The sequence below is a fragment of the Odontesthes bonariensis genome, chromosome 22 (assembly GCF_027942865.1).
Source record: "Odontesthes bonariensis isolate fOdoBon6 chromosome 22, fOdoBon6.hap1, whole genome shotgun sequence".
NCBI classification, from domain to species: Eukaryota; Metazoa; Chordata; class Actinopteri; order Atheriniformes; family Atherinopsidae; genus Odontesthes; species Odontesthes bonariensis.
The window spans coordinates 9,228,062-9,372,240 of NC_134527.1; the positions used below are offsets into that span (position 1 = coordinate 9,228,062).

The 144,179-nt window shown below is 38.4% G+C and overlaps 2 protein-coding genes across 2 annotated transcripts; both read right to left on the reverse strand.

Moving 5' to 3' along the window:
- Nucleotides 1-1,629: 1,629 nt before the first annotated feature.
- On the reverse strand, nucleotides 1,630-63,349 carry epha5 (EPH receptor A5). Its single transcript, XM_075455101.1, has 19 exons — nucleotides 63,074-63,349; nucleotides 58,082-58,146; nucleotides 49,606-50,326; nucleotides 33,852-34,007; nucleotides 33,382-33,720; nucleotides 25,287-25,411; nucleotides 24,055-24,144; nucleotides 23,784-23,853; nucleotides 23,580-23,682; nucleotides 20,569-20,636; nucleotides 18,822-18,947; nucleotides 18,084-18,269; nucleotides 17,329-17,390; nucleotides 13,118-13,185; nucleotides 12,890-13,031; nucleotides 10,804-10,953; nucleotides 8,972-9,165; nucleotides 7,452-7,616; nucleotides 1,630-6,942 (listed from the first exon to the last, which is right to left on the reverse strand). Exons 1-19 carry the CDS (start codon nucleotides 63,171-63,173, stop codon nucleotides 6,831-6,833), a joined length of 3,042 nt encoding a protein of 1,013 aa, XP_075311216.1. The 5' UTR covers nucleotides 63,174-63,349; the 3' UTR covers nucleotides 1,630-6,830.
- A 33,272-nt stretch (nucleotides 63,350-96,621) lies between these two features.
- tssk6 (testis-specific serine kinase 6) lies at nucleotides 96,622-104,853 on the reverse strand. The gene is made up of 3 exons (XM_075456520.1): nucleotides 104,623-104,853; nucleotides 102,496-103,192; nucleotides 96,622-96,908 (listed from the first exon to the last, which is right to left on the reverse strand). Exons 1-3 carry the CDS (start codon nucleotides 104,851-104,853, stop codon nucleotides 96,622-96,624), a joined length of 1,215 nt encoding a protein of 404 aa, XP_075312635.1.
- Nucleotides 104,854-144,179: the final 39,326 nt, after the last annotated feature.

The following is a 144,179-nucleotide window of genomic DNA, read 5'->3' on the forward strand; positions in this document are numbered from 1 at the left end:
TGTTTGCCAGATCCTACCCGTCAATATCCTTCATGCCACGCCAAGTTAAGTAAATCATGTCAAGTCAAGTTCTTTGTTTTTTCTCAGCCATAGTGATGTTTTGTTTTCTCACAGTTTAGTTATTGTCATCCGGCTCAGCCGCGCTTTGTGTTAACCTTGTTTTTTTGGAATAATAAATCAAGTTTGCTTTTTGAAGTCCGCATCCGTGTCCTTTTACGCCTCGCACCATGCAAACCTGACAGCCTTATGCTGATTGGACAATGACACATAGCTCAAGCTTTTTAGAATTTTCACAAGTACCGTGGCATTGTGGAGGTACATGACAGAAAAAGAATTCCTGTTTTGCCTCTTATTTGGGGGAACTGTTTTGTCATCATTTTTCCACAGCTTCAACAACTTGCATGCCAAAAAGGGAGATAGGGGGACAAACAACCCATGCAAGTTGTGGAAAAATGATGACAAAACAGTTCTCAGTGGTGCTCCTATGACCATCATCTTAAACATACATCCTTTCATTCTAACAAACTTGTCTGTTTGTCAGGTAGTCAATAATCTAGGAAGATGTGGAGGCATCCACCTGTTTCTGGACAGGTGGGCTAAATCTTTTCAGCTCACTGGAGAAATCACACAGCATGATCCTCGCAGTGCTGCGTGCTCTCCCCAAATAGGAGTGAGCTTGCTGATGTAGGTGGTGACATCTTCAACTTCCTCTACAGAGTGATAAGCAGACTGCAGTAGGACCTGAAAGGTGCTTCCTTGTTTACTCAGATGTTTGCACGCCAGATTGCTTTCTCTAAAACAATGCTTCTGGGAAATAAAAATGTAATAGGCTAGAGTAATATCTTTATTCTGCTTGTATTGACAGCAATTTTTTGTTTGACATGTATAACACACTGTCATCCCTCTTTTCAGCATCGCAATAATTTCAATCAAAGTGACATTGGTGATCTCATACCCATCCAATTACAGAACTATTACACCCAGTAACTTCTGTTTTCAGGAGAATGTTAGAACTACATCAAACAAAACAAAACAAAACTTAGAAACACGCTTAGAAAGCCCCACTGGCAAATTATTCTAATGGTCTATTTCCAGAGCAGTGCTGACACAGCCGACCATAAATATAAACACAACAGTGTGGGTCACTTACATTTACATAGACACATAATTCAAGTTTAAGCTTTAATTCCATGCTTTGCAAGTGTCTCTTCCAGGCTGGGGTTCTGGAACCTTAATTCCACTATTCCTCTCAATACAATCCCTCTATTCTCATCTTTGTAAATGAAGTGACACACTAGACTCTCGAGGATGAATTAGAGTCTTGAGACTAAGCTCGTCTGTACATTATTAAAATTAAATACTCTATGGTGGTTGAGATAAAGTTGCTGTTTTCACTAAATTTGTAGACAGGTTTTCCAACATGGCCATTATTTGAGTGCTGCCATTAGTGCAGTCAATATGAAATTATAAAGAGTAGTGCATCTGTTTTGCCGACACTGTTAACAAAAAAAAAAAAAAAAGATACTGTAACTTGTGATTCTTGTTAGGCAAAACAATGAGATTTGGACTAACAATTTTTCTAATGATACACCCATCCACTAACACTGTAGTTATGAGATGTAGATGTACTTCAGTCAAGAGTTGATTTATTTTCCAAATTTTATTACAAAAATATATAATTTGATAAGACACTACAAAAACATCAACACAACATTATACACGACGGTCTCAAAGACAAACCAATAGCACATCAATAGCTAAGTATTTTCACTGTGCTTTTGATGAATCACAAAACATTTATTCAATTGTTTATAACCTTATTTGTGAGTTACTGATAACATAATTGCTGTTAATGATCTGCAAAAACATAACTGCTCACCTGTTTTTTTTTGTACACTTGGAGTGAAAACTTCACATTTTCCCTAGATGCATGACCACCCAATTTATGTACCCAGTTCCCACTTCCTGAGAAGTCAACTATGAATGAGAAGTGGGTGGGAAAATTGTAACTTGGAAAACAGTTGAAAGTTCACTTCTAACAAAACTTTGTTTTATTAAAAAAAAACATGAAACTGTCTGCTTACTCTTCGTAAAACACAAAGCAGTTGTTATTCCCTCATACTGTAATATGGTTGGTCATATGGCACAAATTACAGCAACACCTGTAAATCTCACAGGCAGGTGATATGATTAAAATGCCCACTGAATAGTTGAAACCACTTCAGCTTTATTCCAAAACGCTGAAATTGGAATTTGTTAGCTTCTTGTCTGATCCGATGGTTCAGCTTGAAGAAATTAAATTTATCTGGGCATTGGAAACAGATAGTCAAACACAGTAATCATAAATAAAATAAAATAAAAATAAATAAAAGAACGGCAATAAGAAAACATTGGTATTACAAGCATAACCCTGTCCCCTGATGCAACCCCACCCACTTCTTTATTTATTCGGTTTTCAAAGACAACCAAACCTGTTTTAGGATGCTGAAGTATCTTAAAAACCATTCAATTATAGTGCAACTTTGTATTGTTGTTATATCCTCATGCATTTTTGTATGTAAATAATACTTTTGCTTGTATCAGGAATCAGGTATTGCTTTTGCAAATCTGGTACAATTCAGTCATATCTGGTAACTCGTGGTTTATTCAGAGCTTTTAATATGGAACCATTTCCACTGAACCCTCATTTGTATGAATGCAAGCTTTTTAAGGGATTTTATTTGTGATGTTTATTTATTAGATTACTTCTTCAAAAATTAAAGTTTTTGATTCAGACTAGATCTGTTTTCGGACACCACAAATTATGACTCCTGCAAAATTATTACATGGCTGACAGAGTTTCAACTGAGAGTCACTGTAGAGTATCAACAAATTAACGAACGTTCAGCAGATGCTGGGTTGCTGTGCTTCCATTCTTCCAGTCATTTGACAGTTGCAAACATAAAATCATGCTATTAAAAAATGCAAATTAAACTAAATCACTAATTAAGACTATCTGCACAGCAACACCTGTCAGCTGAACTGTTTATCATTGGTTGCAATGCCGACAAATCGATGTCTTTTTCCACACTTTTGCACTTAGTGAAAATTCAAAACTACCAAAGACAATCTTGGACAAAATATCTGGAAGAAGTTTGTAGACATCAAGGGTTTGTGGTATTGATCTCTGGTAAAGAAAAGAAAAAAAAAATCATCCAAAGACAATCCATCTTAAGTCTGTAAAACCCTGTCTTTACATCTTGAAGGTGTGATGTGCCATACACAAAAAAAATGGTGCTTTACATTAATGCTTCCATTGCTTTGATTTGTTTTTAAATATTACCAAAGTTTTTTGACAAGACAAAATTATGAGTGTCGGGAATCATAGTAATTATACTGTAAATAATTGAAAAAACTTCAACACAAAAGTACACGATCTATATAAATTTTACTCAAAGAAAAGGGCCACAAATTCCTCATAAAGTGCAAATTAAATTAGTTCCAACAAACACATTGTCTGACATTCTTCTTATTGCCTGTAGACTTTGTTGGCAGAGTAAATGTTCTAGAAAGCTGGGGTACAATTGGAGCATAGCATTTTGACAGGAGAGGAAACATTGGTGCTCAGAAGTTGCGAGGCACTTGTAAGGGTAAATTATTCACTAATTGTTCATGCTCCACGCATTGGTTTTAAGTTGAAAATTAACCTTAAAATTAAACTTGAAATTGATCAGAACCTAGAGACTGTGAAACTTTATCAAATAGCTCATAGCATTAATGTGCCTTAAGATACATTAACTAAAAACTTGCTGGTTGATAAATAATAAGCACCTGATACAATTTATTTTCCTGTACATATCTCATATTGTGCACTAGTGAGTTAATGCATTTCCCCCACAAAATAAAAAATAAATAAAATACCTGCATAGCCACAATAGTCTACATGTAACGGCTTACTGCCAAAATGTTGCATTTTTCATGATAAAAAAATCACAACTTTTTTTTTTTTTTTTTAAACAAAGACAGAATACCTTTTGAATAAAGGGTACAAGACATTTTTCTGAATGTCTGCAAGTCTACTTTCCCCCAAATTTATATAAAAAAAACTTAAATATATCCTATTCATAAAAAAGCTGAAGCCAAAGTGATAAATGTAGACTACAGAGACTATGCAGACCTTCATCTTGTAATCAAACTTTAACTCAAGTAGAATATTTTAAGTCATAGAAACACAAACCCTTGTAGAATTTCAAGTGTGATCCACTGCTCTTACAATCAATCATCTAAGCATGATCTTGACAGTAGGCGAAACAGCTTAAACTACAGCAGTACACCAAGTCACTCCCACGATACTTCCCTCATCTTGACGTACGAGCAATGGTTTGAGTGTTTAAAAGCCAAACAAGCTCTTAGAAAAGGTGAAATACCCCTTTATAACCTTACATTCTTCTTGTGTGCTTTTCACATGGTCAACTGATACCACCTCTTAAAGAAAGAAAACAAAAAAATATATATAAACTACCTTTACAATCTCATTGTGTTTGCACCTTTATGCCCTGGCACTAATGTATACTGACAGAGAAAAATATAAGCTTGTCATCTGCAAAGATAGATATAATGTGGGAACTCGGATTTTGCTAAGGTGGACACCACAAGGAAATGGTTCAAGTTTTTAGCAATAAAGCACAGAGTAGCAATTATTCCTCTATACCAAGGAGAATTTAAACACAGGTTTGATCACTGACATCATTGTTTACCTTTCAACCATACAACAGTTCCTGTGCTTATTACTTACATACTTGTCGAGGAAGAGCGTATCCAGCTCTATCATTTAGGACCAATGAAAATGTTTCTCAGTCTTGCACCAGAACTTTAAATCAAACAAACATCAACAACATAAGATGATAATCTCCATATCCTTTTGATTACCCTTGTATGGGGACAAATGTGCTAGTTGCCCTCACCAAGAGGTCTAGGTTTTAAGTAGCAGAATTGCAGACTTAAAAAATTTGTCACAATTGGTTTATGTGTACTACTCTGAGTTGCAGGATAAATACCAACTTGTCCACATGATGGTAGACAGAAGAACAATGCTCCCTGCTTTAAATATATAATACATTATATACATGAAAGACATATAGGCAGAGCTGCTCAGTAGTCCAAGAGAGTAATGAAACAACAGTCCACAAAACTTTTTGCTATCTTTTAAACAGGTATAAATAAAAAATGATTATCAAGTTAATAAATATTGCCTCCATATTTCACGCAGTCCTGTTAGAGTGAGGTTTAGTGTGGCGTGGCAGAAATGAGTGAGATATACTCTGCAGTATGGTGAACTGAACAGACTGCTGAGGGTTTTCTGTGGTACCTGAAGGTTGTTGGTTCTCAGTGAAGGCTTGCTGAAGATCAGAGTGAACTCTTGATTGGTGAAGGCTGCTTTGGAATCCTTGGAGAGGTTCCATTAGAATGAAAGTAAATGTAAAAACAGTAAACCGTAAATGATTCCACTATATTCTCATCGAACAAACACCCACATTTTTAGAGGCAGTTCCATTATCAAATAAACAAAGGTCCCATCAGGGTTCACTGAACTTTCCATGAATTTCCCACAACTGAATTTTCAATCTTGGATTGAGTGATTCAGCTTAATCCGAACCGAAGCAAGACGTCTGGTGAGTTTGAAGGTCTGGTGTAAAAATCCAGGTTTGCTGTGTTAGAGTCTGAGACAAAGTTGAGTTTAATCTTAATCTGAAAAAACTCTGAAGTCAAGCTATGCTAGTGTGTGGTGTTGTTGCTGGAACCTGCACACAGGTTCCCTGCAGCTGACGTCCCTTTATATTAAACCTATAAGAAGTATCCAGTTTATAAAGCAGTTGTAGATTGAAATGCATGTAATTTTGTGGTTGATCACTGTGTGAACTCTCTAGGAAACCCTCAAAACCTTAAGATTCTTACAGGCTTTCGGAGCAGCCTGCTGAATGTTTTAGAATCAATGGCTTCATTCGTTCTTGTTCAAATTTGCTTCCAGTTGTCTTTTTTTTGCCACAAAATGCCTTAAACATTACATTATGTCTGACTGTTTTAGTTTGCTTTTCAAGACAATTAAGTATGTGACTGCAAATGTAAATCTAGACCTTCTGTAAGTGAGTAGGAATGTAGCTGCAGTATATGTGGCACGGTTACCTGCAAGAGACAGCTAAACAAAAAGCAAAGCACATTAACATCAAAAAGCCAAGATTGACGCTTGTGACGATTTTGTTCTTGGTCCATTAAGTTAGCCCTGCCTGAGAATGTTGTTCAAGTCAACAACTCCTGATGGAAATGTACTTCCAGGAACAACTGCAAAAGAATACGCCTGTTCGGTTGGGCTCAGCTCACCTGAGACAGGTTATAAAAGTTCTGTTTGAGCCCGTTGTGTCAAACTCCTGTTGAGATGCAGCCAAAAAGTGATGGACCAGATCTATGGTCTTTCTTTCATGTTTGAGAATCCAAAGAGTGCAAATAATTTAAGAATCCCAAAAATTCACACAACTGGGATCATTAGAATCAAAAACATCCCTTATGTTCAGTATAGGTCGCCATCTTTATTCCTCCACGTAGCACCACTCAGTCCAGTTCAGTTTGGTTTCAGCGCTGCAATGTCAAATATCTGTTGTGTCTCCACATGCAAAAACCATCAAACTGTGGATCCTCCAGTGTAGATCCACGGAACATGGGGTTTCTTTGTCCGCAGAAAGTGCTAAGCCGCTCTAGGTCCAACAGTTCTTTGATTGCGTACTAGGTCCAAAAAACATATTTAAGTATGTGCAGGTATGGACGTATGGATGCGTGTGCATGCCTGTACATATGCATCAGATGTTTACTGCAGAGTTGGTGTTGTTCATATGGACTCTCATCTCCTGAATACTAGTGATAATTTTTTTCTGATGACCAGCCAAGTTCACTCCTACTCTTCGCAAATCCCTGAAAAACAACACACACACACACACACACACACAGCATGCCACTATTTTTAAACAATCTGTTAACAAGAAATGAACGATCATAAAATCAATATGAAACCCTAAAAAGTGTATTTCCAGTGTTTTACAAAAGCCAGATGTCCGGGGCAGTTCTTGTTCACCTTGAGAGCGGGGTTGTCTCAAGTGAGAAGATCAATATACAATGTCTTGACTTCAGCAATTAAAAAGCTGTTTTGGAAGTTTATGGATTGCTGAATTATTCATGCATGTCATGCTGATTTTCTGTCGCTGAATCCATCTGTTCAAAAGCTCAGTTTTGCAGGATATCTGACAAGCTTGTAATCTTGTAAAATATCCTAATATCCATTTTAGTAAAAAAACTCCTTTTGCTGAGACAAATTGGTCATTTGGATTGCACTGGCAAAAGAAAAGTAAAAAGAAAAATAAAAAAAAAAACAGAGGGAGTATGTCCAAACCTATGTATGTTTGTATGTGTGCAGGGGGCCTTACTCTGATGTCATCTGAGCCACTGTTTCCAGTGAGGAGTAACCTCCCTCCATGAAGAGTTCAGTGTATCGTCCCATCTTGATGGAGTCTAGCCACTCTCCTACAGTCTGGCTTCTAGTACTGCAGTCTCCCTCCACACTGGCATGTTCCACCAACAGGTTGGAAACCCTGGCACGCAGATGGAGACAACAGTGAGAGAAAGATTGCGACTGTGCAAGAACCCTTTAAACGCCATCCCTGACTGATAGGATGCTGTCAAACTAGATTTAACAATCATTATTGTGGAAAGATAAATGCCAGATTCACGCATATATTTTAAAGCCCACAGCTGAACTCAACAGTCCAGAGAGCTACCTGTGAGACTTCACTGGTGATTCTAGTTATGCACCATCACACAAGACTGCAAATGATTCCCGCCCAAAACTCTTTGTCATGCAGCTCACTCCTCCTGCTGACAAATAGAGCTCCCCATGCTATCAAATGAAATATTCACGGTAGCTAACAACGTTTTCCATGTTACAGCAGGAACGGGAGAGTGGGGTGGAAAAAGGACAGGCCTTGTTGGTGTTCCTTTAATCGTGACAACTGCCGTATGTCATTGCAGGGCTATTAGATATGGCACTGATTTATTAAGTATGCTCCTTTTTTGTGTTTGTGAAAGATGAAATGAGAGCTCCACTCAAGGTTCAACATCATTTCATTGCCTTAGCAAAGAAAATAGGGTTATGAGGTGTCTGAATAAATGGCTACTCCACAGCACTTAAAGCCACTTCATGCCATTATAGACTGATGCAATGCACACACATAAGTAGAGAAAAACTAATTGGACACTCAAATATATGAAAATCAAAGAACACCCCACAGAACCACTTTTAATAATTTCTTTGCACTTCTTTGACGCCTTTAAGCTGCCAGAGACAATGTGCTGATTTAATTATCCACTTCAGTATAGATTGTTTAACACTTCATTTGCATGACAAGTCTATAAGCTTGGAATGCTTTAGTGTTGTTTCACTTTACTTTAAAACAAAAAGAGGAATGCAAACACAGTGCATGTTACTGTTTCACATAAGGCATGCATTACCTCTTTTTGAGAAAAATAAAAACAATATGACATTATGTAGAATTTTACTTGAAGTGTCATACCTTCATACTTTCCTCTTAAAAAAAAGATCATTGCTAAGTGTTTCCTGACTAATGAGTTGACTGTGATGCATTCACCTCCCCTAATGACTAGTTTTGTTCCATTAAGTGATTAGCTGGTCTCAGGTGTCACATTGCACGAATGTTTTTCAGTCTTCAAACATTTACATTTCTCCCCGTCTTACTGCCTTCTGCATGATGCCAAAATGAATATACTGATAATCTTTCTCAGATTACTTTAATTATGGGGTCTTGACTCTTTCTCAAATGAAAAGCTTTTTTATTTGTCTATTTTCTTTTTACAGTATAATAATTGTTGCCACATACTGCATAACCAACATAAAAATAGTCTAAATGTGCAGATTGACTTCCTGTAGTACCTGTGTGAGGAGTTGACCAGCTTTTTTAATGAGCTGGGGTTGCGAATAAGTTTGTCAAGTAGACAAACAATCTCATCAAACTTGGGGCGGCTGCTGCGTTCTCGCTGCCAGCAGTCCATCATTAGGTGGTACAGGGCCTCAGGGCAGTCCATGGGACCTGGCAACCTATAGCTCTCCTCTACTGCTTTTATTACCTGCAGATGGATAAAAGAGATGGAGGAAGACAGAAAGGGGTTATTTTTTTCCGCCCCAAGTCATGGAATGGTACAATAACTTAGGACAATCCAAACAGAGTTCCTTCATTTAGAATAAAAGACACAGAAAAGACTGGGGGTAAAAAGTGTGAAACTAATGTCCAGTCCATTCTGACAGTATAAAGAAGGTACTTTAGACTTAGTCTAAAAACACTGCGTCTCACCCAGTGACAGGGAGGACAGAGTCCAGTTCCTGTGACCCTAAACTGGATAAAGCAGGTATGTAAAACGAAAACACTAAATTTCTCACAAAAATCTCCTGTCTCGCACATCGTGAATTCGTTCAAACGTTCCATGTTTGAGTTCAAAACCATCCAAAGCTTAATTTTTTTGCCCTAAAAAGGTGATATAATCTTATCAAATGCAGCTACTGAATGTAACTCTACTTCTCTAAATGAATTAGTATATACATGTTTTTCTCCAGTAGTACTGACTCACTTCAGCATGGCAATGTTCCAGGGCAATATCTTGAATCCTGATTCTTGCTGAAGGGATGCACCTGCTCTGTATCTGACCTCAAACTCATACTCTCAAAAAGTTAGCAAGCAACAACCAACCCAGTTTGAGAGTCAGACAACATTAAAGCATTAGTTTGTTTGTTTGTGTATTCCAAATGCCGCATAGCTCTGTTAATCATTTTCGCAAGTAGGAAGATGCAGCAGAAAATCTCAAAAATGTTTTTCTTTTTGGACCGAGTTGGATGAATAATGAATAAACCCTAGCTCTTTTCGTTAGACCCTGCAGTGGAAAGCAGGCTGGAGTTTTCAGCCTAGTTCTGCCAATGCAAACCACTGCGGGGAATTGATTTGTGGAGTTCATGACAGACTTTATCCGTGTTAAATTCACTCAAAATTCACACAAAACCAGAGTCTGACAGCACTCCAATACACATGCACGCATGAAAGTGCACACATGCATGCACTAAACATACATACCACACATACAGTGCATACACCAACTCCAACTAAAGCATAAGAGAAAAGCACAACATCAGATAACTGCGTGCTGAGAGGGGGAAGAACTACACTTAGCACACTGGCAGGGTGGAAAGATCAGAGACCAACTAGAAAGAAAGACCGAGAGCATGGATGAGAGGCAAGAAAGAGTAGAGACAGAGACTGTGTTTGAGAGAGACGAGTGAGGACAAGAGAGAGAACTGAGAAGGAGAGAATGGGAAACAGAAGGAGACAGCTTAGAGAAAGAATGTGAGAGCCTGCACTTTCTTGTGCAGATCAGAGAAAATCCAGCATAACACTTTCAATTAAACATCAAACGCCTTCTCCTCTCCTCTCATTTCCTCTCATCCTCTCCAACTCCTCTCCAGTATTTGAGACGCAAAGACTAATAACCAAAAGCAGGGAGGAGTCTGAAGCAGGAAGAGGTCACTTAAGGGCTAAGGGCATAAATGTTGCCCGTGTGAGTGGATGGGATGCAAGTATATTGGGTGTATGATGGTGTCTGGATAAACTGCTACATAGATAGAGCTATATTATTCTACTGATTATATTATGAGAGGCAAAAAAACTAGAAAAAGGGCACAAAACAAATAGCTATTAGGAATTTGGTCATGAAACTTACATCTTGATTGGACATCTCCCAGTAGGGCCTCTCTCCGTATGACATCACCTCCCACATGACAATCCCGTAACTCCACGCATCGCTAGCTGAAGTGAACTTCCTGTATGCAATCGCCTCAGGAGCTGTCCAGCGAATAGGAATCTTCCCACCCTGTGACAAAAATGCAGAATTTTTATTGGAATTTTTACTGGAAATACAAAAACCACTGTGAATGTAAAGCAGTAATTTACGACAATTTTACCATTTAAATGAGCAAATTTTGATGGTAATCCAACTTGTAATAGTCAAATCTTTGTTCTGGCTAAAAGTGGCAACAGTCTCTCCGGAAACATACATTGCCAGGAACTTGGACGCGTCGCCAGAGACGCAGAGAGCCGAGCTCAGTAGACTATTAAACTCGGAACACAAAGCCCACTAAGGGGATTGGCGTAACAAACCGCAGGCGGCACCAACTCAAGAGGAAGCGGTATGTGCATGTAATTAGAGGACGGGCATGCTGATCTCCAGGGCTACTAACTAAGCTAAGGGCTAGTACAACCAGGTCAGCTATTCCTTTGCTTTACTGGCCAACTTTTGCTTAATGGACAATAAATAATATCTGCAAAGGAGGCGAGGAGCTTGGCTCAATAATAAGAAACACAAAGTCAGCTTTTCAACGTGATGTTTTTTTCCAATGCAGACCAAAACTTGCCGTTAGGAAAAACAGGAGCTGAACAATAACTGCTCTCCTATGCTCAGCAACAGAGGAGCATCTTATGTTCGAATGCTGTACCCTAACGTCTTGTGTTGTCGCCCTTATTTGATTTTCAGCTGTGTCGGCAAATGTGAAAACTGGCTGGTTCTTGATCAGAGGCCAAGTCAGCCAATGCAGACAGAGGTTTCACCACCAACCAAAGAAGCGGCCATAGAGCTGATCAGCAAATGCTACATGGCGCCTGCTTCAAAGTAACAAAGCTCAGAAAATGTAATCTAATTTTTTTCATCTTTCATTCTGAGATTTTTTTAATTATTCTGACAAGCCCACATAAAAGCAGTTCAGTGCCACACTGGTACAAATAACCAGTGCATAAATACAGCTGCAGTTATTAAAAAAAAAATCAATGGTTTGTGAGAGATTGAAACCAAGTAAAAAAAGGTTAATTAAGACACTTCTTCCGCTAGTGAATACCGATTTAGGAAAACATTTGCGATTTCAAGTTCCACTTTCTTGTACATATTCCCCGTCTAAACTGTTGGGGTCCTAAGATTGCTCTGCTTATTTTCCTCATCTTCATTATCATGCTTTCCTTGCACAGATAGAATAAAAACTTCACAGGAAGGCCGCTGAGTTCCACAGGAAAATGTGTTTTCAGCTGATGAGTAGTGAAATTAGCCTGATGCAGTATTGATGAATACAGCAGCAGGATGTCTCAGTGTCTGATTTTTTGAAGGATGTGAATAACGTTATTCTCGCTTGTCAGGGAGGAAGAGCTCGATGACGAAGGAGAGAAACAACAAGAAGAGATACAGCCTGGCACCAAGAGGTGACTGACAGGATATTTTGGTGCGAAGGCAGCGAGACTCTGTGCTAATTGAGTGTTTGTGGAGACTGAGCCGAGTACTAATTGGTCCTCCTCTTGCAGGAAGCAGCCTGTCAGCCAAGGATACACAGCTCAATTTAAAGCCTGGTGCCGTTGTCTGTCTGAGTGTGTGAATACACACAAGCGTGTGTATTTTGGCAATGTTGCGTGAGTTTCCCACTTAATGCAAAGTTTGTTATACCATAGTCACACACTGAAAATAAACACTGGATTAAGTGAAAATGTCTTTAAAGATGACGGTGTTCCATCTTTTTACACACATCAGCACTGTTACAAGTAGTTCATGAATAAACATGCTGATCAGCAGATAATAATTATCTTCTGGTTTTTCTACATCTATGTTTACTTGTTCTTAATCCAATGTTTTTTTCGATTCTCGACAATTCTTCAAACTTAAATAGCGATTTTAAACTGTAATGCAAGTTTCTTTGACTTACTCAATGGGAACAACATTCGACTTGATTTTCAACAGTATTATATTCACACTAAAGAGCATTCAGCCTTACCCGTGTGGTGTATGCGGCCTCTGGGTCATCTTCCAGGACTCGGGACAGACCGAAATCAGACACTTTGCACACAAGGTTACTGTTGACCAAGATATTACGAGCTGCCAGGTCACGGTGGACGTAGCCCATGTCAGACAGGTATCTGTCATTGATTAACACAATGGTAAAGTAAGCACTGTGCATGATAAGCTCAAAAACACTATGTGTGTGTGTCAGGACTGTGCATACCTCATGCCTGATGCGATGCCACGAAGCATACCGACCAGCTGGATTACCGTAAACTGACCATCGTTTTTCTGCTCAAAAGAAGGAACAAAAACAGGAACATACATGCTTAGTGACATTCAGTACTCATTACTATAGTTAAACAAATGACTGCATATGACCTCACTTGAGATCATAACAATGAAAACAGGAAGCAACAATGAAAACAGGAAGAGCATCAAGCAACAGCCAGAACTGTAATCTAATATATGCCAAAAAAAATTCAGAATGCACCATATGCACTTAGATCTAAGTAGAAGAGTGAGTACAGAGCTTCTTCACTGCTTTATGCTGAAATCTAGGGAAGACCTTCTCAGTAAAAAAATATTGCCAATAACAAAAGAAGAGAAACAAGTTAGTTTGAATGAAGTTTGTTCTGTAGGTTCTAAGCTGCTGCAGGACTGGGTCATTAACAGAGGGAGAAAAATCAGAGAGAAAACAAAGGCACAACAATGGTCCTTGAGAACAAGTCGAGTAACTGTTTCCGTAACACTTCACCACAAAGCTAATTAACCTGCAGGGTAGCAAAGTCAATATTATCATCAACACTTTATGTTCAGCTTCAACTAAAAGTTTGTTAAGAGCATTTTGAGGGTAAAAAAGCTAATTTGGCTTTCAGTTACCTCTATTGTTGCAGTTATACACTTCAACTAAATCTTTCTCAAATGATCACCATTTCTTTTTCTATAGTGTCAATAATGATGGTCATCAGCTTAATCCTCACCATGTTTACCATGTTTGGTATAAGTGATGCGACTCAGGTCATTCTTCCAATATGTCTCAGCCTTTTCTCATGGTAAATTGTGAAATAGGTGTTAGAAACAGAAAATGACTACATTGTGGCTCTCAATGGGCAGACCTAAACCAAGATTAAGGATCCCTCTAATCCTGATCAGAGTTCAGGGTTGCCATTCTGCCCTATATCACAGCGTGTGTTTTATGAAATGTCTGACATTCACATTTCCTTGTAGTGAGTCACCATTCTCATTCTCCATTTCCGAGTCTGACTTAACCATTCCCTTTCAAAATACTACAAATTTAATGGTATGAGTTTGCATTCTGTCATTAACAATAACATGATAAAACTGATGATTTGATTTTAAACAGACATCAAATAAGCTGAATTGTAGTTGGCATGTGCTAACGTAATAATCTCACAATTGTCTGACACACAATCAGGGTAAATGGTAGAATTTACCAATGTCATCAGTGTGATAGGATTTATGTCTATCATTATTTTTATAGTGTTTAAACACCTCCCAAAGCTGCTTTCTGAATGCAACAGGAACCAGCTTCACAAATAATGATAACGGAGAGAGATTCTTAGAGTGGCAGCTTTTTCTTTACCGCCTTGAGTTTCCCTGAAGCAAGACTTAAGATGTCTGAATGACCGAATGCCATCATGACAGTGCATCAAGTAGGGTTTAACGCCAAAGTCCTCCTAGAGATTTTCTTAAAAAACATCACGCTGTGTTACCATAACAGTTCACACCAGAAACAGTTAAGCTTGGAAAACTGTGATCTTTCTCCACCTTGGGACACCGACTCCACTGTCGCAACTGTGTGTGTGAAGGGAGACTTTAGCATGGCCTAAAACTCTGCAACTCCTTCTGGAGTCACAGTTTTCTCAAAACAGTATGTCATATTGCCATAACTAATCATATCAGCCTAAAGGTGTACCTAAAGATGTATCTAATGTGATGACATCACATTAGATATAAAGACTGTGAATAACAGCAGCTGAAAATATCACTTTTTCCAACATGTTTAAGCTTTTACAACAGCTGGTGTGATATGTTAGGATTGCTCATGGCTTCTTACTCACGAGGACTTTATTGCAGTTTATGCCAACAAGGGTAGATGGTGTGAAATTTAAACAGAAAAAAAACCATCTGTCACTTCACCTGGGTGCATCGACTCCTCACCACTGCTTACAATATATGTTAATCTTCAGTCTGTCAGACTGTTAGCAGAAGCTGCAATGGACATTTGGCATAGTTTTTTCTCATTCATTTGTCTCAGGCGCTATGAGAAAAACACTTAGATACAGCAGCTAACTGCAAAGGGAAAACCATGACGAAGGAAAGTTTGGATAGTGCTGTCCTTTATTCCTTCGAAAAGCAGATCATGTCTCATATTAGGTGAGAACTAAGAAAACTACCGATTGTTTCAGAAAAGGAGCAGGATGCTCATTCAGACGTGACGCTCATAAGTTGAGTTGCTGTCAGATTATCGGAAAGCAGTGCACGTTTGAGAGGAGCGTTAGTTTTCTCCCAATGACAGTTCTCATTGTTAGTTTAAGCTTCAGTTCCTTCCAATCCAAATGTAAACTCTCCAACCTTCCTCTTATCCACACTACATGTTTCCACAGCCCCCATGGAACTACAGCAGAACACCCCTCTTCCCCTAATGGTTTCAACCTTGGTTTCCCTCACAGCTAAAACTACTTTTTCCATTCATCCACAGCAGAACATCCCACTTACACGTGAAATGAGATGTTAAGCCAAAGATGTGAGTTATGAGGGTTACAGCGCATTGTCCAAAGCAGGGACAGATAATCAGGACCCAGTACAGCCCCTGCTTTTCTCATGGCTATGTCATTTATACCAGCCTCAGTACACCAGCCATCCATGTAATTACTTCACAGGGTTTCCTGTGCTTCTCTGCCTGCTGGTTCACAATCTCCTCTGCTTCCCCTTTGCCATCCAGGTTTATTGTCCATGACACACAGTACAGTCATGTCAGCAATTTTCACTGACCACAGCTCTGTCTCTGTAAACGGTCTCACAGCATCCTCGTTTCCCATTTAATGTGAGTGAAAGTATCACTTTCAGCTCAGGGCTGCAATCTGTTCTACCTTTCAAGCACATCTACACCTCAGAGCACCACCATCAGAGTCATCGCTCCATTAGCCATCTGCTTCACAAATGCACGCTTTTTTCCATGCAGAATTAGGCCCTGTGCACCACCTGAGCATTTTGCTGTTGCAATCAGTGATAGAATAAGGAGGGGGATCATTCCAATCAGATTTACCAGCCAGCCTCTTAATTACAGTTCACCTTCTCCCCTTAAATTAAAGTCTGGTCTGTACAAGTCAGACATTATTCAAGTCTAAAGTGCTCTGATGACTTTCCCATTTTTTTGGTGATCTGTGTCGCACTTATGGCATAGATTTTGAAATAGCCTGTATATTTTTTTTAAAATTTGTGTCGCACTTATGGCATAGATTTTGAAATAGCCTGTATATTTTAAAATTTTCTCTTGCTCTGACCATACACTCTACAGCCTCTTTGACTGTATACCATTTGTTGTTGCATTTAGTTTTTGTCGACTCTTGCATTGACCATGGGAAGTGATAATTGACATTTGTTTGTTAGCAAGATTATACAAAAAATTGAACACCATATTTTATGAAATTAAGGAAAGATTTAGGGCAACTGAAGTGCTTTAAATTCTTGTGAAGACTGGAATCATTTTAAATAAAATAACAAAATACTGCACTCTATTATGAGCATGTGCTAGGTTGTAGCTTGAGCAAACATTTCATCGACTTTAATCTCCTTAAAAATGAGAAATACGTCATTGTGATGCCTGCCAACTTTGAGCACCATCTCTGTTTTGTGCAGAACAGCTAAGACTTTACACAAACATTCATACCATCACATGTTCATCTCTCGTGAATTTCTGCTTGAATCTGTGGAATGATTAACAGGTGCTCTGCAATGGCAGCTTTGGTGGGCATATTCATATTGCACACTGAACCACTTTAACCACAGTGATGTATCGCTATTATAAATAATACTTTTTCTTCTTGTAAATGTTCTTCCACATCTGTGATGATCATCCTCAGAATTTGACACGAGTAAGTAGCTTCTCTCCATCTCGGTTTGTTTCCCACACTCTTCAGCCTGGTGTTTTACCACAACATTGACCTCATTTTTACTTTAATGACGCCAACAATACGACTTTAACATTCCTTTTCAGTCAATTTAATGGATTCAGTTGTGGTTCTAACTGTTCTCTTCTTTCTCCACTGCCTGCCTCTTGTAATGACCATACTGTCCTCCTCTTTTCAAACTTGTCCTTCCCAAAGTCTTTACAAACGTTCCCTTTATTCTTCCTAAATTGCTCATGACCATTATTTATGGGTGGATTCTTTCTCAGTCCTGTCCTACCTTGAGAAAAGTGTCCAGCGATCCATTCTCCATGTATTCAGTGATGATCATGACAGGCTTGCCTACCGAGCAAAGTACAAAGACACACTTCAATTCAAACATAATTAACGTTACTTCATCTTAAGAAACAAAAGCAAACATTTGACATACATATACATACAGTACATATGAAGTACTTTTTTCCTTCTTTTCTAGAGTGAAATAAAGAATTGTGACGTACTATAGACATGGCAAATTGGTAAATCAGACCAATATAAATGCAGGCATTACATATACAGCAATGTTTCAGGTAAAAGGAAAAAAAGTGTAAATTACAGTGCTTTTCCATACTGGAAGCAACTCGTTATTCATTTAGTTCTTCCAGCAGTAAGCACAATATTGATAAAATTCAAAGTGAAAATAAAAGTTTCAGGGAGTTCATTATAGAATATTTGTACTGAACTGTATGCTGTCCTATAATCAACTTAATTTTCAACCAATTAACATATTGGACATTTCAATTTACTGTTACATTATGCAGTGTGAACCAGGAAATGGCAATTTCCCAAGAAAACCTCAACTAAGCCTGCTGAGCTGACAAAATACGATAAAGTGCATCTGACTCTGATGGATGATGAAAATCCCAGACAGAAGTACAGACTTAATAAATCACAGCAAAGTCTGAGAAGTCGAACAAGATTTCCAAATGTCTACACTGTCTAAAAAGTCTAGAGGGGGAAAAAACGCAATGTGTTTAAAGAGTGCTAAGAACTCACTCTTGGTGACCACGCCTTCCAGTCGGATGATGTTTGGATGGTTAAACTGCCCCATGATTGATGCCTCCCACAGAAAGTCGCGTCTCTGCTGCTCTGTGTAGCCTGCTTTCAAGGTCTTAATGGCAACCTGGATCTCTCTTTTCCCAGGCAGCCTCAGGGGTCCACTGCATACCTCTCCAAACTCCCCTGTGAATTAAAAACAGAGACTTTGAGCGTGGGCTAAACAGTACAGCCCACCTTGACATTCAAAAAAATCCAACGGTAAATCAACAGCTTTATTTGAGCTTAATCTCAAAATAAATGTTGCTCTGTTTATTGACTACTTTATAATAAACTGAACAAGCAGTTTTACCAAACATGTATTTCCATTTAAAGACCTATTGCGATTGGAAATAATTTATTTTGCTTATTGTGATCAGTGAATGTTACTACAGTTCACAGAGTTTGGCTTCACCAGGTAAACAAATTTATACAAGGGAGCCTATGCAGTTAAAATATGATCCAACACAGTTTAAATTCTATACAACACAACAGAACTGGGTTTGACTCGTGTTTCTTTTCATCTTAATGTGATTCAACAAAGTTTAGTTTGAGATTTACCCATTTCAGGAAAATCTCTGAACATATTCACTGAAGACTTATATGTGCTTTATCATTATGGTCAAATCAGCCTCCGTCTGCATCTGTAAGGTGAACACACACACATATATAGAGGAGCAGGGACACAACTGTACTCACCAGCACCAATGATCCTTTCAATGGAGATGAATGAGACATCAATCTCCTGTGCAAATTCATGCACTGCCTGGTTGGGATCCTCATAGGTAAGGGGATCAATGTAAGTGCGCACCCCAGGGAACTTTACTGCAGACACACACAGCATTATTGCCATTTATAAGTCACTTAGCATATTGAAATTTAGTTAGGTTTGTATCCACAGCATAATGCATATGGCATATAATATCTTAAATGCAAACATAACAATACAATGACACAAAGTAGTCACAGTTTGAGATGTTGCCCCCTTTGCTACATTCTAAAGTTATTTTCATTGAGGTTGTCAGCTTCAAAATTAGAACCAATTTCCAATATTTAGCATTAGAGCTGGGTTTAGCTGTATAATTTGCATGATGACATGCATAATCTGTTGGCAACTGAGAAGAATTTGGTACAGTAGGCTTTCTGGGTTTTGATCAATATTACTGACAACAAACCAACCACATACATTATGCAACCAGGCTTTGGTTTCATGGAAGTAAACAGTCAATTAGAATGCGTAAGATGAAGACTACATGGGCTAAAATTAATTTAGCTTTCTAGGAGCTTTTAAATTTACAAAAATGCAAACAATGACTAGAACAAAGAACAACAAGTCTTGGCCTGGATTTCTGATATCCAAAAAATGGCGTTCTGTCAGGTGGCATGTGCGACACACTTTCAATCATAACTTAATTATATCACAGTTATTATCGTCCTTTCTTTAATTGTGCATGCATTGAATTTCCAAACTTTTATACTTTAAGGTGCCGTCTGCAACTTTTTTTTAGTCATATTGGCTTGAACTGTCATGGGATTCTGGAAGTAGAATATTAAATAGGCTGTTTGGAAAAATCCCAAATTCTGTAGCTCCCTCTAAAGCCTGTAATCGTGCTTGCAAAAATCGAGCGCTCCCGGCTGTTTTTAACCAATCACGTAAGGTTTATTATTTATCTATTATCTGAGCAGAACAGTCACCAACCATGCTGAGCGTGAGTCTGCCCCCAGCTTGTGTGCGCGCACACTGGTGTGAACTCACGTGCACAACCTCGTCCACAGAGGGGGAGGGGTTTGGGGGGCGGTTTGGAGCTTGGTAGAGGTTGGGGGAGGGACCTGAAAGTTGTATCAGTTTGAATTTTCCGACTTTAGACTCGGAATTTTGAAAACCTGCCGACGGCAGCTTTAAAGTCTCTCTGAAGCTACCTAAAATACCATGTCTAAAGAACTATATACAACACTTAGCACCTTCAATTATTCACAAAAGAAGCGGGACAACTTATCAATCACATATTACACATTCACACATCCCCCTCCATTACACAAACTAACAAGACTGAATCCCACACACACTGGCTGCATAAGTTGGCAGCTGGCTCAGAAGCAGGTTAGCAGCATTGTACCTTGAATAGCAGGGTACAATGCTATAAATGTGGACAGATATAGGAAGCTGTCACAGCCTATAAAGCAGCATAGCTTTATGTGTCCTCGACTGACATGGCTGCCAGTCCAAAAACCGCTCCTGGCCGAAAACACTGTCATCTATACTGGTAGCACAGATCCACATGAACCAGCTCACAGGGACATGTCCACTGTCTGAACCCGCTGTACTGCTGTACATGCAGCATAAACTTGGGATGAACTTGTGTCTCTCCTGATGCACAGACACACACATACATTATGCACATCATAAACAGAATATATTGGAGGAGTTTTGGAATTTCTGACTTACAGTGACCGTTGTGAAAGTGCATCTTTTCCTCCTCAGGATCTTGCTTTGCTTTGCTGTAGCCACATCGCCTAAGGAGGGAACCCAATCACATCAGTGTCAGTGTCAACCTGCAGCACTGTTGTCTGCACACAAACACAATTACACTCGTCTCACTGACTCACTGATAACAAATAGAATTCCGTGGAAATCAAAATGGATGGAGGGATTGTCTCTTTCTTCAGCATCTTTTAGCATTTATCTTCATATTCATCATTGTGCATCATTTCAAAATACGAGTAGAAGACAGTAAATAAAATAGTAGTAGACAGTAGACTGGCATAACATGACAAAGACAGTAAAAAGCAAACCCTGGCAAGCATGGGTCACAATCCCCCCTGGATCCAAGTGCAAAATAAGCTTTTTATTTCCTCAGAATCTGCTAACCCACATTTACGCTGATCAACAATATTGCTGAAAAAGCTGAAATATACCAGGCTTTAAGACCAAAGCAAAAAACTGCAGTTTTAAAATCAATTAATTTTCTAGGAGAGACTTTCTCAACATATCAACTGACTTTTGGTGAAGGAGAAAAACGTCAATCACTTTTCAAAAAAGGACATGCACGCTGACAAAGATGATGATCTAGTGCCTCTGAGGAACGTTTCTTTGGTTCTTGTGAGTGAGAACGTGTGTGTAACCTGATCAAAACCTGTTATAATAAGCATGTTTTGGGGATGAGCAAGCATATGTGCGTTTATCCGAGCTCGGTAAGCTTACACGTGCCAATATTTAGACAAATGGCATCAGAGATAATCACAGACAACCCAGATTAAACATGGCGACTGATTTTAAAAGGTATCCTCCATGCAAACACTAACATACACGACAAAGAACAAACAGATTTTCTATTTTTACAAGGCGATTAAACTAATTTACTTCGTAGCATTTGAAAAACTCAAGCAAATGTTTAACATACTGGTAGTTCATTTATCTAATTTATTTTTAGCTCTCAAATACAAATAAACAAAATACACAAACAGGCACAGGGAGGACTCCAAGTCCAAGTTTTGTCACTCCTCTCCTAGTGTCAGCCAGGGTTGACTGGAAGGGTTTTTAAAGGACAGCTGGATATTTTGAGGGAGGTGGATCTGCATGAGTTTGCCAGAGGGTGTTTAGTTTGCTGAGTAACTTGAGTCAAGGGGTCTGGGCAGAGCACATCTGGCCCTCCAACTACATGCGTGCGTTTATAAGGGTGCACGAATGTGTATTCTGGAGAGGAATGCATGTGGAAGGGTGTGGGGGGTAGTGGCTGGAGGATATATTTGGTGCCTGTGTCCCAAATCCAACACATGAAACTGTGGCCCTCCTCCCCCACACAAAACGCTGAGTGATCCTCGATCGGCGTCCCTTATGCGGCTACACCAAAATCACCTCTGTGTCGTCCTCATTTGTTTTTAATGCTTTAACATCTCCAGGGCAGACAGTATGTACAACACAATCTTTGTAATGAAATCTGGGTTATAAAGGAAGCACAAATCAAATATATTGGTAAAATAATAAAAAAATAAATCAGAAAAAAATATATATGAGGCTCTATACATATAATACTGGGCAGTGATTAAGGGCTTTCTCTAATTAATATTCTATTTTTGCAAAAGTAAAGAAAATATTTTCACATTTAACTACACCATATCACCTATAACCTATATAAAAGTAATGTGACAGTCATATGAGCCAAGAGATACACAAACATTAATGTGTCTAACGTGTGGGGCAGCAAGTGGTGAATGCTGCTGTAAAACAGGGAAGTTCTGTTCCCAGGTGAAGGAAAAAATCCATCGACTTATAAACATCAAGCCTACAGTTACAACTAAAGAAGCGACCCTTATTCCTGACCCATAACAAAACTCTAGCCTTAAGCTTTTTAATCCCGTAATGCTGCCCAACAACACAGAAATATCTGGAACAGAAATTAGATCTGATATTAGAAATTTCTGTTACTAGGCATTAGGTCAAAGTAAGATAAGGAGAAGTCATCTGATTAAGCCATAGACTGTGTGAAAGATGAAGGCCACTGTCGCCATCTGAAAAGTGAAGCCATGCACACAGCTGCTTTCATGTTTAGTACCGGACGTCTGTCTTCAAACCAACCTCTCACATGAAATACATAGTGTTCTGCTGGTTCCTTTCACAGTAACACATGATTAAATAGATATTAGGCTTTAAATAGGAGTATGTACTAATTTAATTAACATGCCTCTGTGTATGTACAGAAGTAGTGATTGAAAAGCCACTTGTGGGAGAAAAAAACAGGAGATTAATCTACTGGGGAACATACATTATTTGATTCATTTATTAAGACCTAATGCAACATGTGGATACTGTAGAGCCCAGGATTAGAGGGGGGCACAGGCCTGAATGAGAAAATGAGCATTGTCCCATGCCTGTGGGGTAGGTAATGTATTTCATACAGTTAGCTTTGCTGTTTTTAAGCTTGTTTTAATGAGTTTTCAGTTTATTTTAATCATGGCTTACTCAGTTAAGACATAAATCAAAGGAACAATCGTGTTAATTGTGTCCCCCTTATGAAGTCTGTATGCATCTATAGGACAATATACAAAGATGTAAAAAGAAGCTGCATAAATGGTGCACTTTTTAAAATGACTTCAAAACATGTGTTTGATAAAGATATTTCAGTTTCATAATCTGAAGTCTTTTCTATCAGACTTTTATGAATTTTACTCAATTCATGCAATCCAATACAGTCCCTAAACATGCATTTTATTAGTTTGGCATTAACAAATTTAGTTTAAGTATTCTAAATAGGTAACATTTTTAGTTGCATTGCATCCAATCCTTAATTAGAGTTTTGTAATGCGAAAATACACTGTCACACTACTACTGCTCTAAAAGGAGAAACGTGTGTGGGCATAAGCTCGGTACCCATGTGTGCTTTCACCTGCAAACACATCAATACATACACACTCACCTGCTTGTATCTAATTTCTTTCAGGTGTGTATTTATACCTTACCTTCCACTGAGCAGGAATCCAGCAACCACTGCCAGAAGAACCAGAGCCAGTGTGATGGCCACCGCTATTATCGAAGCTTGAGCACGCTCACTGGTGGCAGTTACTGGCAAAGAAAAGATGTGGGATTAGACACAAGCAGTAAGCACACAAAACCACACCTGGCTTCTGTTGTTGATTGTCATGCTTTTTCTCCGGTATACTCACAGTAAGGGCTGGTCTGGAATTCAAAACGTCGGCTAAATGCACCGTAGCCTGCTGAGGTTCTGGCTCGTACCTAAAATAAATAGCATTGTAGTAAATAGCACCACAGTACTTCCATACTAATATGTGTTGCCGTTGAAATTAATTATTTTCTTTGTAGTCAAATGGAATTAGACTTTTCCTTTTGCCACTCTTATTTATCAAAACATTTCCCCCTTTATCCATCTAATTAATTATCAGCTGATTTTTTTTTGTTTTTTACTCCATCTTTCACCTGGAAGACGTAAGCTGAAGAAGGCTTCAGGCCTTCCACGACCATCTCTGTGTCTTTGGATTTTATTATGGTGTAACTGGAGTCCTGTTCCTGTAGTCAGAGAAAGAAAGAAGATTATTCGAATTAATTCCACATAATTAATTTCTACATACAGAATATATGTCTATGCTTGAGTGAATGAGATTAGTTGCTGAAGTTATGAATCTGCCAAACTTTGTGCTCATGAATTTGCGCTCACATATTGATTTCTGCCATTTTTCATTTCTGTGGTTAAACTACCTGTGGCATATGTGAGCATGATGGTATTTCATTGAAAGTGTGTGTGGATCACTTTCCTGACTCTAACCACAGCAGGTTTAAACACCGTTCCATTAAGCCAGAGGCCATTAGCTAACGATTGACCACAAACTGCTTTGCTCTCCTCTGAACCTTTATCCTGACCTTCCATGAAAAGAAGACATTTGAGGAGGGAAAAAAGGTAGGGCACCGCAAAACTGATCTTAATACAGGTATCAAGTTGCTTTACCTGTCTAAATTAAACTAAAAACTAACTTTGTTTTCAGCTTCTGAAATGGTAACATGTGAAAGATGTGCAGTTGGGGCCCGTAATGGGGCCCAAGTGAGGTGATGAAGGAGTTATTTTAGGTTTTTTGAGCACACACCCAGGAAAGAAATAATCCACAAAACAAACATGTCGATCAAATATTGTCTACCCAAACTAAAAATATTGTATCTTTACGCAAATAGTGGCCACATATTCAATTTGATGTGCTTTCATTTGTAAAATGTTTGTGTGAAATGTATTTCCATTTTGATGAACATGACATGGAGAACACACAACACAACTTTGAAAGTTTAAAATGGGTGTAAAACAAAACAAAAAGCAAACAAATGATAAAAAATAACCTGCTGCATCTTGGCAAAATGAAAAGAGATGCAGCTTTCCAAGGACAAAGCATAATTTCCCACTAACCACATATGTAACTTCATGGAATGCATTCCGCCAATTCATGCGCTATTATTCACATAAACAAACACAACTAAACAGACATAAGAGGGATCTGAAAATCAATAGCTCTGACAAGCCTAGAAACACCTGCCTAGAAGTCTTTGCGTTTAAAGAGGCACTGTGAAACCACAGGTGGCCTAAACCCAGTGAACAAAAGCACACTCAAAAGCCCACACAAAAGAAAATATTTTATACATATATTTGTGTGTGTTTTTTTTTTTACCTTTTCAAAATACTTGATCTCATACTCGAGGATTATGCCGTTGGGCCGATCAGGTTCAGCCCAAGAAAGGGAAATGCTGCTCCTGCCTGTATGTCCTTTCCTTACCACACTTACTGGGGAGGGTGCTGCATAGACACGCACACACACGCACACACACACACAGATATGAATTTACAATATAGGACTCTTTCAAGTGCCAACTTCAGTTAACATTATATTGAAAGCACAGCAGTATAGCAGCTAAATAAAAGGCAACCCATTGCATCTCCAATTGCAATAATTAAAATGAACAACACTCATATAACATCCTAATAAACAGTGATTGCACGCAAGATAATTGGTGCTCATATTGTGAAATCTGTTTGGTATGATCAGCCTCCATAACACAAACCTCTTCGTGACACCTCCCCGTTCTTTGATGTTTAAACGCACAACGATAATAATGCCTGTTGTGATCAGTGTGAAACACTAAACTGCACACGAAATGTGAAAAAGGAAAAATTAATCATTTGAAAATAATAAAGATAGTGGTGTGAGAAGGGGTTTTTCCTAATAGAATTGGTACGTTAATACACATGTCATTGTTGTCATGTCATTTCCGAAAACAAAAGTAATTTGCTGTATTTTTCAAATGAGTTTTTCTGGAATTCAAATTCCTGCGAGGCTCTTTGGCTCATTTCACTGACTCAAGAAAATATATCAATTTTAGTTTTAAAGCAGATCTGTCTCTAAAACCATGTCTGCAATCTGGCAGCAAGGTAAACCTTGTCAAATCAAATAATCCCTTTATATCTTGCTGCTGAACAGATGCATGGAAAAGTTACAACAGCTTGGAATTGATTGAGCATTGGAAATTGTCACCACAAGACAAACCAAAAAAACTAATCTGAAAAACTGTTTCAGTTTAATCTATTTCACAATTACAGTTTTTACTTTTACTCGTTTTTATGGGTTTGGTAATTTATCGTTACAGCTTTGAAGTCAAGCGAGTTGAATTGTGTGAGTTTCCATCAATCACAGAGCCATCCTGTTGTAACCTGAACCGTTGAGCCATCTCTCAGAGGGACAGTTGGAGAGTCTGACACATAAAGAGCTTTTAACCAGGCAAAATGCTCCCTCAGGCAACATCCTGATAGTGTACAAGTGTGTGTGTGTGCACGCACACATGCCAGTGTGCTTCTACTGCAAATGCTAAACACCGTTTAGGTTTCAATAGCCTCAGCAGAACTCCACGGGGAATAAATCATTGCTACAAACACAGTAACTGTATCCTGAGTGGATGGTTGCACAGAAGCGTTATCTGCGACATCTTAAAAGCCTGAAACCAGAGACCAAAAATCAGACACACACTTTCAATGCTTAAATGGTATAAAGGCTGGGATTCAATGATGGGAGAGGGATTATTTTCCCAGCAGCTTTATGTGTAACAATACCCCAAAATCTAAGTTTAAATCCTCCAAAAACGGAGGCAGTTCTCCATGGTGTATTCAATCAAAGGGCTTGAATAGAGGCTGTCATATCAGGGTGTATAGATTGCAAAGCCCCAAATACGATGATCTCAGGTTTCATGAATAAACCTGATGCGACTTTCTACATGCTAAACATGCGCTGGTGCTGAAGCCAATAATTAGATAAAGATCGATACTTATTCTTTAAAAATAATCTACTAATTTGTCTTCTAATTATAAAAATTAATCACCACAAAACTCAGATTCCACAATCTGAATTTACTGTAGTGCTGATGAGGCTGTCTGACATGATGAATAAGCATGCAATCAGGTTGGAGATAATTTGTTATGTCACATTAACATTGTATTTATTTAGGCATAAAAATAATGTACTTTTAAAGATGTTTTTGTCATTTCAAATTACATTACATCATATCAATGAACTATATTGTGCAAGTTAAAGATATTATATTGGCCATTGCAGATTTTTCTTCTTTTTGTGTAGGCCAAGTGAAAAGTTAAAATAAAGAAAGTAAATGACCTAAATCATTGATATCCAACTAAAACTGTTTGACCATCTCATGACAGGCTGAATAATTTCAGGACCATGGCATTTGAAATATTCTCAAACATTTCATATCTTTGAAAAGAAAAGAAAACAAAACATAAGTTTGTTCTAGTGAGAGTTCTTTACTCCATACAAGCCACATCAATTTATACCTATTGCACAGATCGACAAAGATCAAGGACGGAAAATTGTATCCATAGTTCCCACTTTTCACGCTTCCTGACTCTTCCATTTTCACCGGAAATTTAAAAGTATAGGCACACAATTTTGAGCTCACAGACCAAAACAAACAAGTGCTTTGAAAATAGGATTTGAGAGGCAGTAACACAGAAAGTTAACAAGAGGTGATGGGAGAGAGGGACAGGCTGATAAAAGCAGGATCAGAGAATGGGAGAGAAGCAGGTGGGATGATGAGAGGAAAAAAAAAGTGAGAAATAAAATATCGGAGAGAAAGTGAGGGGGAGACATGTTGAAAGAGCGTTGACAGGGCCCCAGCAACACTTTTATTTTTGCAACAGGGAAGAAAGTGTAATGACGCTTCTGGTTTAAACACTTCCCTTCACATCTCCTAATGAGAACATGCAGTACAGTAATGAGGAATAAGAATGTACAAAAACTCCAGGTGATCTCACAAAGAGACAGTTGTGTGTTTCCTATCAAAATAATACTTGAACTGTAAGAATAAGATAGGTTAGAAAAGAGTAAGAAAGCACTCCAGTGGATGAATACAGACCCTCCAGTGTAACAACTCCGGCCTCAGATAAGCACAACATTATCAGAGTGCTGAGCATAAGCCTCTCAGACCACTATCTGTCTGCACCATCACAAAATCAATATGGACTTCAACTATCTGGTTTATTTTCCTATAACTACCCTCAAAGAATGGCAGAAAGATAGATTGAGAGACAGAATGAAAGAGAGATGGCAGACACAGATGCCTTTATTAGGGCTTGCAGCTTAACCTTTTGCCTGCCTGCTGCTTCTATGCCACTTTAAATCGATTCAGCATTCTAGAACTGAACCGGTCTACATTCCTTTGTGCATTTTCATTAATTGTGTATTTGAGTTGCTCAGCAATTCATAACAATTGAAAAGGGAAGAATACCTAAAAGTATAGGGCGATTTCCAGGCCCAGGGCTTTAAAATTCCCTTGAAATGTCTACCACAGAGCTCTTTGCCCCTGCTACACCCCCTCTCCAATAAGCTGCAAAAAAAGAGACACTTCAGGGCATTTTAAACTCTCTTGCCAAGAAATGACAAATACAAAAAGCCTTTACGAATAACTGGGAACATACATTGTAAAAGTTATATATAATCCAAGTCAGACTATACAAACAATTAAATATTAACTAGGTCTCATGAGGGTTTTCAGGCATTGATCATGGATTACAGCATTTCTAGTTACTGTGCAACCAGGGTCCTTTGCTGTAAATTTTTCACCATCTCTCTCTCTCTCTCTTTACTTATTTTCAGGTCTCTTAGGGCCCACGTCCATATAGAGCTTTTCTCTCTGGCAGAAAAGAGCTGGCAGGTCGCTTGGGTGCGCTTCCTGTCAGCATTTTATCTAAAAGCACTCTGACGTCTTTTGCAGCACTTTTTTTCTTTTAAGCTTCAAAGACAACAATATCTCAACAGCACATCTCCACTATAACTGCTGCTTTGTGATAAACCGGCTTCACGTCTTTCCTTTGTATTATCTATTCGTCAGTCAACTATTTGTCGAACATAGTCTTTCCACTTCGACCTACAAACAGATGACTTTTGTCCTTATATTGTCAATGGGCGAGGCCGTCACAGCTCAGTCTGGCATCCATAGTGCAGGGAGAGGTCTGTGTTGGATAAGATCTATTGGAGACAGCAGTACAATAACTATAGTAGCCTTGTGCAAGTGCTATTATTGGAAGGAGCCCACCTCAATGTCTGAGCTTTGTGATTTGCAGACACCTGAAGTCCATTTTTTTTTAAACAGATGGTTTCAGCGTTGTCATCGTTACACTATAGAAAAGAGTCATAATGTCTGGATAAGCTGCTCCCACGAATGGGCATTTCTTTCTTTGTTCCGATCGTTTTTTGTCTACCATGTCATAGTCACACCATGTCACGAGTTTAACTTCCATTTTCTTGCATTCGTAGGTTACAGTTTCTGCCTCGTATGATTGGTAGTCTATTAAAAAAAAAAAAAAAAAAAAACAGCAGCCATGACGACAGCAGCACCTTTCTGACAAGTTTAAAGATTTTGTGACTTAAAGCAATTGGGTCAGCTGCATAAAAAAAGCAATGGATTTGGCAGTTTTCCTAAATGCGTCTGCATTTGCTCTCGACTCATTGGAAACTATTTTTTTTTTTAAAGTGTTCTGTTGACACAACTTTTTGTGTCGTCAGACCAAACAACATTTTTATTAAGATTAAACAATCAAAAATAATGCACAAATCACTGGAAAGTAGTTTTCTTATGAAGCAAAATGTCCTAAAGTTTAAATAAAGTTGAATTTCACTGCATGCAGAATCATGATGTCATGCATTTGCTTTTTATGTTACCGAAAAACAGGACAGAGACTCTGCCCACATCCAACCAAAGCCCCCCAGGACTCCACTAACCTTTCTGCTGAATGTGTGCCAACAGCAGCAGCAAGACACATGACCACAGCACCGGCAGTGCATTTTCACCAACACAACAAAGCAATGTATCACAATTCATTTGAAGAATAGCTGACAGTAGCCAAAATAAAGTATATATGTGATATATGTGTACAGTATATATGAGAGCACTTAGTGCGCAGTTACAACGCAATGCTCCTACACTGAGCAACTCAAACAAATAACCTGAAATAAAGACAGAAACAATGAGCTATCGTGAGACTCCTTTTATCGAGCTTAACCAGCATGATTTACATTTACCTCTTGTCAAAAGGCAATGAGATTTAAATAGTTTATGTCAGGGGGAGTTATTAATCCAGTAACATACAAGCAAAAAGTGGCTCATTAAACAAAAATTAGAGAATTTCTCTGCCCTATATTCTCTTACAAGACATCTATATATTCATTTCCTACACCAGCTTCTATACCAGGGTCAATTTCGAATCACCAGTTAACCTAACATGTTTTTGGAAGGTGGGAGGATGCCGGAGAAGATGGAGAGAACATGCATTCTGACCAGACGAATCACAATTTTTTTTTTATTTGAAGTTGGTACCTCTTTAGTGGAAATGTAAAGTTAAATACATTTATCATTGCCTTTTTACTGTCAGTTACATGTACAAAGTCTGGATAGTGGACTCTTGGAAAGCATAATTGGACTGCAGGAATATTTGGGCAGTCATTTAGGTGATTCTTCCTTTTTAAAATCAGTTTCTCCTTAATGTTTACTTCAGGGACCAACTTCTCTGAAATGAGATATTGTTGTGAACGGTAATGTTAAGGTAGCAAATATTTGCTCTTCCCTTCCATCATCTTTGCCACGTTTTCCCTCCGAACATGCTCCATTTTTACAGCCTCTTGCTATGTGACCTTTTCTTTCCTAATCATAGCCTCCAAATCATTTTCTCCTCCAGTTTGTCGTCGCCACATCCACCCCGTTGTTTTGTCCCTCTTTTTCCTGGTTCTCCCCAGCCTTTCACCTCTCTCCATCTTCTCCTCACGAGTACCAACACTTTATTATTCAGCGGGGCTTCACAGAGATACTGTGAAATCACCTATTTCACGGCTCCCTTATCGTGTGTGACACTTTCCTCACATCAAACAGCGGATCCACAGAGTCTTCCTCGCTTTTTCTGTCCAACTCTCGCGCCCGTCTCACAGGAGTTTTGTCTCTGTCTCTTGTTTTTGCCTCTTTACCAAAAGCAGAAATACAGCCAACGACGACATTCTCACACGAGCAAAACACAGAAGTCAAAACACAGCTTTTTAAAGTGATAATCAAGTTCGTCATTAGGCTTACATCCGTGATTCATAGGTAGGCACATCAGAGTGTGTTAAACTATTCATAACAGTTAATGCTCCAGGAAAATCATTCCAAAGTCAGCTGATGCAAATAGTTCTCATCTTTAAAGTTCTCACTTTGTTGACTGCACAAAAAATGTAAGGTATTTTTAAGGTATACTCTCCTGTCAATTAAAAAAACAAAAAAAAAATCTTTTTTGTATTGTACGATTTTTGTTTTGTTGATGTTGTTCATTTACTAAAATCTACCACCTTTGACACACCGTACTGTACATATAATAACAGTAAGTATCTCATTTTGATAGCAGTAGGCAATTCATTATTGAAACACTGTCACCCACAGCACCTTTTCTTAGCGTTGCAGCCGCATCAGTTAACGAGAATTTTCTTGAATTAAGCAGAACGTACAGCGAGCCAACCATCACACACTATCACCTGTAGTTTGGTGAAAATATGAAACCACTTAATGCCTTTTCTGCATCAATTTGTGATGATAATTCAAATTGTTATGTAATATAAAGTACAGCTCTCAGGGATTCTGTCTACCTTTTAAATTAAGCTTTGTTAATTTTAAGCTTGCTGATTCTACTAAAATATAAGCACGATTTACTCCCCTATTTTCTTTTGTGTCTTGCTTTGAGAAGTCAATTCTTTGAATGTGAATGGAACAACTATTCTCGTGCAGAAAAAGTGCTTCAACAAATATTTCCATGTGTGCACACAATCTACACCTGTGTTTTCACCTACAGCAGACTGTGCCTCACTCAACCAATGACAAAAAGCTGCGCTTATCTGTCTGCGACTCTGGCTGCCATGTGTAATCTAACATAATCCCAAATCTCCACTTGGTCCAGTGATTTGCTAATCCAGCTACAACTCCACTAAACTGAATTTGAGTTTTTTAGTTTGGTGTAATCCACTCAGTCTGCTGACAGCCGTGATGACAAGACAGTTAGATGACTGTCAGCAGTCTTGACTTAAGACAGCCATCTGCCTCTAACTCTCTTTCTGTCTGTTCGTGTCTCCCCTCAGCAGACATTGTATCCACTATCTCCCCTATTACTACCACTTCTATTTCCTACTGAAGCTGCTACTAATACTACCTTCTATTTCTCGAGTGCCAATGTACCATCTGTTCAGCAAAAGGGAGCAAAGACAATCCTTCGACACTCCTTTTTTCCCCCCTTCTTGGCTTTCCTCCAGATGGAGGCGTAGAGGAGGAGAACAATAATCTCATGTTTCTCTCTTTTCATCACGCTGTGTGCTGCCCATTTCACTACAAGCAAATAAAATAACCTACAGAAGCGTCTGCCTCCTGTAAACACAAAAATGGATTCCCAAAGCAGATACAATCTCTCATCTTCATTTAAAAAAGAGAGCCAGCAACAGCAACAGTAGATGCCTGCAAAGCAGCTGGACTTCCTACCTGTCTAATATGAGTATGGCCTCTTATGGTCTCATGGCTGCTTGAAGCGGAGGTTACATGTAATTTTTTTACTTAAAATCAAAGTGTAAACTGATTCATCTTTTGTCATTGCTGTTGACAGGCATACAGAATAACACCTGCTACCACACAGGAAAGCCAATACACACAGCAGCCAGCAATTCAGGGGCTTTCATAATGCTACAGATTCCTGAGAATCTTGTTATTGCAATGTATCACCCAAATGAAGGGAGCAAGCTGCTTTTTCGATTACATATCTGGATGCAGGAGCAAAAGCAAAAAAAAGGCTCTCCACTGTGAAATGTTCTCTCGTTCACGGCAGGGATGGTGCTTAAGCGAAAATTAATACAGCAACAGATTTGTTGGACAAATACTGTGATAATTTGATCATCTGGTGCTTTTGTTATCAAACTCAGCTATTTGTTCCTGGAAGCCAACACGCTGATAACCTTCAGCAGTTTAAGTGAGGAGGAAAAAGAATTTTGAGGAGAAAAATGGGACAGCTGTGTTTCTGGTAACGCTAACAGTACTTTAAAAGTACTATTAAAACTAGCTCATTCATGCATTAAGGCCTATTGAACTTCCAGCTAGCAACAAGTTAAATCTTTGTCTTTTTAAGCAAGTTTTTTTTCTTCTCTTTTTTCAGGTTGGATATGACAGGCAGAAAAACAAGATAATAAGTCTGGTGTAACATACCTGCCTGATTGGTTGTCACATTAAGTGTCACATACTGCTTAGCGTGGTCTTTGGCCAGCTCTGACACCCCATTGACAGCCTCCAGCAGAAAGCTGTAGTTGGTGTGCGACTGCAGGTCAGCTACCATCACCGAGGTGTTTGACAGGCCGATGCGGCGAGGCAGAAAGCGTACGTTGGGGCCGCATTCCTCCAGCCCCCTACCGTCTGGCAAGACTCGTCTGCAGAGGATATTGTAGCGTACATCTTTCCTGCCACCTGTCTCCATGGGAATGGACCACTCCAAAAAGACGCTCGTCTCATTGACATTGGAAATGGCATTCCGTGGAGCGGAGGGAGGGCCTGAGAGAGATGGAAAATAATCAACTAATATCAATCAATAGCATCTTGATGAACAAAAAAACTGTAAAGATGAGCTATAAAATCACAAGTGAGACTATTCAAATGTAGAAAAAAGGTGTGAAATTTCTCACGTGTGCAGGCCATATTAGGAGGGTCAGAATCTATCTTGTAGTATCCATCTTCACAGCTGCAGGCTGTGGCCCCCGTCTGTCTGGCCACACTGTGAGGTGGACATTTACTGCAGGCTGAAGACTCCAGCAGTGAGCGGTAAAACCCCACTTTGCAGACTGAAAGAGAAGGAAAGGATGTCGGGAATAGTTTGAGAGAGAAGAGAAAGGAGTACATGTGCAAATAGGGAAGGAAGGGGGTCACCGGCAGAGTGGTAAAAAATAAAAGGGACAGGTGAAATTGCAGGAAAAACATGGTTATTTCCTTTTAAAAAGGAGGTCAACTTCCACATAGTGGACAAATTTCCTTGGATGGTTGTGGTTGTTTTGAAGACCCTTGTGAGATGCTTTTAAAGCGTCAAAGAAAAGAAGGATTTCAAATATTTTTACAACAATATTTCTTTTGAAGTTTGATCCCTTTTTATGTTTCTCAAGGGATTATTTCTTTTGAGCCCACGCAATTTTGCCCTATTATTCATGTTCCATTGTCTTAGTCAAAACCTACAACCTTACAGTTGGTTTCTCAACCTTTTCAAAGACCTAAAATCTATCATTTAAATTCTTCCAGAGTGTTTACGCTTGAATCTGCTGCCCTATAATGTTCCAACACATGCAACACGTGTAGTTCAACAAGCCAAGAGAGAAACAGAATATCTTCATTCAACACAAACTCAGATGGCTGATCTAAGCGAGGAATGTTAACACCCATGTACAACTCAACAACCCCAAGCCAACTGATCAACTTATTTTACCATACTTCAACCTCCTGATTTTGTCATTTCACATATCTGTTAAACAGAGATGTGCAGAAAAATGTGTACACTAATATCGTGCAGCACATAACAAACTGATGTTTCATTTAAAAGAGGAAAGACGAGTAGTTGTCAGGATACCAGACAAAGGAGAACAGAACAAGAGCCATGTTTCCTCTGTGTTTGTCCACTAGATTTAAGAGCCGTTGTTTTCACCCATTGTGTGAGTGTGGGTGTTGTGGAGCCCAGTCAGACTGCAGATTTAATTAACAACTACGTAATTAAACTTCAGGTAGGAGGACAGCAGGATAAAGACTTGGAACGGAGAAAATACAAAACGGAAGATAAGATGATAAAAGTGAATGATGGGAAGAGAGAAGCCAAGTTTACGAGGATGAGACAGGGATAGAGAGGAGAATGAAGGAGACAAAGGAGGAGCAGTAGGATGTTTTTTTTGTGTGTGTGTGTGTGTGTGTGTGTGTGTGTGTGTGTGTGAGACCGAGTGTGTTTAAGTCGTTAGACAGCAGTGGCTCTGATTCACCTTGACGGAACCTTGGTCTGTTGTCATGGAACATTAGTCCTGAAAAATTCTCCCTCTGCCCTGGATCACTCCAAGTCTCACCTCTGATTCTCTCTCTTTCGCTCTCTCTCTCTCTCTCTCTCTCTCTCTCTCTCTCACACACACACACAAACACACTAAACTGGAATAATTCCTTCCATTAAATGCGTTTGAATTATTCCAGAATCATAGAACAAGGTAAGGCTAAAGTATTTCAGATGTTAATTAAGATATATCAATAAATAAATTGAAGAAAAATTCTACATCTTTTCGCATTTTGTTATTTCATGTTTGTTATAATGGAGTAGTAGTTGTACTAATCTAATAATATTTGAATTTTTACTTGACTCAACTCACTGACTTACCTTAAGTTCTATAATGTGATACACATACTGCCTTCTCAGGCAGTAGGATACACCGAATCTTTTGTGTCAGTTGCCTGTACCTCATATATCCTTAACCAGAACATTGTATCAAGTCAAATTCATTTAGTGCAGTTACTGTAACCCATCCACACTTAACCCCAACCTTAAACTAATCTCAAATACCTATCCATATCCCCAGATATGTAATTTTACCTTTACATCACCAGGCTTTGAACCTTACAAAAACTACAATTCTCAACACGAATGGTATTTATACCATGAATGTTCCAAATAGGTAACACAAAGACTACAAAAAACACAGAACCCATTTATGGTTGCTCGTAGATTTATTGCCATTGTGCAGCTAGCCCTCCTTCATTTCATCCTCCAAACCCCCATGGCCAAATCAGTGAATGGTATGTAAGCTCATTTCACACATAAATACCAATTCCTAATAACTGGTGACATTACCATATGCTCAAATACAGATACAAATATAAAACGTATTTCAAAATTTTACTTTCCATGCTCTCACATCATGGTGCGTCTGTGCTGCACTCCCCAATCAGTTGTCAGTCAAACAGTATGGTGTGCACTAAGTGTACTTCCAGAATGGCACTCTGTGAGGATTTGCTGTTGAACAAGTTTTGACTCCCAGCAGATTTAAAAATAGATAAATAAATAAATCTTTTTATTTGTCTGTTCACCACAGACGTTGCCATTTGTCAGTCTTGAGAACAGCTACTTGGTTTTAATTTCTGCAGCATTTTTACATTACTCTGACATTTACTGTAATGAATGTGCAAACCAAATCTGCATTTATTTGCTGAGAATAATTATAGTCAAAAACACAAAGAGAGATATTTAACCAGCCAGATGGACACACACATTGACAAAGACAGTTGCTCATAGTGTGGTTGTGTGAAAAATGAGATGGTGTGCTCTGATTAAATTAAAATACAGCATGAAAATTTATTTCCCCTGGAAATTGCAAATGATTATGAGAATTATATAAACATTTGCAATTAAAATGTGCAAATTGAGTGAAAAATAAATCCTTTGCATGCCACTTTAATAAAAGTCAGTTTCAGTTGACTAATAAGCACAAGCAATAGTGGATGTTAAGGTATTTGTTATTATTAATATGAGCTCATTTGCATTTAGGATGAATAGACCATTTATGCTCAACAGAAAAACAAATATGACAGCATTGCACGACACGTCATGATGGCACGAGGGCAAAATACTACACAGTTACAGTTGCTCACGCGGCAATTTGACTGTCCTCATTTAATGCGTTTTAAGGATTTGGAGGAAAACTGGGGCATGAAGGTCAGGAAAGAGAGCAGAAGGCTAAAACTGGGATAAAAGGGTCAAAATGTCAGCGTAAATAAGAACATGTATGTGTGGGCTTTAAAACCAAGCCACAATTGGCTGTGTGACCATCAGGCCAAGGGTTAAAAACATGCAAAAAGTTTCATTTGAATGGTAACTAGATGACTTACTGGGACCTAAAGATTCATTACAAATTAAGCTGTTGTGTTCGATTGACCAATGTATGAAGAGCATGCAACAGCTGGTAACAAACCAACTATATCTTATTTGTGAAAAAAGACACAAAATTAAAAAAAAACACAAATTCTCTTAATCTTTTAAATATTATGTACTCAATTCCGTAACTAATTTCTTTATTTACTTTAATCCTCTCTTATCATGTTAAACGTCTCTATTAAATGTCTACCAATGCGAGGACAAACAAGCAACAAGATCAGGGTGAGCTGCTTTCATTCTTTGACATAAAAGGGACATAAACACTTGTAACACATTTTTATTCCTTCAAAGAAACAACACATATACACTATGCTACACTATACTATAATGATATCATTACGGTCATGGCTTGATTAAATGTCCCATTCCTCATTGTGAATGAAAGCCGAAAAGACAGCGTAGGTGGTATTAATACGTGCGTGTGAACGTGTTGCCCTTGGGGAAGCTGTTTTTCTGATGCCATGCCGCTCTTAATGCACAGCACAAAGGCTAATAGGTAATTAATATGCAAAAGACACTAATGTGTCTGTGTGGCTTTGGGAGTGTGTACATTTGTGAGTGTGAGGTTAATACGTAATTAATATGCATCACACACTCGCATCCCAAGCAAATTAAGGATCCAGCGGTGTCCGCTGATGCTTCTTAACGGACGTCCTCTTTAAGTGGAAGCATTTCCCTGGAAACATGTTGATTTATATGTTCAACTGTCCTTTGGAGGGATTAGAAAATTGTAAGCGATTAAGGCTGAGGGAGAAGGACACAGTGATAGGTGGGTGGGGGTAAGAAAATGGAAGTTCAAGTTAAAAACTACAAAATGTGTATCAGCATTGGATATAAATTAATTTGTTCTGGATCTAAAAATTGTCTCATTACTCATCATACTCAATATCACGAAAGTAGCACAGCTGGTGAGGTGGAGCTAGATACAGCTATCCAACATTGTACTTATTCAGCTGAAGGTTTTGCATCACATTAAATCACATTAAAGTCAAGAACATTGTATTGTTGTGGGTTAAAAATTTTGCTGCTATAACCAACTATAGGTGTCAAATAGCCACAATGTAGTGCAAAATGAATTATACTGTACATTCAGACTTGTAGAAAAGTAGAACTCAAGGTCAGAAGGAAATGTAAACTTTTCTTTTTGTAGTTCTGTACTGTTTAACTGCTTAAAGTCAAACAGTAACGAACAATCTGACAAATAGGGATGGAGAAGCCAAATGGCTTGCACCATTTTCTGCGTGCGTCTTACACTTCTATTTCCTCCATTCCTGACAGTCTTCTGACTGTACACAGACTCTGCAAGACTGACACAGATGTAAACATAAAGAGAAAAACACAAAAAATCTGCTCGGATGTATTTCAATGCAATGCCTATCTTGTTAGCTGATAGAATTGTGAACTAATAAACCATTCGAGGAAACCCAGTAAATATCCTCTTCCTGTATTTGTCCTACAGCAAACTACTGGTCCAAGAAACATAAACACAACTGGGGTTGGCCTGTTTGTGTGCGTGCGTGTATGAAGTTTTCATACCTTCATCTGTTATTGTTGTCTCATTGTGTTTGTGTGTGTGGCTCTGCGTATGTATGCACCAATGCATGCACATAATCGTGCATTTCTCTGTGTGAACACAAACAAAGGCAGATGATTACACCATAATAATATACAATCAAGTCAGTGGGGTTTTCCTTTCTCTGGGATAACAGAGCAGGTCATTGTTCAGCATCCATTTATTCTCACAATCAGGCAAAAAGCAGAAACCAGTGGGTCAAACTGGTCTCAACAGATAGAGAAAAAACTATTTATTTGCCAGTCGATTAAATATTATCATTACAAGATGATGATGATTCAAAGTCAAGTTATGCTGAGAAGATATGTTGTTAGAATTGCTCAACTAGCAACCACTCCGGCGTATATTATTTTGCATTTTAATATTTAGTTAACCTCCATTTAGTCTCCATTTTAGTCTCCATTAATGCTTCTGCAACTGCGGAACGCTGTTTTCATTCTTCTCTAAAACCCTGTAACAACCACTGTGTTGGTGGAAAAGCAGGTCTTTTCTAACTGTTAGACTGACAATTGTATTCCCTGCCTCTCCTCTCACCTTGGAAAAAAACCAGCAAACCCCCAAGTTGCTCCCAATGGCAGGTTAACACTTTGCCTGACAGCTCCTCCACAGTCTGAATGGAAAACACATGGTGAAGCACCTTGTAGAACCTCGCTGAAGCTAGAGCGCACAATTTAGGTGCAGACCATTCGTCATTTATCTTTTTAACTCATCCAGTCTTATGTCATCATACCCCCACCTTCATGCTTTACTGCCCCGTCCATTCATTCACTTTCTTTGTCCTGAGCAGAATCCTGACAAACATGCTGGGTGCAACCTGAGGCAAACGTATTTTGTTCTTATCTGACCGAGAATGGGCTCCCAGTACTCATCAAGCTTCTTTTAAAATCCCCTTGTACGATGCTATTCACAGTGGTTCATGTTTGTAGTGCCTAATCTGTTATAGAACCTCAGATCGCCATTGGTAACGCCACTGTCAGTTCTGGAGGTTTTTTTCCAGAGAAAGACTGTAAATAGCACACTGTGGCATAATTGCAAGAGGACAGTCACTGCAGCTCTGATTAGTAGAGCCATGGCCCATTCTATCGACCCTCCTGATTACAGCCGCAGCTGTGTTTCCTCTGATTTTCAGTCGGTCCTCTTCCTTTGATCTTTTCCGTCTCTATGAGGTCTCACAATCAGGTTCATAAAATTCATATCATTTAAGAGTAACATTGCAGACATAAATGTAGACAAAGGCCATCGATCCAAAAATTCAAAACGGTCTTCTCTTTGCATGTTTATTCACAATGTATTCATGCAAATAGGCTAACTGGGGGTCTGAGGTCTGCTCAGTTTTGTCTCACTGACCCAGTATCCAACTGTATCCAACTGAGAAATGTATAGACCTCTTAAAAAAACGGGTTTTCTGTAAAATAATTTTTTCAAGCTGTCATGTTAAAACATATTTACACATGCAAAGTTTTCTTACTCTTCATTTTAGAATACACATTTTTTCAGACTCTGTAAAGCTTTTATTATTTATTTATTAATTTCAAATAAACTGTTGCCATATGGGAAACTCGTGTGCCTTCTGTTTTGCACTGTCTGTGATTCCTCTTTTTACCTCACAGCCATATGCGCCTAACTTTTCTAATGGCTTGACCATACACTATAATATCAACCATATCAACCATAATATTATGACCGTTTGACTGATCCCACAGATGTCATACGAGCCTACAGTATTGGTATCTGGGGAATTTGGAGACCAAGCGAACACCTCCGAATCTTTGTTACGTTCTCTGAGCGTTTGCAGTTGCCATGATGGATTGCGATTAGTCTACAAAAATATTTAGGTAGGTGGATAAATGTGAAATTAACATCCAAGTAAATGCCAGGACATAGATTTTCCTAGGAGAACAATGCATTTTAACATCATACGCAGCTTCACTCATGTTACATGTCACTGGTTTTAATGGCGTGTGTGTGTTATAATGTAATTTATTGTATATATCATTTTCATTTTTTGAACTGTCATCTAACTATACTGCTATTTGCTGTTGTGACAAGCAATTTTTGAGGCAGGATCAATAAAGTCTCTTTCTATCCATTTATCTGGGCTTAATGTACTAGAAGTGTGCAGAACTACCAGTCTAACCAGTCATAAGAACCTACTAGGGCTTTGGAGACGATCAGGCTTTCATGGATAGAAGCTGGCACTGCTGAATGAAGTATCTTATCAATATTTTACCATCTTCAAGAATGTGCGTCTGTGTGTGTGTGAGCTCTTGCACATCTATCTTTGTGAGTACATAGTGACTGTCCTGTATTTCTTGAAAAGTGTTTGTTTTAAAAGCAGCGTTAGAGTTAGGTTTATGCATTCTTCGGGTTCGGCAATAAATAGGTCATTCATTTACCATGTTGGTTAAGGCTGAGGTTATGGATCAGGCATTAGGACTTTGTCCAACGAGGTTCTCACAAGTACGGAAAAGAAGTGTAAGGATGCAGGGGGAAGGGTAAAAGGGAGGAGGCACTTCGGGGAAAGTAAGTTTACCCAACAAGCACTCAGGAAGCACTTTAGTTGTCATGACAGCATCACCGCATTGAGATGATGGGGTGATGGAGAGGGGGTGGGGAGAAAGAAGGAAGACCTACAGAGGGATGCAGGAGGACAGCACAGAATGGGTGACTCTCAGCATAGAAGCCATTCAGTATTACAAGCTTTAAAAAAATGAATGTGTCTTTTTGCTTGACAAATCCAGTCCATTCAATTTTTAGGAGATGATAACCTCCTGGCGTTTGAAGAATATATACATTTTGCCATATGATGAGAAAACTTCTCATTTTGAAAAAAAAGAAGAACACAGTTGATCCTTAATTATAAAACTGTAACGGCACAGGACAACATATTGCTTTAACTGCCACACATTAGGTTGCTGCCTTCCATTGACATAACTGAAGTACTAACACTTACTATCGCTTTACTTGAAGAGAAAAATCCATTAGAAACGTGCATTTGTTCAATGTTTTACATCCTTGTGACGGAAAAATATGTTAAAAGTTTAACTTTCTGCTGTTCTCTTCTTAGCTACATATAAAAGAGAGTAAATAAATGTCCCTATATTATGTGAGCTGGGCCACATGTGGTATTGCATGACATGAAAATTGAACAAAAATTAGCAAAGTTTACAATAAACGAATAAGGTTATAGATAAAACTCCTGCATCTAAGTAGTGTTAGAAGTCCTTTCCTTGTCAGAGCATGATGGTAATTCTTTTGAAGAGACAGATGCTGCAAAGATCATGCGTTTATCTCAGTGTTATGCAAGCATCTGTAATACCCTTGTCACCACATCATCAACCACAAGGCCCGCACTGCAAGTGTGAGCTGTTCCTTCACTATTCCACTATCCCATAATTCTCCAGAGAGGGAAGGCAGAAAGCTTCCACATATTGCTAATCCACTGAGATGGGTTTTGATGGCAGGGCCACCGCTGTGACCAGATCAAGTTTGACATATGCTGCAGTGAAGTCTGACAGGCAGGCAAACACAGAGGAACACCAGGGGAGCCCTAGCACTGAAACAAAGTATCATCAAGGGGAATCCAGCACTACCCATGACACACTTAAATGGTAATCTCTGAACAAAGTGCCCCACGTTTTTATTATTCCTCAGGCTAGCAACTTTTTTTCCTTTTATTTTAAGTAATTCTGTTAATGCCTTGCACCAACAGTTGTCCTAATTTTTTTCCATTTGTATTCCCTATCTGCTGCCTTTTTCTCTTCCTTCTCTGCCTATTCTTACCTTCCCCCAGCTTCCCATACTGTCTTCCCTAAACTTAATTGTCCATATTGTACCTCATTTATTTTTTTCACAGGAATTCAGTGTAGCCTGAATTTCAACATCACAACGCTGTCAATCCCAGGATTTTATTCCACTCTTTTTTTGTCTTCAAATCATGGCCTTCAGCTATGTTTTGCATTCATTATTAGCCTTCATTATCCTAAATGTCCTTTTTTTCTCCATTCTCTCAACACTGAAACCTGCTCTTGTTCGATCTTTAATTCACTACTCAGTCGCTTCCCCATAATTTTGCACTTTAATGTCATTACATAATTTCAGTTTTCACATTTATGTACCAATATTCCATCATTCCAGGAACTGTCGCAGCCAACATCACATATAATAATCAGTCATCAATATAATTCCAGCTATTCATTAAGTCTTTATTCAAGAAGCATCATTTGATAATGACACCCAATTTTTTCAAACAGCTGCTTTAGCACTTCCTCTACTTTTTCAATATCAAAGGCAAATTTAATAATGATATTCTGAAGTAAGAAAACGATAAGAGGAGGATTATTTCACAGCTAAGATGGAAAAAGGAGAAATGTATTTTTTATTTAAATAGTAGACACATGAATAGACTACAAATTCATAGCTGGAAATTAGAATTGGCTTGGTAATGTACATGTGTTACAATTTGTTAATAAGCCTTTTGCTCTGTTTTTTTTTTATGATAATTAACCATGTGGAGTTGTCTGTAACATTAATTCCTGGACAGAAAGCAGACTAGACCACTGAAGGTTGTAATGTTTCAAATGGTTCACATTATTCCAAGAATGAATTAGAGATAGTTAACAAACAATTACATTATCTTAACTTTATGTACGGTGCCTTTATGCCAAAGCTGTAAATACTCTATGTGCAACTAATGCAGCTGCATTACAGCCTACATTTCGAGATACTCATTTAACTCGTGAAAAAGATTCAGCAGAGTCAATGTAGCATTCATCCATTCAACGAAAATTAGGAAACTAACAAACGATAGCTTACAAAAAAACTGGGCTTTAAAATAAAATAAAAAGAGAGTGAGGGACTGCCAGCTGAATCTAAAGGATTCAATAAACAACTCTGTAACGTCAGCTGAACTTTTGTTTTGGCCTTGGTGCAGACAGTGGATGGATCTTATGTGTGGAGCATTTTGCTTTTGCTGGTTGTTTTGAATTGACATTAGTTCACCAGCTACTGAAATTAACTTGTGTCCTTCTGATGCTGATTGTACGATGGAGCTATTTACCACTGTGTCACAGATGCTTAGTATGCTTTAATCAGTGAGTGCAAAGTTGAATGGCAGGTGGTAATGCAAGAGGCGAGAGAAGGGTAGGCTGTGGATTCAATAGTAACCTTAATATCATGATGCATTGGGATGGACAGGGATTTGAGCATGTAGCATTTGGGCCTGTTGCTGACTTGTTGTGGCACGGCCTCATGCACAGTATTGTGTTCCTCTGTGTGGTCGATGGAGGCAGCCATCAATCACCATCAGAGTCAAATTCCTTAGATTCTGATTTCTGTGTAAAGCATAATTTCGGAGCTGATTAAATTGGACAAACCGACAAGATTATTTTTATTATTTTGTTGTTTCCTGTTTAGAGATTTAACCTGAATGAACTGTTCTTGTATTGCGCTTTTCTAGTCTAGCTGACCACTCAAAGCACTTCAACACTACATGCCACATTCACTCACACTCATACGGCACGTCTTAGTCTATAACTAAGTGCTTTCTACTCATTCACACACATTCATACACCAATGGATGCATTGGCAGGCACGGTGGGGTTCAGTGTCTTGCCCAAGGACGCTTCGACATGTGGAAGCCTGAGTTGAATCACCAACCTTCCAATTGGTGGGTGATTGCTCTTTCTGTGCTACAGCCACCTAAAAGTTGACTTTGAGTGTATTATAGGCTGGTAATACACTCAAATGGGATGATCCTGTGTATTTCCTTGTTTTATAAGACTAAACAATGAATCCAGACTACAAACTGGGTTGATTCCTAATCGTTGAGATCAATGTAACTGTGAATAAGCAGATTTGTAGTGATCCATATAAAGGAAATGTAAATTCCTGACAATATTTCCCCCCCCTCCGCTCACATTCAGTTAAGTTTTAATTAAGAAACTCTCCCAACGCCCAACTCAGCCATGATTCCAACATTTAGTTTCAATCACATCAACAAGGCTGAACTAAATCCACACTACCCCTCCTTCTTATCATTCTTCTATTTATCCAATTGCCCATTTCTCTCCTCAGCTATCCTTCCTCTGTCACCATCACCCTCGGAAATAAAACGCTCATCCATCTCTCAGCCCTCATACCCTGTGGTGTAAGATATACAATTGATCTTGTGCCCCCTTGTTTTGCCTACACTTCTCCTTTCTGTAACAATCCTGCTGTCCAATCCATCCACGCCTTCACTCTTACTGTGCTGATAGTGCTGCAGTTAAGCACCAGTTATCCTTGCTGAAGTCGTACACTCATCTTATATAATCACACGCAATATCTGGTGACAACATTACCCCTCACATGACAAGCATCATCGCATGGTACGTAGTTCCGAGCAACACAAATCCAACAATTCTTTTCAGTATAGCTATTACTGCAGAGTTAAGCTTTTGTCTGACATTTTATAGTGATGTCCTTTCCAGAGAAGCGTGCTTCTGTGTTTTTGTGTCTGTGCATGAGAGCAGATGAGTGTAAAAAAAAGGAAATCGCATGATGTGTTTGCGCGTTGATGGATAAAGATGGACAAATCCCTAAAGAGGGGAAGGAAATTGAAATGAAGTGAGAAGAAGTGGTGAGTGATAAAGACAGGAGAGTGTTATCATAGATGGCAACGACAGAAGACGCAGAAAGAGGGACAATAAGTAAAACACTGAAGAAACACTCAATGATGGGCAGTCGTGAGCAGAAGAAATGGGACAGAGAGAGACAATGGAAAACAGAAAGAAACACAAGAGCAAGAAAGATGGATGATGGACAACTAAGGTATTGAGAAAGACATTAAAAGCAAATGAGTGAAATCAAAAAAGATGAGAATGTGATAAACCACCATAACAAAGGAGGAAGATAAAAAGAGAGAAGGAGCAGTTTATAATGAGTTCTGCCCCACATTCACAAAGGTTCCATTCAATTATGCTCAACTAGGCAACACACACAGGATCTACACAGATGTATGCAGACGTGTTGCAGTATTAAAAAGGTATCTCAATAACTAACTGGGGGATTCGTACCTCTTGCTGTTTCAGGAGTACTGATATTTTAGCACTGTAAGAGACCTCTAATTAGGGACATATTTTCAATGATTTTAGCTGATGTGGCACAGCGAGGCATTTGTGCGTACAGCGCCACGCTTCACCTCCCTGCAGGCACAGAGGGCGGGCCTTTCTCCACTCAACTTTCACTGCGACATGACATGACTGAAAATGCAAGTGCCATCTCCAACTGGCCACATTTTTTCTCTGAAGCAGAAGCACAAGGCAAAATATGCGAGGAGAGCTTATGGGAAACACAATGCTTACAATAAATGTTTACAAGCTACACAGACACAAATCAACTTGGAAAATCACTCTGCTGCTGGGTGGTGAAGATTAGTGAAAAACATAACATTTCATGGAATTATGCTCTCGATTTCTAAGTCAAACATTGACTTCATTCAGTCTATTTAGTGACCTTAGCTCTTAATTTCATGAGGCCGGTGCACAGGATTGCTAAAAACATTACAACATTGATCATCTTATCTTCATGATTGCAAACAAACTGGATAGTAGCTAAAGTTGTTTCTGAAAAAGAGCTGAACTCCAAGTACCAGTGCTTGAATCCTAATGCGCTCCCCAGCAATAATACCACATACTTTTGTACAGTAAAACAACTACAAAGAGAAGTGCTGCTATGTCATCCTCACCACATCGCTCAACGTCCTTCAGCAGTTGGGAGACTGAGACTGAGTGAGCCGGCACACAGTTGAATTGTGGAAAAACAAAAAATAAGAAAAAAATATTTTGAAAAGATACTGTAGCATCAAATCGTGTTGCAATCAATAACTACAAAGTGGCTACAAATGGTGTGCCAGTATAATCTATAATGTGATATCAGTCGCTTGTTGTTAAGCTTATCCAATAAGTTCTCGTGATAACAGAAGATTGTTCTCTTTAAGGTTTCTTTCACAACTAAATTCATTTGAAGTAAAACTTGACTTAAAAAAAATACCTTAATACCTTGTGCTTAACTGTACATATGATTTCGATTTGTGCTTAGTTAAATTAGATTTTAAAATAACTATTTGGAACAAAAAGGAGTTTAGGTGGCTTACATTACGTTTTTATGATGCATTACAATACATTTTCACCACAGTTTGTCTCAGTAATGGTACTGACACATTTCAGCAGGTAATTCATCAGTCATCATTTTTGCATTATAAGCACAGTAAACATTTTTCATCCTGTGCACATGTTCTGTTTTTATTTTTAAACCTTCAACCACAGCTTAAACAGGAAAAATCGGGAGTCTCTCTTTTCTGCATTCAGCTGTTTTAAAACTAAATCACTACACCCAGCGAAACTTCTAAAATCCACCTCAACAGAACTTCAGAACTCCTATCCCCTAAAAAGACATAATGCACTCTCAGTAAGGAGTCCAGACCTTCAGTGCCTCAAAACCAGAATTCAACTCTTCATACTCCAATATGAGTGACAGTAAAGCACATGAAAAAGTGTTTACTGAGGCAGTGAACACATATGGTTCCAACGCTGCCAAAGAGGAAAAAGCTTGCCATATTTCTCTTTATAGACAGTTTCAAAGGCTGTCAGTTCAACAGTCTCATCTGCATACGAAACTAGGCTGCTTCATTAATTGCTAGGGATGTGTTATACTCGCTCACGTAAATATGGACAATTATTTGCAGATTTTAATTTAAAAAAGTTTAGCCAATACGAAAAAAATCATATATTCAACAACTTCATCTACCCTGAAAGCAACAACTCTCAGTCATTGATTTGAAAATCTGGTAAAACCTAAAATTCTATTCTGCCGTGACAAGGCAGGAAAAACAGTTGGTTCCAGCAAGAAAAGATGGCAAAGTCTGATTTTCTTAAGGAGTCAAACACAATATTTGGTTATCTTGCAAAATATGATAAAATATTATATATCATATTATATGTAGCAGTATATGTTATAGATGTTGTATGATATAGCATTATAATAGAAGAAAAAACATTGCTACAGCAACACTAATAGCATGAAAGAACAAAGTTAAAGCCAGTAGAATTTTACTTACCACAAGCGTTAGCATGATCAACAACTAAAGTAAAACAAAAAAAGGAGAGCTTCAAACCGCAGGAGTGAGCAAAAATGCAAGTCCAAGTGTCAAATTCCCAGAGTAATTCCCAAATTCTTTTAAGCAGGTTTGAAAAAAAAAATTGGTTCAAGGGTTGCCTGTATCTAGCTATTCATAACTGTGGCAACAACAAGTGATGATAGCAACACTGTTCAGATCTGTGCCTTTCAGTACAGTTTATCTTGTATTCACTGCTTTTCCCTTCACTTGTCGCTGTACTCATCTCATCATTCTGTCGATCAATACACCCAACATGGATGCACTCTCTCCTCCCTTCAGTCTTACTGTGCTGAAAGTGCAGCAGCGGCACCTTCATGTACGGCACACAATACAGGAATCTGCTTTTGTAAACTGGATACAAGTGATTAATGGAAAATGGTTGGTGGTTAATTGTTATACATTACTGATAAACACAGTGGTGACTGCTTCCTGTATATTGTTACTATTATTGCTCTCTAATTTTTTTCAATTTTACCGTTACTGCTGAATACCACAAAATATTATAATGTAGTAGTCTTGTCAGCCATACATTTGTAACAGTAGACTAGCTGACTGGACAGTCTGTGGCAGAATGACTCCAGGCAGACCAGCGGCCGACTGACAGCTGTTTCCTAATGATCTCCCCAGAGAGATTCGCTCGTATGACAAAACAAAGCTTCGAGATGGAACGCTCTCTGCTAAATGCCAGCTGTGTTCTATCTTTGGATTATTGGCAGCTGATCACAGATGATAACTATGTTACTATCTAATTTTATGTATGTACATTTTGAAGTTGCATGAGAGGAGAAATTATATCATCAAAAAATTCCCACTGTTTTGCAGAAAGAAAAACATTTATGCAATTTGCTTGAGTGAATTGCTTGAATTTTCTTAAACTGACACACTGATGGAGCAAAAATGACTGACCATGTGAACAATCAGCCATTTCTGCTTCATGAAATAATAATCGCAACGTACCAAGCTGAAACAAAATCCTCTCCGTTTTGTTCAGCTGTAGCGGAAAATCTTATAGCGTCCCACAAAACTCGCGCTGCCATGCAGCCTCCTTCAGCATTCATGCCAATTTCAAAATCCTCATGCGAATCTGACAACTTACCTCAAACAATAGGACTTTGTGTGAAGAAAATAAACACTCATGTGCTACCAGATAAACACACATTTGAAATTTCTGTTTCACACAGCTTCATGCCGCGACAAAACGTGGAATCAAACATTTCTCCATGGCATTCAAAGCTGCCCTGGGCTGCAAAGGTAGTGAGTGCAAGTCAGAAAATCGAGTAATTTAAAGACGGCAAAGAGGACGAAAGCAGAAACAAACAAAGAGACCCTGGGTGCCCGTGGAAATGGCAGTTAAGGTCAGCAGAGGGAATGCTTGGGCACGAGTTGAAGCAGAACAGCGGCTTTATGAGAGCAGCAAAGTGCTGCGGAGCTCCGGGGAATACCCTCCACTAAGCAAAGGAGAAACACAGACTCACACACACATATACACGAAAACACTCTTAGTAAAAGAATGAACAGATCTGTGCACGCTCACGCACAAAGTACTAAAAATAAACCTGAGCATAGATATGAAAATAAACACAGGATGAAGATGGCAAGCCAAACAAACATAGACGCATATGCACTCAAAAGCCTAATAGGGTAGAAAACTGGAGGACTGGACAACAACGTAGAAGAAAAATGTACTTTGATGATTTGATTCACCTATCGAGAAAAGTAATGATAATTAGTGATACTTAGTGATACTTTTTTCTCTCTCACCTTGACAATATCCATCGATTTCTTCAAATCCTGACTTGCAAACGCATTTCCCAATGGGAACCAGCCACTCTCCCTCTGTACTGCAATGCATCCTGGGAGGCTCAAATAAAGGCAGGGAGTTATTGACGCAGCGGCCCACTACCTCCACCAGCTGTGACGCCTCAGAGCCCGGGATGGTGTCAGGAAACTCGGCTAGGCTCTTCACCAAGAACGGGCAGCGCTTGTAAAACACCCGCACCGAGACTAAAGCAATGCAGGCCCCTAAATCCTGAAACGCTAAGTAGAAGCCTTTCCGTGTCAAAGGACCTAAATCACGGACTTCGGTGTTTAGCTTCATCACACGGTCCCCCAAGTCAAGCTCAGTGAAGCTCTCGTCCGCTGCTATGGTATCGACTTTGAAATATCTGCTTTCCCTCATTGCTCTGTCTTCCTCCTCTGTCATGCCAACGTCATCTCTCATCTCTCCATCCTCCATTTCCTCCTCATCCCCATCTGTTTCATAGTAATACATATTAAAAGTCTCCTTGCAGGTCCCGACCCCCCCAGGCAGGCTGTTGCAGTCTCTCAGGGTGAACTTGAGCTCGATGTATACTCGCTGGGCACCCTCGGTCAGGATCCAGTTGGTGTGGAGCCAGTTGTTCTGGTTCTGCTCCATCACGTGGCACACTTGGTAGGTGTGGATGGGAGCATAGTCTTCGTCTACTTCCCCGATCTCTTCCCACTGAGGCAGAGAAAAGGAGGAAGTGATATCATTATTTAGTTTCAAACCTTACGGAAATGTACAGAAAAATTGCCTAAAGAGAGTAGAAATCAAGATGTAGCCCAGTTAACAGAAGATATGGGACTTTCCTTTGTAATAAAGCGGGAATTAGTATGGAGCAGATCTAAACAGGCATTTCCAAAATAAAGTGTGAGCCAAGGGGAAACACTATATGGAACTCCAACAAGTGGGGTTGAAAACCATGGAAATGCAGTGTAAGTGAGCAACAGCAATGCCTTTTTGAAAGACTTAGCTTTGGTGAGGAAATTATAAAGAGTGTGTGTACGTGTGTGTCTTGGTATATATAGCAGAATAATTCTCATCCTTTCCACCTCATTTCCTCCAACTGCAGAAAATAGAAAAGAACGAGATGGTATTAAAGGGTATATGTGAATTTACCGTGAAGGAGGGGTGGAGTTCTTTAAAGCAAAAAGCAAAAAAAAAAAAAGGTGCACTTGTAATTGTGTTAATCTGTATAACCATACCTCTGAAAGTGCGTGAATAGATTTCTGCCTGTGTGTGCATATATGTAAATTATTCTGTCAGTATGTGCGTGTGCATCTGCATCCACGCCTGTGTGTCTTAGACAGCAGCATTAATTCCCACTGCAGGTCTCCTGGGACGTGGCTATTATCTGCATCACTAGCACTCTCCCATGGCTAATACAGACGCTTCATCATGTCACCGTAATATGGCCAGAGGGACGAGACTATGATCTGGTGTTATAGCTTAATAGCCCATATTAATCAATCCTTGCTGTAGCTGTTGCATACAACCCTCTGTCTTGGTCTTTTCTCTCTCTTCTCTCCATCTTGTTCTCCATCTGTCTGTTTCTTTGGTCCTCCCTGCTCTAGTCTTTTGTTTTATGGATACAACTATTCAGTTGCTGAACCCTTTCTCAATAAATGTGAGGATTTACTTTACTTACTAGACATCTGTGCGTTTAAATGTACATGCCCCTATGATAATATCTATTTGTGTGTACGTCTTTACACTAAAGTACTTCTGTCCTTGTGAGGACAAATTGGACTTTTATTCCCGATGAGTGAGGGCTTTTAGATCATTCCGTAAACTCCTAATCGCTTCATTTCTGAGTTAGACTTCCGCTCAGGTTAAGACTAGCTTTGAGTGTGTTGCCTCAGTGGGGATCCTCAAAAGTATAGATGTAGAAACAAATATGTGCATGCTGGTGTGTGAAGCCCCCGTTTGTCCCAGACTTCAGCCCAGTCAGTCCCAGTGCAGACATTAAGCCTCTTACTGGTTAGATCACACAGATCCACCAGCCTGCTCTGAGATTTTCACAGCTTACATGCACGCGCGCACACACACACGCACACGCATGCACACGGACACGCACACACACACACACACACAGAACTACAAGTTATTATTGGTTTCCCTGCAGGGAAGTTAACAGATGACCTTCTCTCTCATTTTTGCCTTGTACCAGATGGGTTCAGTATCCATGAGTTTGGTTTCTATCGTTGCAACTGAAAGTCATCACAATCGGCAGTTCAACCGTTTAAAAAAGGTTTGATATTGAATGTAAATAGGACATTATACTTAGATAAGAAGACCCTTTTAACTCCATATTCAAATTTGATTTTACACCACACATTCGCAAGCAAATATCCTGAAGTAAGCACTCTTGTTCTGCGTGAAACTGAATCCTGCATCATTGGTGTAAAAGGTTTTTTTCAAGCTGTCAAGTTTATAATACATGGTCTTTTTTAATGCGGAAATGTACATAGGAGAGTGCAGCAGGGTCCTAAAATATCACATGCACAGAATGACAAAACAAACTAACACTGAATGTCAGGACCAACCATTGATAACTAAGGTACTGAAGAAAAAATAAAAGTATATACTAAACAGGCTGTCTTTAAAAAGCTGATGGCGAACTGGAGGCTCATCTAATGACAGATCTACTGCTCAACTGTTCTCTCAATGAATTCAGGTATTCATTCACCATTTCTTCTATCGGTGTGATATAATCTGCTGTGCACCCATTTCACTTCTCATTCCTTTCAGACCATCTCAACCTAAAATGGCCACTTAACTCACATCCCAGGGAAATTACATTTTTTCCATCTCTTTTTAGTGTTATATAGCCATGAAAATACTTTGGGATTGACTCTGTTTTTTTTCCAGATAAATGAAGACCGCACCCAGGTTATTCAATAAACCCATGTGGCCAGTTTCGCTCGAATGTCTAAAGAAATAGTTCCTCTATTTTGTAATATGATTTAACATTATCCTCTAATGTTAACAAAAAACAAACAAGCAACAGACTGAGTTAGGTGATCGTACTTGGTCCTAATAAACAACCCCAAGACCATCTCATCCAGCCTTAACCTCTCTGTCACCTTTGCATTGTCTCCTCTCGACTTCCTGATCTTTTCCATTTTGCTCCCAACAAACGAATATTCCTTCAGGCCTCCCTGCAGCTCCTCATTAGTGTGTATGTTTAGTTTTTTTGACTATTAAATGTGTGGGTGCATGTCTGTGTGACACATCCATCAGCAGACCCCCTGTGGCTGTGCTGAGTGCTCTCCCAGCTCTAATTCTATAAAGCTGTCTCCAACTTATTATTACCACCCATTACCGCTGACCATCGTGACACTGTAATAGAACTGTCCCTTTTGCTTCTTACCCAGACAACACTCCCACTCCCCTTCCCCATTTCTGCCATCATCTCATTCATCCCTCTTCTGTCTCGTTCTGCCTTTTAATTTCAGCCATGTCTATCATCATTTCCCCTTTGTGTCCTCTATTCTTTCCTCAATTATCAAATCTCAAGTCTAACCTAGAAATGCTGCTCGACAGCCTATTCCCTTCTCCATCTACCCATTTTCACTTTCCTCTGACTTGTTGTCATCTACCTTGTCCTTGATATTCCCCTACTATCCTTTTTAGTTCTTACATTTTTCTCATGTCACTTCTTCTTGCTAACTTCAGGTTAATCTCCCCCATTCTCCTATACTTCTCAGGTTTTCCTGTTGTTCCATCTCTTCTTCAGTCCTTCATTGTACTATGATCCATGAAGGAGAGGAACGTTAAACAGCCCTGGAAAACCTTAAAAAGAAATTTCTACGCAAACAACCTTTGAACCGTTCAAACAGCAGCTTCATTGTCCTCATTAGTGATCGACAGTTTAGGGTCCTGGCATGCAAACCCAGCTGTCAGCTGTCAGTGGACATCATTGAGCATATTTACCCAACCACTGCCTACAGTTATTGCAGTTCACTCAGCACTTTTGACACTAGCCTGCCCCTATTTAAGGTCAATTTAGCACACTGAATGAGAGGAGGCACTAAATGAACAAGAGAATCATAACTGCCTGTTCAGCCATGTGAATCAGTGATTACACCACTTTATATTTCTAGTTTCACCTCTTTCATTCGTTGTCTTGCACAACCACAGAACTGTGGGCAAAATAGATGTGAATGATTTGCTAATCACCTCACACCAACACCTGGCAGGTAGATCTGTAGTTTGATATGACGGAGCGTGTGAGAGCAGTGGTCTGAATCTCCCAGTTGTTCAGGCTTATCACCCAAAAGCTCTGATCATGCCCTTCAGCATTCAGAGTGTGAAGCTCTGTGTCTTGTCTGTTAGCGGCGGTAACGGTGTTGGAGCTGGAGCAAGTATGTGCAATCTTTGCATCACTAGGGATTGTTATACTGATAATCAAATCTTGCAAGAAATACGCTAAAAAGCTAAAAGAAAACAAAAAAAAAACCTTAAGTTACCTCATTTTGAAGTTGTCTTTTTGTCGAAAACCATTGGGGAGGCCTTATTTATATTATGGAAAATAATTGCAGCCATCACTGTTAATGTAGTCTTTTTAATACAAAGCACCACAGTGCTGCTGCTGTTTGAGAAAGATATTGTCAGTTCATATCCCCATCATATGACGTCATATGGACTCATCATAGTGGTGAGAAACAGATAAGTTAGTCTGGCATCTTCGTTGGTAAGTCATTTGGTTTTCTTAGACATGGTGCGCATCCCCTGCTGTTTTGTTTTTTTTTAAATTTCTAATAGCTGGAGTGGAGTGAAGTAAGGCCACATAGCAGATTTCATCAGTCTCTCTTTGTCACCACAAGAATCTTTGAGTCTGCTTTGTAGCAGGGTCTTTACAGATCCTGCAGAAACTACCAACTGATGTTTAGAAACAAATAACAAAGGTTTTGGGGTTTGGCAGGACTGATGAGTGGTAATGGACTGACAACAATGATAATGCATATGTGAGAGGCATCTCTTTTGAGCCAGACATCTTTTAGTTTTTTCCTTAAGATAAGATAAAAGGATCCACTTAATGTCATGCAATCGGCAGCTCACCCAAACCACATGTGCACTCTTCTCTGATGTAACTGAACAGGAAGTAAGGGAGGTATTAGACGACAGTTTAGACGAGTTGAAAGCTAAAAAACAGTATGAGGGGAAAAAAAACTAAAAACTTACAGTATGTTAAACCCAGTGATGCAAACTTAGGCCGTATTCACACCTACCTCGTTTGGTCCGGACCAAACGACCAAACGGACCAGATTTTCGTTGGTCCGGACCTTTTGGGATGGTCTGAATACAAACCACCGAACTCTGGTCCGGACCAAACAAGCGGACCGAGACCGAGCTGAAAGGTCGGACTCGGTCCGGATCAAACGAACCCTGGTGCGGATCTTTTGGAGGTGTGAAAGCAGACCGGACCTAATCCCAGACTTTTTGCTTTTTTGTACCTCGGGAGCATCCGTCGTTTGTCTGCTGCTAGGTAACAGAACAGAGCGTCGTTCTTCTAATTACTAGACCGGCTGTGGTAAAGCTAACGAAAGACCGAAAATAAGTAGGGGACAAACGTGGGCCGAAGAGGAGACCCGTGCTCTTGTGGACGTTTGGGCAGATGCCCACATATCATATATGTTGATAAATTACTTGTACAGCAGCATAGTAATTACACAGTTGTGAAAATAGCAAAACGTTGAAAAAACATATAGTTTTGATTATATTAAAAGCAATAACGGCACGGAAAGCGACCATGACTACATTCACTTTTGAACTTAGCACTTTGTGTTGCGCGTGTCGATTCTGACCAATAGCCGAACGACTTCAGGGCGCGTGGCTTTGTTGACATATTTTGGTCCTGTTTACTGAAATGTAGGCTACAGTCTGAAAGCGAACCGCACCAAAATGAAAAAAAAAAGGTTCGGACCAAAGCAAGTGAACTATCGGACTTTCCTGGTGTGAATACGCCCTTACATTAACTAAATGTAAACATAGCTATGATTTGATTTTTACAGGAATACACTTATGTCTAATCTGCCCTTGATTTTCCACCTTCAGCAATGATTTATGATCATATACACCAAACAGGATGTGTATTCTGGGGTCAAAGGAAGAATATAAGTCTGTTGACTATCCATTAGATTTTTAATAGAGCGGGGAAAATTTCTGGACTGTAAGATGCTTCTCGATGCGGATGTGAATCATTTTTGTGTCGATGCAGTGACAGAACATAATCGAGTTTGCAGCTAGTTTTGTGGCAATTTCTTGAGGCAGCGTGTCAATAACTCTGAGAGAGTGTAGAAAATAAAAAAAGAAAAACAAGTTCACTTTTTTGGTCATGGAGAATTCCGTGTTTCCCCTGCTGTTGAACACACTGGAGTGTTACAAACTTTAAAGAGACAGTGCACTCCATATGTAAAGGACTCGGTAAGTAAAGCCAGTCAAGCAGCCATTATGTGCGATTTGTGGACCAAATGACTCATGTGTAACAGCAGTGAGGTGGCTCACTTAGACATTGGTATTAAAGAAAATACATTTTATATTAAATACCCTTGTCTGACTTTTTTAGGTAGTAAATAATAGAGAAAAATCAGACTGATCTGAATGATTGTCTCTGTCAATAAAAAAGTGAAAATATTTAGTTTTATATTGTAGTTTGAGGATACATCTTAAACTGTATAAAATGTTAACAGATTATTGTCAGTCGGATAATGAGGCCGATTAAGATTCACAGCTCTAATTTATACATGCTTTGTAAGCATGTTTCAGTGACCTTCAAAGAACATCTAAGCTTTGGAAGGACAAAGCAAAAGGAAGCACAAAACAGAAGAAAGCAAGGAGAAGCGGTGGTATGAAATAACGAGCTGATGAAAGAAAAATAAGAAAATTGGGATGAAGTGTCAAGGAAATGTTTGGGGATGGGAAAAGAAGAGAGGGACAAAATTAAGAGCTCAACCAAATGGGGGAAAAAAAGGGATGAATATGAGAACAGACAATGAAGCGGAGACAAACCAGGACTTAAACAAACCATCTGGAGCATGAGACAAAGTTATAAAGACTTTCTGTCTGTTCTACACAACTAATTCAGCCAAGACTGGAAGTGTGAATATGTGTGGAACAGGCTGCAGATGGGATACCATCAGACAACTCTGTGGCTGAAGATTAATTACAATGGCCAAGTACAAAAATGAATTCTATTAAATGTGCCAAATATGGGAATAACTATGTCGTCTGTCAGACATGTTTGTCCTGTGTGTTGGACAACACATTAAATATCTGAAAAAAAAGAAGAATCATCTCAAAGAGCGGCTGAACACAAACTGCTAATGAAGTTATCATTATGAGATCTTTTGTGTCTTATCATGTCTTACTTCTCTCAGTCTACACTGAATGCAGTAATTAATACAGTCTGATTGTCTGAAGCACAAACGCAAACACAAAAAATAATCACGTCTTCATTAATATGACTGCACATGTGCCTGCTTTTGTCAGCACTATCTCTCCCATCTACATACTGTACAGCCACAGAGTGGGCCATGCTTTGAATAGTCAGAGCTGAGAAAACACTGTGGTCAGCACTATTGGCCTGTCGGGTATAGCTGTATATTTGCCGACAGGAGTTGCGACTATATGATGGATTTTTTCATGTAGATCAAACAGATACAGATATAATTATTTTACTTTAAACCAAGCAACATAACATACTACCGAGGTTGGAAACATAAGACTTTTTTAAGTTAAAAGCTGAAAGATTATTTAGTAAACCATTGTTTTATGACTCAAGGTAGCACTGAAACTCTAGAATATGCAATCATTCTTTAAGCACCACTTCTTATTTATTAAATTACAGTATATTATACCATGAAATTACATTTTTACAACTCTAGTAAGTCATTCTCTAATTAGCCTTCACTTTGGGAATACTCGGAAATGGATATTCAGTTCCAGGCATGAGAATAATATATTCCACGGTGACTTTGACTACCTTATTCATGAATTCAATTTACTCCTATAATGAACTTAGAGTTCCTGGAAATGAAATGACCTTTAACCTCCATTAAACAAATCAAGCACTTGAACTTTACAGGAAAATAAGAATGAGGTGTCTTCTGCCATACCCAATAAGTGGGTCTAAACTACCTGAATTGTACACGCATCGGTTTTTAGACTGGGGCAAGTTAATGTGCAATCCTAAGATTCCCTTGATAATATTTTCGTTACTTCATAATTGATTGCCGATGGGTAACTAAGTTTAATAATTCTTCTGAAACACCATAAGCCCCCAAAAGAACAATCAAAAACTGCACAATAATAAATGACAGCTTCACTTAAAGGTTTTAGATGTTTCTAATATGGGTATAAAAATAAAAAGGTCAAATTCTGTCAAAACCGTCTCATGCAAATAGAATTTCATGCATCTTGGATTATACTCACCCCATTCTTTGGGTAAGCCACCCATCCTAAGTCTCCCATCACTGAGCGGGAATCCAGCAGATTCACTGTTGAAGATTGAAAATACAGAAATGCTTTAAAATTCACGAAAAAAAAAAAAAATAAATACACCAATCCGTTAGGCCAGGAAAAAAATATATTTGCATATTTTTTTCTGAAACAGTGTCAAACACAAAATTCATAACAGACATGCGCTGGCAACCTGTTCTGGGATATTTAGTGTTTTGTCTCTCTCTATTTTACCTTTATTAATGTCATCAAGATAAAATAATTTACACTCATCAAGTAATCAACTAATGAAGGCTGAGGCTTGCGGCAGGTGCATCAAAGGCTGACTGCTGTGTGGCTGTGTGGATTCGATGGTGAGATTTTTGAAAGGACAAAGCCTTGATCACATAATGAGGCTTCGAAAAGCAGTTTTTAAAGCCTTACATGCCTTCCTGAGGCCACATCGTAGCCCGTGTAAAAGGGTCTCTATTTCTGTTCATTTGTCAAAATGAATGTCCAGTTTAAAGATAATTAGACTGTAATTTACTGCAAGTGTGTGATCTCTGTTACCTTACATCTGAAAGAGTAGAGGGGCTTTAATTTTGTGGCTCATCTGTTGTATATTCTTCTACTGGTATTAATGTGTGGTGGTCTGAAAATGTAGTAGTCCCAATGGAAAAAGTGCATCTTGTTGACCACAAACTGCCTAACTTTAGACCATGATTTGCACATTTCACAGTCTGCTAAAACCAGTAACTAGTAAAAATAACAAATATATAAAAAAAAACTCCCCGTTCAGCCTCTCAGCTGAAAGCTGTCAAGTGCAATTACTTGACCACTCTACTCCTCAAAACATGTTTCCATCTCCTCTTGTGGAGTGCCGGTAACAGTGAAGCCTCTTATCTTCCCCGCCAGTGCAATCTGAATGCTTCTTCGACCACAAACTCACCAAAAGGTCTTGGTTAAAAAGACAATCTAAGTGAGGTGACTTCATAGTGGAGAACATGGTGGGACTAAAAAAGTCAAAGTTTGTGTATTTTCTAACTTTGCTGGCTGGGTAGTTCACACGGTGCATGTCTGGGATCCGGTTAATCAGCAGTCTGTTTTAGCAGGAAACGTGTTGGCTGTGGGAGAGATAGGCAAATGTAAAGACTTAAGCGACTTTGACAAGGGGCTAAGGTATTATTTCCAGATGACTGGGTCAGAACAAACTCCCAGCCCCTACTTACCAGGCCCCCCATAAATCACACGAGCATACGATGCACCTGTTATATGAAGTTTGTCTTTTGTAGTTTGAAACAGCTTGAAGTGTCATAAAGGAGGCTCAGGTTCTGTCAGGCCGTTGTTCAGTTTGCTTTATCTGCTCTAAGATAACGTTTTGTACTCAATGTGAGCAGTGTGTACTCAAACAACAAAAGGGAAAGTCCAAGTTATCTTATGATCTGTTAACAAACCTTTACGCTTGCATGTAATGGGAAAGGCACAGTAGTGAGTCATTTGTGAAGAGGCTATCGACAACAGACGCAAAACAACACGTGCAGCGTGGACAGAAAACACTGTCCTCTGATCACTATTTTCCCTTGAAAATTTGAGATATTTCTTCTTTTCTGATGTTATAAACCCTAATATACATATCAACTTCTAATGCAACGCATCATGAACAGTGAGACTTTATTTAGCATTGGAATCTAGGATCTGTTTGACCACTTAAAACAATGAATAAGTATGAAATTAGGAGAAGGTTTGTAATCAGAGGCAGCACGTAATATTTTCTGTTACATGTGCTATGAAAAACAGAGTTATAAAAATAAACTGTCATAATAACTGATAGTCCTCATTTAAGCCATACCCAAATGTAGACAAAAGGACAGTCGTACCAATAACAACTCTGGCGATAAGCTGTATGGGTGCATGCAGCACAGAACGGAGGCAAAGGCTAGCAAAGTAACAGAGATAAACTCGTTCTGCAACCCCTCACCACACACATATACACACGCCTCATCTTACAGTCTCCCCTGCTCTGCAGAGAATAATAAAAGATGTCCTTAGGAGGCGATTAGACAACTAATTAGGCCATAAAGAAGAGATAAGTGATTCTGAACTAGATCATAAGGGATACATTACTTCTTTCACTCTATCCTGCTCTCTAAGGATCAAAGCACCTAACCAAGTTAGAGCACAGCATTGACAAGGATCTACAGAATGTATATCTAGAAGTCGTCACCAGTGAATGTCGGAAATTACTTAAAATCTTGAATAACATTATTTCAAGGACACGCATTTCAAATAAGCTGAAGAGGAAGTGATTTTCAGCTTTAGAAATGCTGGCAAAATTCTCTTTAGGATTACAGTTGAATAGAAGTTGTGCGAGGCACAAAGATGCTGGTGCATTTATTCTTAATTTGGACACTTGACACTCTGATATTGGGCGATGGCCATTATTACCAATTTTACCACATCAAACTTCAATACAATATTCCTTCTGGAATCAATGTTTAAAGTATACAACATGTAATTTCTTCAACATGGTTTCCTTTTATTGTTTTTGTCCTTGTCTGTATCTCTTGATATTTGATTGTGGCATTTACATGCTGGCTTTGATTGCCCTGAGCTTAATGGCCTGCCTGTCTCACACACACACACGCGCACACACACACACACACACACACACACACACACACACACACGCACATTTTAAAACCTCTTAATGTGAGGACTGGTATACTTCATGTCAACCTTAAGATGACAATACAGTTAAAAAGTTAAACAGATGTCCTCTGAAATGAATCAGTTTAAATATGAATATATTTGCACAAGCAGAGGAAATAAGTCAACTTGGCAAAGTGTGTACAGTTTCCTTTAAAATCATATGTCAGGGGATACGTCATTGCGAGAAAATGATTACCACGGAAGAAGACCCTTAATTTTACAACAAAAGTATCTTTATTCCCCCCTGCACACTTTATTTTCCATTCAGTTTGATCCAAATAAAAGTTAAACCTAAAACTCAAAAGTAGCTCCATGAGGGGCATAATTGTGTTGTAGAGCCTCAGGTTGTTGCCTAAAAGGAAGTTCTACTCTGATCAAGACACAATATTAAGATGGGAAAGTGGCCAGAATCTACAATCATTTCTTAGAAGATCTATCAATGTGGATTTTGGCCACTTTGCCAAAGCAGAATATTTTCTAATCTTATTTTTTTTCCCTCAATTACAATAAATTAGTCAAATGAGAGAACAGGCTCATTTAATCATGGGCTTCTCTCTCCCCTCCAATTATGCATGCAATTGCATGATTATCAACTGCAATGCAAATGTGTGCCAAATTAATCTAAAGTTTGTGGTGAATGGCAGCCTCCGGCAAGTTATTCTTGAGGGGTGCACTGTTTCATTTAATGTGCCTTGTTAAGTAGAAGTTCAGTAGAAGTCCAAGTTTGGAAAAGAGAGAAAGAGAGCTTTTGTATAAAACTAAAACATTTTTTTTTCCATCAGCACGATGAAGCAGAAAAACAAAGGAGAGGCTTGATAATTGGAGACAACAAAGATAACAAAGTGTGACTAATTTCAGAATGTGAAAGATCAAACGTGGATGTGATTATGGGGATGTCTGACTCCACTCACAGCAGCCTTAACAAAAGACGCATTTTAACAACATGGGGATTCAAGTATATCTCAGTTTTGGTATTGCTGGCAAACACAAATAAACTGCATGGTAAACTGAAGTGGGTGGAATATACTCATGAGACAAGTTTCACTCTTTTTTTTGGGACTGTGAAAAAAGGGCATCTTATCCCATTAAGTACAAACTGGAAGCCTGGTTCAGTTATTAAATCCAGAGGACGCAGAAACAAAGAAAGACAATGTAGCTGGACTGTGCTGCAGAAAGATGCCTTGCAAATCCCCCCCCAGCACTCCTGAGTGTACCATGGTGGCACATTGGGAGCCACTCTTGTGAATCCAGACTTTGACCAAAATAAAACCTGTCATGTGAAGAATAAGCAGGCTGATGAATGTTCTCCCTTTCCCGGATAATGCTGTCTTATAGCTTCAAACAATGCCTTTCATCTGGCGCTATTAAAATGCTGCTCACTCTGCGCACTATAGCGTGGGAACAATATTTGATATATTGGTTTTTGACTCTTACTTAGTTTTCTTCCACTTTTTTAATATTTTTATTTAAATAGCTAAAATAGCTTAGAAGGCACGACAGATGCAGGCGTGCATTAGCTCTTACAAATGTGAGTGGTTAAAAATTAAATTTTTAATATCTGACAAGCAATATTGGCTGCATGTCAGTGATCTGAATTGTCCTGTGATGTAGGCAAGTCTCAGTATGCGTCGGTCGAAATGCAGTACATATAGTCTGTAAAGGCTTAACAGAACCCTAAAACTAAATTAATAGTGTCCCTGAAACAGACATAAGGAGAAGAAAAGCTGGGAAATCGATCTAAATTTCCTTACATTTAGGCTAAAAGTCACCAAAGCCAAGTCAAGGAGATATGAATTCCATAGTCTTCCTACAGTAATACAGGTGGTAAAGGTTATTGTGCTGCAGTTGTTTTCAGCATTTTACACGCTCCAAAAGGAAAATGTGTAAGACTGATCCAGAGATTTTCATTTTTTTTTCCTTTACTGCTCTCTGCGAGTCTGTTGGCGCTTTCACGTCCTCATAGGACTGGATTATTAAGGAGGCATGTTCTGCTCAAAGGTCCTTTTTATTTCAGCTTTTATCGCGTCGGAACAAACAGTCATTAAAGGCTTGGGTAACACCGCTGTCATAAATTTACCTGCACTATATTATTATTATTGCGGACCTTTTTTTTTTTTTTTTTTTTTTTTTTTTTTGTCAAACGGCTTCAAAGCCGAGCAGCCAAGATTAAGTGTGACCGACGGATTGGGGCACGCGATAGACCTTTAACCGGTCAGACTTCAGTGCCAATTAAAGCCCAGTCGCGCTCGTAAGATTAGTGTCAGTGCACCGGTTTACCTTCATTTGCAGGGATGCACCACGCTCCAAGCAATGCCACACTGCAAACCCACGTCCATGTCACCAGCCGAATGCCACAACTCCACCAACGAGATTGCATGGCGCATCCAAAGAAGAAAAAGGAAGAAAAAAAACAAAACAAAGAAAAAAAATTGTAACAGTGGGCTGACTGTTCCTACACAGCAGCTGTTTCGGTCAGCATAAAACGGGGAAACGTGGTAACACCATCTGTGTCGCTCGGCGCCCGCTCAGTTAAACATGAGTTCATGTTTAGCTGCGGCCGGTGGAAGGTATGAGGAGAGGAGTGCGCTCTGGTGATGGGAAGGCGGGCGGCGCGCCAGGGGGGCGGAGTGAGGGCGAAGTCTCTCCAATCACAGACCCTGCGCAGGTGAACCTGCTGCCGCTGGACTGGTTTGTCCAAATGATAATCGATCACATTTCACTCGTTATCTATCAACCTCAAAAGCTATTACTTTATGGTTCCTATTCATGCCAGTTCCTCTCGCGCTGCATGTCCCCAAAAGCGAGAGACTGACTGTATTAGTGGATGTGTGAACGGTGAGAAACTTTTATAATCAGTCGACAGTCGTTTAAAACCATCATTTACAATATCTGTGCCTTTCTCTATTACAAGGCCACATGGAGAATAGTCCAGTAGTGGGTATTACTGGTTAAAGGTTGTACCTTTGATACATAGTTGTTATTCCGCAATAAGTGCAATATTGTGCCACTTAAATCAAGATCAAAGAAGTAAACCAAATAATGAGCCAGCTGCAACTACTGGGTTTACTTTAGAGAGTAATATGTAGTTATTATCCGTGTGTGTCAACTCAAGCAAGGTTGCTTGACCTTAAAAGCAACCCAACACTTCTTTTGTTTTTGATTTGATTTGATTTGAACTGGGACATAAACAGTCTTTTCTCTTTTATCATTTGTAATAAATCCAAAACAGCTTCTATGTTTTAGAAACTAATCTTTGCAGGGCAGCAGCAGAAATACTGATGACTATTGAAAAAAGTGAACTAAAATAACATGATACATTAAAAAAACATTAGCACTTTTTCCCTCCCAGGATACATAACAACTAGTTGTGAACTGTTGTTAGACACATGGTGATTTTTCTAACATAAATATAACAGTACCCTTCACAAGTTGATTGTGGATAGGGCAAAGCATTTGAGAATGAGGAAGGGTGTCAAAGTTATCTCTTCTATTTTTGTGTTTAAATCTGTGAACATCAAGGAGCGTCTAGGTGTTCCAATTCAAGGTTTTTACAGGAAAATTATCACCAAAAAATCCTCTAAATAGACTGGGGATAGTTCATTTCAAGGCACAAAAATCGTAAAATGAATCGAACAATGAAAATGAAGCCTGAGTAATAACAACACTGGCGTGTCATTATGTTTTCTTGATCCAGTTTAAAGATAAGCGGCTGCATTTGTACCTGCTGCAGACAATGACTCAATGACTGATCCGTGTCCACATCTGTGACACTCAGCACTGGTGATGTAGTGAAACTGTCCTTTACTCAATCAATATCAAGTTTGATGAAGGTGTTGCGGTCTTTGCTCAGGTTGTAGAATAATCTTCTTGAGGGGCTCAGGTCAGCAAACTGCTGGGTGTTTTAGATCTAACTTCAAGAATTTCTTTGACAGATATTAGAGTGATATTTCCATGTTGTTTTCTCAAGTAGTTTATGCTTCTTATAATGATGAATCAAATGATCAGCACTTACATTGCACCTTTTATCCTTGTTTAGGCTCTAGAAAGAACCTCAGACTATGTTTCTCATTCACACTTTTTATTCAGATGTATCATATCTATGTGATTTATGCAGCAGTTTTGCTCTTCGTGCTTTTGATAGGCACTGTGGGGTTCACTGTCTTGCCCAAGGATACTCTGATATGTGCAGGGCAGAGGATCAAAATGACATCTGGTTGGTTGGAAAATGACCAATCTGCTGAGTATTGGCTGTCCCTACCAAACTGTTTTATTTGTAATTTTATTTGAAATGTGTAAATGCTGCCTATTTAACCGATATAGTTTGTCACGGTCTGTTGACTTTGACTGCTGAATTATAACAGTCCAGATGAAATTAATACACAGTAACAGTATATCTTAATCAAATACAAACATATTATCAGCCACTCTTTTTTTTCTGTAGCTTCCTCGTTAAAGTAGAACATTTTTGTTGCATTCTGTCTTTAAATCAAGTCTAGCATCATTTTGATTCCTTCAAGCATCAAAGTAATTTATATTTCTACGGACATAAATCTGGCATGGCTGTCTGTAGTCTCTTTTTCTCTGTTTGCGTCTTGTTTGTGTTTGCTGTATGCTTTTTTTTCCCTCCTCTTCTTTTTCACTCTCTATGGTATAATTAGATTGTTTGATCACTGAGTGGTTCTTGGTGATATTCCTGTGGTTTACCCTGCTGACACCTCCCACGCTCCTTGTGTATGCACCAAGACTTAATCTCACACACATGTACATACATAACATATTGATTTATTCCTCACTTGAACAAGTCAGAAGCACACACTAATATTTCCAGTGACCCCATTGCAACCTTTCATGTCGGACCCCAATAGGTGCACAAATCCCCACCACATATTTTTGCCAGAAAAAAAAAACATGATCAACTTCACATTTCAGATGCCACTTCTTTCCCAATAAATAATCAAGTTTGCTTGCCAAGCATAAACGTAACTGTGGGTGCAATGCCAGGGTGGTGGTGTATTGTAGACGTGTAGGGGTCTGATCGGCACTGACAGCGGGTGTGGAGGTGGTTGTGGGATGCCAGAAACTATTCACTCCTGGAGGTGTTTGGTTCTATAAATGATCTGTGGAGGAAAGTGTAAGAAAAATGCACCTCCTAACCATCCTTACCATTGATTATTGTTGATGTATCTTCTCCTTTGTTGTGAGGGGATGTTTTTTTTTTCTTGTGCCCTCAAGGATTTATTGTAAATGGAGAGATGAGGTTGGGCCAATTTGAGATATTTTCAGAATGGTAATGACAGGGCTTTTATGGTAATAGGCTTTATAATAGCAAGGATTGATAGGTAGGAAATTGAAACTCAAAGAAGGTGATGCAGGGTATGGGAGGAGGATATATCAGGAAGCCAAAAGCAAAATATTGTTTTCTTTTAATCAATTTCTGTTCTAAATGTGTTGTGTGACTTCATTCTAACTGATATAATTGAACAGGAATAGAGTAGTATTTGTATTAGTACTCATATTCCACTTTCCAACAGTTTCACTTAATTTCACTTATCAATCTAACATATACATGTGGTAAAGATATCAACATGTAAATATATAATTATCATTATGAATGAGTAAGGATCTGCTATTTTTGACACGTTGATTTCTGCAACATATCTTTTGCATCATGTGTGCACTACCCAGGTGCTACTCTGGTGTATTTCCAATTGTGGAAACGCATCACAGTCAAACTTTGTTGCCAATTTCATGTGTGAATATTCTCTGTATATTTTCCTGTGAAAAGAACATATGAGTGTCACAGTTATTTGTTCCATATTTACTTTGAACAAACATGTAGATACAGGCAGATAAGATCAAAATGTCTCCTTATTTTTGTAGCAAATTAAATGCTAATTTACGAGACATCCATGTGAACAGACATGGGGTCTTACTGCACCATAATAACTCTTATGATGTCCTATGAAGCATCTTTCCTGAAAATGCTAGTGAAGTCAATCAGCCTGGTGTTATACCTTACATGTCACATGCCACCAGCTACCCTGACAGCAAACCTTAACACATTGGGTACCCTTTGGCATCTTCATTCAAATGTAGGGTTACAGTTGTTTTAGAGTCAATTTGAAGGAAATCATGACATTTTCCTAAACCTTACACAGTCGTTTTGGTGTCCAGACCTTTTTTGACTTTTTTGTATTGTATTAATCCTTTAAAACAATGCATTAGTGAATCAGAAAAATAGTGTTCACACGCACAACACACAACAGAGTTGAGTAACAGAAATGAGTTTAGATGGGTGTTGGAGCTGGCCTTTTACTACATTTTAACCAAAGTGATTCCAGAGTTGGTTCAGGGCTAGTGCTGGGGCCAGCTTTAAGTTGGTTCCATAACGAACCGGCTAGGTACTGTTTTTTTTTAATGTCACAGTCACAGAGCTACAACAGAGCCATTACATCACTATAAATGTCTCTTTCAATACTCATGTGAACCTCCAACAATCACTGATAGTATTCTGAGTTTCTATAGATCTAATTTTTCCTTTACTGATGTCTGAATTACCCGTCTAATTCATAAATGCAGTTTCAATTAACCAATGGCCATGTTGTCAAGGGACTGACACCAGAGAGCAACTTGTTTGTTCCTTATAGGCATAAATAGCTTTGAAAAAGCATCAATATTGGATGCCCTGATGATGAACCCATTTTCACTTCCAACTTCATCACATACTGATGCTTTTTCAGGTGCCATCAGCGTCAGTTCTAAATGCAGAAGGAACACCATAAGCATCACTTTTGCAAGTACAGGGTTTCCAAAAAAGGCAATGGAACAGTCATATGATACGTCGCTGTGGCAATACAGGAATTGTTGGTGAAGCTTTCTGCAATAAAATGTATCTTGTGTATTCAAACGCCTCACCATGATGCTTCCTAACAGCAAATACTTGTATTGCTTGATGTGAAAAAAAAAACACTTTTAATAAGCAATGAAGTAATAGAGTAGTAGAGGAAGAGGAAAAATTAAAACTGAACCTGCAAGAAAATAAAAAAAAAAAAAACTACTACCAAAAGTAGTCCCATGCTTCAGAGTCACGTGTCTATTACCATCCTCCCTAATGCTTTACATGTTGGTAAAGCAGCACTAAAAAATGACATTTTCCTATTACCATTTACTATTGGAATGTACGATGTATCACTTAGCTACAAAAAAAGGAAAGCAAGCAATATGCAGCAGTTCTGTGTTTGTGCCTGCAAATGGGAATCCCGTGTGCTGAGAAATGATGTTTAAAGCTATTATACAAGCAGAAGTCTGAAATGAGCTGGGGATGAAAATGTGCTGTGAGAAGAAGTTAATTCTCAACAGACAGCAAAAATGAATATATGGATTAGATGGAAAATATCTAAATGGTCATGCCAGACAAATAATCCTCTCATTTTCACTGGTGGCCTTTTGTCACTTTAGTTTGTTTGGTTAGAGCATATGAAAGTATTTCCCAAAGCCAACAGTTTGGTGCAACCTGATGTGATGGTACCTTGGGGGCTCAACAGTCAGCTTTAATTTTGTGTCTGGCCACTCATGACAGTAGGGGAGAGAAAGGGAAAACAAGGTCAGAGAGGGTTTGTTGAGTGCAAACTACACACAAATACATGCTTGCATCTCCTTTGCTCAATATAAGTGTCACACACACAAGCGCACAGATTTTATTATTTTTTTTTTACAGGGAGTACTCTGCTGTCAAAGTAAGGACATTTCTGTCTGTTGCAGTAGTAGGAAGTCAAAGCTGACTAAGGGCTCATTTATGCTCAATGTTAAATAAGCTACATATAAAGACCAAGCCTTCCGTCTGTCCTCTGTGTTAATTTTGTGCACAGATCAGTAAGAGACCTTACGGAAATCGTGGATGGGGTTGTGCAGTACAGCTCACGTGCGACCAGTGAAAGGAGCAAAGAAGAAGAAGACAAAAACAGAAATGGCAGAACATTTTGAAGAAAGGCTGGGCAAATGTGTACACAACTAAAAAAACACATATTATATAACCTTGCCTGGGCATCGGGACAGAGATCCCCTATAGAACAGTTGGGAGGAGGTTGGAGGTGAATTTGTGAGTCTGAAGGCAGCAAAGGAACTCAGAAGTGAACTGTAAACTTTACACTGCCCTATGGTGGATGTTTTGCCTAACAACCATGCCAACATGAGGGTATGTGGCCAGTGATGACAATGTTTGAAACAGACCTATCTATTTACATATGTAAAGTGAGCTTAAAGGAGCCAGGCAAAAGTGGCCCAAATCCAACTTTGTTGCCCATTGGCAACCCATATCTGATCTTTTTTATGACAGTCTGAGCAGCATGAATCCAATTTTTTTTTTTTAAATCAGACCCAGGCCACTTTCATATTTGGTCTTAAATCAGATACATCTGATGTTTTTCAAAGAGACCTCTTAACAGTCATGTCACATTTCATCCTACTTTTACATCGCTGAAGTGAGACAGAGTCACCATTCTGTGCCGGAGGAGGCAGGATAAGATCAGCAAGATGAAATGTAAACAATGGACGAAACAAGCATGCCAGACATCTTTGATGGAGCTAGTCAGTGGAAAGAAAGTGAGGTTTTGGATTTCATCAGAAATCCTCATAATTTTGTTGGCTCGGATTGTACTTCAGAGTTGATACACACAAACATGTATAGGATCCATTTTTACTTCTGTAAATGCAGCGTGCTGCTTCTGACACCACGTCTGGTTCTGCGCATGCGGGTCACTTCAGGGCTATGGACTGTTCACACTGGACTCTGATTGGCGGTCGCATTTAAATTACGATGTGAACAACCAAGCAAAAAAAATCTGATCTCAGCAAAACATCTGAATTGAGCATTAAAACCTGCAGTGTGAATGTAGCCTCGGTCTTCCAACTGAGAGGATCTCACTACACATGCACAACAACACACACGTCGTTGGGCATTATTTTGCAAATTGTGCAGAACTGCACAAATGAATTGCTCTGAATTGCTTTATCTTGGGATCTGTATTACCATGTACCATGAACTTTGAATTAAAAAAATGTTACTTTTTACTGTGTCACATTCATGACCTGAATCTGGACTAACGCAGTGATTTTTACATTTAAGGTTACATTTGATTTTTTTACATGATGGCTTTATTAAAAATCTCTCGATTTACTTACCTCACTGTCAGGGCTGGGCACCCATTTGTGGTCCATATGGGTTGGATCAAGGATAAAGCTTAAAACAAACTTTGAGAGGTCACATAGTTGTATTTTTTACATCAATTGATCCTCAACAAACTTTGCTCAGCTTCCACTGCAAAACACTTCATAACGTATCCTGATAGCATAAAAAAGACCCTAACACACACACACACATACACACACACGCACACACACACACACACACACACACACACACACACACACACACACACACACACACACATACACACAAACAGTGCACTCCCAATTCCCAAAATAATCAGCTTTGGGTCATGACCAGTTGGCCTCTGATTTAAGGAACTGCAGTTTTTTTTCTGAAATACCATGAAAACATTAGGTGAACTATTGCAACACAATAGGTTTAAAGAAAAATATATTTGCTTTCTTGCAATAAGAGCTTTTCTCTGACTTGACACTGTTAAAGGATAGCTCAGAGAAAGGGGGCATTCAATATTACATTTTGAGTTAGTAAAAACAGTAGAAGGAATTTAATTCATCACTGTCGGCCCAAAAGACTCAAATCAGAATAAACTTCTGCAAAAACAAAGCTTGCAACCCCAATGAGATTCCAAACACGATGAATGACGCTTCTCATGGCAGGCATTTCTGTATCTGACACCAGGAAAAGCATGTCTAATTACTAAAATGAATCATGGCAGCGTTCCTCTACGATGTTCCAGATCCCTGCTATTGTGCATTCAGGCTCAGTGGCAAAAACAGTGTGGCACAGGAGCTTGATGCTGAAGGGAACACAGCCTTATAAATTAGACTCTAATAGGCATCAAAGAGCCCAAGAAAAGATAAAAATCAGGAGATGTATCTCCCATTTGAGAGAAATTAATTTGTATTGTAAGGAGAACCACTCAAAAACTGAGCTGGTATGGTGTTGAGTTAACAATTTTTTTATGTCACCTGCATAAAGTGCATCCATGCAGGAATGCTAACTTTCTAAGTTCAGGAAGACGGTGGACCCAGTAGCTTGAAAAATTGGAGTTTCCACAATCCACACTTTCACAATTTCACTCCGACGAAAATCACAAAAAAACAAACTAACTTTATCACATCCTCAATAAAACTTCACTGTCACTTAACCAGTATGCCTTGTTAGAGAAGAACAACTAATTAATTTGAAAAAAAAATGATGGGGAAAAAAAAACAATGGAAGCATTTTTAGGAGCTTGATTCGCACACCAAAGAGCTCCCAGTAATTTTTTTTTTTTTTTTTTGTAATTGGATGATTTGACGTTTGGACCACCGAGCAATTTTGGTAACTTTTCAAGCACCTGTGTTCACAAGAAATTCTTTAAAGAAAATGTCAATAATGCAACCTGAATGCTGTACATTAAGAAAAGGAAAGCCATCATTACATCATTACAGGTATTCCTCTGCTGTCCCTGACAAGTCTACTGCAGGTGTACTGCAGCTGTCAAAATGGTTAAAAAAAAAACGCCATCTGCCTTACACAATGGCTACTCCAACAATTTGATGGTTCATGAAAGACAGAAAGTTGAACTTTGGAGATGGTGTGAACCTTATTAGCTGTAACTCTCATGGTGTCTTCTTGCTGTCAGGTGAAAAAACAACTGACAACTCCATCACAATCCTGCGGAACTGGCTGCTTTGAAATAGTTTTCAACAGGACTGTGATGGCACCATGCAGTCTACAGGACAGCCATTAAGCTTAACTACTGTCATATGACTCCTGTATATGTAGAAGCAAGAATTAAGCAACTTATTTTACCTTTGCTCATTTTGCTGAAATTACATCCAGCTGTTTTCACTTCGACAATTTACCCGCAGTTTGACAAGTTATTGGCTTTCAGACAAAGTTCTACATCTCAAGTTCTCTGGCCTCTCTTTGACCCCGAAACATGGAGCTCTTGTTTTGGGCTTATAACGAAGGAAAGCACACAAGCGCTCGTGCACACATACTGACACTGATGTGCATGTGCGCACACTTACACAACCCCCCGGGCATCGTTAAGCCCTGCTTAGCAGCTCAGTGAGGCTGGCAGGCAGTGCCGCTTATATTCTGTCTTTATTTTGGCTGCTCCCCTCTGAATGCTGCTCCAAATCCTACTGCTCTCATTTCACACATTTTATCTACTAACTCAGGACATACAGAAGATATACTTTATATGAAAAAAAGAGTGTGAGGGCTTAGGAAAAAAATCCGCCAAAGTGCAATCTTGGGAGTCCGAAAAAAACAGAAGATTAAAGGTTGCATAAATATTGAATAGATTGATTTGATATATTGATTTTTTTATGTATATATAGTATATATAAAACATATATAGAAATGGTGGTAAAGCATTGATTTTTTCTTTGTGGTTGAAATGTGGCCAGGCAACTGTGTCAGATATTAATAGGTAATTGAGGTATGCTGAGCCAAAAGCCAAATATTTCATTTCATCTTTTTGGTCAGAATAATGTGTTGATTTAGGTTGATAACGTGACTTGTCTTAGAAAGGGTTTGGATTAAATCAGCTGTAAAAAGTTTCCCTTCCAGTAATCCTTTTTCTGACGATGTTCCAGATAGACTGAAATAACATTTAAGTTGTAACATTTATTGACGTTGAAACCAAAATGAGTGTTCATTAGCACTCATACTCAATCAATGGAGGATTTTCATCAATAACTGCCAGTAAATTCTTGCAGAATCAACTAAGAAATTAGTTGATGCTGCATATCAATAATCTTGATTGGATGTTGACATTTCAACCATCAACCACATCAGAATGTTAAAGTTTATTCACAATTTATTTCTCATCTTTATCAAAATCAACTCCTAACTATAACTCAATGTTAAATTATACATCTCGTAGAGCAGGGGTGCCCAATACGTCAATCACGATCTTCTGGTTGATCGCAACAAGGTTCAGTTAATTTAAATTCAGTTTATATATATAGCGCCAAATCACAACAAATGTTATCTCAAGGCATTTAAATTATATAGTTCAATTCAAGCCAGCCAAAGGTTGTGTGGGTAGATTGCATGGCATAAAATGTTAGCCTATCATCCATCCGATCTATGACATTTGTCACTTGATTGACATACATGACAACCAGTCTGACATTGGATCTTGTACAGCCTATGGCTGTCAGACATTCCCTCCAACCTACTTATAGGCATTTTGAAACTTATTATATTACATGTTACTATTCTAAAAGACAGACGTAGGCATTTGATGATTTAGGAAACCAAACAATTTTGACAGTTCAGAATTTTTGAGCTTTTTTACCAACGCAATCTGGTGTAAGACTGTGATGTAGTGGCACAAAATGTAAATCTGCTCCTGTGATAAGACCTGAATTGTTGCCGTGTATGTTTTACATCTCTGATACAGGAGCTAATTGAAAAACGATGAAAAGAAAAACTGATTAGTATACTGCATCTTTTTACAACAAAATATTCAGTCTTTAGCATGAAATTAACTTTGATTTGGCAAAAACAGAAGGTAGAGAGCATTGATTACTAAAATGATGAATGTAAGAATGTTACAATTCACATGATGGCATTCCTCTCTTGCTTGATTTTCCACAGCCAGATTGCAATTCCATGAATTCTATAGAGAAAGGGAATCAAATGACATCAAATTTCTAATGTTTTGGGAGCATATGCAGGGCCTGAAGAAGACCTGAGCTAACATGAACATTTCTTATTGAAGTTTCTTTTTTTTTTTTTTTTTTGGTGCCAGCTATCACGCAGAAAACTCGGACATAATGGAAGGACCACTGGGGACACTATATGCTATTAAAGATGCTTCTGACCCTTCATCGTTTATTATTCACCGTGCAGAAACCCCTTGGTGTTGAGATGTTAACTTGTAAAACACAGTCTTTTGACATTTTAGGATGCATAAACAATGCTTCAGCTTGCTAAGATTTATGCAGTCCTATTCACTGGAGACGGTGTCAGTGATTTGATCACACATAAGTCAGCCTGGAGCAGAGATGAGGGTGCTCCAGAATTCTGATTATTCTGAAAACCAGGGCTGCCATCTTGGAATTATATAACACGAAACCCCCTCCTTCGTAGTATTTTGGCATCTTTTTCTATCGATTGCCTCCATTTCCCACAGGCATGCCCTGCTCCCCTATCCTTTTAATCTGTTTCATCCTTTTTGTCTTTTCCAATCTACCCCCTGCTCTCCCCCTCTACTTTGCCAGTCTTCCCCTACAACAGTCTCTGCACTTTTCTGTCACTTGTTTCCTCTTTCAATGTTATTCCAAAGAGCTTAGAAAAAAATGAAGGCCAAATTTTGATGAATTGTGTGCTCAAAATATACAGTATCATTTGTTCCCACAGTTTGAATAACCTGTATGCATGTTATTATCATTTTGTTTTCACATTTTAGTTGATTCATTTTAACAAAATGCATGAAATGGGTACTTTTACGGAGTTATTATTGTGCTCTCTCGTTGCCGCTCTCCTCCAGTCACACAACAGCTATTGTTTGTTTGTTTTTTCCAATACTTATTGCTCATATTCTTTCTCAGTCCTTTTTGTGTTAATTAGGAAGTCCTATAACTCAGAGAGGTTGCTGTTTTTGTGAGTTAGTTTGACAATATGTAACATGTCTTCTAATTTAGGCATTTGACAAATAGGTTAATTGAAGTCTCAGCTCTAAACAGATGTCTGTGCATGTTGCCCTGCTAGTTTTGAAAGACTATAATGAATACTTTAATTAACAAAAGCCCTAAATAAATAATGCTTTGTTTGCACTGACAGTTTATTTTTGTAAACTGCTCGCTTGGGGCCTTATCAAGTGGGCTTCAGGCATTATTTTGGTTAATTCTCTTACTCTTTCTCTCCCACTGTATGGTTAGCACAATAACCTCCAAGCATGAAGGATTCCAGTTCTAATCTTGGCTCAGGCCTCTCCCAGCCAAAGACACGTTAGTTTAAAGGGGGTCATCTGTGTTCCTACTTCGACCATTGTGAAGGACTTACGACCTGTTCAGAATCGGAATCAGAATCAGAATCAGAATTACTTTATTAATCCCCTGCGGGAAATTCCTTTTTTGCAGTGCCCTCGTTTACAGGAAAAAAAAAAAAAAAAAAAAAGATTAAGTCAGGATGAATAAGAACAAGATAAGGAAAAAATCTCAGTATATACAATAGTACAATAAACAATAAACAGTATTTACAATGCTGCTCAGTACCTAATTATTATCATTATTGCACATGACCGGTTTATTGCAGATGGTGAAGTAATGAAATAAATAAATAATAAATAATGGGATGAATAACTGTCAGACACTGGAATTATACACATTTCACAGCTCACCCCCCACACGCATTGATAACCAAGACTAAACAGGAACAGTGTGTTGTGTCCAAATGCACAAATACGATGACATTTGTTTTTCACTTATTTCACCTCTGACAACTTTTTAAGATGTAAGGGCAACAATCAGAAAATTCCAATTATTTCTCACTGTTTGAGTTTTGTCAGGATGTTTAACAATAAAAAGTGTTAAAACCATCTAATATCTCCTCTTCCTATTAGCTTACAACTTGTGCATCATACTTGTTACACACGAACAGACACCCACACGCATACAAACATTTCTTATTTTCTTGTGTTCTTTTCTCATCCGAATACAGCCTACATAGAGTCTTACAGGAAAATGAACAGACATATGTAGAAAATTCTTCACCACATCAACAAAACCATGCTGACTAGCAGGATTCTAATTGAGAGCCGACACTGTCATTTTTAAATTCTGAAGCTGGAGGGGCAAAGCAGAAAGGCACATAATCAATAGCATCGATAATGGAATGGTGTCATGCTATGTGCCCAACAGAAAACTAGTGAAATACTGTCAGCATTCCCCTTGATCATGAGCTCACAGAACATCTGACTAGCCGGCACAGTGGGCATATTTTATAGCTCACAATAAGCACCTATTAAAACAATGCTAATTTTCAGAACCTTATTACAGTTTTTCTCTATTGGTTTGGCTCATTTCTTGAAACAGAAATTACATTCTCAAAACTACAAGATCATTTGGCATAACACTCTTATAGTTCAGCACAACACCATAGCTAACCTGCAAAAGCACATATATCTCCCAAAACTGTTCACTCATGCTTCAGACCTGATTTCTTTCCCATGAAAAGAGTCAATGCCATCCAAATTGCAAAGATCTTTCTCAATTGCCTAGGCTCATTTCTTGAAACAGACCGGACGTTTTCAACACTCTTTAGTACTTTTTGCTAAACTAACCTGAATGGTTCAGCAAAACACCACGGTTCACCAGCAAAAGCTCATATCTCCCCCTAAACAGTTCACCCATGTGTCAAAATGAAGTTTCTTTCTCATTCAAATAGTCAGTGCCCCCAAAATGCATTGTCCTTTTGGCATTGTGTGAGCACTACAAGTCAAAATGTTTAGATTTTTTGTCACTATGGCATAGGACTACCTAACAGAATACAATAGTGTATAAAACTGAAGGAAAAAAGTTTCACAGTAAGAGTAGCCTCAAAGCACACACAATACACTCATACCAACCATTTTTATTCACACAAATACTGTGACGTACGTAACTTCCATACAGTATAGTATTGTAGAAGGAAAAGAAAAATATACATAGCACACATATACTGTAATAAAAACACAAACAAAAAATAAGCAAAATGATGTGGCCTACAGTACTGTAAATAAATCTGCAGCTTACAGAAAACACTATAGCAACACTTTACTGGTTGCTGTCGTCCCCCTCCCGCTCACCCTCCCGCTCACCCTCACCCTCCCCCGCCCCTCCCTCATGACCTCTGTCCTCACCCTCCTGGCCGGCCAGACGTTGCTGTATGTCTGGCCACAGATTCTCATCAACATCACAACATATATTTTCCCTTGCAATGCAACGCGGGAAGAAACGCCGTGCATGCCGCAACCATCCCCTACACTGATCTCCTGTAATGTCTAAACATGCAGCGTCCATTGCATGGAGCAGGGATCTTTGGTCTTGAGCATGATGCTCATACACTCTCCACCTCCAAGCAGAGAAGAACTCCTCAACAGGATTAAGGAAAGGGGAATAACATGAGATTCTATATGGTATTGATGGTATCATGTTCTTGGCCCATTTTGACAATTGAACAGATTATTGTGCATGTGATGACTTATACAATGAAATCATGCTGACATATTTTGGATAGAAGAACCATTAGACCAAGAATCAACTAATCAGTTCAGATCACCAAAATCTATTCACTTGGAAAATGTGCTAAATGTAGGCAAACTGTGCAAACTGTAGGCTACTTGTACTTAATCTTTTGCAGAGATGCACTGAAACAATTGACACATGTATTAAGACGATTGCAATTTGACGAAAGCAATGAGAAATGCCATTCTGTTGTGAACAATTGCGAGGTGGTTTGGAGATTTGTCCATGTTATTTTGATAATGTAATTTCTGTTTGAAGAAATTAGCCAAACCAATAGTGTAAGTAATGAGGCAGATCATACATAAATGGTCCCAGGAAAATGGGAGGATGCACGAGCGTCAGGAGGAAGTCCTTCCCAAATAAGCTACGAAAGGATGAAGACATGGATGCTAAAGACAGCCTTGTTGAGAAACACAATCCCATCAAAAGGTGTCTGCCCAGCCAACACCAACTACTTAAGTGTAACATGGTAACATTCAGACCAACAATTGACGCATACATATGCCTTCACTCGTTTTTGTATTGAAATTCTTCTTTTTTTTCTTATCTTCATTTTCACAACGCCCGCACAATAAGCATTGTCTTTTTCTGCAATATGAAAAAGTTCATCATAATCACAGATTTTCTTCACAAGCTGATTTGCTGACTTTTATCAATCAAATTATTCACAATATGAAGAAATACAATTATGACACACATCAAGGAACTTTATCTGTTTGAAGAGTTCTTCCCTCGTAGCAGGTGTTTATTTTACAGAAGTGCATATAGCAACAAACTATATAGGAAAAAGATTAAAAGGAAAGAGACATAACCCAACAGCTAACTTGGCCAAAAAAACATAACTGAAATCCAACATACCAAAGTTAATCTCACGTGCACAAAGCTACACTCATATCGCCTCCCTACACAGACAACGGCCACATAAAATAGCTTATTTTAGACTCTTACCCCTTGACAGGTAAGTCTGTTCTTTACAGGAATTATGTCTTCAGTCTTAACACCACAGACATCTAAACAAAATAAAAATCAATCTTTAGCTCAATATAACCAATCTTCCCCCATACTTGATCCCGGTAACTTCACTTAATGAGGTCAATTCATCCTCCTCATTTCCTCCTTTTGTTCCTTTATGGTAAGTAACAAATTTCATTCAATGAATGAATAAACAGACCGTCCATTAAAAAAAAATATATTGATACTGGTCTGTGTCTTTATTTAGAAAATATATGTATTTTAGCCGTAGCAAAACGTAAATGAACCCGGGATATTTGGGGTCTGCTGACCACTGAACAAAGATGTAGCTAACATTGTTAAATTAAATCAAACAAGTATAGTTACTTGACTGTAACAGACTGTTGCAATGATGTGAGATAGTAAGACAAATAGTGTTCACTCAGCCACTTTGTCATACAACACCATCATGGCCTATTAATAAGCATTTACCTTAGAACAAAACTTAAAGGCCTTCAACATTGACATTAATTCTGTATTCATACTGTGTTCCTTCTCCCGTCTTTACCCGCAAACAAGACACATGCATGTAGCAACTTCTTGCCCACACATGATGGATAATTTGAATGTAACATATGACAATGAATGAGTCCCCAAAGGACAATAACACACTGAGCAGCATTGTGGGGATGACTGTAAAATAGTCAGGAGCTGATAGAACCATGAATTAAATTCAAACACAAGAAATTAAAAAAAAGATTCTAGTTGCAGAGGTTTATTTATTTGTAATTATGGTAAGATCCAGGTGATTCTTCTTTTTCACATATGAGGTGGGTCACATACGGTATCTATGAAGTGATTCTCCTCGTCTGAAGAAGGCTGACTGGAAGACTTCTTCTAAACTTCTAGATTTCTAGATATATACATGTATTGGTGTGTGTGTCAGGTAAGACAAATAGATGGCTTCTAATTTGAAAAGACTTAAGAACAACACCTGCTCTGATGTAAAAATGCTCCTATATCTCGTATTTTCCTTCTGCCACTTGTAGTAATATATGATTAAACTATTAGATGTTTTCAGGGGTATGAACAAAGCCTTTCATGATAATTTGATTTGAAAAACTCGTTGCAATATTTAGGAAATGTAACTTTTGTGAGAGTGTGAGCCGGGAAGCAGATAATAAAGCTAGATATTTTTAAGGATAAATGCACTTGATGAATAAACCATGAGGTTTTTTGTCTGCAATTTCTAATTTTACCAAGCAAGGTAGATGTGAAGTTCATGTGATGAAGAAAAGCTTGCTACACACAACAGACTATAATCTACACTATAATCTATTTTTTTTTTTTACAGTTCTCCTTAATTCAGGATTTATGGCCTTTCTCACAAGGGACCCACATTTTTCCATACCTTGCAAAATAATTCATCATGCGATTGTGTGGCAAAAATCTGCCACCAATCAAGGCCACTATGGCCAGGTCAGGTTTCCTCTTTGTCAGCAAATTTACTCCCTACCTTGCTTTTGAGACATTTTCTTTCTTCCATCATGTAGAACATATTCAGCTTTTTTGCCTCGGCGTGTTAATAATAAAAATATTGCAGTCAGCTTTACGTTGCTGGAAACCGGGACCTTAAAACTTAGAACACTGCAACTGATATTTGGACAAGTGATGCACTAAACTTGTTCTGGAGCCCAAATGCTTCATTAGAATATAAATGGATGCATCACTTTGCTGTCTGATCTATCTATCTATCTATCTATCTATCTATCTATCTATCTATCTATCTATCTATCTATCTATCTATCTATCTATCTATCTATCTCAGCATAGCTCAGTATCTAAAGCTGTTGAGGAAGAAGAGGTGGTTTAGAGGAAGGCATACTGCACTGATGTCGCTGCCTGATGCTTGCAGACACAGATGGTTTTGCGACTCTGCTGCCTGCCAGAAGAGAGCTGGCACAGCTGGTAGACACTGTAGAGGCTCTCTAATAACAGCTTGTATATGGGCTCAGTGGATGCTCATCAGTGAGAAAATACGCCTGTTGTGACCAATAGATCATTCATTACTCTCAAATTTCCGTCTTTGTGCATTTAAATACAGCAGTTTATATAGATAAGGAAACTAATGGGTTAAGAAAAGAAATGTGGGTGCGTTGAGGGAAAGAACTGCCAATCAGATCTGAGACCTTAAAGTCTCAAATGTAAGTGTACAGTTAGTCCACAATCACAGAGATCCCCGGCCGCTGCTTTGAATAGTTTTACTGTCCATGCCAAGGATTCCTGGAGGTCAACTGACAAGTTTTCTTGTTTAAGATGTTGTCTATTTGCCATATGCCATAACATATTAGATTATTCATATTTTATGTGAAATAGATCTACTTGGCATGCAAAACACCTTTTTGCTTAAAAAGCTGACATTACAATGCCATCTCACTTCATCAGGCCTGATCGTTTACCTGCCAGGGGAGCTCTGGCACAGCTGGTGATGCTCAATGATGCTGGGAGAACAGCTTGCAGCCAAACATATAGGACAGCAATAAAAAGAGACATTAAAAGGACATGATGGCTTTATGCGTCTCTCATGTGCTGGGAGACACCGTGCTGAAAAATGGGCCAAAAACGCTGAAAGCTCTTTTTTTAATCAGGGGTGCGCATTCAAAGCACAAAGCAAGATAACTGACTGATGAAACAATGTAAAGCAGAAGTTATCAAAGTAGTGAAAGAGCCATTTATTGTCTTAGAAAATGAAGGGCAAAAAATAAAAGCATGGAGAGGTTGCTTAAAGGTATTTACTTTATTTAAATATTTAATTGTAGAAAAAACAAAACAAAGCCACATACTTTTATTAACAGTATTAGAAAAGCATGGGGACTGAAATGATGCACAATAGAATAAAGGTTCAGCCCTACCAGAGCCCACACTCCTCTCTGCTTATTCCAATCCCCTTTCTGTCACCTCTGTAGGGACCTGTGTTTGCTGTTCAACTAATGCTGGCACATAAAGGAGTAGCTGATGAGCTTGCCTCCTCATTTACCATGCAATCTTTTCATAATAAATAGCAAACGCACCAAAGAAAGAGACAGGATTCAGCATGTCATTGTGTTTGCATGTGTGTACGTGTGTGTCCTGAACAGGATAAGCAGTTTAGAAAATGGACATAAATTGTGTTATTTAATTTCGATTTCATATTGAATTGTATCCCATCATACATTTGACATATAACAAAAGAAAGCTTTCTAAGCATGTCAGCACTCCAATATAGCTCCTTATGAGTAAACAAGCGGAAAAATCACATGTATTAAATGCTCAATTACAAATCAATAAATATATAAATAAATACATGTATTATGTATATATATTAGTTTATATTATTCAGTGTTGCTTTGTTTGTCAAATGTGTTCTGTGCTGCAATAAAAAAATGTAATGATAAAGCTTTATAGAATTTTCTTTGCTATTCGTGTAGGACAAACATTGTAGTTTACCTTAATACAAACCATAAGAAATATAATCAGTTTTAAAATGCTGGTTGTCAAATAAACGCACAAAGGTTTCCTTATGCTGCTGGATTTTGAAGAAACAATCCAAGCAAAATCTGTTTAATGGGTGTCATAACACCATGCTAAAATAACGCATAGAAGTGGCCAACCAGGGGACCCAATGATTTTTAGAGCTCCTTATTTATTTGGGGCTGCATTGTAGTGTGGTTGTTAGCATCGTTGTTTCACAGTAGTTCAGTAGTTCAAAGGAGCTCAGAACATCATCCTTTTCAAGTCTATCTGGTTGCATTCAGAGGTATTTTGCACAGTTAAGGTTTATAACTCTCCTAGCAAATTGAAAATGATCATGAAGGTTTAATAATAGAGACTATATCTCTCGGCTGACCTGGGAACGCCTCGGGGTGGAAGTGGCCGGGGACAGGGACGTCTGGGCTTCTCTGCTCAAGCTGCTGCCCCCGCGACCCAACCCCCTGCGAAGCAGCAGATAATAGATGGATGGATGGAGGTTTAATAATAGTCAATCTCTGCATTGTTGCAGTCTTCGAAAAAAGATTGTCTGACTAGGTTTCTCAGATATTTATTCAGATTTTGGATAAACTTTACTTTACCTTTGACTTTTTTGCCTGTTAAAACTGATCACAAAACACAAACTTGATCACAAACTTTATAACTTGCTTTATAACTTAAGATCTTCTCCCATTTCATATCCATTTTGTTAGCAGTTTGAAGGGAAACAGCTAATAGCCAAACCATTTGAACATCCGGTTGCAGAATACAGTTGAGTTTGTCACAGACAGATACAGTTAGACTCATTCACAGATTACAAATCCGTCTCTGAAGGGTTCCAACCTTCGAACATGTATCATGGCTTTAAGTACTCCTATTTACAATGTTATACAATCGTGTTGCCCCATTGATTACTAAGTCAGATGTAATCAATACACATGCATATATTTTACTGGATTGGAAAATACTACATTGCTCATGTTTGAGCACTCACACAACAATCATTCAGGCGCCCGCGGCTCAGTGGTTAGAGTCGGTCGTCCAATAACCGGAAGGTTGGCAGGTTTGATTCCCACTCTTGCCACTCAAAAACATTAGTGGAACTGACAGCTGGAGGGGTGGCAGTCCACCGCCTTGTCACGGCTGAGGTGCCCTTGAGCAAGGCACCGTACCCCCATGCCCCCCGGGCGCTGCGAATGGCTGCCCACCACTCCAGGTTGGCATCTGTCTCTGAGTGTGTGACCCTGTGCATGTGTGTGTCAACAGGTGCCAACCTGGATGGGTTAAATGCAGAGGACAAATTTCGTGTATATGCATGTATGCATGACAAATAAATAAATCTGATCTTAATTCTGTAAATGTTTTCCTCTTGTCTCCTACGTAAAGCATACATAACAACCAAAATGTGGGGAGGTAAATTAAACATCAAAGGACTTAAAGCTGGTAAAGATAGAAGAAAAGCAGAGTGATGCTATTTCCAACTGGGGGCAGTGAGAGTTTTTACCACTGGGTTACAGACCGTTGGTATATCCCCAACAATTTATGTTCTCATCTCCATAATTCCTCAACTCTAAAAAGGGAAGGGAAGAGAAAGGGAGACAGCAATGGGAGAGACATTAACACGATATTGACATGAGTTAATGACAGAGGAGCGGAGCTGAGCATGAAAAAAATCTTTTTGAGATTAAATTCATGAAAAAAGAAGAGATTGGTTGGTGACAGCTTTTTTAAGACTCGAGTGCTAAGTGTGAGTGCACACTCATCACTCTGCCAGTGGTAACATGACCACACACACACACACACACACACACACACACACATACAGGCACATATGCTCACACAGATGCACACTACCAGACAGGGAATACAGATGCAAAGGAAGTGTGATGTCACTTGCCCCAAAATAAACACAGCCATCAGAGTCATGCACATACAAACGTAAATGCACACACTTCGATGTATACACATACACACAAACCCTCAGGGCATGAAGCAAATGCTATGCTTCAAATTGCACACAGCCTGACACAGGAAACAGCAAATTACAATTAGTGTGCTAAGACACACATTCGGTAGGTTAGCGCACACTCAAACACATGTATAGTGGCAGTGTACATGATTTCAAAGGCGCACAGAGAGACAGAGAGGCACTCCTGATGACTGAGTCATCATCTTAGATGTTACGTGAAGTTTCCTCAGAGATGATGTCAACCTACTGTGACAAGGGAACTGCAAACTGACAGAGAAAGACAATAAGGATGGAAACAACAGGCACAGCACCGAAAGGAGAAACTTCAACTGTCAAATGAGTTCGAAATCATCACTAAAAAGCTGTTGGCACAAGGTGAGAATGATGAGAAAACTTTGCGGTAAAACAGGGGAGTGTTTGGACTTTTTGCAGCAGTTTATTGGCATTACTTGCTTATCCCCCTATTTACTTGTAACTGGATTCTTACAACATCTCTGTTGAGTTTGGATGTCCTCCCTGTGCCTGCAGTGGTTTTCTCCTACAAAGACATGGTTAACTTGCTATGTTAATTTGAGACCAGTTGACTATCCTTGTGTGTAAGTCTTATGATGGACTGTCAATGTCCAGAGACTTTGGAGATGTTTGCCATTACGGAGCAGGATGGAAATTAAACCAGTCAGCCACAGCATTATGACCCCCCACCAAGTACAGAGTAGTATCTCCTCATACTGTCAAGTGTGCTCAGAGTGGGGTATTTATTATCTGAGGGTGTCCTTGAATGCAATGTTATACGTTTGGGTTGCGGTGTGGGGTCTTTGTGAATTGGGCTTGATTCCTGCAGATGCCATCAGATCTCATCAGACTGAAATCTGGGGAGTTTGGAAGACGGCTGAACATTTTATTCTCAGATGAGTTTTTTTTAGCCCTCCCTAAGCAATTAGAGGGCCCACTGCTGTCCTGCTGGGGGAGGCTGCTGCCTCATGAGAGGCTGTGACTTTTCTGCAAAAACATTTAGATCAGTGACGAGTGTCAACGTAATATCCAAGTCAGGATGCAGATTTTCCCAGTAGAACATTGGATTTTGATTTTGATTTTTCTTTCAACTCATGCCTGACATGACTTTATCTACTAATACGCCAGCACTCATTATGGGATAGGTACGCTGACAGATGATTCTAACACATTAAAATCTTGCAGGAACCTCGTCCTGTCACTGCAGTTTTTATCTTTTTCCCCCCTGAATTGTTTTTTCAGTATGCAGCAAATCCAGGCTCCATGGGGTGTGGTGTATGGTGGTAAGCACTCGCTTTGCACCAAAAGGTTCCTGATTTGACTCTTGGCTGTATGCATGTCCTCCCCATGCATGTGCGGGTACTCTCCGGGTACTCCGGCTTCCTCCCACATTCCATAAACATGCATGTTAGGCTAACTGATGACCATTGGAGGGAGTATGAACTTGCATGGTTGTTCATCTCATTTGTCTCTGTTTTGGTCCTGTGAAGGACTGATGACTAACTAATACTTTTGGCATCAAATAAACGACTCACACAACCTGCATTTTATTCAACCGTCACTGCCACACAGAAGCTGGGCTCTATTGTCAGAAGAATGGACACGACACGGAATATTGTTAAATAGCTACATAATTTTTCTGATGATTGGGCTACTAAGTTATTTTCTCACATACAAGGCATGGACCGGATATTTAATCCTTTTCTCTTGGACACTTTGGACAAAAGTGTTTTTTTGTTTTCTTTTATGCATATCTTGATAACTTGAAAAACAAAGAAAAAATAAGACCAAACTCGACCCCTTCCATTAAGTGCCACTATTGATCTTTAAAGGGGGCAGTGTCTCCTGCTATTGATTTCAAATGGGTGTTCTGGTGGCCAAGGGATCCTCTAAAGTTTCAGCTGAGTGCTAATCTGAGGGTTTTAAGTAAAGGATGGAAATAATCACACTTCTTAAATGACACTGGAGAAACTAAGTGAAGGCTGGAATTCAACTTGTGACCTTGGGTGATGCCTCTTTCTAATGGCGCATAACCCAAAATGACCCTCGCTGTCTTTCTTACAGAGACAATGTCATACTGCAAGTTACAATAAGTTTACATTGAGCATACAAATGCAACATTTGCATACAGACTAAGGGGAGACAGTTTATTTATATATATATATCTATATACACTTTATTAGATTATATTCAACTCAAAAGCAAGACAGAAAAACAGTCAGGGTTTAAAAAAAAAAAAGCTTACAAAAGCCTGACGGTTAAGGATTGTTGAATTTAAGTACAATAACATTCAACTGACCTTAGAAGTTTTCAAAAGTCAAATATATATTATCCCCCATGACAAACGGAGCATGTTTTAATGATCCTCTGTAAGTTTTCACATTTAATTATTAGTTAATTTTGCTAGATTGCTAAGGTCTAGAAGGATGATCTTACCACAATTGAAAAGCCAATAGAAATTGATGATTTAAGGAAAATGACATTTTCCTTCATTCTTTTTTTCTATTGCAGCAGACATGGCCCATATCAGAATAAAGAATTTTTTATTCTATTTTATACGACAAAGATTATTTTGATGCCTGGAGGACATCGGTCACGGTTATTCTTCATTTCACTTCTGTATTAACATTCACATTCAGAGAAGGCATCAGATAACTGCCATTCTACAGGACAATTACGTGTAACCTATACTGTAATATGAGAAACAAACGCAGCACTCTTCCCCTCAGTGTATCACAGTTATCAGAGAGGACCAAAAATGTTCCAATCAGCACTGAATCAGAGTCGATTTATTGCCAAATATGATTATGCACAATCTATGCTTACATATAAAGTACAAAACTGGGATTAAAATGATAAAACAAAATAAAAATGGACACATACATATACCTGGTCTAAAATAAAATGAAAAAGGGAAGGAGAGAAAAGTGAAATGTAAACTGATCACTCCGGAGCGCATACTACCACATACTCTCATAAAAGCGTTATCACAATACAATGACTAAGCAGCTAATAAGTACTTTACAATATTTTTTCCTTGTTTGGAGCCACGATAAATATGCTCCTTTTTAAAACAAGTTTTATTTGCGTTTGAACCTTGCCTGCTTATGGAGATTTACTCTGGGTGCTTCAAAGACATGCAAGGAAATTGCTGATTTTGAATAGGCTTTGGGAATGATTTTGATTGTGTGCAAATGTGAATCTTTTGCATCGGCAATACCTTCATTTTTGGCCATTGGTCTACAGTTTTTCAACATGACATTGATGGAACATAAACATGCTTTACTTTACAACATGTCAGAAATATGTAACTATGCTCTCTTTTCCTCATGTAGTAAGCATGAGCTGGCAGTCTGCTCTGTACCAGAGAGGGAGGCAGCATTTGAATTGGCTGGCCATGATCCTCCAAATAATTTTACATTTACTTATAACATGTGCACTGTTCTACCTAGCCCCTCCTCAAAAAATATATATTAATTTACAACACAAAATGTCCCCCTGCTGCCCCGGTGGTTGTTGAAAAGCCCCTTCCCGTTAATGTTAATGAACAAATTCTAATTTCAAACTAAATCCGTTTTGCTGAGGTGTAGATTTTGCGACACTGTCCATAAGCAGGGCAAACAATAATGAAAAAAACATTTTTTCTTGCATTTGTTTGATGATTGACAACCTTAGTGCTACACAATAAAGGCTCTGCTGCTGTATCCTTTGAACTTGTACCTTCACTATGCTTTGAACTTGCGTACCTTCATGAAAAGTGAGATATTCCAGTGATTTTCTGTCTCTCTTATGATGTCTTTATTTTCAAAGCCTTTTAGAGAACTTTCATCTCCAGTATTATGGCATGGATAAATAGATGCAGGTGTCCATGTGCTTAGCCTTGTTCTTGCTTTATTTGTGGTCACCTTGCCGTGCCCTGGACTCACACCTCTTCCAAGCTTTTTCTGTGTTTGCGAGTTGTGTGTATACTCTTGTGTGTGTGTGTACCTCAGCAGTGTGTCATTGTCACAATTCAGCATTCTATTTTTCAGCTCTCAGCTCCCACAGGAATTCTGTCCCCCATACACTTCCATTCTCCTCTCCAAGATACACACACATACACTTACATGCTTGCACAGTCACAAATGCTCCATCACAGTCAAAAAGTCAATGGAATTCAGATCATGCGCTGAACTTTAGGGTCGTGACTTTCCACTGTGTACATGGCCCAGAGCTATAAAGCGGGGGAGAAAGTGCAAACTCTCTGTGATCTTGGTTTCTCTCTCTCTGTTTTTTCCTATCTGTCCACGTCTCTCTCCTTAACAATTTTGATCTTTTTTGCTTCCAGCACCACACCGAAAACAAGGAGGCTAAACCTTGGCCCCTATGTATCTCATGTTTTAAACCTTGGAGTTACACCTGTCTCTGTGTTCATTCACATCTCTATTCTGTCTCTTTTTGTCGTTTTCGGGCAATAGTTACCTCTAGAGCAACTGTTCAATGCCAGGCAAAGAGGAAAACATTTACAGAAACATTCACAGTTACAGAGCTTTCATTATTAGCCTTTTCTTAGCATCTCCTTCGGGAAAATGTGCAGGAAATCCATTTGTCTCCCTATCAGGCAGCAGAGTTAAGCCTAAACAAATGTATTCTTTCTTTGCTTTGGTAAAACAAAGAACCAATGATAAAGTTTGCCTTTCATTTCAGACTCCTCCCTCCTCTGCCTGATAGAGATGTCTGTCACATCAACTCCACACAACCCTCCTCCCTCGTTTTAAGCTTCCTCTTTTTTCTCCTCTCATCTCCAACTATTTAGCTATTTTTTTCTCCTACGTCTTATCTTCGAAGTTCCATCTTTGTTTCTCTCTGCGACTCTCTATGCAACCTCCTTCTTCAATTGTACTTCTGTTAACCCAAATCCTGTTGCCTCCCTTTTCTTCTTTGCTTTCACCTCCTCATACAGACACTCTCTGTCTTCATCCTTTTCGTCACACTCTTTCTTGCTCAGCCCTCTCATCCTTCCCCCTCCTCCCCCTCACTGCTTGTATCTCACTCTGTCCTAGTTTCCACAGCCCGCGTTATGAATTATGTGCAACTAGCTTGCCTCATGAAAGAATGATCTTGGCCTATGAATTATAGATGTTGAGGAGAATAGAATTGCAGGAATTACAAACTGTGTTTACCTACGGTGCCTCATCTACCACCTTATCAATTTCATCATAGTCAAACAACTGACCGACTCCCTTAATCACATGGCATGCAAGTTAAAAACAGGCAGCCACTGTGGTCTTAAATCTGCCAGAGATGGAAACTGTAAGAGTACTGGGTCACTGCTTCCTTCTGCTCCATTGATTTCATAACGCAAACGACTGATTCTGTTAAGTTTATGTCCTTTTAAAGCTGTTGTGATCAGTTTCCCCAATATGTAACAAAACACGATGTCAGACAAACCTGCCTCCAGTCATTATCTACTTCACTAAATGACTGGATGAATATCTTATTGTATATCAGTGTGCGAAAGAGAAACAGAAGCAAAGGTAGTAAAGTAAAGATTGTGTTAATAACTACCCTTAAATAGTTTGTGTGTCGTGGGGGATAAAGTCATTTTACAGTTTATTGAAATGAGGGGCATTAAACAGATGAGCTTTAAAGAGTATTCCTTTTTTTAAGGGGGGCAGTGTGAAGTACGTATAAGTAGTCAGTGTCTTAACTGCAGTAGAGAGTGGTTGGCGCACTCTCAGACTGGGGAATCAGAGAAGAAACCTGATGGACAAGCCAATCCAGCTACTCACAGTGACGCCAACAATAGCCTACCCTTTAAATGTATGTAGTGTTAAAACTACAGATGTCTGGCAGTCAAGTTGGAGATAGCAACTATCTTAATCGTCACTCATCAATTATTTAGCAACAAATCGCATCTATATGTGGAGGTTAAATCACCTGTCCAAGAGAGACCAAGCAACTTTAGCATCACTCCGAAGACGTTTTGCTTGCTCTAAATCAGCAGTCTCCATCTGGGAAAAGCCATAGCAATGTTTATTCTTGTTTTCTGCCAACACCTGATCTAAATTCAGTAAACTTCTTAATATTTTTTGCTTCTTTGACAAAGTCAATATATATGATTCTCTTTCCTCCAGGTACCATTATCCCCCCAAGATGCATTTTTATTCAAGATGTGTGTACAGAAAAATGTATATACGTCTAATGCCAACACTGCACATGATTTGAAACAGTTTCACTCACCACTTGAGGTTCAGACTCATGCCCTTTTATTGTTGGAACACCCTCTTTCCACACTTTTAAGCTTCAGTCTCCCTGCAGAGCCGGCATCATACTGGGCTTTGTTTATAAAACTGAAATCTGTGAACAAATCCACACATTTTCTCCTTTATACTGCTAGTAAAAAAACAACAACAACAAAAAAAAACATATCCACTGATCAAAAATCATTGGGTCCTAGATGAAAATGAAAAGAGTAAAAAACTAATTTACTTGACACCTCCAGAACAAAAAGTTGTATTATGTCATTTTAGCTGACAACCATTCAAATATTGAATCCCATAAAATTCTGTTTCTGGTTATTTCAGAATCAGAGCATGGACATAAAAAAAATCATGGATTTTTTTGATATATCAAATAATATACAGCAGTGGTATTTACTGAAAAGCAATAATCAAAGGAATTGTGTGTTTCTGTAATTCATGCAAAGTGTTACAAATGTTCGTAAATACAACAAATCTGTACATGCCGAGTTATTAAATGGATTTAGTGTCAGCATCTCTTTCAGCCATTTGTTTCCTTTGCCTGATTTTACAAAAACAACAAAAATGATGTACAAAATTGTTGAGGAGATGTGCTTTCATAAATAATGCTGTTTACTGTAATCATTCTTAAATCATTCTTAATATCAAAGAACAAGAGTGAAGATGAGAATACAAACTGTTGGGAGTAAAAGCAATTCTATTTGGATTTAAACTCTGGAGCATGGGGTGACTGGAATAGAAAAAGGTCTGCATCCTGCATCAACACCAAGGGACAGGACTGATGTAAATTGTGTTATATGTTGTCTAGTTTGTCATGTTTCTTACTGGACATAATTGTCTTGCTGTCTACTAGTTCCAGAAAGTATTTAGTTATGCCAAACTGACTATAAATACAAATACATTTTATCCACAGCCTGACAGTTGCAGAAACCAGACGGCTTTAAGAAGATTTTTTTAAAAAAAGGGTTAATCTGTCTATATTTCATTACAAGTGTCCAGTATCGCTTTAACACTAAAATCTTCCAATTTGTGAAGTGCAGTAAATCTGCACTTCACAAATCTAAAGAGGTTTTTAGATGATTACATGATGGTTATATAACAAGCTAACACAAAAAAGGGGTTGACAGCAAAAAAAATTAAGACACAGCTGAGAAGAAAGACATCTCAGACAGCTCAAGTGCACATTTGCATTTGCAATTAGCATTCCTTTTCACAGTTATATTTATATGACTTCCTCAGTGTTACTTTGTATTTAGTACCGTTTATTATGGTGAAAAGATAAGATGGCAAACATTTGGTGAATGGTCCATCCAGTATATAGGTCATCCCATCACGTGACACCATACATATGTCCAAATTGCAATTTTGAATTCTCAGTGATCCTCATATTCGCTCACACGAATATGATGATGCTGTCATCTGATAAAAGTGCTGAAGCGATGATGTATGTATCCTGCGTACAATCTGAGACTTGCTGGCAAGTAAGCAAGGAGAAAGAGAGCCAGGGGTAGAGAAAGTTGTGTGGTAATTATAGATCAAGAGGATGGTAATTCTACTGGGTCTCTATCCCTATAGGTTGGCGGGTGGGGGTGAAAGGAGAAGAGACGGCAAGAGGAGAGAGAATGCAGACTTAAGGAAAGAAACAGAAAGGAGGGAGAAAGAGTGGTAGATCTAGAGGAAGGAAAAAAGTATGAAAAAATACTAATGGAGAGGAAGAGGAAACAGGGAGGAGAGGGAGATGAGTTTTTAAAGTAGCAGCTATTTTTATTGTACAGTTTTAACTTTGAACCATGACTAAGCCGAGCCTTTTCACTTTGTTGTGTACTGCAGAGCACTTTAAAGAGCCAATTTCCAAACAAAATAAAGACCAACCCACAATATGTCAATGGATCATATGAGCCCTTTTTGCCACTGGTTAACAGTGTCTTTCTGCCTGACAGAAGAGTTTCCATATACACCAAGGAAAGCAAGAGTTCCTGTTGATCAATATCAACATACCTTGATATAAGAATATAATTTTTGTCTCCTCCATTTGTATTTATATAGTCAATCAAGTATAATGATGCAAATCCATAACTCAAGAACTTGGGATGTAAGCATAACAGAACATACATTAAACATATGTTTATAACAGAACATGACAACTAGTCTTCAAAATACTATCCATTAATGGTGTATGGCATTGAATGTTCAGTCAGGGTGGATAGGCCAGTGAAGCCATTGATTTTTCTGAATAAGAGACATGATACATTAAAAAACAAAATAAGGTATAGATAATCAATTCTGTTATACTTTTCCTTTTGTCGGGGCCCTTTGAGGTGTGCCACAGTGGTAGTCACACACTATGGAGGGTAAAAGGATATAAAAGTTTACATGCCCAACTATAACTTTTATTTCTAAAATATGAGAGCTGCTGGATCATCGTATTATATAGATGATTTAGTATAGTCTTTGCATAAAAGGCTGTGTGAGAAATTAATCACATTATCAGGTAAGAACTTGACAGAAAAGTTGTAAAAGGAACTATTGGGCATAGAATGGAAGAAAGAACATTTCAATTTGACTAGATGTGAATGAAAAATGAGACAGATGAAAAGCACCATGAGAGAGAAAGTAGTCATCCTGGGAAAGTGCTGAATTTTGGAGGCAACGGGAAAAAAAAGATGGTGAAAGCAATCAAATGGGAGGAGAACAGATTGAGAGAAGGAATGAGAGAGATGAGCGTTCCTTCTCTCTTGTCTCTTTAGGCTGAGATACCACAGTATTGACACTGCTATGTGTACAGAGTACAGTCTCCTTGGCAGGAGTCAGGAGGATACATCACAGTCTGCATACACACTTAAAAGTTCCAACACCTCATTTGATGTTGATATCCCTCAAGAATCGACATCAGGACAAAGCTTCAAGTCTTGCTCCTCTTCAAACTGAATATAACATTTTTTTCTTATGTGGCCTGAATATTAATATTGTCTGTTCTTTACCTCGCCTGCTTCAAGTCAACCATAGTCTCAGAAAGAAAATGTCATTGTCTATGCTTAACTTTCATTACTTCTGATATCTTTTCTGTGTACCCAGAGCTAAAATACTCAAGTTTTTATATATTACAAATTAAGTTATGTATAGTTTAGAAGTAGTCATGCTGTTAACAGCAGCATTATACGTACTGAGTAAAGGTTTTCTTCACACTAGAGAGATTACTTGAAATTAGTCTAGAAAATACAAATTCATGACACACCTACAGCAGTCTTGTCAAACTATTTTGTTTAGACTCATTTGTTCCAATGTTTCCTTATTCATTTTATTTTTCCTCCTCCCTCGTCTCCTCACCACTCCTCATTTCTTTCCTTTTATTGGTCAGAGCATCACCTTTAATCCAATGGCTTCATTAAATGATAAAGAATGGCATTAATGAGCTCCCCTGTCCATTCATTCCAGCAAGAAAGAAAGAAAGAAAGAAAGAAAGAAAGAAAGAAAGAATAAATAAATAATCGGGAGATGGAGTCAGGGTGGGTTTTAAAAAGATGACTATTATTAACTTTGAGAATTTCAAAAGTTCAGTGTCTAGCTAAATGTTCCATATGGCAAGAAAACTGTTCCTCTTGTTGCTCATAAATGTCAATCCACGCATGATGTCCCCACAGCCAGACCATGAAATACTGCAGTTGTCTGGATCTATAATGATAACACTCTCATTAATATAAATCCAATTCTCATTGTCACAACTAATTAGCAAAGTTTTACAGAACTGTTACAGGGCACAGAGTTTTTGACTTGAGAAAGGAAACGTATGTCTGTGGTTCAAAGGGCTCAAAGTTTGTTGTTCTACATGTTGCAGAACTGTATCATTCAAGATGTACTTCATACTGCTGTGTTAACAGTTTCAAGACAGATTCGCCATGAGCCAGAAAAATGAAAGCCTTGACACCTGCCTTTGGTCATTAAAAAGCTGGTAAAGCATGATCTCTTAATTAGACTGACTCACACTTGTACTGATTAAAATCAGATTCAATCTGTCCTTAAAACCTTCTAAGAGTGGAAGTAAATAGGTCATATGCAAGGAGCAGGGGAAGCCCATTCATATTCTCAACAGCATTCATTCCCAGAAATAAAATGACCTGTTTGTGAAAGCCATTGAAGAATCAGATTCTTGTCGTTGCATCCACAGTTCATTGAGGATTAGATAGAAGAGGTGGATGGGTCTTAAACCAAGTTCAGACCACAACATTTTCAGCATTGTCAGATCATTGTTTTGTTCTCATGACATAGCTACTTCTCATGTGTTTGGAAATTTCGAGGTCCGAGTGTGTTCACACAACAAGATTACAAGATTATTCATAAATTCAAGAATAAACCGGACTCGTCTGACTGATATAGATCAAGCAGTTCCAGCTGTTGTGGAGATAAGTCTATGTTGCAGATTAAACATACATCCGAGGATGCTTCTCCTTCATTCACCCTAAGTGAATGTAGCCTTGGCCAGGAGGACTTGATGTCATCAGTTGGCATCCACCGTTCACTGGCTGTTTCAACCCTGAACCACAACAGCCTCCCGGTGGTGGGTCGGTAGTGATGGCCAAGTCACTACCCATCTCCTCCTCCTGGCTTCCAGCTAGCCTCCTCCCTCCTACTCCATGACTAGCACGACGCTTTTTCCGCTGCCTCCCCCATCCTGCGAGCTGCAATCTTTCTTTCCCTCCCTCCCAATCCGATGGCTGTGAACATTCTCCACAACGACTGGGCCGGGAAACCTCGACAGCCGACCTCGACTGGGAACAGCCATGACTGCCATCCCTTCTCCCTACACTCGTGCAGAAGATCCTGATACTTTGAGCTTTTCCGTTCAAAAGCCTGTTCACACCCCTCTTCCCATGGGACAGTAAGTTCTATGAGGATGATCTTCTTGGCTTCTTCTGACCACAGCACCACATCCGGCCTCAGGGATGTCTGGACAACCTGTGGGAACTTCAGCCTTCCCCCCAGGTCGACCTTCATTTCCCAGGATTGGGCCTTTTGCAGCAGGCTAGGTTTTGCTGTACCTGTGGTTGGTGGCTTCCTCCCTTCCCTTACAATTATACAAGTAGCTCCTGGTCATTCAGTCTGTTCTGTTCACCTGGTTGTTGAAGAGGAGTGGCATTTACTCTCCACAGCCTCTCTTTCTCGAGTCTCTCATGATATTGCATGCAGGAAACATCAAATAGTAATGTGTGTTCTCACCAACATTCAACTAAGTTACAGTATTTCCTTTGCCATGCTCTGCTTCATATTTGTAGTATTTTTGTTTGTCGCATTCCTTTCCCATGTATCCCCTTCTTATGTCCCATGACTCTGTCTCTGTCTCTTATATTCTCATTAGCCCCTTTCACACTGCCGAATAACCCGCGTTTAATTCGCGAATTTAGCGTGTCCGCTGTTGTGTTCACACTGCCGACCCGGGCTGCCGCGTCAACTCGACTCGCCTTTCGACCCGAGTTGGACCCTAGTCTTTTTGCCAAGCCGAGTTTGGTGTGAACGCAATCGACGCGGGTCGGACGTGGGCGTGACGTGAGGAGTTTAAAAGACAGAATGGACAGCTGATTCAGAACAACAGCGACAGGTGAGGACAAGTTTTACTCTGTTTTAGCCTACATCAAGTTCGAGACATTTTTGAAGATGGCCAACTGGGGAGACAAGGGCCGCGAGCTCCTCAGCCTCCGAGCAGAGGACGTCATTTACCGCCACATGTCGGGGACGGTGAAAGATGGACCTCTGCTGGAAGGGCTGGCGAGAAAGATGGGAGAGCATGGTTTCCCACGCAGCAAGACGCACCGTGAAGTAACATCTCCATGAACTGCATATACAATTGCAAAAACGAGTTCTCAAGGTGTCCCGCCATCGTTTGTTTGAAAATTTTCATGCAGACAGGTGTATTTAACCCTACCTCAGACGCATGGCTTGTGCCTACGTCATTGTACACGCCCAGCATTTTATGTGTTTCGTGTGACGCTCTGCCACTAGGCAACTCCCCCTGAACTGGGCTTCAGGCGACACGGGTCACCCTGACACGCCAAGCGTTCACATTGCTCGATGCGGGTCGAAGGAGCAATTTGGACCCGCTAAGGTAGCGGGTCGCAGTGTGAAAGGGGCTATTGGTTGCTCATCCTGACACCTTTCTCAAAAACTCTCCAAAATATCCATGTTATCCTTTGGTATCCTTTAATCAGCTTTAAACTTGAAAATGGTGTGTAAAGTGGAATTAAACTAATGAAAGACAAATATAAATAATAGTTATTGAGAATAATAGAATAATAAAAAGTTGTTCACTGGATAGGTAGAAAAGTTAAGCTAAGATAAAACATGTCATCATGTATAATAATAATTTATTAAACTACAACTATATCATGAATTTACTGTCCATTTAGTTTAGGAATTCAAGACTTTTGCTTTAGTTTATTATGTTGAAGGTAAATAACTTAAGACTGACTCATAAATGATTATTAACCAAACTTAAAAAATGCGTATAGAACAACAAATGGAAAGTGGCAGTGTGAACAAAGTGTGAAATACATAATTAACTAATTGATTAATAATTTATTTGAATGTAAATATTAGTTTTTACTTCGTAATTTCATCATTTATTTTCTAACTCACCTTTACTGGAGTACATCACCGCAGTAATCAGTAAAGCTATACTACATTTTAAAGGGGCTTCTTTTTAAGTAAAAATTGTTTCATTTTTCAATTGTTTCATTATTTCTGAGCATTAGTCAGCACTGTATTTGGACATGTGGCGTGTGTGCGTGCCTTGTGAGCACTCCTGTCTTCTGCCGGGCTGAAATTCCCTCTTGGAGCATTTCAGCCTGTAGACCTTTCACATGAAGTTTGTTGCTGTCACTTGATGCACCAACAAACAAGCCTGCTGCACCAACAGTTCCCACGCTAACCCACACACGCATTCCCGTGAGGGCACGAATCGCTCCTTCTCGCACTTGCATCACTCCTCCTCGACCCTCTTCTTTCTCCTCCTCGCTGGAATATGGAGAGATGGGAAGGTCTTTAAAGATCAGATCAGAATATAAAAGGAAAAAATGGTGCTCATTAATTATACATCCTCCACAGTCAAATCAGATTCAGTGGACAGGGGAACACAGGTATGTGCTTGATTCACTGGATAATAGAGCGGCTGGCCTGAGGTGACTCCCGTGGCCGCCATGTTTGCGTGCAAACTTCCACTTAAGGTTGATGTTCAGAGCAGTGTAAATGCAAAGGCTGAGGTAGGCCTCAGAGCGTGTGTTTATGCGAAGGTTAACGCAAGTGTTTGTTCAACTGTGTGTATGTCAGTGGCTCATATATTATTGACATAAGTCCTCAGAGGGCAGCTAAAGCTGGACCTGTGTGTCTTCAGAGAGCTGTGTGTTTTGGCTGAGGAGAACTGTAGCAATCACACACAGATAAAAACATCACAATACAGAGAACAAGGATGCCTCAACACAGTGATGGAGAGGGTGGTGAGGGCGCTCACACACAGATACACTCACACAAATCCTGCTAGAGTGCAAATATCTTACTTTATAGGGACAGCATTATAGAAAGATGCCTGTATATGATGAACACAAGCATGCACACATTTGTGCAATCATCAGGGCTCATCAAGAATGCAAATACACATGTACCATCCCATATAAGACAGTCTTCCTTTAAGATATGCAAGTGTACTAACACAATCAAAAAATACTCGTACATACAGTGGGTGGTTTATCTGCCTTTAATAAATCCTTGGTTTCATGGTTGGGAAGCTGCATAGACCTTTCCTCTTTTCTCCTCTCTGCTCCTCTCCTTTCATCTCACATCTGTGATAACAGCTGGGTGCAGATTTTCCCCGAAATAACTGCCTAATATAATCACAGCTAATAGCATTATACTTCACACTATTTACATGCTAGCTGAATAAATTACCCTGCTCCAATCCCTCCTACGGTTGCACTTGCTACCTTCTTCCCTTCATTTGCTCATCATGTCTGATTTTGCACATCCCACTTCCCTTCCTTCTTTATTTATCACCACCTTCACTTTTTGTCTGGTCCCTGATATTAAGAAAAAGAAGAGATGGTTTTGATAATCAAAAGAAAAAGAAAAACTTTCTTAGTTATTGATTGAAGAAATCAAAGATCTTTTAATGTTCCCATACTCGGTGTTGATATAGTTTTGATATATTTTTCCTGCTTTCTTTGTGAATTTTTGATTTTGAAAAGCCTGAATATCTAAACAATGACAGCAGCTGTGAGAAGTGATTCACAGCAGGTTTGTTTCTTGGATTTTGATGACAATTCATTCCTTTATTGATGTAGATGGTTTGTGCATATTCACAAACTCTACCATTTAAAATCCCACTCTGGGAATGTATATCGACATTCTATCTCACAAACTAAAACAGTTCCTGCTGTGGTTCACACAGTTTTAAGATAAGGTATTTGGATTTTTCCCCTCCACGTGCTACACGTGCGTCTGATCTGTGTTTGAAATGTTAAGACTTAATCAACACTTCTAGAATTGACGCCTTTACTGCTGAACACAAAAAACTGAGGTGTGTCTAGGCCTCAGTGTTTGGTCACTTTCACACGAGCTCAAGACAAATGGCAAACATAAATTATGGGCACCTTAACAATGGGAGCTATTGTGACAAAGCACCAAGACCCAGCTCTGCTGTCAAATTATCTCATGTGATAAATAATGTCCTCATTATTCATAATAATCACGTTTACCACCCGAGACAAACATTGCAGCTGGTAGGCCAGACACAAGCCAGTCTGACCAATGGGGACTGTTCATACTGAAGAGGCCAGGAAGCAGCAAATCCTCAACTGTAATTATTCTCAATAGAAGCATCATCTCTCAACACCATGACCTGACCTCCATCCCAATGCTGTGTGTGGGTTTGTAGACACACTTTATCGTGTGTGGGTATGCGTATGCTTCTGTGTGTGCGTGTGTGTGTGTGTGTGTGTGAAAGAAAGAGAAAGAGAGAGTGTTTCACACAGGAGAGTTGGAGCACAAGAGATGGATTTGGAAGATGACGTGAATGGATGAGGCATGAATAGAGGTCCCAGGGTGTGAGAGAGACATGACACCTCATTATTCAGGTCTTTGTGCATGTGTGTGTGTGTGTGTGTGTGTGTGTGTGTGTGTGTGTGTGTGTGTGTGTGAGTGTGTGTTGGAATAAAGGGCAAGCAGTGGGGGGGGGTTGGCCAAGCATGCCAGATGTCTTATGAAGATGTCTTATGAAAAATAACATACAAGCACACTGACAAACCCCCTGCCCAACATGTTTGTTCACATTCTGTTTATCTTCAGGATTCCTAAATGTCGTTGCATGCTTTACACAACCTTTACAGCTGCTCAGTTTGGCATCGTACACCTGATTTTCTTCCTATGGAAACATCTTTAAACCTAAGCCCATAACAGTTTCTTGCGTGCAAATTGTTTTCTGTTGGTACGTCATTTGGACCTCAGGATAATAAAGCAAAGTTTATCTTTTCATCTTTTGCCACAATGGTAAAAAAAAAGAAAATATATATATATTGATAAATAAATAATAAAACCTGTCATACTTGCAGAAACATGTGTGAAACCATCTGGGATTTTAAATAAATAAATTAGCTTTATATCTTATATCACTCTCAAAAGTAAAAAAAAGTTTTTAAAATATATTTCTTTAGAACTTACTGCATGTTTCTCACATGTTTCCAGTATAGACAAGATTAAGGCTTGACTGTTATGCTCATATGCGTAAACGGAATGCTGTTTGTCTGCATGAGCATTGCTTATAATAAATAATGTAGATAATACTCATGCAGACAGAAAAAAATTCAGGTTTTATACATTTGCTGCCTGTGCTGTTTTATAAAAATAATTCTAAAAAGAGAATGAGAAACCTTTTTTTTCCTTTTTCACAAAAGACACTGACAGAAAACAGTTTTCTCTTTTCTGCTTTATATTCATGGCTTAGGTCCTCTGACAGCCTGGGGTGTCTGTATCCATACCAATACATTGGTCTAATCAATAATTGACTTCAGCTATACCACCTCCTGGCCTATTTGACACCACTTGACCTTTGCTCTGAAAAGGTTTCTACTTTTACATGAATGAAGACAGCTTCTGCACCCCTCAGTTGTGTCTGGTGTAGAGAAGACAGCACATTAAAGTCGAAAATAAAAAGACAATGATAATAATCACAATAATAAAACTAATTATGAAATGGTTGAAATCAAAAAAGGGAAATGAGACAGTTTAAATATGTAAAAAGGATACAATCTCAAATAACTGATTAACCTCTGGCATCTATTAATGGACAAACCGTTGGACTGAATCTTCACAGCTTTTGTTAGAATCCAAATCAAAGGTAATGCAGATAAATATTTCAAAGTGTGCTTTATCCGTAACCACTGTATTCACATGGTAGGAGTTTCCTGAGGAAATAGTTGCTACTTTGGATTTGCTTGTAGCCTAGTTCAGAAGAATGGTAACAGCAGAGTGTATGCACCACCCATGTAACCTGGGTATACATCTGGCATGACCTAGGGAAAGCAATTGATCAAATATATACCCATCACCCCACAAATCTTGAAATTAGTTTAAAATCTTGCAAATCAGAGCACGGCAGATGAGCAGACCATTATTCATCAGTGTCTGGATTAGAGTCAAATCAATTAAGTTTTTGTTATTACACAACAGCAGGCCAGACCAACTGGTAAAATACCCCAGTGAAAGATCAAGAAACAGGTGAGCAGAATCATAGCAATACAGAAGAGACAAAAAAATAAAAAACGTGAAGGAGTGTAAAGTTTTTCTGACATTACAAAGGACATTGCATTTTTTTTATTAAAACAAATGTTAATTTCATTAATGCACAGTCTTACAAAGAGATAATGGCATAGATGTGAAAGAATCACTGGTTTAAGTCAAGTCAAGTTCGAAAAGTGTTGTGTTTCATTGCCCTCTGCAGGTTAAGGAAAATAACACAGACATGAGGTGAGTAAGTTTCACCTGTTTATTTGAATAGCACTGTGAAGGACTGTCGACCTGGTGTACCCTGCCTCACGCCCAATGACAGCTGGGATAGGCTCCTGCCTGGATTAAGCAGGGATAGAAATTGGATGGATGGATGGATGGAGGATTTCTACAGTAAATTGAATAGATCTAGAAATATTTATATTTAGGCTCAGGAGCCATATGTGAATATGACCCAGAATGCTGCCCTCTTTTCCGGGCCAAAGTTTATTTTAAATGGAATGAAGCAAAGTGGAAAACTGTTCTGAGGTCAGACAAATAAAAATGAGAAATTCTTTTTATAAATGATAATCCAGATTTAAGGACAACGATCATCCAGCTTGTTATCAGCATTCAGTTTAAAAGCCTGTATCTCTGATGGTATGGGAGTGCATTAGGACCTATGGAGCCAACAACTCGCACATCTGGAAAGACTTCATCAATGCTCAAAGGTATATACAGGTTTTTCGAGCAACATTATCTCCCATCTAGATTACATCTTAATCTGGGATGACATTGCATATTACAGACAATGACATACATATTAAGACGATTCTAAAATAAATATTGTATCTATTACAACAGCATGGCTTCATGGTAGAAGGGCCCAGATGTTCGACTTGCCTGCCTGCAGACCTTTAACCAATTGAAAACAGGGGAATGCTGAGACATCATTTTCAACATTTGATATGTTTTCTGGGTTAGCTTGTGAAAATATTTTTGGTATATGAGATTGTTTTATTCACATTTTAAACAGCATTCTGACTGATTTTGAAATTAGGGGTTCTGTGAAGAAATAATAAATGGCTGAAGACATTAGCAGTGTATTGTAGATCTACAAATGTTTAACAACTCACTCATGTTGCCTACAAAGCACATACTTGAAACAGGTGATTATTTGGTAATCGTTCAGAATGTAGTAAGTTGTTTGGGGACTCACTCCACTCCAATTGAAATTTAAAAAAAAAAAATTCCAAATTTGAATGAAATTCAATCAAAATTGAGCTGAAACAGAGCAACTGGTTTTACCGGCGGTGATCTGTCAAAGACTGAGGAAAACCAGGAAGCTCAAATATAGAGGAGGATTGATTTGTGAGGATGGCAGGTGAGGATAAATACGCACAGGTGAAGGGAGTGGAGTGAATGCTTCTTACACTCCCTGCTGCAATGCTTTTATTTTATGTAAAGCACTTTGAACTGTTTGTACATGAAATGTGCTATATAAATAAATTTGATTTGATTTGATTTGATTTGAATGACTAGAACTGGAGGGAGTTGAGAAGGTTATAGAATAATGAGCTTGATCAGATGCAGAACACAAAGCAGAAAAAAGGTAAACTAACTACACAGAACCAGAAGAATAAATGATCAGCTATGAAAAAACCCACTAGAAAGTCAAAAGACAAAAACAATGGAAACAAAACAAACCACAAATAAAAAAATACAAAAATACAAAATTACTAGAAAACTCAAAACACAGGAAAAACATAACGCAAAATCATGACAAAAGAACTGAATGCTCTTTCAAGCAAGTGTATTTATTCAGTGTTTTTCAAGCTTCTGATTTGCAACTTGAGATTGTTGTCTTTGCCCACAAGCTGATGGTCCTTCCCCTGGATCCAAGTTCCTTTTTGACTCTTGCTCATCATCTTTGGCCTTTTCATCTGGAGGTCTTCCTTGTGCAGAACTTTGGCTTGAGGCTTCATCACTGTGTTCCATTTTTCCCACACATATCATCCACGAACTTCCTAATATGTCGCTGTTCTTGATCCGCTGCTCCACAACAGGGTGCAGCATGCAACTGATGAGGGATTTTGCATCGGTTGAAACAGACGGAACTTTTGGGAAGTTAATCTTGTGTCCCATTTGAATTTTCACCAACTTAGTAATGTTGGTCGTACCGAAAGGCGCTGATGCATAGAGCATCATATACAACACAACACCCATACTCCACACGTCGGACACTTTTGGGTTGTATGGACAATTTTTCAATATCTCAGGTGCTGCATAGGATGAGGTGCCGCAGTAGGTTTCACTCAGCTCCATCTGACCATCTATGTAAGTGAGTTTCTTGCTGAGGCCAAAGTCACACACCTTGAGGTTAAAATGCTTGTCAAGTAGCAAGTTTTCACATTTAAGGTCTCTGTGAGCCATATCCATGCCATGAAGATATTGGATGGCCAAGCATAGATGCTTGAAAAGTCTGCAGCTCAAATTTTCAGTTAGGACCCCTTTGACAGCAATAAGTTTTGAGAGATCTCCCATCAAGCAAAGCTCCATCACCGTATAGACCTAGACATTTAAAAGTGAGCAGTAAAGATCTGTGCAACAAAACATGTTTGTCAACTACTCTGGTCCTGACTTTTAACAATAACAGCAAAATGAGTAAGATTCTGCATACTTTAAAGTGATGCTGTTTCTTAGCCTCCAGGCACTGGAGGAAGTTTAATGTTCACTTTAGACATCGTGGCCACTTCATTATAGCCTGGGCGAAAGCCGACTGTTGACTCTGTCAAACAGTCTGGGAAAACCCAAGAGGAATCCGTTTCCATGGAGGGCGGGACCTTACCCAGCAACTTAAATTCATTGGAGTAACGGAGTTCCCTTAACCAATCAGTAATGTTTAGAAATTACGTTGGTTATGCGCCGAGGTTCATGCTTACTCTCGCGAGGCTCTAGCTCGCGAATCACGCTTCCCACATCCGCTTTCATTATACCGGTCCCATTTGATAAATCAAACTTTTCCCACAGCCAGTTGGAAGGAGAGCTACGACATCCTTGCCACTAACAAAATTGACGAGGCATTCCTCTTGCTCTCGTTTTAATTGTGTAATGCTCTCCAGAGTTGAGACAACTTCATGGATAGCTTCTAGTGTTCTTCCGTCGCCATGTTTATTTCCACTGCGGTTGAACTACAATTATATGGACTACAATGGACTCCGCGCGTGAGTTCTGCGTCACCACTCGCAACTGTTTGCTGATTGGCAAAACACTGAGCGAACCGAGGTAGGGGGATTTGGCCAGACTATGTGCGGAGCCAAAATCTTTGGGCGGAAGTACGTAGGATGGCGTCGCCAGGCTAACTTCATTAGCCCATGAATCATACTTTGAGTTAAAAATACCACTTGGAACTTCTAGACCATTTTTCATTATGGTTGCAATGTCCACCACGTTAACAGCAACAGGTTAACAGTTAACAGGAAGTACAGCAGTTGAAAGGAACCAGCTTTCTCCAAGAAATTAGAAACAAACTCCTGTGTCAAAGTGTTCATGGATCCTTTCGCCTTGACTTGTCTCCTTCTGCTGTATTTATATGGCTCTATAATCCCATCACTTTTTGCTCCTGATGAACAAGAGTGATCATCATTACTACCGCTGGAGGACTTTGTTACTCAAAGATAATGTTTTGGAAATTTGCTAGTAGATGGATACTGATGATACTTAATTGGTGAGCTCCATCAATGCTACACATTACAATACTTAGAAATCCTTGAACATGCCATCTTAACTGAAACCCATCAATTGTATGTTTAGAAAGACAATATTTTTGTCCGGATGTTGTCCAGTATATATTCTAGAATAGTTTCAAATATGAAAAAAGTGATTTAAAAGAGAATCTTTTAAAAGAGAGAATTAACGGCAAATAGACAAACAACCATCTTCGATGCAAGAAATTCTTGTTCTGACACTAAAAGAATGGAAACAGATAATTAAATTCTTACCGTGCCAGTGCGTGATTCAAAGATTTCATGAGTCCTTACAATGTTGGGATGTTTTAAAGATTTAACGATCTCTTTCTCATGACACAAAAACTTTTCTTTGTAACTAGGATTGACTTTCTTCGTGTCAATAATCTTTATGGCGACCAATTTCCTCAGGTGAGTGGAGTGTGCTTTCACAACTTTACCAAATGTGCCTTCTCCAAGTGAGCCCTTAAACGTATAACCGTACATTTCCATCAAAGTTTTGTTCATCATGAATGAAACACAATAAGCTGTGTCACTGTATCATTTCCAAAGTTATCTTGTGAAATGCAAACTGACCACAAGTAATAGAATCCCAACGCTATGACAACGTGTTCTAGAAGCAATGATTCTGAGAGCTTTTCAATGCATCACATTGTTCTTAATGACCAGACAAAGTGAAAGGAGGCCGACTGAGATGATTCTCTGAGGCTGGCTAAAGGTAGCTTTTGGATTTCTTTCTAAAATAATTGTTGACAACTGTAACAACTGACCAGATTACTTGCATCGAGATAGCCAAAGCTTCTGTCGATATAGCAACAAAAGAAAAACTGAACTGCAGTAAGTCTTTCATAAATGATTTTGAAAATCAAGAGAAATTTAAAAAAATTGAAGCAATATAAGGCAGTTTGTCATGGGTGAACATTTGATAAACGTTAAAACTGTTGAAGACCCTTGTTCACTGCTGTGCTATCTGGTAAAAGTGGTTCAAATATAGTTAAAATACTCCCTTTAAAGACAGAAAAGGAGTTTAGAAATCACTTGCATTAGACATTTTTTTGTAACTGATGTTGTTTGTTTTGTTTGGTTGTGACAACAAACTAGGATATTAAAAACAAATTTTAAGTGATGTAGTTTTATAGGTTTTGGGAAAATGCACCTATCTTAGATATTATGGAACAAGAAGGTTTTATCAGAGAATGCTGTTAAATTTCTGTTTTTGGATTTCAGTGTTTGATCATCCGGTCATAATCCTCACCCTTCTGGGTATGGAACAAAATTATCGCATAGTATTAGAAACATTTCAATAGCATTGTCTACAAATTCTAAAACTCAAAACAAGGAAATAACTCAAAACAATAGTAACTCCTTATCATTTCATTCTGAAAACAACAACAAAAAAGACTAAAGAAACACCTCGATACTGCCTTACAAGTAGCTTCTTTTTTCTTTTCTCCAAGCCCTCTGGGATGTTTAAATTGAATAATTGTGAGTTGTTACCTATTAGATACTGTCTAAAACAATGTATGACATACTTGCTGCTTGGGAGACATCTAATCAAACACCCATCCATCTAAGCATCCATCCACCCATTTCTATCCCGGCTTTGTGGTTGGGGGGGGGGTTGAAGCCTATCCCAGCTGCCATTGGGTGAGATACACGCCAGTCCATCACAGGGCCAACACAGAGACAAACAACCATGCACATTTGCAATCACTCCATTTAGAATCACCAGCTGGCCTAACATGTATGTTTTGGGTCTGTGGGAGGAAGCCAGAGTAGCCGTAAAGAACCTATGGATAAGACGGATAACATGCACTCCACACAGAAAGGCCCCAGGCAAGATTAGAACCAGGAACCTTCTTGCTTTGAAGCATACAGCTCATATTTAAACACCTAGAAGGAAGAAATGTATTAAATTTTCCCAATTTGAAAATTGAAATCCTTGGTTCAAAATTTGAATACTTTTAAACTGAAATAACAATACAAACACGTGCACACCCTCACACACACAAACCAAGTCTTCCACACATCTCACTATATGCCCCACCATCTGGGGATGTTCTCTCCTCCCTTTGTTTCATCCTTTTCTTCCATCCCTATCCCTGCCTCTCTTTCTGCTCCTGTGGACAATGTGTACTGAGAATTTTCTCCACTCGCTGTTGTGCTGGGCCTCAGGTGAAAGCTGCCTCCTTCTGTGGTCTTGGCAGTTGCCTATGAGCGCTCCCTTTTCCATCCTTTTTAACGCTTGCCATGTTGCTCTGGGAATATGTTAATTGCTTCTGGACACCAATCAGCGTATGAAATAGGCATGTATTCACCATAGCAGATGCTCATTCACAGTGTAGCAATGTGTGTCCTTGTGTTTTTTTTTGTAAGAAAGCTATTTAGACAGCTGAAGAGGTCATGTATGTAATTACTTCTCAGTGATTGTTTGCTTTTGCAAATATGCTTATTATTTTAATAACACAGTGATTATTAGCCTATATCAAGATGACAAATGTTCCATGTCAAAAATAATAAGAAACTATATATTGTTCTGTTTACCAACTTATTGTTGGGTTATAAAAATAACCCAGTAATGTTTGATTCATATGGTTTCATTTTATATAACATGGTAAAATACAGTGTAATTTAGGCTCTCTGCTGCCTTCTTGGATAGTGATGACTGATAGCGGTGCCACTACTGGGGTGTGGTTCCTAGATCAAGATACTGTGAACTCTAATATTGTGTTTGAATCTTGGCAAAGATAAATGTTCCAATGAGCTGCTTTGCATGTAACTAGAGTCTAAAATGCTCATTGGAAAATTTGATTTTTGTCAGTTTTGTCACTTGGAGACACCCTATATCTATCTTCATATTGAATAGTTAGAGGTACACAGAACTTGATAAGGATGTCATGTCCCTTAGACCAAAATCTGAATGCGGAACACATCACATTCAGCTTTCCAAGGTGATATCCTATTGTTTCTTTTCCTTTTTTTTTAATAAGAATGGATTTTATGACTAAAATTCAGATAACACTTAGACCTCTTACAAACCACTTGGATTTAAAATGCCTTTGAGCATTATTTTACAGATAATGAATTGTATTTACTCAAGTCATTGGAATTCGCCCTGAGCAGGGATATACCTCACGTACCAATTTCATGGGGATCAATGAAAAAAAGTTAAAACATTTTACTCAAATCACCAATGGCAAGCTCTGTGGTGACATAGTAAGAAAATTTATGCCGCAACGTCATTAGGAGTCAGTCTATAGGCACCACGAATGTTTATGAAAATTTCATATTGATGCATTTAGCTGCAGTTGGAATTAAAGAGGTGCATGATCTCACAGACAGATCAGCTGAGCAAGCTTTAACATTTATTGGATTGTGTTATTCTGTAAGATGTTTCTTGCCCTGTCCCAGCTCTGCATAACAGTTTCCATGTAAAAAAGAAACAATAGACCTCAACTGATAATGTGAAACTGATGAACTGATAATTTTTTTTTAAAGTATTTTGCAGTTTTTAAGTTTATAACCTAATAATCTGGAGCTGGAGTCCTTGCTTTATCTGAGCACCATCTCTCTTGAAATATCTGTGGTTACGTTTGTGTAATTTTGCTGACTTACAAACAAACAACCACATACTACGGATGTGCACTTCAAGTGATAATACCATTCAGAGTCAATACTATATAATCAATATAATAATTTCTGCCAGTTAAAATAGAATAGCTGCAAAATAAAACAGAAGTTACATAAACTATTTGATTTCTTACTGTTCAATGTAATTCAAAAAGTTGGAAATCATGGCCAATCCCTACCACACCTCTGCTTCAGCTCCCATCTTGTTGGAAGAATAAAGGTGAAACACTTAAAGAATGAAGGGCATCTCTCAGGGACGGTGAAAAGATGGATATTAGCAAGTCTGAATCTAAACTTTGTACATCCATATTTAATGATAAATGCTTCTACAAGAGTTTCTTTTCTGGGTCAACTCCATTAAGAGTTCAGACTGACGAGCTCATCAACTGATGAAGGGACCATGGTTTGATTGGTGCATTCATGTCCAGGTAGAATACATTATATTAGAGTAGTATCAGGTTCTAGGTGACCTGAGTAGTCATTAATGTTCTGATGCCCAAAGGGTTGGATTTCTCTTTTTCTGTATCACTCCTTGTTCTTTCATCTACTGTGTGATTGCCTACTTCCAATCATATTGTCCATCAGTTTGGCATAATTATCTTCTAACCCCTCAGGATTCTTAGCCAGAAGAACAGGTACAAACATATCCACTAAAAGGTATATTAATAGGTAGATATTATAACTTTTTTACCCCCCATTTATTATGCATTCAGTCTCCAGAGTTACACCGATGTCTCAGTCCCAAATTCCAAGTCTCCAGGCTCTTGATGAATGGCCTGTTTTTTTTTCTTCTTTTAACTCTGGATTACCATGTTGAATTATTGGTGGTAGAGGCTAAATGCATAAATTCCTACAATTTTCTGTTTGCAGTATAACGCCTTTTTTTGGGGGGCAATCTATAAAAACGGAACTTTGTATTTCATATATTTGTCACTTCAAAAAGAATTCACAGAAAGCCACTTTTAAAGATATTTAGCTTGCAGCGTCACTGACCATGTGGTCAAAAGACCCCAAACTAGCGAGAGTTTGATGTTGGTGGCTAGAGTGGTAAATGACATGCCCCTTTATGCCAAAGTTGTCAGTTTTCCCTCAAAATGCTGTTCTGTACCTAAAAAGCAGATTCCACTTAGGGTCTATTTATGGGCCTGGGAATAATAATAAACTTCAGCTTTGACAGTATTCCACATCTACCTAGCTAACAGGTTAAGTGTTGAGGTGGAGTATTAGGAAGGGTCACAGAACAGCAATCATTAATTAAGTCCTTTAGAAATACAGACAAATTAACACTCACTACTCTATCACAGCAGCCAGTAATGCAGTGGTTTAAAATCTGTGTTGTTACAAATTGCTTTTTGCTGTTTTTTACATTTGCAACAACACAAATATATTTGCACTGTTTCACAGATTGCAGTGAGCCTAGGCTTGGGAAAGACACCCGGTTAATTGGGTATTAAATTGTGTGTGTCATTCTGTTTAATTGTGTGTGTCATTCACACATACAGACAGACTGTTACACAAAGAGAAGGAAATACTGGCTCACATGTCACTCATCCAGATGGAGCTCCTCAATCTGCCTTTTAACTGTCACTTGAAACCATAAACACATGTCAAATCAAGTAGAACTTTATCTGTCCCTAGAGGGGCAATTAAGTTGGCCGGCAGGAGTACAAGACAAATTCACCCAAACAGAATGCATTAAGGTGAAATAATACAGAAACTTTACAGGAACAAATGCAGCACCCCCCAAAACAACCAAAAATGAAAAGAAAAACATACAGTCCATCCCTGATATTACAATGTAAATTCCATATATGCATTTTTTGGAACTTTTATTTACAGCCGAGTAACTGAAGTGTTTAAATATGCTTTGCTGTAAAACTGGCACAGGTAAAAGTTTCAGTTTGCAATAATGCCCTGTAAAACTGTCTTGAGATTACATGTAGAATAAACATTGCATAGAGCTATAAAGTTCAACAATTCAAAGCATTGCAAATACACCTAACAAGGTTAACATGAGGTGATTTGTTTAACCTGTGCTGAAGTGTCACCAGTTACAACCATTTACAAACTTAAAAAAGCAGACATAAATGATGCATTCATTGAATTTACAAGGAAAAGCATGTTAGTCCTGCTTAGCCCAGCAAATTTACACATTTAACTTGTCCATTTAAAAAAAAAAAAACATCATATCACCAAAATTTTACAGCATGACAGCAGAATAAAAGATGTCAGCCTATCAGCAAAAGAAATTAAACCACCTAAAAGCACGACATATTTACTGTCTTTAACTTTGAAACCAAACCTTTTTTTCCAAATATTTTTTGGGGCTTTTTTATGCCTTTAATGGAAAGGAAAGGTCAGAGAGACAGGAAGCAGGGGGCAGAGAGAGGGGGAATGACATGCAGCACAAGGCTGTCCAACGGTGGACTTGAACCGGGGCCAGCTGCAGCGAGGACTGTAGCCTCTTGTACATGGGGTGCCTGCTCAACCCACTATGCCACGGATCACCCCCAAACCTTTTTGTTTTTAATCAAAGATGCAATTGCTATGTCCATTTTTAATTCATAATGTCATATACTGTGCACATTTGAAGAGCTATGGTGATGTGTAACTCAAATAACAACTCCATTGTTTTAAAATTATTTGCCAGCTGGGCAGTTTCACAAGCTTCATGTGCACTATTGAAGGATTACATCTCACAAAGCAAAAGGAGAAAAGTGGAGCCAAAATCCTGGAGGGAAGGAAATGAGCTTTTGGAGCTGTTAGATTAGATTTCATACACAACCTTGTGGTTTGAGTCCATAGCCATAAAAAGCTCTTATAATATCTAAAATGAATTGGAGCATTTCATAATCACTGTGAGATGGATAATACTCTGAGGCAAAATATCTCTTGGGGACATTCACAGTACTGATCACTGTCCGTTTCAGAGGTAAAGAAGATCATCTACTGACTTGCTTTTAATCATGAAATACTAATTAGATCCATTAATTATTCCAGTCCAGTGAGATTCATGGTACTGAAATGGTCTAGAAATATATCACATGTGCCTCATTTCAGTCCAATATACAATATGGGGTCATTTTATTATATCTTAGCATAATTCCCACCAAGCAGAAAAGACAAGACAAACTGATTAAGGATATGTTAAAACACACAAAATACACAGCCATTCTTTTTATATTCGTATATTGGCAAGAAAATGTTTTTTGTTTTTTGTTATGTGTAGACACAACACTGATTTATTCCTTAACTTTTTTATGCTTCCTTGATTCAAAGGTCAATATTAAGAGCTCAAAATGAAAAAAAAAAACAACATTTGTCTGAAGATGGTCAGCTGCTTGGAGACAAAATTTGAGGAAATAAGGAATAGCTCAAGACTTTTGCTCAGTACTATAGACACATTCTTAAAATTGATACTCAGGTTTTCACTCTCAGAACTCAGTCAGAAATGTTGCTTCAATTGGTAATCAGTGCATTTCAACTGACATTTTCATGCAAGGGTGATCACAGCTAATAAGGCTTAGGAAAAGTGATTGAGTCTGCAGTGAAAATGGATAATACCACTGTTTATTTACCTTTTTTTCATTCCTGGAACTCTTTAGAATAATAAAAAGAAAATATTGAAACTTTAGGAAGATGATTTGCACATAAATTCTCTCTTTATCATACACTCTGAACCTCTACACATACCATAGCAAATGCATTATTAACTGATATCGCAAACGTTTTCTGACTGAAATTACTGAACATAAATTTATATATATATGAACCGGTAGGTAAAATGGTTTATCTCCTGTGCAATTAATGTGGCTCATCTTGAAGTAGTAGTACATGACGGAAACTAGCAAGCAGGACTAGATCCCCTCTCTGGTGAAGTGCAGTATCTCATGTCACTGTATTATTTTTACATTATAGCTGTTTTCTGCCATTAAAAAGTAAGAAAAAAGAAATATGAAAAGATGCGGACTCTGATAGAGTCCATGTTGCATTGCATTACTTCAGCAACTTGTCTCTCAGATGAACATGTATCAAAATAAAATATCAATGTTTTTTCTCTATCTTGGAAAGACTAATGGTACACTCGATGGAATAACACCAACAAGCTGCCTCACATTTAAACATCTATAGATGGGGCTTGTTACAAAACACATTTTCTGTCAATGAGTACCTGAGAGGTTTTATATTTTCCTTATTAATCATATATTGTTCCATTTGTGAAGCAAAATTCCTGGAAGCTTGTATCTGCCAGTGATCAATAAATTGTAAGATATATTTTAATATATTGAAATTGTACCATGGTGTGTCATTGTGTATGAAAACAAACAGGAAGAAATGACAGAAATCAAACCAGTCTCACTTGAGAATGTGCAACATATACATAAAAATGTGGCCGTGTCACAATAAAGTCTCTATAATGATGGGATTACAATATTTCATTTAGGTTTTTCTTTTGTATAAGGTAGTGCATGTGACCTGATGGCGAAAAAGCAAAAATGTTGGGATAAATGGGGCTCAAACTCATGCATCTTGTGTGATAGCCACAGGGTAGTCCTTTTCTCAGGCTTTACAATTGTTTTTTTTTTTTTTTTTTTTTTTAGCTTGTTAAGAGCAGTAAACATATTTATCACGGTTTCACACAATACAATATGTGGGCAAGTCACAATTGTGAAAGGGAAATGTAAGTGTCTAAAAATATTGTGGCAGAAATACTAGTCAATTGTTAGTTTTTTTGTGAAACTAGTACCTTCTGTGCTGAGGGCTGATGCTGTTATTGCATAATCTGGAGTGAGACTGCATTGCAAATACAATGCACTGCCACTGTTCCCACAAAGAGTGGCAATTAAACACCAAAAATACCAATAAAATCATGCATAACTTTACTGATTTGTCTCTGCTGTTGTTAAAAAAATTTAAAAAGTTAAATATCATATTATCAATTCAGTAGATACAAAGTGGATAAAGAATTACATGCAGGTGTTAATGTAAATGTTTCTTGTAAAAAACAATTTACATTAAATACTGTTGAATGTCCCCTCCATCCTGGTGTGAATATGTGGATTCAATTCAAGCCATCCTTTATAAAGAGCACCTTCCACCAATAAACTGAATTACCCTTTCTAAGCAGAATAAAGAAAGCGCCAGTCATTAATTACAATGCTGTCTTCTGTAGTCAGTTACTCTGATGTGTTTTAAGTAGCCCTGCTGCCAAGATTAAATTCAGTTCATGTCAAAGTATTGTGACACTGATTCATTGGGTAGACCCAATTAGTTAAGTCTTTCTGAGTCTGCTTTACCGTCATTGTCATGGGCGAATTGTTTTATACTCTTTTTATTTCTTTAATATGTTTTATATATTATTTCAGGAGACTCGATCTGCCATCTTATTTGCAGGGTTGAATCTTTGATCTGGCTGTCATTTTTACCAGACGAAAGTTCACCATCTTTACTGTCTTTGTTCACACAATAGATAAGAAAGAGCACAAGATTAAAACATTTAAAAAAAAAATATATATATATATATATATATATATATATATATATATATTTATATATTTGTATCAACACACATTACTGAAGAGGAACTTCTTTTGCCCATGCACATCCTCCTCCACTTTCATGAAATTTGACCAGGTAGTGTTTGTATATTTTGCTAACACAATTCACACAAATGACACTGAAAACGTACTCCCGCTATGTCATTCCAAGGAACATTAACAAACTGTTTAAAAAGTCAAATTTTGACGATTTACAAAAAAGAAGGCCATTTGTGGAAAACATCACCAAAACAACTCAAAAAGTTATATGAAAATGTAAGAGGTTGTCATTGTTTTGTAAAGATGTACTGTTTGTCCCCTCTATTCATCCATATTCTGCCAACAAACTAAGAGTGGCAACTGGACATGTAATGCAACACTTAGTAACACACGCTGGGTATACCTGGAAGTTTCTAAGATGTTCCCTGGCCAGATGGGATATGTATTCCCTTTGATTTGTCTTGGTTCTTCTTTGGAGTGTACTCTCTTCTGACAGGAATTCTTCCCCACTGATGTCAAGACACAACGAAATCAGATGGTAAAGGAGAGGCAGACCCCTGGCTACAAAATTAAAATGTTTAATATGGACAGCCAATATTTAAAAAAATGCTACGCCAGCATCCAAAATGGATAAATGTATGTAGTATTCTGGCTAAACCTCAGTATTCAATAATTAATATCCCAACAGGAAAATGCTTCCCTGCATCACTACTCTAATATAAAAGATCTGCATCTATCTTCAACCATATATTAGCTGATACCCATATCTATTGGGATAGTTACAGTTTCTCAATGCCCTCTGCCGAGCCTCTTTCAGTGCAGTTGCTACTTTGACCACTAGATGTCAGTAACAGCCAGCCTATCAACTATGCAGGGCAGTACAGAGATTGGCCTGATTTCTCTCACGGACTTCTAGGACTAGCCCAAGTTATTATTCATGACACCCAATTCCATTCAAGAAATCAATCACAGCTTCCATATTTGAAATGTATTTATGTTAATTTATCAGAGTAACTAAGCTTGCCTATCACAATATACACAATATGGGCTTTTGACAATAGAGAATGTGGATAGGCAAGTTGTGATTTGCATGCAAGAAGAGTGAAGACCCTTGCAGAGTAATGCATGTAAGGGATTATGCTGATCATTCTTAAAGCATTCTGGGAGGATGTCAGAGCTGAGCACAGTCACCAGGGGACACACGGGAAGGATGGAAAGAAAGAGTGAATGCAGGAAATATGATTTGCAGAGGTTGCAGAAAGAGGAAAAATAATAGGAGGAAAACCTTTATTAGGACACTGCTACCTTTCGAGCTTTCTTGGCCATTAAGAAAAAACATGAATGAACATAGTAGTAATTGGGAGAATATCATATAAATATATGATATAAAAAAGAACATTCTTCTGTTCCATATTAGATACAGTCGACACCACTATTGTGTTGTCACTGTCTTCTATGAAAAAAGGTCTTTACTGGCAACTCTATAAATCCTTGGGGTTTATCTACACAAACCAGTACAAACTGGAACCCAATTTTAAAATAAAACATGTAATTACATCAGTAGGCAGGCCTCTTGTGCAACTTAATTGTACCATGGATCTGGGAATGGCCTAATTCTACAATCAAAAGTCAGCAGACTGAAGTTTTGCTACAGATCCTACAAAGAGTCAGTTCAAGATTTCCACATGAATTTCAGCATAGGACGTAATAGCAAGTCCACACCATTACAACAATTCAGCAAAGTCTGCAACCCATTAAATAGAATATTGGCTGGCCATCAAGACAGATGCTTCACTCAGATTAAGCAGTGAAAGCATTGCACAGCACACACTCACTGTCTTTGCTTACGGGGTAAAAACAACAGCAACTTGTCAACCAGTACTGACACAATTTGAAATGCACAACCAGATCTAAAGTCTTTCAATATTTTGGACTGCATAAGAATGAAGGAACATTGGACACAAGACAGGCGCATTACAGAGGCAATTATGATAGGAATTCATGTTTTTTAACAGACGTTAGAGAGGGCATTTCGTGGTAAAATCATCAAACTTTTAAATGAGATAAAGTATGATCACGTTAAAATTTGCTCCACACAGTAGTAGCATGAAAAATCTGAACAGATGACCTGGTGAGACATCAGTGTAAATACATAGACAGTAATTCAGCTGGCATAAGTAAAAATAATAACGATAAGAATATGGATACTAAAGACTTTTTTCCTACCCCATCTATGCCACAACTCTGCAAAGTCTAAGTTAATTACAGTATCTATGATCACGTTTACTGCTAAGTATTTAGTCATACACTATAGTTGAGAGCTGTGACAGCTTTTGTGACATGATACATATCTAAACAAAGTAAACAGTATTTCTATGATAAATACGTTCCCTCAAAATAAAGAACGAAGACAAACAAAAACTAACAAATGTCTCTTTTCTGAACTTGACAGTCCCTTGACAGGTCTTTTATTAAATACATCTATTTGAAGATAGTTAACCAAACACCACATGTATAGAAAGGGCCTTTATATAAAGTTAATATGTAGTTTATATGTATGGTAAATTATTGTTTGGAGCAGTATCAAAGTGTATCAAATTGTTCTGTTGAGAAACGCATTGTCCCTGAGCTTCTCTGTAACAAACCTGCCAGACCTTATGTTACATCAACATAACACAGCGAAGAGTAACAGCTTTACAAGCTCATAAAAGATACAGTAATGGTTTATTACTCCAGTGCAGTGGGATGTCATTTCTAATTAATGTTGAGTTCATCAGTCACCAAGTGAATATAGGAGCAAAACTGCTAAAATCTTACCTCAAACATTATCTTTTTATAACCATCTAGTCACAATCTTTAAATGTGCTGCCCTATTAACTAAAAGTATATAATTTGTTTAAATTTGTGATTTACTATATCTAAAGCTATCAATTCTGTTAATAACAGATATTTGCTCATAAACAATGATAACTCATTAGGAAAGGAGACTCTTTCATCCCTTTCATGTGTTTATTGTTCATTTGTGCTACCTCTTACATTACATGTCCGTCTCACGTCGCTCAGTTCAAGGTGATGCATCCCGTGGCAAAAAATCTTGATATCATCCCATTTATCATAGGAATCAATTAATCTCAACACAAATGATCCGCATTTAATCAATCATATCTGATAAATTACAACACAAATCAGCATGTGTCATAGAAACTTACACTCAGCATTCCTGGTCATAAATATGTATTTAATGTCCTTGCTATGGGTAGACATCTTTGGTTTGAACTTATCTTCACAAAGATAAGACAACATTGTTAAAAAAAAAGAAGCTGTTGATTCATTTTCCCCTCCAATATTGATCCTTCTTCGACCCCTAATAATGTTTGTGATAGTTTACAATAAACGGTGTCTTACTGCTGTGTCTCGTAGAGTTGGACAAGTGGCATCAAAATGTAATTATTACTCATTACTCGTGTAATATAAGCTACCCATGGATTGCAATTACAATCACAAAAAAATAGTCACAAAGTTGTAGAGTTGAAATACCTTTAACTGATGTATCAATTCATCACTCAACCTAAATGGAGCTGTTTGCATCAACATTTTAATGTGACCCACAATCCTGTCATGTCACAATGTTGAAATAATCTTTGGTTACAATACTACAATACAACTTAATTAGGGCAAGAGCAGGGCTAGGCCACAAATATACTTCCTTTTTAACCCCATGCTGAAGTAGGCAGCTGACTCCACCATTGGTGTACTTGTTCATATAACGATCATACTTGTTCATCAACGAAGAGGCACTATGAATTGATTGAGGTGTTATTTCCGTATGCAGAATTTGTTCACCCCACTGGTGAGCTTTCTTAGTGGATAGAATGGACGGAAATGCTCCACTACAGTAACATGCTGAAAACATCTGTTGTGAACAAGTGCTGCAATCGTTCCTCCTTTAAATTAGTCCTCTGTCTCCAGTCTTTGTCTGCCTATATAGACTGTAATATGGGCAGAGAGGCGTTAGAGTTGTTCCTACAACCATATATCAGAGCAAAAAATAATATTACCATCCCAACATACCCACTGCATCCTTGTCAGGGCTCCAAGCTCGTTCATTTTATCTGCCAGTGATCTCACCTCCTTTCTCTCAGTTTTGCTCCTGCCCTACATATGGGATGTCTCCTCTTCAACGTCTCTGGTCTTATTGTAGGCTTTACCAGCGCTCTAACCCTAACCCTAACTACCAGCAAAATGTATTCCAGTAACACAGCATCCAAACCATTGTTGAGAAACTTTTCAAAAATCTGTGTTTGTGCAGAAAAAATTTCTAAATCTCAAGAAGATATATATATATACACACACATATCTATATATAGAAAGACACAATATGTCCAGAGCTATTACAGCAGTCTGCCAGTACAATGGCGCTCTTCTAGAATAATCTCCTAAATTATAAGCGGACAGACATCTAGTCTCATTTACCTACGGAAGAGTATTAGGGCCAGGCATAAGAAAAAATATTTATATTTTGCCTGTCGAGATTAAAGTCGACATGTCGAGAATAAAGTAATTAGATGATGGACCAGAGGAGTTGACTTTTTTCTCGAAAATTCGACTTTATTCTCGACATGTCGACTTTATTTACGACAGGCAAAATATAAATATTTTTTCTTATGCCTGGCCCTAATACTCTTCCGTATTTACCTTATACTGCCTCTACTGTTCAACTATATATTACATCTTGGACTTGCACACTCAAAACAGACACTGGGTGTACATGAGGCAGTCATCGTAGGCACATGAACATGTAATTGAGAAAAGTGTATTTATTGGCTAAGGTTCAAAATAGAGAGTTATGGTTACAGTTGTTAAAAATAGCTTAATAATACACCTCAGTTCACTTGGCACGCAAACATTTTGTGCAAGAGCAGCAGCTCTTGGACATACTATTGCTACCAACTGGTGATACCCTGTAGCTTTCTAAATCACTAAGCCAAGACTTGGGGGCTATGAATATTTTTTTTAACCAAAAGCAGCATATAGCCAGGTCAGGCTGGAGGAAGAGAAGAATAAGTTACTTAATAAGTTATTAGCCTGGGTGTGAGACTGCTTCATCTACAAACTTGTGTTTTTAAAGAGAGTTCTATAGCTACCAAGGTTTTCCCTTAAGGTTCACCATTTGATTAAGTTTTTTCATGGCAAACATTTAAATATTTACGCACAGCATAGATCCACAGTAAATCAATGTGCCGATCTGGTCTTGATAAAATGTACTCACAGTAATATTAGCGTGGAACATTGGATACATGTAAACACTGAGAGATGACTGGGAAGGACGACCTCACTTTTCCCTTACAGAAAAAGTAATGGAGTCCTGAAGTTTCCCCTTAAGGCGTGACACATATCTGAGATTGCATTAATTGTCTTTATTTTGAAATTAAGCTGTGAAAGCCAGACTCAGCATCTAACTGGAACCTTTTAGTAGAGCGCAGTGTCTAGAATTCTATATTCATTATATTTTTAAATAACTTCAAAATTGTGAAATTATTGTATTGGATGGACATCTAGATTTATGCTTTAGGCCAAGTTTATGATATTTCAAGATCCTTATCTTATCTTGAACACATATTACTATATTGTCCTCACATAGCCTCTAAATGCTGGCTTTCTTCCGGTTAAAAATTTCCTAAATTAATATGGAAGGCACAGATTTTTGCTGTCGGGCTCCTCTCCGGTGGTACCAGCTCTAAGTTTGGGTGGGAAACCCACTCTAATTTTAGAATTAGTCTTAGATTTTATTCAATAGTTCGTGCTGGTTCAGATGACCCTGAATGCTGCTGTGGACCCAGGCGGCTGGTGACTTCCTGATGTACTGAATACCTCTAAGTATAGTTTCTTTTCTCTAGACTAATAACTCTCCAGGTATTTTTAAATCATTATTGGATGCCATTAACTTTGTGACACCTATTATCACACAAGTACTGCTTTTTCTCTCTGCTCCATGTCTCTAATCTAAGTTCAATTTTAATTTTTTTTCATCTCTAGGTTACCAAAATCCCTTGCACCTTACCATCACCAAGTACTTGCTAAGTGGGCATTTGGTGGGTTGAGTTTTTCTTACATAATACAGTGAAGGTCTTTACCTATCGAAACCCTGAGAGGTACGCACACTCATACAGCTAAAATACTAACACTTTTATTTCATGCACATGCAAAATTTTTAATGGTTCCTGCTAATTATATTTCTGATTACTAACTGATATCTAAAAAGTGTTCTCACACACACATACAATAGAGAGAAAAAAAGAAGAAGCTGTTTAACGATCTCTTATCTCACAACACAAGTCTTTTTCAGGGATTATCTTTATGGTTTGTGTGACCTGAAATCCCTCTCATGAAACTGGGGCTACCAACTCTCCAACATTGAGCATGAATATCAGGCAATCCACATGTTCACATGTTTTTCTCGTGTATTCATGCCACACATGCACATTTTCAGTTGTTAGAGCTGTGTAACTAACTTGTTAGAAGTGCCCAAGTCAGTTGTGGTGCTGCAATGTCTCCTGTGAATGTCCAGAGGTACACCAGAGTGCAGGTGAGTTTCTATTGAAACACTAACTTGTTTCTCTGTTGCTCGGAAATGTCCCCATCTATTCTCAGTTTTTTTCATTTCATTCATACAGTATATTGACATTTTAAAAAATGTGTTATTCTTTGAAAATGACCTATTAACTTTTGACAAAGGCAGTTGTCAGGTTTAAGCAACTGTTTAAACAATTTGAATCTCACTACAGCTTCAATAGTATAAAACACATCCATTCTGTTTATGTATCAAATGCCCATTATGTTAACTCAGAAAGTATATTAGATTTTTTTGTATTCTATAGAAGTATATCCTGTTATGTGCAATAACCCACACTCGAATGCACATTTATTTATATATATAGTAATATCTCTGTGCACCTACCCTCCACCACCCCTTTTGTACTATATTTTATTCTTTTATGTCTAAGATTGTTATATTGTATATTTTTTATATTTTTTATATGCTCATGTCTGCACTGAGAAAGGAGATGCTTTTAATCTCATTATACTTGTATGGTGAAAATAAAAGGCTTGGCTTGGCTTGGCTTGGAAGTAGCATCTGCTTGACACTACTTTGTATCATGGGCTTTCAGTTACTTACTTGGCAGATATCCAATCTTTCTAAATTGATGTCTCACTAATGCACCGACATGTTGTTACCACTCAGTTGCAGCCTCAGAAATATGTGGAACAATCTAAGATATGGACTGCTCTTGGTTGTGTTGGTACGAGCTGCCGGTACTGCTGGACAGTTATTTGCTGGGCTGATTAGGTGAAGACATGAAGCATAATGGTTAAACCGGTTAGTTACAAGCCAATCAATGTCAAAAGCAGCCGGAGCTGTAGTAGCTCTGGTGTGTCTTTGTATCTCTGTGATATTTTTGAATGCGCTTTCTTTCAGTTAAAATGCAGATCTTTTAAACATTTTTAGATGCCATGTTGCTGGAATGATTTCTGCTGGCAATTGTGTCCCTGTGAAACCATGCCAACGTGAATGTTGTTTGCATTTGGGAGCAGCACATTGATATTTTCAAAGCTCAATTATTTCCTGAAATAAGAACCCAGATTCAGATGTGGAAGAGGAGATGTCATAGATGAACAGCAGGAAAAAATTCCTGCTTTTCTTGCCTTGATTATCATGGGAAATGTGAGATAACTAGCAGATAAAATGGAGGCGGCTTGGAACCCTGAAGACGATGCAGCAGGACTTTTAGTAGGGGCAGATTCACTACACTTCACTGAGACATGCCGGATGGAATAACTCAAAATGGTGTAATCTTGGACACGTCACTAAACAGGTCCTTGCATCTTAGATATTAGACTGTTGTATATGGGTTTCTGTGTATGTCATCTACAGAGAGAGCTTACCTGTGTTTACCTACACTGTGTATGACGTGACCATCCAAGCTATTTCCAAGCTACAAAACAACCCCACAATCCATTCACGGCTATCTCTGAAAGTTTCTGCCACACCTCTCTGTCTCTCTGTTACACCTTCCAAGATTTTATCAACCGACTCTGTTTAATTCTATATAATTTTGTTATCTATCTGTAACAATGAAATACCTATCGGTTTCTAATACAGCAGCAAAATAATTTCCCTTTGGGTAAGTGTTATTGAACTGATATTAATTGAATAACTCAAAAGACTGTCTTGGAAAGATTTTATTAATGAGATTAAAGGGACAGATGATGAGGAGTGCTCAAACAAAAAATTAGTTTTTTCAGAGTTACAAATTACCCGACGACCAAACTGCTAATCAGTTATTCCAAGAGACAAGTGGTCCGATATCCGCAAGTAAGAAAAATGGAGGTTCACTTATGATACATAATTATGTTGTCCAATCTTTGCGCTGTATTGATTGCAAAATCTTTAGTCACTGCCTGAGGCAAAGCAGAGAAATTTAGTGACAATATGTAAATACCACTGAATTATTTTTGGATGAAGCATGCATGACAAAAAGGTTTAACACAAAGATCTCCACTTCCATCTTTTTTTTTTTTTGCGTTTCAGAACCAATGAGCCAGAATAGCTGGACAAAGATCACTTCACTAACAAACTGAGCTTGTAGAAGAAGCAACAGAGGAGTTTTTCTACAGCTCTTTCAGTGTCACTTACACCTCTTTGCCGTGGGAAAAAAAAACAACTATTATTCTCCTCATTACAACCAAGCAGCCACTTGATCTGAACAGTTATCGGTGGGTGCTTGGATTTTCTCTTCCTCCTTTTGTTGAGTTGCACAACATATGCACATATATGGTTGGCTGTGAGAAGCACATGAATAGAACTCAAACAGATCCTTTTTAGAAGAATTGTGTTATATTATTTTACCGGGGGTTTAATACATTACTGCAATACATTTTAATATTGCTTCTGTAATGCAATGCAGAGCTATTTATTTATCTCTCATAAAGTAGACTTATTTCTGATATGGTTCTGGTATTTGTGTCAATGCATTTCCATGAAGATTATACACTATGCGTCACTGAATGTATTTTGTTACCGTGTACAGATATGAGTTTTACTAAATGTTCAGGCAATTTTATTCTTTGCCTGTGGTTCAGTAAAAATGTTTCTCTGTCACTGCTTTTCTATCTAAATTGTTATTCATTCTGCAGCATTGGACATACGTCCACCTGTGAATCCAACATTAAGGTTTTGCTTTCCTTAAGGGGCAATTTAGTTCATGTGTCATATGCGTGTGTGTGTGAGAGAGAGAGGTGCAGATTTCCTTTCATTTCTTCTGTGATCAGACCTATACATTTCTCTTTCCTCTGACATCTATTTCCCCCTTTTGTCACAGTTTCTTTTTCTTCACCTATTTTCCTCTCTTCTTTTCCCTAAATAGCATTCTGTTTTACTCCAGTCTTCAATTTGGCAGCATTACCTTCATCCCCTCCTCTTCCCTTCTTGTCTTCCCTTCCCTTCGCAATTTAAATGTCCCTCTTGCTTTTTCACTCCACATCACATCCCTCAGACTTTCTCAGACTTGCTCTTTTTGCCCTTCTCCCGAATCCTGCTATCGGTTTAAATATGTAGCTGTCAACTTCTCACATTCCCTTACCTTGTGTTACAAGAATGATTTCACAAAACTGACTTTGAAGATTAAAGGGGACCTCCAGAAATGAGGTCTTTTACCTTTTGTTTGCAACTTGGTCTTCTTGGATGAATTGAAACAATAAAAATGAGCATGCTACCTTGAATCCTATTTATTTTCTCTTTATTTCTCTGTACTCACAGGATACTTAACATATGTGGGCCTATAAGTCCTCTAAGATCCCCAAAACAATATTACAGGGGCCTACAGGATATTAGGGGCTTTTTTTTTTTTTTTAACCAACATTTTTTCCTTGTTTTTTTAAATAACTTTTTGGCACTAGTGGCCTTTATTAGAAAGTTGATTGACAGAAAATGAGGGCAGAAAGAGGGGGATGACATTGTAGCAGTCACAGTGCCGTGTGGATTAAGAGTTTTTCAAACTTTGACAAAACCAACATTCCTGTGGGGGATGTTTACGTATGTGGATATAAACCAGATCTTCATTTTCTTTCCACAAAGGAAAAAGAGACAGAAACTGCCTAATTTACGTTCACCTTCTACCTTCTTAAAAGCTTTTTGGGAGTGAAAAAAAAATAAGCAACAGACACTTGCAATAAAAATTGGGATAGACTCTAACGAACAAAGAACTCACTCTTGGAAAAGTGGGACACTTTACTATCTTATCTGGACCATAACTCGAAAGTTGACATTTTAACACCCCTTTTCACCAGCAAACCGACCAGATGGCTACACACGAACTGAGAAGACTTCATAAGACTCACTTTTAGTCGAATCTTAAAACTATATTAAATGTGTTTGATAACCGTGTACAATTTCTTTCAGGTTTCCAGCTTGATCACAAGACGCATATAGAGACAATTTGTACGATTCTGGCTTAAATATTGACGAAGAAACAAACTTGTTGGAAAATGCCCAACCTGCCTGATGGAACCACATTGCCCCCTAGTGGTCTGCAGTGTTGATTAGTTGAACATTTAAATCCCAGAGGACTCAGTAAAATGGACAATATATACAACTATTAACTTCTAACGATGTCCCTTCGGTATCTATTTGGTATTTGTTTGGTGTCCCCATTGTTAACACAGAAAATTAACATTGTGTGGTTCACTATTCATATGTCACGATTTCATCTGAATTTTGAAAGTCATAATTGTCTTTATCATGTGTGTTATTTTGATGTCTTTATATTACAAGTCTATGTTATATCTTTAATCTGCATATCTTAACAAGATGTGGTGTTTTCAGAATCACCGAGACAAATGTTCTATGAGATGGGAGTAATGGAGAAATAAGAGTTTTCTTTGTCTAAATCCAGAAATCCCCATATAGCACAGATCACCTTACACAGACATGCACACAGTTCAAGCATGTCATTGGCTGAAAAAGTAGTGTAAGCCCCGCCTCCGAGAGTCAAAACCCGGAACCCGCGAAAAACACTGGCTCTCTCTAGTTCTCTCGTTTGCTGGCTCGCTTCAGGCGTCTGCTCTCTTGCTTCTTGCCTCTTGTTCCAGAAGGGTTACAACCCAGAGTTTCAGAAGGAGATTTGAGCAGAGAACAGCTGCTCAGAGAGTTTTGGAGATGGTTTAAGCAGAAGAGAAGAGCTCACCAGAGTTTGGGAGTTTTCCCATAATCTCAGGAGAGAACGGAAGGACGTGTGGATAACGATGCAGCGGACGACCGGAGGAGACCCTCCAGAACCCAGTGAGACCCCGGAGACGAGAAAGAAAGACCCGAACAAAGAAACAGATTGAAATACTCTGAAGATGCACGTTTTACGTGTTTTTGTTCGTCCCTCGCCATCCATGTCCTTCTACGTCGCACTTCCTAACCTCCGCTGTTTCACGCCATCATCACCTTTTCCTACTAAGAAGCCAACTCCAAGCAACCTTTTATTAATCTTCTGTGAACTTAAGTTCACTTCATCAAAGAGGCAACTAAAAGGGTCAGCCACGACAGCCAGGAAGGCCCAGAGAGCGGAAGAGAAATCCCCTCGGACCCCGCGTGGCCGCTGCCGTGTTCCGAACCGACTAAACAGAACTTCAGCACAGTAAGACCGACCCGTTTTCACCTTAAAGTGGGTTTGATGGATGTCTCGAGGCTTTCACAGAATGATAAATTAATCCGAAATGTCAGTATTTAGCGTCAAATAGTCAGCCAACCCAAACTATTTGAATAAATCCAGTATCTCTCCATTCCCATATTTTATTTTATATTCACTAAGTGTTTTATATAATCACCCATATTCCATGCATCTCCTGTTTGTTTAAAGGTTCATGTCTAAGATCATATCAATGTAATAAACAGCTCATATATCTATATATATGTTATAATCACAGATTGTGTCGTATGCTTTCTTTACGTAATGTCTGTCCAACCAAACGAGAACTTCACGAAAGTAGCGAGATATGAGACTGAATATTAATTGAAAGATTAATTTAACACCAGGATCGTAAGATTTCGAACAGTTTTCCTACCTGACTGTGACTTAAATTAAGTCAAAACCTAGGTAGGTGGTGCCCTGAATTCGAGGTAAGGTTTATTTGAGACTGTAAGAACATCTCATAAATCCTTATATTTAATACGTATATAAATACCCAATAACGCTACAACATGCAGCAAAGGGCCCCAAGCCAGGATTTAATTTTGGGTCAGCTGTGTTAAGGGACTTCAGCTTCAGTACATGGGGTGCCCGTTCAACCAGTTGAGCTAAACAGCACCCCTACCAACATTATTTTATCAAATATATGGTATTGTTTACCTAGCAATGTCCAAAAGCTTAAAAATTCACCATTCCGCTTCTTGTTATATCATTGTATAGATATTGTCAGTGCACATTCTTTCCATACATTCAGGTCAGTAGATACTTTCTCTGCCTACAAGGAGAGTGTTGTCATTCATTTCCACTGTGTGAACACCATTATGAAATGTTTATATGGACAAGCCACAAATTCCAAATTTGGAGGAAGGTGAGGGTCCAGACGACTCCGGAACATGCAGCAGCAATAACTGTGTGACTTAGGTTCAAGATCACGCAGCATCGTTTTTTTCTTCATTTCCTTGTTGTCATTATTATTAATATTTTTTCGTTTGTTTTCATAAAGCGTTTGCTCTCCATTTAGGGCTCACAGCTACTTGCAAACATATTCTCTTTCTGGCCAAAGAATAAATAGGAAAAGAAGATGAACAAAGATCATCAATCATGCTCCAAGCAGCGCCTTGAACTTGAACTAGCACTAACACTTTTTTGATTTGGCTGCCTTTGGCTTGTTTTGGGAAACCATGGCAAAAGCATTTCCATTGTGATGCTCCAGTGTATTAATGAGTCTCACAATCATGGAGCCAAACTTTCAAGGTCTCATACTGAAATAAAACAAATAATCAATGTTGTCATTATGTAAGGTTAGCATTTACTCTAACATTTACACACAATAACTATAAGCAGAGTCATAGGATCATATTATGTGCGTCCACATTTATACACATTTTGACCTTTGTGCGCAACACCACACTTTTAGAATAAATCGTCAAATGGTACAAGTGATGTGTTGTGGTGTCATGCAACTCAGAGTGTTTTACAAAGCATGAAGGTGTGTGTGCACCGCTCAGCTGTACACGATAACAAACCAGAAGCCATGCTGCACGGTGGAAAAAAAAATTACAGATGGCGAAGAAGAAGAGGAAGAACAAATATAGTGAAGATCATACACGTGACAACTGGCCACGTTACGGTAGCAATGAACACCTACCAAAACTGCTAATTTACACTTCAGTATATTCCAGGACCCTGTTGATTCACCCCATTTTCCCATTTCTGTAAATCAATGAATAAAAAAAATAAACCACATACACTTGTGTTAACCAATGTTAACCAATGCAGTGTTCACTTCGGTGAAGCAGGAGTGGGGGGAAGGCTCCGCCCAAGCACTGAGGGTGAGACAGAGCTAATTTGCATTTTCATAGATCCACAATTAACTAAATGAGGCAAAGGGGTAGAGTTACGCAGTAGGGGATTATTTGTATTGGAAAAAATGAATAATATGTAATTTTAATGAGCAGAGATAAGGTTGAAGGGGTTTAATCAATGCCCTGAGAAACCAAGTAAACCGTGTTGCTTTTAAGTAGTGTTTTTGGTATCCCGTAGGATATGTGGAAGGTAAACCAGTGGACGGGTGGATGTTTTCTGGGTTGTCTGCTTATACACATGTTCATAGATTAATTCAGCTTTACATGTCAGAAAATTGTCGGACTGCTTATTTGCAATTTATATCAGTACTGTCCATAACAAGCTTTTAAGTTTTCTTAATAAGCTCTTTAAAAGAGCCCACTCTTTTATGTCTTCCTTTCCTCCTTCTCTTCTGGCTCATCACTTCCACCCTGCCATTAGTGTGAAATAAACACGAGTTGGCCATGATGAATCTGGATTTTATGCTGGTAAAATATAAACATCTGCTTGTTCCTGTCCACGAATTACTCTCATCTTCCTTAATGATTCTTTTTTTTCAGTTTTTTTTTTGTTGGTTATTTACTTCCAGAGCTCCCTTTACGCTTGCTAATCCTGAAAAAAAAATTCACCCCGGCTGTTATTTCTGCAGTGTATTCCAGCCTTGACCTCACTTCTCAAACTGTTTGTACTGTTTGTGTATTCTAGTTTCAGGATTGTCAACAATTTGTTATTTGTCAATCATTTTAAGCAGCTCTGCAGGCTAAAACACATGCATTCATATTCACACACACACACACACACTAATGAGTGCATATAAATTAATACATACACATCGAGAAAATTTTCGCACTAAGAGTGCACACATAAGTTGACTGTTCAGCAGTTTGCAATATAGCCCTCACAACAACCCATCACATAACCGCATAACCTTGTAACCGTAAAAAAAAGCTGCAGAATGTTGCTGCATTTCTAGACCTCTTGAAAATTAACTCAAAATTCACCTTAGGTTAAATCTAAATTAAGATTTAGTATATTAATGATAGAGCTCGGTGAAACACATCCCTAAGTTATTTGATGATTAGATTTCCCATGGTATAACTCTGTTTACATTATATTATACGTTTAGATTCTTGGAATAGACGTGGTACCTTTTAAATGTCATGAACTAATTGTTGGATTATCAAATTAATTATCACAATTCATCAGAGGGTAGAGATTTGCCATCATACTGCAGGGTTAGAGCTTTAATCTCGAATGAGGCCAACCGCATGAACAGTGCATCATAGAGACATGTGCTCTATCTTCTCTGCCTCTGGGTCGTCCAATTTTTCTCGTGCTGTGTTCCAAATCAACAACTGGACCTTTTAGGATCCACATTTGTTGGCAGATTCTGTCATGCAGAGCTTAAAAGAATACAGCCGCATTTCAAGAAACGGAACATCATATCCAAAACAGACCTCATAAGCACCACTTTGATGTGTGCCATTTAGTTGATTAATGTTGTACTCAGCTACTCCTCATCATCTTGGGAAGCCGGAAAGTAAGAAATGACCACACTGAGTTTGGCAGGTATTTTTCAAGACATGGGGATACCCTTTGGTAATATGTTTCTTCACTGATATTGAGTTTAAAAAAGATAATCAAAGCATTGCTGACATAAAAGTTAACAGTAGAATTACCATAATGATTTATTCATCAATCAACTGTTTATGTTGCTCCTGGCATGTGTTGCTATTTTTCAGTGGTGTTTACACTTCTTTAACCTCAAAACGACTGTCACTCTATCATTTTATTCACAATTTTTCACAAAGATTTAACTGGACTAATGTGGCCAAACAATTAGTTGTCCATGTATTCAACTGCTTTCCAAGCCTGTCAAAGCCAAACTCGTTTGTTTCTCTTATATTTACATCGTATCTCTACTGCTTTAAACCTTCTTTCAGAATGATACTCAACTCACTGACATTCTTTGTCGATGCTACGTTATTGTTTGTCCAGCTGCATCAGCTAGCCATAACAACCTATTATTCTGTAACTTGATTCATGTTAGGCTTGTCGTTATTTACTATAAGGTTGTAAGAATCTCACTTTGAAAATTCAGTTACTGCCAATCAGCTAGCCTGCTGATCCTGGGGGCTGGACAGTTCTGCAGATGGACAAACTCCACTGTCTTGGGTTGTAGTAGCCAAAAGTTGTAGCTGTCCTTTATGTGCTTTGCAGTCTTATTTCTTACTTGAGCCAGTTCTCCATCTGCTGAGGGTGTCTGGTTAGAGAGGCTCCCCCAGACTCTCTTGGATAGCACAACAGAGACAGTGACTGTTGAAAGCAGTCCAGGCTACAGAACAACTGTTGTTTCTGAAAGGCATCTTACACAAATTAATAGTGTCTGCAATATGCAACCTATCCACCTTTGCAAACAGTTAGTTAGCAATGAACTTCAAAATATTTGATGTTTCAACTTAAAAAGGAAAGTAGAATAGTTTTCACTGGCAGTTCAGACTCAAAGGATCCAGTCACCTCCCTTAACCAGCTGCTTCTCATCTTTAATTAGTTTCTGCAGTTTGCCTCTTGCCTGCTGTCACCTTTTTAACAGCTGACAGAATGTTAAAATCATTTCTGAGCAACTAAACAATTTAAATTTCTTTTTTTTCCCCTGGTGCTCCTCTTTATTTTTATTCACTGTAAAACCCTATTACCCTAATATATTTACTTATCGAGCTTTTTTATATATTCGTTTTGGGTTTTTTTTTCATTCTGACCTGAATGCCCTTGTAACTTCAACACTTGCATGAGGTATAGTGTTGTTAACCCTGTTAGTATTAATATGACTTGAGGCCTAGTATCGCCAACCACATTATTTCCCCCCCTATGCCAGCTATATATTTCATCTACAATTAAAGCAACTGTCAACACAGAAACAATTCTAGTAGTTGAACCTTTGTGGCAAGCTATATTATCTTAATTACAGCTTTAAATGACTGTTCATCCTCAAGTTTTTCTTCAGTGCAAAATCACCAAATCTTGTATCATCACTGTATTTTATATAATCTGTTATTTCCTTTAATTAGGCTTCTTCCTCCCTTTGTGTCAACTGTGGGATTAATGACCTAACACCATGACAGGATTAAGGCTTAATGGACCTCTGGGTTTTTTTTTGTGTCAAATGGCTCCAGCCACACATTGTTTTCAACAAACAAGCTGTTTGTGCAAGGTGTATTTGCTTCCTTAGTTGAGATTTCTTGGTGAGAGCTGACTTTACGTTACTGCATTCTATTCTAACTACTTTGCAAATTACTCACAATCCAGGACTAGGGAAGATATACTAAATTAGATAATCAGTTAATCATTATTATCATTATAATTATGAGCATACCCCAATAAATATTGAGTAGTTATTATAACTTCTGTATTACCTACTGCTTCTATGGACACTCAAAAGCTCAAACTGAAGCAATATACTGATAGCTCTTCATTATTTACTTACTGTCTCTGTGTTCCCTGAAGTAGAATGAAACATCACATAGTTACTTAGTAATTCCTCATGATCTTTATAATATTTTACTTAACAATGATTCAAGTATTTTTTTAAATAAAAATAAACACTGTACAAAGACAAAAACAGTAAACCAAGTACTTTTAGACAGTGGCTTGGGGATTAACACATTCACAAAAAAGAACAGCTAGGAAAAAAAAGAGTTTTGACAATTTGGTAACTATTACAACAATACACATTTTTTGTTTTATTTGCAGCAGCAGTGTTTCTATCTGAAATAAGGGCTTTTATATTCCTCCAATTTGAATTATTATGCCTTGTTTTATTGAAGCATAGATCTTGAGGAGTCTGAGATTTCTGTTTTGTCAAGCTAGCTAACACAATTACAACCTATATGTGTTAAACTTGCTTCATGCTGATCCTCTGCTATATATTTAAGAGGGTTCACCAACAGGGTGATATCACATGTTATATTTTGTCTAACACAACAGGTCTTACTCAACATTACCAGTCAGATTGATTGATGTATGTATGATTTATTTACATATAACGATTTCTCACTAATAAAGTATTTCCAAGGCAGGTCTTTATTATCTACTACTATAAAATCCTGAATTGGGAATCATTATGGTAGTACCTTATTTATAAGTACAGGTTTGTACACACATTGTTTTTAAGTACTTATGAATGAAGTATTTATTATTTAACATTTTCCCTAGACCAGAATTATTTTCCACCTCACAGCCAATCAAAGTCAACTGCCAAGCTGACGAGAAGGATTGATATCTCATAATCACTTTGATTTGTCAAAACAAAGTTTGGCACAAGTTTGGAACACTGGATCCCATTTTAAGTATGCACACATAATTTTGTATGATATATCAAGTGTGGAAAAAATCATAGAAGAATGCATTGTTGTTTTAGATAGGGGTCTGCATTTTCTAAGTATCCTTTAATATATTTATTACATTTAAAATTCAAAACATAATGAAACAGTTTTATGTTTTTGCTGTTACTATCTATACAAAATTAAATAGGAGTTTTTAGTTCCAATATCAACCTTGTATACTAATAGCAGTCACATAAGTGTCATATTTGTTTAGGGTTATAGCGAGTAGGCAGTGAGATTAGTGGCAGTACTGAATAAAATTTATTTGCAAACCACCCTAATAAATTTATTCTTAGGGGATATTCTTACATCAATAATAATAAATGCCAATGTTTGTCATTGGAGATACACATCAATAATCCAATTGCAGATAAATAAATGTCATGATCTGTGTTTTTGGTTACCTTGTTCTCCCCTGTGTTTTTGGTTTCGCCCTTATTAATTTGCCCCAGATGTTTCGAGTTCCCCTGATTACCCTCATGTGTATTCAAGTTCAGTTCTGTCCCTTGTTCCCTGTCGGATTCTTGTATGTCTACCTGTGCTTCAGTTCTGTGTATGTTTGCGCCCTGTCTTTGGATTATTGAGAATAAATACATTCCTTATCTACAACGAGGAGCTCCTGTCTGCATTTGGATCCTACTCACCACAAGCTGTGACAATAAATAATTACAAGGATAGAGAACACAAAAAAATGTATCATAAGATAAGAGAGTGGAATAATGTCAGTTATAATGTATGTAAATGAAAGTAGAATTATTGATCATGGTGCCACTGGTAATAAAACTGTAATAACCAGATGGAAACCATTGATTCTTTGGGAACATGCTGGAGGGAAGGTTCCTCAGCTTTTATTTCCATCTAATATAAAAATTTGTGAGTGTACAAAACATGTAATGTATAGTATCTGTGCACTAATTTAGAGAAATAATGAAGTCATGACTTATGTTTAGAGGTCAAAATAGCCTATCGAGGTGGAGGAGTTCAGTTATAGCAAACTGATAATTCAGTCTGTTTGTTTCCGCTAATGTTTCTTTGAAAGAAAACTTACTTTCATGCCATTTTCACTGAGCTGCTGGGTGAACAACCTGAGGCTAAAATAGATGTTATCTCTGGTTCTCCTGTAATTTATGCTAAAATAATTCTTTAAAACAAGCACTAACTTTCATTGTAATCACAAGTTCCTTTCAAGGGAGCGTGTGACGACAAAAAAAGGTTTAATATTGCGTTTATTTGTGATCTATTTGGTGCAATACTTGGTGCATACTTTGTTGTGTCTGATGTCTGAGGCTTAAAGTAATTAGGCATCCAGAGCTCTCTGTCTCTTTCACTCTGCCAGTATTGCGAGCCATTAGATGATTAGGCTTGGATGAGGCTGAAGACAGCCTGACAGATAGAAATCCTGTAGTATCTAATGACCCTCTATAGCTCACACTCTCAAACATGCAAAGGACTACTAGAAAACATCCACTTGCTCTCAAATGCAAATGGAGGACAGTACAGAACCCACACTTACAATCTCTGTCTAATGACACTCTTCTCATCAGTTTTTTTTTTCTTTTTGCTTTGCTTTGCGTCAATACAGCTCTTTCACAGCAACTGCTATGCTAATTAGGAACAAATTAATTAGGAATCAGGAACAAAATTAGCCTGCTCATGGATATAGAAGCTACAAACACAGTAGCATAATGCAGCTAGGAGTCAATAGAAAATAAACTTTTAATTGTCGGATGCTTTTTGTTGACAGTCCTCATTTATGTAAACAGTTATTTAAGATAAGTGTAGATAAGTGTATTATTCTTATATATCCGGAAACTCACATTCTATTAGTGATTAATTTCCACCTGAAAGAATCCTGCATCACAAGAAACTCAAATTATTGCCTTGGTACAGTTAAAAACATGGTCTGTCCAGATTTTTTGGATATAGTCACCACTTCATGATTTTATCCAGTTGAACCTTTATATTTTATTATTTTTTGAGCATTGACCAGAAAGCGTGGTTTTGGAAGTCACAGATTTTGCTCATTACCTTTGACCAGCAAAATCTTTTAATTTCTTTCTTGAGTCTGCAGAGACATATATGGAAAGTTTCCCATGTATTCACAATATATTGCGATTTCAAAACAGGAGGGGTGAGTCATCCATTTAAGTGTGAGAAGCCGTGCTTAATCACAAGACTGAAAAACAGCAGGAAAGGTTTCACAGTTACATCTGGGTGCTGCATAACAAAGCAAGCTGTATAACTAATGGCATGCTCCTTCCATCCATTGTTTTCTCCTCATCGGAGGTCGGGTCACGGAGGCAATAGGTTCAGGAGAGAAACCCAGGCATCCCCTTTTTCCCCAGCAACACTCTCCAGCTCCTCCTGGGGGATCACAATGAACATGAGCAAGGGACTCATCCCGACCCGGAGAGAGCATTCCACCTTTTTTCCAGTAGAGAATCTTGGCTTTGGATTTGGAAGAGCTGACTCTCATCCCAGCCATTTTACACACAGCCGCAAACCGCTCCAGTGGACGTTGGAGGTCTTGGCTGGAAGAAGCCAACTGATCCACATCATCTGCAAAAAGCAGAGATACGACCCTCAGGTTCCCAAACTATACACACTACCTCATCTCCATCAGTATGTCTCAAGATCCTGTAAAAGAAAATCACAAACAGGATCGGTGACAAGGGGCAGCCCTGTAAGAGTCCATCATGCATAAACGAGTTTAACCTAATGCCAAGAATGGGGACACAGGTCTTGTTTTGGTTATACAGGGGCCAAATGGCCAGGAAAAGCGATTCTGGTACCCAATACTCCCGCAGCATCCCCCACTAGAATCCTTCGGGGAACTTGGTCATAAGCCTTCTCCAAGTCCACAAAATACATGTCAAATAGTCAAACCCCCCACAATGTCTAAAAAATAGCTCAGTAATTTGCATGTGCATCGATATGCTAATTAGCCTTCACCTTATTGACAGTTGATTGATGTCTGTGTCATGCTGAATTCTGCCTGCATGCACCCCATGAATGTACACTTGGGTGGAAGCCATACACCATGCCAATGATTTCTGCACCAGTAGCAATAACAACCAGTAATATATGTTGTTTATATTGCTAATACAGCTGCATTGAGACAATTCTAGATGTGTAATTATAGTTGTGTAGAACTACACAGCAACATTTCCAGAGCAGATAGCATGAAATGACTTACCAAAACACATTCAACTTTCAAAAGACAGATTTTATAGAGTTTCAACAGAGACAAAGACCTGCAAGCGAGTCTGAAGGATGTAACAGATGACTTTGCAAAGCAGAAGCCAGAAGAGAGCATTTGTAATGTAAGTTGAACTTCACCAACTCTGTCCTCACATATGTCATGCACTGCCACTAAGTATGATTTCATCTGCTGTCGTGCTCCCACATCAGGTAAAGTCACACAGCTGTTGGTCTGTTTTTCACTTGCTTTATTCGGTGTGTGAATGTGTATCAAATAAAGTACGATACGTTTGATTTTGAGATTCACACATGCATTTGCTCAGATGGCCATGGGGCCCACGTTCCAGGACCTCATAGCACTTCATAAAACTGAGATCATTGTAAGGAGATGTTCTAAAAGTGAGGAAGTGAACATGAACTGGTTTACTTTGGAACTGTGCACTTAGTTCAGAATTTCGAATGGTTATAAACGTTATGTAGTTCAATTCTAATCAATGTGAACTGAACCAGTTCTTTTGAAGAATCAGCACAACACTGTCTCTGTTTATGCTATGCTGTTACAATAATTCAAACAAGAGAGATTAAGAAAAAAAAAAATCTGATTTCAAAAAGGCCCTTATTCTCCGCAAATTTCAATATAGTTAACTGAATCCTCACATTCACACCTACTCTTGGAAATTAAAAAAAGGAAGAAAAAAAAGAAGCCAGTCTGTAACTGTAAGTCTTCTGCAGTGCCATTAAATCAGGATTAGCTATATTCTGACCAACAGCACCTACATCATCTATAATCTCCGCAGTCTCAGCACTGCCACGCTGAACCTACAGGAAAACCAGAAAGCTGGCTTCACAGTCTTTACTGTTGTGCGGCCTCCCAGGATGACATAAAAACCTCTCACTTCTCTGAGAACTGCAACCTATGGCTGTTTTAGTTAAGTAAATATCATTCATACACTGACTCTCACACCATCTCTCTTTCACACATGCGCACATACTTTGGTATACAATCAGATTCTGTTATACATAGCCTTCTGTTAATGTTTTAATAAATAAATGCTTTTTGCCATATTTGCTGGTTTGTTTAATGGTGTACAAAAGTAAATGCCAGCCCCAATTAATGCTATAAAATGAGCTTTTAAAAAAAAAAAATCTCTCCCTTATAATTAATCACTGATAAAATAAATAAGTCTGATCAAAATGACCCCATAAATCCAAACATACAAAAACCTTCCATTTTCCTAGAGATTTTACATTAGAAATGAGGACTATGCTGGAGATTTTGCTGAGAATAAATTTTTGATAATGTTAGCCAAAGACTGCAGTTAGTTGTCTGCACTATCAAGGTACTACACACATCCACCGGCAACCTGGCAGATTTTCCTTGCTTTCTCTGCTGGAGGTGTGGAGACTCAGTGACAGTAAGAAAGGTCTAATCTTGACTAGGATCTCTGTTGTAAACTGAAAGACATGACACGAGTGATGGAAGGAAATGACAGACAGGAGGAGTTGGGGAAATATTTGAAATTGAAGGCATGATGGAGCAAGCTGGTGAGGAGAATGGGAGATAGGAGGAAGAAAAATACAAAATACATAGTAGAGCTGCAGGAAGTTTGACATGTGCAGAGAAACCAAATAAGGTGTGAAAAGTGCAAATATAAGAAAGAAACAAATTGCGGAAGAAGTAATACAGCATATTTATTTATAAACATCTGTTGTGGCAGTAATACTTTAAGTAGAAGTGCTTATGGTATCAACTTCTCTATTTTGTTAAACGATATAGCTCAAATGCATTCAATGCGCTCTGTATGAAAGTTATTTCTTATATTCACATATTTAGAACTAATGCTGAAGACTGCATATTATGGATTGGAAATCCGTAAGCTTTGCATAATGCACACAGTGGCTTTAACGCAAGGATTGTGCTAAAAGCAGCAGTTGAAATAAACAGCTGAATTTTACTGTGACTGAAGATGTTGTAATTTTCCTGATACTGCACTGCATAGAGAAGCTCACTGTATTTTAAATATAACACAAGTGCAATTAAGAGACAATTCCACCAAATCTGTTAAAAATGTCCACTCCCATTTTTTTTTCTGTTGATCGGTAAATCTTTATGATGGAACATTCTTCATCTAAATCTTTTAGCATTGTGCTTATGGTGACATATTCATACTTGGGTCTGGAGGGTCCTTGTCAGTTTTGTATCGGATTGGCAAAATTATAGTCATATTGGCATTTCATCATGATTTCTGTCAATTCAGGTAGAATGATTGCAAAAGGTTACAAGTGGTGTTTCTGAATATCCCCTACTCAGAAAATGTGCAAAATATCTCCCAAATATTTGATCTGTTTACTTACATATACCTTTTCTTGGGGATCTATGAATGGATTTCCATATATTTGTCATAGGTAGAAATTGCATGAGGGAAAGTGGGAGCACAACCTTCTATCTTAGGAATAGTAGAGCTGCCAACCCCCTCCCCATATTAGTGTAAAACCTAAATGTTATATCTTTGTAGATAACAAAATTTCTCTGAAACAATCTTATTATTCATATTGATCCATGACAGAGACATGATCATTAAAAAAACAAGTTTTCCATTTCCTATTATAAATGTGTTTTTGAAAATGTAAGAAAAAAGAAAAAGAGATATTTTGCAGTGCCCCTAAATGCCAAGTAATTAGAAAGCCCCCAGTAATATCGAAACCAGTTTGATAGTGTATGAATAATAAAAGAGGGAAGTTCTGATGGATATGTTTCATAATGGTGTCAGGAAAAAGCAACACATAGAACATATTAAATGCCTTTGGGGGAAAACATTTTCAATTTTTAAAACTCAGATGAGTGAACACAGGAATAAAGAGAAAAGATGAGAAACTGGCAGAGTGCTCACTGTACATTCCACTTGTCACTAAATATCTCTGTCTGACCAGTGATCCAAGTTCAATTTTCTACAAAGTATGAAGAAATGAGGCAATGATCAGAAATTCAATAAAAATCAGTCAAAGTGAAAGACTTGGTGCCTCTTGAAGGCAGCAGCCATAGACGAGATCAGGTCAGCCTCCTGTCTTGGAAAACATGAAAAAATTATACTGTTACGGTCAAGTATGAAATACTGAAAAAAATACTGAGTTTAGCTACTTTTTGACTGGAATCGATTGATCTTTAAGATTCAAAACACTGGATTACTGAAGAAGTTCTCCGGTGTGGTCGGAATAACTTTACTTGGTTATCTATTTATTGTGCTTTTTATTATAAACCAGAGTTATTTGATATATTTACAACTGTTGTACTAATTAGTTTACTTTTTCTGAATGCACTTGCTACATAAAATAGAAGGGTGACTAAGATCAACGTCACATCAAGACACCATGAATATTATTCAAACATTTTTTTAATTTAATTGTACTTGTATATTTTGTTTATATTTCATGCAGAAGAAGCAGTAAATTTGCATGTTATCTAATGCCTTTGCCTGCGTCACCGCCGCAGAACCAATTAGCTTAAAAGGGGTCTGGAAGCAGACTGACTGCAAAAGGACTGTAGTACTATATTAGTGCAGTGTTTGTGCTGGAGTGTGTGGAGTTACATGTGCGTCCTGTGTGGGCAGGAGCTGTAGTGTTGTGTCAGCATAGATATATTATCCAGATTTATGCTCAGTGGGCAGGAACACACACACCTACATTGAGACACACACTACCCTTTCTCTCCTCTGTCTCCCCCACCAACAATGGCAGGCTCAGTTTTGTAACCTTTGGGAAGCCAGAATGCCTGAGGAAGTTTTAGAGAGAAATCAGCTGGATTTCTTTGTTGTTAGGTGTTTCCGTGTGTAAAGTGTCCTGAAATGACATCTGTCTTGCGAATTAATCAAAATATGAATTAAATTACTTTCTTCGTTACACAGGCTATATAACTATCTTGTGGCTCCAGTGTCATTGTAAGCTCCCTAATCCCCTCTCTCCATACAACACCAATGGGTCACATATCTTTACATTCAACTCTTGCTATCTTGTCAGTGAAGACATTTTTACAAGTCTCTGGCAAGGGAGCTGCTGTGGCTTTCTATTTTGACAGAACAAATAGCAGACAGTCAGAGGACATGATCACCCAATGTTGACTTACATAGATGAAGTACCTCCTCTCGCTTGGGTTGAAAGCTGGAAGGTGAGTCTACATATTTCTTGTTGTTAAAGAGTAAGATAGCTGCTTTGGACAAAGTTAAGAAGCAATCTTATCTTTGTTCATACCATTTAAAGTGTGATATCCAAATACTCCCAAAGACTGCCTAACAGAGACAAAATACTTCGATGCTTTGGACCACTTGTTCAAACTTTGAAGAAGCGGGCATCCCTAACATGTACATTCTCCATTGTTTGGGCATTCAACCATTCATTTCAATGATGATCTTCACTGACAGGAAAATGTAAAGTAACAGAACAAAGTGTAGAAATAAGCAAATTGTAATTTCGACCGACCATTCCAAACAATGTTTCACATCACATGGTTGTCACCGTAGCTCTTGAGTTATAATGTAGAATTTAGTAGGTGGGAAAAGTTTCTTTTTCTCCCTCTCATTTACTGATGCATTGATGATTACAAGTTGAAACTGTTATAACAGGGTGAGCATACCTTACACTGTAAAAGTGAAGCCATTAGAAAAGTCAGTATCTTTGATTAACAGCCCAAAAGGCAGACAGCAGCACTAACGGCCTCTCGTATATCAGCATCCTCAGGCGCTCAGCAGGGACATACTTAAACATCACAATAAATGAGTAAGCAGTCAGCTAAAGCAGTAAGCTAAAGCAGCTGTAAAGACGACAGTCTGCCAGAGGAAAAGCAGTCAAAGGAGCAGACAAAATAGCTAGAGGGTGGATAGATAGACTGATGGGCTTTTAAAAGGATGGGGAAGCTATGAGAATTACAGATATAAAGGTACTGTAAGTCAGATTGAAAAGTAATTAGGAAGGCAGTGGAGTATTCAGTGTGAGGAAAATTGGAAATATGCTTAATGATCTGGGAGCTACTTTAAGAAAGGTCAAAAAGTATATTATACAATTTATAATGTTGTGCATCTCTCCCTCTGATGCAGGTTTCTTGGAATTCATGAATTTGATGCAGTTTAGTTGTATTATCCATCATCTTATTCACAATATTATTTTTGTGGTGTCAATCACAGTTCAATTATCTGTATTGCAGTTGGTGTAACTATAGTATGCAGTTCACCAGCCGAAGCTGTAAAGAAATAGAGAATATAGTTGTATTGATCTAATACAGCATTGTGGCTATGCACTGAGAGACAGTTTTAAGGCAAAACAATACATTTAAAACAAGTGTCCTGAGCATTCTGATTTGTAAGTACAGACAATATTTGAACTTCATTATTAAGTGTGGAAAATATGCACTTAATGAATGTTACAAAGACAAATGAACAGAATGTGTCTTGGTTACAGTGCATTCTATCAACAGTTTAATGACAGAGCTGAACATTAAATAGCCAATCAAATTTTAGTGAATTGCTTAGCAAAGACTTATCTGAACAAAGATAAGTCACAATTTTCTGTGTCTTACAGGATTTTAAGAAATGCTCCAGAGCCAAGCTTTTCCAAAAAAATAAAAAATAAATCACTACTCTTGATACAGAAGACATTAAAAATACTAAATCCTGCTGTTCTGTGGTGTCACCTGCAGTTTCACATATATAAATGTTGGAGACGGGCAATAAAACAACAGTTGAATTTTAAAAAGGGTTTTGACAGGGAACATGAAAAAAATAAAAGGTGTTTGCCACATTAGAAGCAGCTATGGGACTGTCTAGAGTTCGGGCTTGTCACTCTCTTTCTTTGATCCACAGCTATGAAACAGTTTTGGAGGGAGACAGGAAGGATTTGTTAATTGATCCACTGGGAAACTGACCTAAAGTCAATAAATATTGGTGGGAGCATTAGCAGGCTGATAACTGCTGCGCCATACCAAATCTACTTAAAAAGCAGTAACTAACTGTCAAATTTAAACAAATGGGATCATTTGTGAAATTGGAAAGCTAACTTTGCCTTTACTTTTTATTCTTTTTGTATTTTCAAAGATGAATTTGGGGGAAAAAAATTCCAAAGCTCTCCTTCAAGTTTTGGCCTCTTCAACATGGTGGTCTTCTCCAACTTTACAGCTCACATTTTCTTTACAGAAACTAAATGTTCAATGTAAAAAGAGCCCAGGTTAGACGTTACGAATCAAAAGTACTTCGTTAGAAAATGACCATGATTAGGGCTAAAATACATTATTTTTAATATCACCTTAATGAATTCCATTTTGTTGGATGCCTTGATGATACACCTACACATTATGTTGTAAAAAAAACTATGCTTTATATAAAACAGGTTCAAATAGCATCATATCCACACCAAGTCAGCATCTTGAGGTCCAAAGAAGCCATCTATGGAATCATATTGGGTTTGATTTACAAGTGCATGACATGTACATTTCCCTTTAATCTAAATAGTAACTCTTGATAACGAACCTTCATTAATTGCCAAAGCAAGAAATAAAAAAAAAAACAGAAACATGTGTTTGATATTGTCCTATGTGAATCTATGTGTGAGTGTGTGTCTTTATATTAGTCTGTATTTGAGAAGACACCGTGAAGGATGTGTGTAAAACAGATTTGTGTTATCAGTTAATAGCATTAATGAGATTTCACCCATAAGTGACTTAATGATACAGATATCAACAAGAGTAACACTTTTTAACCTTTCTCTGCCCCTGGACTAAAGAAAAGTCACACACACACACACAGAAATACATCCAGCTTTGGGTACTACAAACTCAGTTTTTTAAACTGCATTGTCACTTGCTGATGTAAGGCTGTTGGGCAGTCTTGCATACAGTTAGACAGACAGAAAAGTAAGGAAAACACATAAATAGATACTCAAATACAGCAACAGATATGCATATTTCTCAATACACTGAACATTTTGTTCAATTTGTGGAATCTTTTTAGAGAGTGAGCTGCATTTGCAGCTATCTATGTGAAGTCACAAAACATGAAAATCATGAACACGTCTTTTGTAACCAGTTTTCATTCTAAACTAATCTTTGAAATCCCATGCAACTACAAACTCATGCCAAATCTTTCTTTTTCAACCATTCAGATCAGAGGTTTTGTTTATAATGATAATAAAAAAAAAAGGTATTTTAGGCTAACATCTGTACTAGCACACCATCACCACTCCACCATTTATTTTAATACATGCTTGTTGGCTGGTTTATAAGGCTAGTGCACAAGCATTTTGCCAGAGACGTTTCAACTAATACATAATGATGACATTTATGGGATATTGGCTTGGAAGTTGCGCTATCAAAGATTTTTAGTGATTATAAGTGACTCAGACATGCCATTTTACTGATAGCTTCAAAGGACATCAAAGTGGAGTGAAGTAATCATTACTTTTGTCTGTTACATCTTCACTTTCTCTATATACTGCACAACAATCTGATTTCACAGCTGCATCGTTATCCCACTTTTGATTGTTGTCAATGTCTGGAAAGAGGTATGTAAATACCTCACAGCCATCACATCTGCACAGCAGCATTCCTTTACAATGATAGTCTTGGAACGCTAAAATTAAAACCTGTTAGTCGTGGGTTATGAACTGTTACCTATGGAGTTATAACCATCTGCATAATTGAATCCATTTCAAAAACACATTTCGACAAAGGATAGAAAATAAGATTCAAAAACATTTGAAAGAAAGTGTCTTGGTCTGTCAAGTCAGCTGTCATTAATCACGAGTGGCAACATTCATGGGTGGGAATCCAGTCAGGGATATTGTTCTTTTCACTACCCTGGTGACTCCAGCTGCTTGGCCAGAGCTCCCGTGAGGGAAAATGACAGCATCTGGGGGGATGTTGTGAGCTTTTGTGTGCGTCATAGCCTCCCAGGGAAGCTCCACTTTGTCAGATGAAAATAAATAGCTGTCAACTCCATGTTTGTCAGATAGGACATGAGGCTGTCCACACTCTCAAAAGAATAGCGGCGGGAGTTAAGCGACGAAAGATGCAGAGCAACAGACCGAGCTGTTCCCATTGTCAGGGCATAATATAAGGTCATTTTGTCAAAGCTGGTAGCATCTCTTAGGGACATTCATAGTGGTGTTAGTGTCATAACGCACTGACCACAATATTACACACCTTGTGAATGAGCAAAAACCGCCACATACAGTAAGTAGGTGCAACAGGTTGCAGGATGTTCCATTTGGTTGCTTCGACTGATGACTTAGTTGGGTTCCACAATGAGATCTATTTGATTGTAGATTGAATGTGGTTGTGGTTTGGCTTAAACAACCTTTTTACAGCTTTGATTTACAGATGCTCAAGAGTGCACAGGTTTATGAAGCGGGGAAACCTGATACGAAGAGACTAAGATTTTACTCAAGGGGAAAGGTTTGTCTACTCACACCTAAAACACTATAAGCAAACTATGATAATGTAAAATGATCATGTGCTGTCTCAACAATTCCACTGATTGTTTATCCCTTCTTTTTATGGAATTGTTTTTAGCCTAATATGATGTGCTCGGCAGGGGATATTAAATTCTGTCAGTATGACAGTATGACAGTGCTTGAGGGCAAGAGCCTTGTGGACAAAGTAGGCCCTTGCAAGAGTCTGCCAAAAATGATAATGGCAGCTATCAGCATGGTAGCTGTCAATGTGATATATAGTAGAGATGAACAGTGTGTGTGTGTGAGCTGTGTATGTGGCACATGGTGGGTAATCTTAATGGAAAGTGCACCCACAACTGCTCCGACATACTCAAAGTGTTCGACAGAAGCTGGATGGCAGGATGTTTGTACTTATGTTCAGTTTCAACAGTCAAAGCTTTTCCTCATTTAAATGTATCTGTTTCACCCAGTTATGCTTGTAAAATACCAGCAGAACAGTTTGAATTGTGCCTTTCTGTGCAAATGTAAAACATAGGGTTACCGGTTTAGCGACACCCGTTTACAATGTTACAGTGTAGCATGGATTTATCAAGACATTTGCATAATAGAAAGTTAAATGCTTGTGCATAACGTGCTTGCAAATTCCGTTTATCTTGTTTCTTCTCTTCAAGGAAAGCATTTTTGTTTAAATAAAATGCTGCTGCACATGTTCACTGTTGAATCTGACACATGAATATTCTTTAAAGTTCGATGGACTCTCACAGGCCTAAGCAAATAATATATTTAAAATAGTATAATAGTTCAATTTAATTGGTATTATGGTACAATACCTAAGAAAAGCTGGCTTTAAACACTGTCAAGGGTTAACAGTTGGACATTAGTCTTGTGTGTACAGTGTGTATGTATATAAGCCTGAATTCAAATGATATATTATCATTTAGAGCTTGATTTCTAATGTGTTATGCAGGTTTTGTTCAGACTGTGATAAACACAACTGATTTGTTCTCATACAGGCACTATTTCATTTCCACGGCAAGATTTTAGTGTTG

What these genes read in the sequence shown, in the direction of transcription:
- tssk6 (XM_075456520.1), bottom strand. Translation starts at nt 104,853, where the DNA reads ATGTACGGTTATACGTTTAAGGGCTCACTTGGAGAAGGCACATTTGGT. An exon ending in TTGAATCACGCACTGGCACG is followed by an intron (nt 103,193 to 104,622) that starts GTAAGAATTTAA and finishes TTAAATGTCTAG; the next exon opens with GTCTATACGGTGATGGAGCT. An exon ending in AGGGGAAGGACCATCAGCTT is followed by an intron (nt 96,909 to 102,495) that starts GTGGGCAAAGAC and finishes TGATCTTTAAAG; the next exon opens with ACCTTCCCATCTCTCCATAT.
- epha5 (XM_075455101.1), bottom strand. Translation starts at nt 63,173, where the DNA reads ATGCAATCTCGTTGGTGGAGTTGTGGCATTCGGCTGGTGACATGGACG. An exon ending in GGATTCCTGCTCAGTGGAAG is followed by an intron (nt 20,637 to 23,579) that starts GTAAGGTATAAA and finishes TTCCCTCCTTAG; the next exon opens with GCGATGTGGCTACAGCAAAG. An exon ending in TGAAAGGATCATTGGTGCTG is followed by an intron (nt 18,270 to 18,821) that starts GTGAGTACAGTT and finishes TTTAATTCACAG; the next exon opens with GGGAGTTTGGAGAGGTATGC.